This window comes from Drosophila miranda, chromosome 2 (genome assembly GCF_003369915.1).
Source record: "Drosophila miranda strain MSH22 chromosome 2, D.miranda_PacBio2.1, whole genome shotgun sequence".
Lineage (NCBI taxonomy): Eukaryota > Metazoa > Arthropoda > Insecta > Diptera > Drosophilidae > Drosophila > Drosophila miranda.
In genome coordinates, this window is record NC_046675.1 from 16724791 (window position 1) to 16828062 (window position 103272).

A 103272-nucleotide genomic window follows, 5' to 3' on the forward strand; every position below is an offset into this window, starting at 1 on the left:
CCTTTCAATTATTTGTCGCCAAAAGGGAAACTCTCATTGCGTTGCAAAGCATGCGGCAAAAAGGGGCCACACAAAGGCTCTCTCACACACGCTTTTGACATAATTTATTCCCATTGTGTAACAGAGAGTAGAGCTCTGTGTGTGTATGCCACAGCATATAAATAAAATTATGCGTAAAGTTTCCCAGGCTTGTTGACGCCGACAAGCGTGTTACGTGGCAACATTCACATACGAGTACGAGTTCGACTACGAGCGTCTGTTTTGCGCTTTTTACTTTCAATTTTCAGTCGAATACAGGAAAAAAGAAAACATGTAAAAACAAATATTTAAACTGTTTGAAGGGCTCTGAGGGTCATTAGTCGGGGGGAAAAAATGTTCAAATTGCAGTGCCAGAAAAACATAATACCTTACGCTTGAGCATTAATCATCTCGGATCCCACTGTACGGCAGGAATTTCGTGGAGCTAACAATTATGAACCAAGCATTTATCAGTTCGCATGAGTATACCATATTATTATAACATAATGATGCGCAAAAGGCACTTTCATGAGTAAAGATTGACAGGAAATACATTCAACTGAAAGTGGGTTGATTCCAGCTTAAATGTGCATAAAACGTTAGCAGAATATGTAATTAATGCCCAGATTCTTCTTTAAAAACTATATGTACTACATACAACATACATATATGTACATTTACTCGTAAATAATAAAACATTATTATCGGATTCGCGGTCATCACTTTGGGTTCCCCCACCTCTCGGCTTTATATTTCCAGAGCAGAGCCATTAATTCTAATTTTTTCGAGTTGAACATTTATTTCATTGGAGTCGGTCATACGCGCTCTGGCACCTTTAATACCCGCCGCCGATGCCGGCAGTTGGGGTTTTGTGTTTGGGTTTGGGTTTACGGAAAGGGCCTGGGTGGGTTTTTTTTATTGTTTCAACGACTTGTTGCGCAAAGCTTTTTATTTTGGAGTCAATGATTTATGTTTTCACTGGCACCCGCCCTCTGCTTTTATGCTCTTTTTATTATTTATGCGTATTGGTTTTCATTTTTCTCTTTCGCTTGCTTCAAAAAATGCGCTCAACTGTGGGGCGATGGGATTTCCCACACCATTTTCATTCTTGCAACTGTTAAAAGAGCTTAGAGGAAGATCCTTTGTGCGCTGGCAAGCCTTATTATTGTCAGCTGGCGATTTTCAGTCGTCGGCGTTGTCATCATTACATTTCACTTAATACTAATTTCTTTTCCTGCTGCTGGCCTGCTGGGATATTTCCTTTGAACACACATCTGTCGTCCATCTCCGGACCGGGGCCCAACTAATTTGGTAAATTGAAAATTTCTTGACAGCCTTCAATGAAGTGTGGCCGAGGACACTTTACGTTCTGCGCTTCATTGAAGCCGGGATTGGGTGCTTAGGGGGAAAGCGAACCGCTTTCGCTCCTCAATGGATTTCCACACGAGCAACTTGAGCCATTTAGGCAGCCAATTAGCTACCCAAATGTTGGTTAATTTCCTGGCTAGCATGTTTTCTTCCTAATGATATAATCATCTAATTGATTTGCCAGTGTCCAGTGCCCAGTGCCCAGTGCCCAGTGCCCTGGGCCACTGTGCCATTGTGCTTTCCAGTTTCAGTGCTTCACAATTCACCGCGAATTTGCAGGCTGACCTGTTTGGGTAAGCATTTCATGCATTTGTAATTTGAAACTGACACAGTTGGCACAGCAGCAGCAGCCACGATTGGATTGGCAACAAATGCCGAGAGCCCGGCCACGTGGCTCTGACCGGGCGCACAATTAATGGAAGTTTAACTGTTCAATTGGAGCTGACTTTTTTATGCTGGTCGCCGTTCTGTCCCGTCCCCCTCTGGCCAACGCTTACACCGCTTTCCTTCTTTTGAAATGGGTACAAGCGGCTCTGGCAAGCTCTGCCTCGTCCCGCCATTGGGGCACTTTGTTCATTTTTCATTTCGTTGAATTTTCCGCGCGTTCGCAAAGTTTTTCTTCTTCGCCAAATGCCCGTGTCCCGCTGGCCACTGCCTTTGCACTTATTTTACGCTCTATTGTTCGTTTTGTTGGCCACGTCCATAGCAGAGCACTCACTTTCTCGGCCTGCTGGCTGGCTGCTGCCTGACCGGTCGACCCATTCATATTTTTCCTGTACTTTTTCTTTTTTTTTTTTGCAGAACTTATTCTTGTCGTTTACCCGACCAAAGTAATTCAAATGGAATTAAATTTTCCTATGCTTGGCTCTCGCTGATTGTTGCCGCTTTTGTTGTTGTGTTCGTTTCTGAGAATTTAGGTTAGTTTCAATAGTCACATAATTAGCATATAACTTGACAATTGGCCACAGTTTTGTCTTGTCTTTCTACAGGCAACCCCTTCCCCGGGCACCCCATGGGGCAATGAGATTTGCATAAATTGACATTGAATGCAAATTTTTGTCACAACGTAGCGGATCAAAATTCTTTTCAATGTAGCAACGAAGTGGCAGAAAAGGGGGAAAACAAACGCGAAAATCGCCAAGCTAAGCGTTAACTAACAAAACTCGATAGGGAAATAAGTGAAAGAGAGAGAGAGAAAGAGAGAGTGCCCTGTGTCGATTTGTATAAAAAATCAAATTAGTGTGCCGAGCAGAAATGCATCGACAAGGACAACTCCTGGGACGGGGACAGGGACAGGGACAGGAACAGGGACAGGAACATGGGCATGGAGAACGACAGCAGCAGCGACACCAGCAAAGTAACTGAATTGAACGGCAACGATGAAGCGTCAAAGGGCCTTCCTTTCCAAATGGGATCGAATCGGAACGGTCCGGTCACCCGGGCCCGGGAGCAATCAACCTCGTACCTTTCCCCAACTGCATCCGCGATGTTGCTGTCGATTTTTGTTGTTGTTTTTTTTTTGTTTTTTTTTATGGCAACTATTCTTTGTTTTTGGCCAACGAGGCTGTTATCGGATTTGCATGTCGATACAAATAGAGGGTGAGGGAGCCGAAAAAAATTGTTTCAAATTGTGCCGAAACTTGTTTTGTGCGGTAGATGGCAAAAAGCTGGAAAGACCACAAAATATTTAGCCAGCGGATATAACTAACGATGATTGAAAAGATTGCGAATATTTTCCAAGAATTTTATCAACGATTTGGCACTCGAACAAAAGTATTAAAGAAACATTTACAGACTAATTGGGGATTAGCAAGACGAATAAAACAAAAGCAAAAACACCTTATTCGAGGGTATTCTAAGAATCGGCTAGCCTCACCAAACAAACCATTTTTTCCTAGTAATTTTCTCTGGATTTTACACAGTTCATTTGGAAGTCATTTTTCACTTGACACAAGTAAATGTTAATAGCATCAACGGAAGCTGACAAAACATTCGTAATGTCAGATGGGGGTTGGGGCTGGGGCTGGCAGCAATTATGTTCAATTGCATTGCGTTTCCATTGCCCAATGGCCTTATGCTGCATTTAATAATTGCGCATACGCAACGTTGCCCCTTAAAGGCGACGGCCTGCAACTTCAAGTGGAAGTTATCTATGGCCTGGGCGACACAGCAAACAATGGCGCAACAGTCCAAGATACACATATTAGACAGAATGGGAATACAAAATCCGAGACTGTAAGATTTTAAGACATGTACGTGTACGAGTACGAGTATTCACCCTCTTCTATGCATGTTTTGCCCACATACTCGTATATTGTACCCTTTGTCTTTTGTTGCAGCTCTGTCTCTGTCGGCATGAAAGCAATGTGCCCCGCATTGTATCCAAGGAAGCCCTGTGGCGATTCATCTACCAACAGGACAGCGAAAAGCGACACAAACAGCGGCTCTAGTCAAATTAACCTCCATAGTTTAATATGTACTTGTAGTAGAGTCGACTCAGCCCTTGTGGAATACCACTTACAGAGCCAAGCGCCATGACACAACACATTGATTGTGTGTCTCCCATGAGTCTAGACCTTATGATAACCATGGTTTCGTGAGCTGATCGTTCGTATCGTATTGTTAAGAAGATATAGTGCTTATAGCTTATCTCCAATTTGATTTGATTGTGAGATCCTACATATAGTGGTTTAACAATTGCTGGTTTGAGTTTCCTTTCTCGTTCAATGTGACTCAATTCATCTCCTCTACCGCTCTCTGCAATTGTATGCAAATTGTGGACAAGCCTGCTGCCTGATGTCTGCTGTTCTTATGTTCTATGTAAATAAGACGAGTGATTAATGCAAAACAGGACACAAACGTAAACCTGGCCAGGTCATTAGGCGTACTTTAGATTGGAGTTGGATTTGGAACTTCCAGCACAGGACTTTCCTTCGGTTCAGAGTCACATTGGCCAAATGTTAATGAATCAAAGGCTGGTCTAATGTTCGAAAAGTTTTCGGCAAAACTACAAAGGTGCGAGGAGTAAAAGCAGGAAGCACACGTTGAGACTGGAGGAGTAGGAGCAGTGTCCGATAGTTGGGGCGGGGATTGTTAGGGCAGAGTGTGGCCCCCGTCTCGCCATGATGTGGGCGTGTTGATAACGAGCGAACGCGCCAGAGTCATGCATAATTAATCATTTGTTAATTATAGACTTTGACCAAGTACAGGTACTCGGACTCGGACTCACCTGTCGTCACACACACACGCATACTTTCATACGATTATATATACTCTCACATTTGACACCTGGCAAAGTAATTGCCTTTGTCCACTTTGAAGTTGTTTAGTTTTTGCTCCGGGCTCATTACAGCATGGGCGTGCCATTCAGCGCCAGCCCGCCCACTTTGAGGCATTCATATAAATGAACTCGTGGCGGTCGTAGTACAGTCCTGGCATCATCGCAAGTGTGTGTGTGTATGTTTGAGTCTGTGTGGATGTAGTTCACGTGCATGCATCGCAATCTCTCTTTTTCTCTCTCTCTCTCTGGGTCTCTCTCCTTGTCTGTTCCTATGCTGTAGGTCCTCGGTTCTTGGCGCCAGGACATGGGAGGACGGGCAGATGTTGTGCGAGTGCGAGTGCTTGTGTGCTCGCTGGCTGGCTGTACCATGTTTGCTGCGGAACAGGAAATGAGCACCTGCTGCTTATTTATATTTTCCGCTCACTTGAATGTAAAATTACATAATATTTTTTCGTCTTTTTTGCTGATGCTGCTCGCACTGATGCTGCTGCTGCTTGCCGCTTGCCGCTTGCCGCTTTCTGCTTGCCACTTGTACTAGCATGGGAATTTTTGTGTGTGAAAATACTTCTAGTGGAACATTTGAAGACAGCTGGCCGCAGAGCCAGAGATTCATGTTTGCCGTTTAAAGAATAGTCGCTGCGTCGTCTTCTTAATTCCTAGAGTGTTGCTTATAAATTTAAAAGCCATTTAGTTTTCTTAGTAGCTTAAAGTATTCTTAACAAAGACGCAGAAAAAAATTTTAGCCGGTTGGAATTACTCGTTGGTTTAAATACATAAGATTCATTCTTTCTCGGCCAATTATGCAAATATACAACTATAAAGTAAGCCAAATGGTTGCAATATTGGAATTGTTTTCTATGAATAGAAGGGGAGATATAAAGCATATCTGGTTGCATCGTTCGAAATATTAGTTAACTATTTGTTGAAAATGTTTGCATACCACCGACATGAAAAGGTTTTCGCCAGCAACAAACCACTGCAGCTGGGGGAAAAGTTCACTATTTTTTGGGGCTGTTCTGGTTGCAATGTGGCAACCGCAATGTACGTGGAGAGATGGGACAGGCGTATACTGAGTGCTGGCCAAAATCCTCATATGTGAGATGTTTATGGTGGTTGGTCGTTTTGTTTTTGTTGGCCACGCGAATCGCCAAATGTTTTTAGCTGTTGTTGTTGTTGTTGTTGCTGTTGCCGTTGCCGTCCGCATAAATTGTTGCCGCTTTTGAGTTTAAGCCAACAGTTTGTTTGTTGGTCAGCCAACACTTCTCTTTCGCACGAAGTGCCCAATGTGCCCGCTAGTTAATTGCTGTTGCTGTTTAGAGTAGTAGTGGCTGTTGCTGTTGCTGTTGCTGCAGCAACATGATTGCACTTATTGGTCAGCAGCATAATCAAATGTGCAACTTTTTGGAGCAAGTTACAACCGCATGAAAGTTTAATTAGAAATCTCACATGCTTTACAGCATGCAGCATGCAGCATGCCGCATGTGCATGTGCAGCACTTAATATGGCTGTGGCCCTCCCCCTGATCCAGCTCGGGCATGCAGGACATGCAGGGCGTATGCTTAATGTGCCCTTTTTTGAAACTAGAGTTGCAAATGTAATAAGGAAGAGACGTGGCCCGTAGTCAACTTAGGCCAAAACTAATTTGAACTCATAATTAAGCCACTTGCAACTTGGCAGTTTTTATGCATTTTCTAGCGTTTTCTAGCATTTTCCCTGCTACTCCTAATCAGGGTTTCTTCTTCTCCCGTACTGCCTCATTAAAATAACAGCGAGGTGCAAGCGGGGCAACAACAGCAGCAACAACTATACAAACAAACCGCTCTCACCTTACAGCTGTAAGGAAATTTCATATAATTCTTGTACATGTAATCCTTGGACCCAGACCCGCCTCGCCCCGCCCTGCTATGCCTCGGCCAAGACGGCTCGAATGCATGGCAATGCAGCTGAAGGCGCTAACTTAATTTGCCTGCGAGTATAATTGCAGCCGGGCTCTGACGAGTTGTTAGCAGAACTTTTGTTGGCTTAATTGAGGGCATCATTATTTGGGTAACAGAGGAGAGGCAAAGTGAATGCCTTGAATGAGCTTTCAAGTCAGAGTTGAAGCCGGAGGCGTCCTCTAGGGATATCTTTTTTCAGCTATCACTAATTATGAGTAAAAAATAAAGTTGATCTCTTCAAGATACCACCCCCTGTTCACCCCACATCCCATACCCCGAACCCAGAGCCTGTTGTGTTTAACGTTTCATTTAATATTTAGCCAAATTTACTCGGTCACATAAATCAATGCCAAACAACATGCCTTGGGGTATGTGCTGTGTCCCATATGAATACTCAAGTGTCTCGGTTCTGTTGCTCGTCGTCGTCAGAGCAACAAATGGGACAAATTTCCATTTCAAGCCAATGCCGCATAAATGGCACATAATTTACGATATGAACAACGGAGCTAGAGCTGGAGCTGGAGCAGCAGCAGCGGCAGCAACAACAACAACAGAAGCAGCTAACCAAACATGCAGCTAACTATCCAAAAAGCTGGTAACAATATTAGTTAGCATGAGCGGCAGAAACAGCAACACGAAGAGCAACAGCAACACCAACAACGACAGAATCAGAGAGTAAACTTTACATTTGTGTTGGTGTCTGGGTGTTGGGAATACACCCACACCCACATCCACTACCACACCCGCACCCGATGCTGGCCGGCGTCAATGTGTGAAGTAATTAATTACAAAGCAACTGATGTGTATCTGTGGGTGTGTGTATTTGTGTGCCTGTGCCTCTGCCTGTACGGGGCCATACTCTCCTGTGCTTTGGGTTTTGGATTATGATGCATGATCATGTATGCTCCTGCACGCACACCCGAACCGAAAATCCTAGCATACACACACGCACTGAAATAGATAGGTAACGTTACATGTAGCACTTCCTTTCTTCCCTCGTCCACCGCCCCAAACCCTATACGTGCTCCACTAACCAAAAAGTGAATTGATTTACACCTGCGGCGAGAAACCGGAGTGGATGATGTCCAGATCCAAAATGCATTTCAGTAATTGCACAAAGAAACGAAAGAATGCAGTATCGGATGGATCTGATGTGAGTGACGGATGGGACACCATGCTCTTGTACCTCTATTTTTCAACAATGTTATGCCTTTAATTTCTTGAATTTTTGCTGGCAACACAAATCTCGGAATATGGTAATTATTCCCACATTAATCCCGAACCCACAATGAATCTGTATTTCCCTTCGGTCCTAAAACCAAACCTAGCCTGGCCAAGGGTATTCCTCATTAGCACGACATCTCTAGGCGTTGTCTGCCAAGGGGCTAATTGTCTTTACCGTCCCTGTCCCTGTCGCCTGGGATGCCTGTCTATGAGCAATTCGATTTAAAATTGCGGCTCGGGCTTCAAGGATATTTATGAAGGGCAAACACGTGATATGCCGGCGTAATTCCAGGCACAAAAAATACAATCGTCACAGCTTTGGAACGCTCGCCGCAGGGGAGGAGGGAAGTGGGGGGTGCATTTAAATTAATCACAGTAAAAGCGAATTGCCCAAAACAATGTAATATCCCGTGCAAGGTCCTTCGGGGACCGGCAGCGGTAGCGGCAGCGCCAGCGCCAGCGCCAGCAACAAATAGAAAATCTGTAAATGCGTGAGCGCCCGAGAGAATGTGGCCTCCAAACCGTGACGAGACCAAACCAAAGCCTGTCACTGTGTATGTATGTATGCGTGTGTAGGTGTCTGTGAGGGGGCGAGTGTAACCATGTGTGTATGTGTGCGTGCGGTTGCTCAAATTAAAACAAAGTGTCGTGCGTTTGATGAAAATGTAACGCATTTTGTGCTCCTGCGGCCCCTTGCCACCCAGCGTCGCACATAAATGCTAATTGGCTTAAATGTATTTGTTTGTGTGCGTGTGTGTGTGTGCTGGAATGTTGCTGTGTTTGTGCGTTCGTGTGAGCGCCCTTTTTGGGCAGAGGGATCTTTTTCTACAGGCATGGCGGCGTCTGTCAGGTGTTCAAACTTAAACATTTTATAGTTTGGTTAATTGTCAAAGCAGCGACGAAGGCAGCCAAAAGTAAAAGGGTGCGCCGAACATTTGATGACTCAATTATTCGATGGTTTTTGCGGCCAACTTGGTGGTTACACTCCTCCAGGCGGCTTCAGGGGGTGTGGTTCGGGGTCTCAATTTTCAGTTCTTGAGATGGAGATGAAACCATTTAGGCAGCTGTCACACTGATTAGCATGACCGTTGCTTCTACGTGATACACCACCACCCGCCTGTAAGACATCGTGAGATAGAGGGATTCGCAAAGGAATAGAATGGAATGTAAGGGAATGTACATCGCTGAAGGAAATTGAAAACAAGTGAAATAAAGTGATTGGCCATAACATTTGCGCGTACGCGTGCATTTTCCATTCTACGAGTTTGGCTTTTCTATTTCCTTTCGCTTTTCGCTTTTCTCTATTCCCGACACTCCCACCTCCCATCGTTCTGGCTCTGGCTCTGACTCCCTTTTGTGTGCCCACAATTCTATGCTATTTTTATGTTTATCTGCCTTCACTCCATTACGACTTTATGCTCTTTAGCAGACAATCAACATTGTTGCTGCCCCCCTCAGGGGGTTGCTTGGTTGGTTGGTGACTCCGACGTTGCCGAGGCGGACAATGCCCGTGCGAAAAATGCAAATTGCGAGTGGGAATGGAAATGGAAATGTCGGTGAGGGGAGGGCAAGTGGTGGTAAGTGGGAATGAGGCGGCTGAGTGATGGAATGAATGAATGAATGAATGATTGCTGCTGTGAGCCAGACATTTAGCGGAATTTGCTTTGATAAATAGCAAACGTTTGGCCTGGCTTAAAGTCGGATTCTCTCATATGACGTAATTTATGCAAATTAATTTATAAAGAACCAAGAGAGCACTAGACGGAGGGAGAATCATTGTCAGAGCCATCGTCGGACACGGACATATATCATGCAAGTGCGACAATTTTCGCGAAAAAGTACATAAATATAGTGCGCCTTGAAGTAGACTCATTTATATGGCTTTGTGCGTAATTTCACTCGCTGACACTTATGATGTATGGTCCCTCACAGACCTACACACACACACACACACACACAAATTCCCATACATGTGCGTTTCCATAACGAATGACGAGTGATGACTGACTGACTGGCAGTGCCCCGTGCTACGTGCCCTTGCCCCTTTCGTAGACTAGGAGCCGTCGAGTCAGACTTATTGTCTAACAGAGAGTAGACATTCGTGTCGTGTCACAGTGCGAATGTGATAACACTTTCTGAGCATCTAGCAGGCAGCCACATAAAATTCACAATATGTATACATAAACTGAAGCTATTTCAAAGCATTCGCAACAAATTCCCACTGAAGTTCGATACGTACAAGTATTTTCGAGCAGCAGCAACAAAATGTCTTGGAAACCCCATGCGAAGCCCGTGACCAGCAAGGGCGACAGGCCAGTCCCCAAGGTCACCAAGGAGAACAAGACTGCGGCTAAGCAACATCCTGTGACACGTACCCCAACATCCCGACCCAATACACATGATCGGGTAAGGCTTACGATTACACTGCTTTGGAGATATATTTCTGAGCTTAACCGCACATGTCTGCAGATTTGGAAGATCATGAAAATGTAAACATGATGTAGCCATTCGACCGCTTGGTTGGTATATGTACCAATCAACAAGATCGGGTAAGGTTTTCAATGGGTTTCCAGATGAAGTTCCGATCCTAACAGCTTATATATACTCTACAGATTTTGAACACCATGACCATCTAACCATGGTAACAATAATTCGACCTCTTAATTGGTATATGTACCAATCCACATCAAAGGTCAAGATTAACAACGCGTTCGAGATGTATTTCTGATCTAAGAACACATTATTCTCTCTGCAGATTTGATGGTGATGGTGTGTATCCAACATATCAGTTTCAACATTATCAATTTCAATTATGATTCATTTTCTTTTTCAAGGACAGCCCCCCACAATGTTTAATTTTTTTCTACCTATTTGTTCGGAAATGATTTAAAATAAAAATAATCTTTTGGTCGCGCTGGGCGCTGAATAAAGCGAAAAAGTCCCAACACAGAAAAACTCTTATAATTCCCTGATGGACTGACTGGAAAGCGCGCAAAGCGCAGGCGCTGTCCTTGAAGAGAAAGGCAGCACATTTGAGAGAGTGGGCTATTTTCTCTTTACTCTTGACTATATGGCTCACTGTGTCAAAAGGTAAATTTGTGGTAAATTGTACGGTTATAAAGCGGATTTACGGTTGAAATAAGAAAATCCCAAATGATCACAACAGAGTTTAGATGTTAGCTCGAGTCTCATCCAAAACGAAAAAGCGTACGGTCTCAATTTATGGGGAAATATCAAATATAAACATGCGAATTCTTTCGTCGCTTATTTTTTTCTGAATGGCCATGTTTCAAAATCCAGCCATATTTTGTTTCCCCAGCATCCAAAGAAGAAGAAAACGGGCCAAAGGCCAAAAGGAAAAAGTGATTGGGATAGGCCCACTTCTCCAGGGCCCAAGCACTCTCTCAAGCAGCTTTCAAGTCAATGCAACTTAAACCAAAACAAACTCAAAATCCCGAGCCTGCCATCCGTATAAGCACATATATATGTATGTGCATGTATGTATGTGTATATATGCATGTGTGCGTGGAGTTGCTCGTGCAATTTTACTTTCATTCGTAATTGAGTGAAAACGATGCGGCCGAAGATGATGAGGCGAAGAGCTGACACGAGCAGAAATGTCCCTGCAACGACGACGAGCTGGCATCGACCGAGAGCCATAGGACATTTTGGTACTCGTGCCAGTTTTTGTTAATGCCGTTGCTCAGTTTCGTATTCGTGTCGGAACGTGGCGCTACGGTCTGCTCAAGGATACGCGGAAACCAGGCAAATCAAGCAACGAAACGTGTGGGACCCCAGAAAAGCACAACTGCCAACTGCCAACGTGTGCGAGATTGCGTGTGAGTGTATGTGTGTGTGTGCGCGCTTGTGAGCGGGTCGGATCGTGTGTGCCGCCGTTTTGGTCCCGGCCGTTTAATTTTATTAGCGTGCCGCGATGCGTCATGGAAATGGCAGACAAAACACACACAAAAATACAATAAATGAAAAATTAAATATTAATTAAATTTTGCATACGAATCCAGCAACGAATGCAACGATTCCGCGAGAAGTGCTGTTTTGTCGGTTATTGTTGTTTGTTTCTCGATTGAAATGTTAAACAGATATTAAAAATTGATGCAATCCCACAAATTTCGGCTACAGACCTGCTGCTGGTCGGTCCGGTCAGACGAGGCCTGAGTATAGCCAGGAGTAACCTCTGAACGACGTTTGCCATCGACATTGGCATCCAGTACCATTGGCCCTGCCACTGCCATTGCCACTGGCTCTCTGGCATCTTCGCCATCATCATTCCGGGTGTGCGTGTATATGACTTTATTAAAATTTTAAATCCCCCATCGCTGCTGACATCGAAAGTACATACTCGTGGAACGCGCGTGTTCAACTTGCCGTTTTTACACATTGTTTGTGGACTTTCATAAATATATATCGCCTCGCCTTGTACTGGTGTTCGTTCCAGATTTCATACTCGTTTGTTGTTGTGCTTATCGCGATTACTGCGCGGCTCTCGAACATAGTCCGGAGAGTATTACCTACCACCTACATACATCAGCTCCATATCTGCAACGTGCCTACAACTCGGACACAGTCGACGCGCGTCCACCAACTTATCCGACAAGTGCGTATGAAAGTGTAATTTAATTCAGCATTTTGTTCTGCATATGACAAATCCAAGGCTTAACACAAGGGACACGAAACGACTTTAATTAATAATACGCCCTGAACCTGAAACCTGAAGGGAAAAATCCTTTTCTCCTCTTTTTGTGATTTCCATTTGGTAATCTTTAAGTTTTATCGCCTTGTAGTCATTTAAAATACAGTTCTCGTGTGGAATTCATTCTGCTTTCTGCAGTTAATTGCATTTAACTGGCAGTTAATTGCTCTGAGCCAAGCGCACTCCCACAGCACTGTCTCGCCCTTTATCTCCTATTGGGATGGCTTATCTTTGAGCACGAAATTCAGATGGTCAATCGGTATGATTTGAATAAGTAAATTAAAAAGGTTGATTTAATCAAATATAAGTTGAGAGCTCACAGTAAATCACCGGCAAGTACACTTTTGTAAAGCTTTGCGACTGCACTTATTTCTGGTAAAAAGAAACTACAGTAATCTGATAGGATTTTGATGATTGTAAAGGATTTCTTACTTTTTCCTTTTTTCTGTTGGGAAAAATCTATAAAATATATGAAGAACTATTACGAGTCTCGTCTAGTAAAACATGAACATGTGCCGAGATTTTGACCAGCGTTTGACCGAAATTTATTGCACCACAGCAAAGAAGTGCCATCCGTTCACATTCGTTTTTTCGTGCATAAAAGCTCCTTACATCAAGCCAAAGCATTTTTGAAAAATCCTGGCCTACGTTCAGCCGCACAGTTAGGCATAGGGACAGACATACAGTCGGCAAGTGGGCTTATTTATAAGAGTCGAGGGAAAGCACTTTGGCCAGACAGTTGAGATCTGCACTTACCTATTGCGGCCGCTGCACGTTTTAGAATATTTATGCATGTGCCAGCCAGCCAGGAGGCCCAGTGCACTCCTGAAGGGAAGCTCCAGCCAGGAGCTGGAATGGGCAAAAAAAAGGCAGCCAGCAGTCACCAAGGTCTGTTGGATTGGAGTGTGTGTAGAGCACACATCGTAGGCACTCTGACATTGCCAAAAGTAACACTCCAGACTGAAGTGGGGCACAGCACAGCAGCAGCAGGGCACAGGATTCGGAAGGATGCAAATCCAAGTGCCAGAGTGGTAGGCGCATCAGAAAATTACATTTAAAATATTTTACTTGGCAGGGGTTAACGTAAATACATAGACATCTAAGCAAACAAGAAAAACAGAATGGAACAGAATAGGCAGTGCCAGTGCCAGTGCCAGTGGCACAGTGGGAGTGACAGAGGCAACAGATGCCACAACAATAGAATTAACAAAATAAAAACAAGTCAAGCATGGAACAAGTGCAACCGAGAATACACGCACAAAATGGTTGAGTTGAGACGAGAGTTCAGATGAGATGAGATGGAATTAAATGTGAATGCTTTACAGGCGGAACGGAGACAGACCCGGACCCGGACCCGGACCCGGAGAGCAGGCAGCCCCTGCCTGTTTGCATGTTTACACAAGCTCAACATTTTTGACAGTGGCATCCTCACACGAAGAACAGAACAGAGTGTGCTCTCAGAGCCCATGGCTCATGTGGGGAGATGTGGATTGGTGGCAGTACAAGGAGAGCAGCTGCAAAGACTGATCCATGGCAACTTCGTAAAAAAGTCTTCCTCCTAGCAGTTTCCTTGGTCCAGAACGGACCAGAATGTCCCTGGCTTTTGCCTTGAACTATCGTTTGTTTTGCTTTTCCCCATTTGTTGCTTGCTTACAGCTGTCCAGATTTATGACTAGCCAAAGGAAAATAGCCAAAAAACAAATCGGTAAACTTTTGCAGCAACATTCCACGTACCCGTATTCCCAGTGCATTCTCTCAGGTTTGGCTTGTTCTTGGTTCTTGGTTTCTGGTTCCAAGTGACCTTTTGTCATAAAGCTTTAACACATAAAAATGTTATTGTCCGATATGGAGCTGTGTAGCTTATGCTGATTTGTGTTGACCTAGTAAACTCCTGCTCTGTTGGGGAAAAAGAGAGACTGAAAGAATTGTAGAAGTTTTATGGCTCTAAGGCTGATCTAGGAGTCGCCATTGAAAGCTTTAAAGGTCTCTGAAGTGCAGTGATGTGAGTGCGGAAAGGCGTCGGACTCGAATTATTGTGTACCCCATAAAAATTGCTGGCTTAAATAGAGTGATGTCTCCTGGTATCAGTTGGGAAATAAATTCAAGTCTGGGAATATCCGATTTCGTTTCGTGCATTGCAATATGCAACAGTGAACTCCATTCCATACTCGTATTAAAATTCCCACGTACTAATATTTCAGTACCAACAAATAGCCCCACTTAACCTTATCGAGTAGGGGAGTTGACCTGTAATTGCAGCCCTTCAACATTTATTTCCAAATAAGTCCCGTGAAAGTTAGTTTTAAGCGCTTCCACTCTCTCATCGAGTATTACACTTCATTTGGCCAGCCACACAGTGGTCGACAAAAGCCGACGCCCACCCCCTGGAACACGCAGAGCACACCCACCCAGAGTTTGCGCAAAGTTTTAACTCTTATCTGTTGTCTATCAGGAAATTTTATGCGATTTTGTTTACCTATTTTAATGAGAACCGAAAAATGCTCGCTCGCACAAGCGGTGAGAAGGGAAGAACGAGAGAAAGGAGGACTCAAAAATACACAAGCTGTTGGGAACGGAATATGCCCGCCCTGGCGAAAAACCAGGTCAAAGCAAACAGAATGAAAGAGACGAAAATTTATGCAAAACTCAAAAAACAAAGCAAAACAAAGGCAGGAGAAAAAAACGCACGATGAACGTCCGTTGCAAGAGGCCGGGTCCGAATTGAAAGTGCGAATGTGTTGGTAGCGATGTGTTAGCGTGTGTGTGTGTACGTGTTTTGAAATGGCGTGTATTGTATCAAATTTAAATGCACAACAGTAAAATAATGAATTCTTTTGTTTGTATTTGCATTTTGTTTGTTGTTGCTGACGAACGCGTTTGCAGAACCAAAACCAAACCGATTCTAACCAAAGCACTGAAAAGCTAGAAGGTAGAAGCCTAAACTCAGGTGCCGAAGCAAAAGATACCCTTATAGGTCCTCTTTTCATTGATAGCCGCCGTATGATACAATTATTTTAAGTCGATTTTATTTTGTAGTAATATATTTTATGGGATTGGGCAATGCAAAAACAGAGGAAACTTTATGCACTTTCTTAGATAAGACATTGTTTTACCGATTAAAATCCCTTATCATTCACGTTTGATTATCTGTAACTTGGCGTATGGTTAAGTTGACCAAAGCAAAATACTTTTATTTTAAATAAAACATTTCTACTATTTGTTCCTAAAAATAAATTAACTAAACCAATTTCGCACACAATTGGAATTTTAGTATTTTATGATATAAAGATTAGACTGCAAAAACGATCCTGTTAGAAATGTACCTATACTACTTAGAAACACAAGGAACGAATACACAAGGCAATATGGGCATGGAAGGCCGTATTTTGAATTCAAAATTACGTATCTTTACGGATAAAAACCTTATACCTTGTGCAGTGTACAACAATTAAGAATGAAAAAACACACGTCACACAGTAGCAGGAGCGGCAGCGGCGGCAACAAATTCTACAAAATAACAGTACAGCAGCATACAGAAAATATATTCCCAACTGTAGAGATGAAAGGGTGTAGTGTCCAACTATTCGAAAATCAAAAAAAAAAAAAAAAAAAGAAAGGAAAAGGTCGAACAAGGTACACTTTAGGTACACTTTCTAGAAAGATACTTTTCATACCGCCCTCGCTAGCATAGCTCGAAGAAATTGGTGGAATGCAGGAGATCCAGAAGATCATCCGATTGCACAGTTATGTTAAAGCTTAAAGCTCAGCTTAGGCATGCAATAGGTACAGGCGAATAGACTTTATTCATGTGAAATCATTCCCCTGCATAGTTTCACTTACGGCACACGTATATATAGATTTTCGTGATTTTCGCAATCGCAGAGTGAATGGGGAAGACACGTGGAGTTACATAACTTCCAATTTTTCACTATTATCTAATCATCCGCTGTTTATATGGATTAATAAATCCGAAGAGTGGCGTTAGCTGAACTACCCGAGGGAAAAGTGAAAATAAAGTGAAATTCTTGAAAGAAGCAAAGGTACGTTAGTCCACCGTGGAAAGATAAGGTTCTGACACAGTTTTATTTAGGGATAGGAGTACTGGAAAATCTTAATACAGCCAAGCCGGCCAACCAATCTACGGTAACAACTACTAAAACAACCAAGCTGACCGTTTGGGAGTTAGCGCAGTGCACATTCACGGCGGCAAAGTGAAGGCTGAACCGTTGACGTTGGGCTAGCTCAATATCGGAAATCATTTACGGCTCGTGAAAGACCAACCACCATACACCACTGCTGGACGTCCGAATATCAGTTTGAACCTGCCGATCTCGTAAAAAAAAGCCGGAGGACATAATCGTCACCAACCTACGAAAACTTACAAAGGATTGAGTAATTAGGCTAGCCTAAACCACATTGCCTCAGAACCACTCTTGCTGTCAGCAGATTTGTGTTTATTTTGATTCCCGTGTTTCTCAAATTAAATTTCAAGTGCAAGTTCCCGTTTGCCTTTATCACTATCACATAAAAATCTATACGCTGCTGCTCTAAGAACCAGCTGATTAGATCCACATATTCATATCTCGTTTATCATTGTGTTGATTAATGTAGTAACTAAATAGCTTCCTCCAATGAGTAAATTTGTAACGTAACTGACGATTTTGAAAACTGAGCAATATGAGTTCGGGATAATGTGTTTCTCTTTATATATATACATACATTTATACTGACCAACCTCTAAATTACACAGTGCATACAAATGAATCCGTCAAAGTCATCTTGGGCCCAACGATACACCGATGAGTTTAACCAATTACTGTGAGTACCACTAGTGGCTGAAACCACAATGTCTATACACCAATGCAGGCGTAAGTTTGTTGAAGTAGATATATATATACTGATTTGAAAGAATATTACCCCCCTCAAATGCTCAAATAATTAAGTTTTTTTTGCTGATCCAAGAAGAAGGAAGTCTGTATATTTTTGTTTATTTGTAAATGTAAGGAATCGGATTATATCTGTAATTAATGTAAAAAAAAAAAAAAAAAAAAAAAAAAAAAATATATATATATATATCAATACAATCTCACATGGTTAGGGACATTTAACATAAAAATAAAAGGAATTTGCAATCATGAATATGTCTGCCTAAACTAAATATTATCTCCGTCCGTCAAGTACTTATGCTTATCTCCCTCAAAATGCACTAGAAGATGTTGGATCTTTGAATTGGGACAACGCCCGAATGTAAACGCGTTTGTCATGGTTGGGTGGGTAAAGACTAGGGACATATATCACCGCTGTTCCCTCCATCAGACAGAAGACGAACTACACTTTTTCTAAGCGTTTTCTAAATGCGTATCGGCGCAGAGTGGAAATAAGTTTTTGTTATTGGTTATTGATATTAACGTCGAGATCCTGCTTATTTTTTTTTTTGAAGCGCATTATATTGATTTGTGTCAGGAAAACTGTGTAGCTAGGGGAGAAAGAACCCCGACCAATCCGACGAGCTGGACCCGAGCACAGCAAGAATGCGCGCATTCGAACCTAGCTTCCTATTAACATGAGGTCAGAAAAAACCATCTATTGGCCACGGTCGGAGTTAGAGCCTAAATAGGCTCTGGCCCTAACTCACTGGCAAAGACTGAACACTACACAAACATGGCGCCCAACGTGGGGCCCGAAAAGTTTTCTTTAAGTCCCATTTAAGCTCTACAAATCCATCCATTTATTTCACATTTGCTGCACAACAAGTTGTTTTGTATTCGGCTGGAATCGATCGGTGGACTTAGCGATTGCAATTCGGATACCGGATTGATCGACCCTGATAGATCTATGCTGAGCAAAATAAACAATCTTGACAGGAAACAATCTCAAAGTGTTTTGGATTTACGATGCTCTGGAGAATTTCGGACATCGTCCAGCAATTTGAGATGGTTGTAGATGAATAACAACAATAGTTACTTAGTTAAAATAGAGGAATGCGCTGGAGGAGAGTTTTCGTTTTGTTGTCTGTTTTCTTGTATTTTGAGATATTGATGAGCTAAGGAAAGACGGACATTAGGGGATAAGCAATTTGTTTCGAGAAAGTTTTTTGTGTTAGTGAATTAACAATAAATGGCTAAAATGCCTGTTACTCATAGTAATGAAAATCTCGATGGCATTCGCGAACAAAGCGATCCGTTTTGCTTTATTTGTAATGAAGTAATCTTGGTCTCTGAGTTAGTTGCAAGTACTCCGTGTAATCATAGATTTCATAAATGTTGTATAATAGAAGCAATCACGACCACACCGGCTTGTCCGATATGTGCGGCATGCTGCCTTATTTCGCAACTACGTTATGGTAACAATACCCTAGCAGCGGAACTTGGTGACACAGCCGAAGAGGCAGAGACAGGAATCAAAGATATTTCAGCTACAGACTCAGGAGCCCATACTCTGAGAAGAATGGGAGGCCTTTATAAGAACCGAGGCAGAGGTAGGCCCATCAGTTCGAAAGGAGGCGTGACCACTAGATCAAAATCGCGACTTACAGATCCTAGTCGGTCAGAGCAGGAAGAAAATTTATTGGGAAAATCGCCAGACGACATAGTAAGGTACATACAGAATGCCTTAAGTGTTCAACAAGAAAATATGATAGATGACATGGTGGATATTTTGAATAAAAACATCGAAGAGACAATTCAGAGACAACTGGCTACACTCAATCTAAACATCGCCACACAAGCAGTGGAAAATGTGGAGACTGGGAATAGGCAGTCCGGCGTACGTGCTTCGTTAGCAGGAAACATCTCAAGTCACAGTAGTAGTAGAAGTAGGTCAAATGCACAGTTAGCACCTGCAAAGGCAGCTAACATAATTCAAAATTGGCGGCTAATGTTTGCCGAAGTCGATCATATGTTAGCCCTAGACGTAATTGAAGAGTCTTCAAGTCCATGGAGCAGTAATTGCGTGTTGGTGCGGAAAGGGGAAAAGAACAGGCTTTGCTTAGATTCGCGTGAGGTAAATAAGGTCACTATAAAGGATGCTTATCCGTTACCTCATATAGACGGTATTTTGAGTCGATTGCCGCCAGCTAGGTTCATAACAGGCCTAGATATGAAGCACGCCTTTTGGCAGATACCACTCGACGAAAAGTCACGGCAATGTACGGCCTTCACAGTGCCAAACAGGCCACTATATCAATATAAAACAATGCCGTTCGGGCTCTGCAATGCTGCGCAAACCCTCTGTCGACTAATGGACCAGGTTATACCGGCCCATCTAAGAAAATGCGTCTTTGTATATTTAGATGACTTACTTGTGCTGTCAGAGGATTTCGAGTCACATTTGGTCACGCTTCAGGAAATTTCGGTTTGCCTAAAAAAGGCTAATCTGACTATTAATATTGAGAAGTCCAAGTTTTGTATGCGCGAAATAAAGTATTTGGGATTCATCATTCGAGAAGGACAAATTCTGACTGATCCAGGGAAAATAAAGGCCGTCAATGAGTTTCCTGTTCCTACATCTATAAAACAGTTGCGTCGGTTCTTAGGATTGTCTGGTTGGTATCGGCGATTTGTCGAAAATTATGCCACCATAAGCTTTCCACTGACGGAATTGTTAAAGAACAAAAAGTCTATAATTTGGAATGATGATGCCGAAAAAGCTTTCAATCTTCTAAAATCGCGTTTAACATCAGCTCCGATTTTGATTACCCCAGACTTCACAAGCCAATTTATCTTACTGTGTGATGCAAGTACCTACGGGATAGGTTGTGTCCTGGCGCAAGAGCGTGAGGGAGTGGAACTCCCAATCGCGTATATGTCGGAAAAATTATCGAAAGCCCAAAGGAACTACACCGTTAGCGAACTGGAATGCTTAGCCGTTATCAAGGGTATAAAAAAATTTCGTGCCTATATAGAAGGTCAAGATTTTGTGGTAGTAACGGATCATGCGTCTTTAAAATGGTTGATGAAGCAGAAAGATCTTTCTGGAAGACTAGCGAGGTGGTCGATGAAATTACAATCATTCAATTTTTCTATTACACATAGGCGAGGGTCAGAAAACGTTGTTGCTGACGCCCTGTCTCGACGTAACCAACCTGCTATAGAAGAATTCGTTGCCAGTGGTCCCATGATTGACTTACAGTCAAGTCATTTTAAGTCGCCGGAATATCTTAGCGTGATTCAACGAGTACAAGAGAATCAGTCAAAACTGCTTGATTTAAAAGTTATTGATGGGTATGTCTATAAAAGAACCGAGTTCAATAGAGACAATGACGGACACGAGGAATCCTGGAAACTTTGGGTACCCTCCGCGATGATCCCCGAAGTATTGCAACAAGCACATGATGCGCCAAGCTCTGCACATTGTGGTATGGCTAAGACGGTAGAAAAACTCAAAAGGTATTTCTTCTGGCCCCGAATGGTAAGCCAAATTCGAGAGTACATCTCAGAATGCCATATTTGTCGATCTACTAAGAGTCCGAACAAAATGTTAAAACCTCCGATGGGCCGACCATTAACATCAGACCGCCCCTTTCAGTGCTTGTATATGGATCTACTAGGTCCGTACCCCCGTACTAAAAATGGAAACATTGGGTTGTTTATAGTGGTAGACCATAACACGAAATTCCATTTTCTTAGCCCTCTAAAGAAATTCACGGCGCCAAAAATGTGTGAATACCTGGAAAGCTCCATATTCTACACCTTTGGAGTGCCGGAAGTTGTTCTAACGGATAATGGTTCGCAGTTCAAATCAAGTTGTTTCGAAGCTTTTCTTACAAGTTTTGGCATTACACATCGGTGTACGGCTATACATTCTCCTCAGGCCAATGCTAGTGAACGATTAAACAGATCGGTTCTGGCAGCCATCCGCGCTTATATTGGAAGTGACCATTCCAATTGGGACGCTAATTTGAACGCTATCAATGGTGCACTTAGAGCAGCGGTGCATCGAAGTACTGGTTATTCACCATATTTCCTTGTTTTTGGTCAGAACATGATTCTGAACGGAGGAGATTATACCCTATTGCGAAACGTGGATCTGCTAAGCAACGACGTCCGATTAGAACACTCCGATCTGTTACAACTGGCAAGACAAGACGCTAAGAAAAACATAAAGAAATCACATGAGCTTAACGCGAAGAAATATAATCTACGGAGTAGGAACGTACAACTTAAAACGGGTGACGAGGTTTTTGCTCGTAACTTTACCCAGAGCAACGCGAGTAAGAAGTTTAGTTCGAAGTTAGCTCCGGTTTTCATTTCTGCAAAGGTTCTCAAAAAAAGAAGCCCATATTATTATGAGTTGGTGAACCCAGCAGGGAAAAAGATTGGAGTTTTCCATCTCAAAGATATTCAGGTGAAGAATAAATAACAGCATTTTTTTCAGATAATGTACCTTCGAGCAGGTCTTGTTTCATTATCTGTGGTTGTAGTGTCCAACTATTCGAAAATCAAAAAAAAAAAAAAAAAAAAAGAAAGGAAAAGGTCGAACAAGGTACACTTTAGGTACACTTTCTAGAAAGATACTTTTCATACCGCCCTCGCTAGCATAGCTCGAAGAAATTGGTGGAATGCAGGAGATCCAGAAGATCATCCGATTGCACAGTTATGTTAAAGCTTAAAGCTCAGCTTAGGCATGCAATAGGTACAGGCGAATAGACTTTATTCATGTGAAATCATTCCCCTGCATAGTTTCACTTACGGCACACGTATATATAGATTTTCGTGATTTTCGCAATCGCAGAGTGAATGGGGAAGACACGTGGAGTTACATAACTTCCAATTTTTCACTATTATCTAATCATCCGCTGTTTATATGGATTAATAAATCCGAAGAGTGGCGTTAGCTGAACTACCCGAGGGAAAAGTGAAAATAAAGTGAAATTCTTGAAAGAAGCAAAGGTACGTTAGTCCACCGTGGAAAGATAAGGTTCTGACACAGTTTTATTTAGGGATAGGAGTACTGGAAAATCTTAATACAGCCAAGCCGGCCAACCAATCTACGGTAACAACTACTAAAACAACCAAGCTGACCGTTTGGGAGTTAGCGCAGTGCACATTCACGGCGGCAAAGTGAAGGCTGAACCGTTGACGTTGGGCTAGCTCAATATCGGAAATCATTTACGGCTCGTGAAAGACCAACCACCATACACCACTGCTGGACGTCCGAATATCAGTTTGAACCTGCCGATCTCGTAAAAAAAAGCCGGAGGACATAATCGTCACCAACCTACGAAAACTTACAAAGGATTGAGTAATTAGGCTAGCCTAAACCACATTGCCTCAGAACCACTCTTGCTGTCAGCAGATTTGTGTTTATTTTGATTCCCGTGTTTCTCAAATTAAATTTCAAGTGCAAGTTCCCGTTTGCCTTTATCACTATCACATAAAAATCTATACGCTGCTGCTCTAAGAACCAGCTGATTAGATCCACATATTCATATCTCGTTTATCATTGTGTTGATTAATGTAGTAACTAAATAGCTTCCTCCAATGAGTAAATTTGTAACGTAACTGACGATTTTGAAAACTGAGCAATATGAGTTCGGGATAATGTGTTTCTCTTTATATATATACATACATTTATACTGACCAACCTCTAAATTACACAGTGCATACAAATGAATCCGTCAAAGTCATCTTGGGCCCAACGATACACCGATGAGTTTAACCAATTACTGTGAGTACCACTAGTGGCTGAAACCACAATGTCTATACACCAATGCAGGCGTAAGTTTGTTGAAGTAGATATATATATACTGATTTGAAAGAATATTACCCCCCTCAAATGCTCAAATAATTAAGTTTTTTTTGCTGATCCAAGAAGAAGGAAGTCTGTATATTTTTGTTTATTTGTAAATGTAAGGAATCGGATTATATCTGTAATTAATGTAAAAAAAAAAAAAAAAAAAAAAAAAAAAAAATATATATATATATATCAATACAATCTCACATGGTTAGGGACATTTAACATAAAAATAAAAGGAATTTGCAATCATGAATATGTCTGCCTAAACTAAATATTATCTCCGTCCGTCAAGTACTTATGCTTATCTCCCTCAAAATGCACTAGAAGATGTTGGATCTTTGAATTGGGACAACGCCCGAATGTAAACGCGTTTGTCATGGTTGGGTGGGTAAAGACTAGGGACATATATCACCGCTGTTCCCTCCATCAGACAGAAGACGAACTACACTTTTTCTAAGCGTTTTCTAAATGCGTATCGGCGCAGAGTGGAAATAAGTTTTTGTTATTGGTTATTGATATTAACGTCGAGATCCTGCTTATTTTTTTTTTTGAAGCGCATTATATTGATTTGTGTCAGGAAAACTGTGTAGCTAGGGGAGAAAGAACCCCGACCAATCCGACGAGCTGGACCCGAGCACAGCAAGAATGCGCGCATTCGAACCTAGCTTCCTATTAACATGAGGTCAGAAAAAACCATCTATTGGCCACGGTCGGAGTTAGAGCCTAAATAGGCTCTGGCCCTAACTCACTGGCAAAGACTGAACACTACAAGGGCCAGATGGAAATTAAGCATATATGGAAATTAATGTGGCTACTGTGAAAAGTTGTTATTGCTCCTTCCTGCCCCTTGCCTGTGTCCATCAGTTGCAGCGGCAGTGAAACTAAAATTTACTCGTAACAGTCAACAGTTTGTGAAAAAGTTTTTGACCTCCCCCCAAAAACTTATACCATATAATGTGTATAAATAATTTACGAGTATGATCTGCTTTGTAATACACGATTGCCACAAGGAGAGTAAATGAGAGAGAGAGAGAGAGAGGCAAGCCGAAACTGAACTTTTTTCGATTGTCTATCTTAATTTAGTTTATGTTTTTTTTTGGTTGGCCAGCTAATTGTACGTCTTTGTGTGGAAATGCAAAAAAGCAATTATATTTTTGTACTCGCCTGCAAAAGCTGTTGGAAATAATTGCATGGCTGGCAGCACAAACCAAGGAATTCGAGGAAAATTATAATTTGAAGCCCTAATAACGCAGAAAGGTGTAAGCTAACGAAGGAAGTTAAGTGAAGGCAATAGCATGGGCGTATACTGGGCGGGTCGTGAGTTAAGTATAACCTGAGTCGAGTCAAGCCCGGGCGTAAGTGGGTGGAAAATAGATCCGCCATCTGGCGGTTGGTGGTCGGAGGTTGATGGAGTTTACGGCTGTATGGGTTTACGAAAAAATCCCTGATTCCCTTCTCAGGGGCTGTACAGAATATTAACACACGTGCGGGGCGGGGCGCGCGGACGGTAACGCCTACTGTTCGACGTTTTACCACACACTTGTCCTCGCGTTTTTTTTTCCTTATGTTCGATTTTTAGCCCACTCCTTCCCGGCCCATGTCGAAACCCTATCAATAAAACATTGCATACCTTTAGAGAGGGGCTGGCTTACCAGGTCATCACTTCTACAACTACACACATTTTCACATCAAAATACTCGGCCATTAGCGTTTGTGTTTATATTTAGCTTATTCTTGGCGGTTTATGTTACCGCAAACTGCACACAGAAGCCAGGCCAGCCAAACATTAGACCCGCCCTAAAAGTAAAAGCAAATAATGCACGGCAAACATTTCATTTAAACAATCAACGTCAATGATCTGTAAACAACAATGAAAAGGGTTTTTTACTGCCTCGCATAGGCCATTCGGAGGCGGCATGCGGCAGGCAAGCAAAAGGCGTGCACATGCATACCCGTACATCATACTCGTACGAGAGGCGAGGCGAGGCAAGGCCATTGTGCAGGGCATAAACACACACTTTTGAAACACATCAAGCATACGCCCTGTGGTGGTGTGGGTAAGACACATTTGATATGAAGGTAGCTCGCGGGTTACTTTCGGTCTACAAACCGTGAAAATGTATTATTCAACAGCAACCAAACCAAACTAAATAGAACGAAAAAACGTGAGTGTACAGGCGGGCAGACGGTGGCTCACTCACACGTACACACTTTCAGCCAGAGACAGCAACAGCAGCAAACAACAGGCAACAGAGAAGTTTCCGCCTTTCCAGCCATGTTTCTGTTTGGTTTGTTTTTTTGTTGTTTTTTTTTTTTTGTATCTCTGTAGCTGCTATCCAACCCTCCACACATGCTCGTATACACGTTCGCATAAAATGTGACTTAACTAAAAATAAATAAGCCAGAATGCTAAAAGCATTCGCTACAGGCATTTCGTGGAGGCTAGCTGTGAAAACCGCTAAGAGAGCTCCAGGAAAATTCTCATGCTAATTATACAAGAATGTACGAGGTCCTTAAAGCTATCAAAACCAGATATAAATTTAATTTCAAGTGCTAGGCTGAGATGAAATTTAGTTTTCTTCATTAAGGCTGGCGCACATGGGACGGTTACTGACACCGCCACTGCCAGTGCCACTGCCACTGCCACTGCCAGTGCCACTGCTGCTGCTGCTGCATCTTATGGTGTCGTTGCTACGTAAAATTGACAAACAAGTTTTTGGGCGCTTGCTTAACACCAAAGCAAACACATGTTTACAGCGCCCACACACACACACACACGTACACAGACCCCGGGAGAAGATAGTACTCGTACCCTCAGACATGGTCTGAGGCTGTATGACTACATCACAAAATGCTCAAGTAATTATTAAGTGCTGCTCTTTGCGGTAGATGATGCAAGGCAAGACCCATGTTGCACTCTTCGTGTGTGTGTGTGTGTGTCAGTGTGGGAGACTTGTGGCATTTTTTCCTCCTTGCATGTGCTGCCCTGGGGGCGTATGCGCAATATTTTTGAGGGCAAAAGTCGCAGCCACATTGTCAACAAACTTGAAGGATTATCAGAGTCAACAAATGTTGAGGCAGCTTAAGTCGGGCTGTCAGGCGGTAGGGAGAACCGAGGCAAGCATGCCAAGAAGCAGCCAAACAGCAGCCAAGATGCCCACTAAACTATTCAAATATGCATTTAAGACACAAACATTTGCCTGGCTAAATTCAATTTTGACCAAGCCAACAATCAGCCGAGCAGCTGCTCTGTCTCCTCATGAGTTATTATTGAAGAGTCCTTCTGACAGGCCAACTAATAATTTAATTTTGTTGTAAATATTCGTGCGGTCATTTGTTTGAAACTTAATTTTAATTTCATTAATTTATTTCAGACCATAAATTGCCAGTAAAGATATTTCGGCCAGGCTAGGCCTTTCCCAATTACATTGCACTCACATGCACGGAGCCATTTTAAAAGTCCTCCAGTGTCCATGTGTCCATGCCCAAGCGCCGGCAAAATTAGTGCTCGTTTTAATTGAGTTTGTTAATAATTCAGTAATGGCCACTACATACCATTCATTCCATTGGCCGTATCCCAGAGTCGGAGCCTGAAACAGCCGCAGCAGCAGTCCTTGCCACGGTCAGAGTCAGAGTCAGAGCCAGGACAGGACGACAGAACGAGTGCCAGAGACGGAGCTGGCTAAATGGTTACATGGCAGCTGGCAGCAAATTTTATGTGATGTTATATGACTGCCGGCCATATCCACATACATTTCCATATCCATATGTAACTGCAATTGCAATGGCATTCCTGTGAGTGTGCGTGCGTGGGAAAAACTAATTAACTAGTTTTGCATGTGGCTCATTTCATTTGGCTACTGCTGCTGCTGCTCACTGCGTTTTTATGATTTTGATTAATTTTTAGCCATAAATATTTATGCAGCTTTATTATGCGGCAGCTAAGGTGCAGAAGGGGCAGATTCAGATCCTGCTAAGGGCATTTAGTTTAGCTCCGACTCTGATGCCGTCTGAGACCTCGACGCACAAAGCAACCAGGGCATCCAGGGCATCCAGGGCATCCAGGGCAAACAGGGCAGCCAGTGCAGGCAGGCAGGCCTTTAATGTTTTCCGGGTCAGTCACAGTCACTCACTTCCCTTGAGCTCGTTGTCGGCACTTTTGTTTGTCAGCATGGACGATGACACCGGCAGACAACCGGACAAAGGGACAGCCAGAGCCAGACCAGGCCGACAGGGCCAACAGAGCCGCTGGCTGCGCTTTTTACATGGGGCAACAGCAACAGCAGTATCAACAGCAGGAGAGGACGAGCAGATAAAGGAGGCTATCCGTCGGTCTGTCCGCTCGTCTGTCCGTCCGTTCTGCTGTGCACTTGAGCGACTAAGCTGCATCAGCTCAGTGGGCAGCAGCTGCGACTCAGGAGCTGCCGCCGCACCGCACGCCGCCTCACTGCTGACAAATAAGCAGAAGCCGAGGCAGAGGCAGACATTGCGCAGCCGAGAGGGGGTGGAGTGGGGTGGGGTGTCTGCCACCTACTTTTCATGCGGACAAATTGAGCAGGACATTGAATTGTCAACCAGAGGCTACGCAGCAGCCCTTGACGGACTGACGAACACACCGTCCGCCCTCGTACTCCCGGACATCAGAAAGTCCGCCAGAAAGTCGCCGTCGCAGTGCAGTGGGGGGTTGATTATATTGTTGACGTTGATGTTGATGAAGCATGATTTGACTATCTTTATTGCATTATACTTAAAAACTATTAGCGGCTTGATGGCGATGGCTAGCGGATCCTTGGACCAGCGCCGTTTGCAGCCATTGCTCTGAGCGCTTGACGTGATTGCATTAGCCAGACCGGGCCGGGCCGCGACGTGCCGCTCTGGACAGGGTCTAGACCAACTATCGCTAAGCTGGTTTCTATTTTGTTGCGTAGACTGTTAAGTGATTTATGTTATTAGTCGAGTCCAATGAGCTTAATGCAGCTGAATGATGCTGTTAAACACTGAGAAATCAAATGATATCGGTATAATTTATGCGCTGATAAAAAGTAACACTTACGAAACACAGCTTTAAATGCGTTGTTTTTTGTGTATAAATTTAACCAGCTAGAAAATAATGGCAGTAGACAAATGGCCCGAATTTCCACAGACTTATCTACGTATAAGAATAAATGGAGGAGCACAAAATCTTGATAATGGAAAATTTATTAATCCCATCGACGACAACAATAACAATAAAATGTTAACAAATGACTGACAGCCAGCAGAAGCAGGACGATCCCCAAGGAGGAGTGGAGGGAGCGGAGGCCTGGCCCGAGGGCAACCCCTTATTGAGGTGTTGCATGACATTCGAGCTCATTGTGAATGCTAGATACAAATCAAAATCGAGCATTTGAGAATTTTATTGCATTCGCAGAGACAGGAACTATGAATTACGATCCCCACTGGAAGGAGGACCGAGTCGATTCGAGTGTGTCCTAATCAGCTGGCCTTTGTATAGGGTACACTTTATCTTGATATACAAACACCCGCAGAGAGGGTATTTTGTTTGTATTTATTATTGAAAATGTGCTTGCCACATTTATAGCACGAGCTACCAGCACGCAACCGTCGCCCACATTGAAGAAGCCTTTTGTTTGCCTTTGATTTCCATTCACGATGGGCATGATAATGTTGCTCATGATGATGATGATGATGATACACCGTATTGGGTTGTCAGTAATAACTCAATTGGGAAGATCGATAGCGTTTGATAAGCCCAAGAATCCTAGCTGTGTTTTATTATTGTGCAAATTTATGCGACCGCCTTGGACAACCTCCGTTTTCTTGTTTGACTCTGAAAGCGACTAGCAAAGTTTTTATTGCAGTGTATATGGGTTTATTGAAGAGCGCCAGTGTGTTTGTTGAGTTTGTGTGTGTGTGTGTGCATGTGGCATGATTAGGATAATCGTAGAGCCAATTAATTATTGCAAACGAAATGTGGGATACTGCTTGACAGCCTGCAGCGTCCCGTGCAGGCCAAAATCCAATTTAGCAAGTGTCAAAAGTGGCCAATTTACTTATTACTCTTTTGCCTTTTGCCTTCTGCCATTCGCCATTTGCCTGACTCCTCGGCTCCGTCAACAATGGAATCGGAGTGAAATTGGCTGGAAGTCTATCCGCAGAACCCGCTTAGCCGCCTCCAAAGCATTGTGCAGTTAAAATGAAACTTTCCGAACTAATAGAAATGTTATTATTTGTGTTGGGGCAAATGAAATACAAGGCGGGAACGGGGAGAATAACACACAATAAGTTGGGAATATCATAAAGAGCGAATCGCTTGCTGTTTGTTTATGAATGCAACATCAACCATTCCCACGGTGGGAGGCAAGTTTTCCGCAAAAACTTCGTTCATTAAATAGCATATCCGATCGACTATTGATTTATTTGTATTTCCTTGAACAGTTAAAGCCTCCCCACCATCTTCACCAGCAAGGAGCCGTCCTCTTTCATTATAATCTGAAATATTGAACTTTGCCACTAATTAACATTCACGCCCTTCGCCTTTCCTTTGATTCTCTCTACAACAGCCTGCTATACCTCTCTTGAGGCATGCCTTCAAGTTGAGACTTAACTTTTCAGCACAGAATTTATACAAAGTCATCACAGGAGGCCCGTTCCCATGCCGGTCCCCGTTCCACCCGTTGGGCCCAAAAGCCTGAAATCAAAATAATTTAGTTGCCACCTTCGTCGCTTCGTCGTACTGCTGTGCTGCAATCGATGTCGGCTGTCGGAAACTTTAAAACTTTGCCCAACTGTTTGCACAATATCGCATGCTGGGCTCCACCTCTAGGGAGGGGACTGTGACTCTACCTGTGTGGTGGGCCGACTTACCATAGCTCTAGACGACGCGTTACGACGTTTCGGACCGTATATTATTACAACAGTTCATCAAAACTGGAGCCAATGCCGAACTGTATTTATAGTCAATGCTGAAGCTGAAGCTAAAGTCTACGTCATCGCTAATGTAGATGTAAATGCTGCTACGTCGACGCCGCTTTGGGTCCGCTTCTGCCCCTGGGAGTCACTTTTATCAAACAGCCCATTGGGTATTTGGGGCTGAAGCTTTGGTAAACTTTGCCTGCTGACGGCTGCCTTCTGCCGGCTACCACTGCCACTCCGTACGTTCCAACAGCGGCAGCAACCTCAGCTCACCTGGCGAGCCTTTAGTCACAAAAAGTTTACGCTTTCGATTTGCTGTGCTGTGCCATACCCATGTCCGTGCCCGGGCCCGTGCCCCTGCCCGTGCCCGTGGAACCCGAGTCGGTGCCAGGCCGTGGCCAAAACGCAAATTGTTGAAAGTTTGCACTAAAGTCGTTGATTTCATAGCTGAGAGGTGAGCTCAACTCGTTCAAAAAGTCTGCCAAAGTAGTTGACGTGAATCGATGGGCGGGGACGGGGACGAGGCGAGATGGGCTGGGCTGGCGACCAGGAAGCAGGCAGCAAGGCACGTAATTGAGTAAAGTTGCTGCGGTACAAATGCGAACGAACCACTTGAAAAGCGAACGTTCGGCAAATGTTTCGATATATTGCGTCTGCGTCTGGATGTGGTTCTGGCTATGGCTATGACTATGGCTATGGCAGCAGCAGCAACAGCCACGACGCGACAATGAAAACTAACAATAACTTTCATGCAGCGGCGACGGAGGCACAACTTTCGCCTCTCTCGCTCTCTGGCTCCGCACGACATCCCGTACCCATCCTCTTGAAAGCCAACAAAACTAAAATCATAGGCCAGGCCCAAGAGATTTGCGAGCGCAGCAAATACACTCGAAACAGTCGACATACTCCTGGGCTTTTTAATTGTCTACTCCTGAATGTGTGTGTGTTTGTGTTTGTGTACACTATGTGTGTGTGTGTGTGTGTTGTCCGTGTAAGCTCTCTGATTGTTTCCTTGCTGCCGCAGTCGCCGCTGCTTCTGCCGCTGTATGGGTGTGTGGGTGTCTGTTATGCAATGGCTTCCGTTTGGGTACAGCTGGATATTTTGCGAGTACCAGTAGCAGTATTTGCTTCGCTTTTTTCGTTGAAGCGGCAAGCAGCAAGCGGCTGCAAGCGCTTCAATTTATGACATTTTGACAGCAGTTGTTGCAGTTGAATCAGAAAGTTACTCTCTTGAGTAATGGCACAGCTTTTTCACTTACAAACGCGCAATTTTGTGGATTGCATGCCGCACAAACATACATAAATATTGTACGTAGATACATATACATTTTCGTGTGTATGTATCCCGACATTCGCCAGAAACTGAGCGCCAAATTAAATATTTATGGGAATAATCTAAATGTGAATTTGGCTAGAAGAGCCTGCCCGGGTAGTACAGAAACAGAAAGTGCCCCGCGGAATAGCAAAAGCATACAATATCTAAGTAGCATAATGGATCCCAAATTGAGAAGGGATAGATTCAATTTCGACATTAGATACTTCCACGATGTTGTTGACACGGACCTGATGGAACTTTGATGGACAGATACAGGATAATGGTATAATGTACATCCTTGTGTATTGAATTACACTATTAACCATTTGAAAATTTAAATCAAAAGTCTGTTATAAAAAAACTATACTCGTACAATTCGTGAATGTGTAGAACGAATAGAATAGAATAGAATATGATTTTTTTTTTAATTTATATCCATTTATTTAATTAGTGGAAAACATTTGTGCCTTGTCATTAAAAGTAAATTTCAAAGGATCAACTTTATTCAATGCTACTCATAATTTGTATTGTTTATGTTACATTGTTTTTTTGCCATTAAAGCCAGCACTTAGTCGACAAGAAATACAAGTACACAAACTAGCAATACTGACATGTTAAATTTGTTATATGTAAAGAAAAATTGGACAGTCGAACACAAAAAAATGTATATTGAATTCAATGAATGCATTCTCGTTCAATGAGTTAATATAATTAGTAAATGTATGCAAATTTATCGAGTGATACTATTATAGTTTAATAACATTTTACCAGATGAGCGATTTCAAGCGGTATTTTATTGCCAAACGCACATTCCATTGCTAGAACGTTTGTCGCAAAATTAGTCGCAGTCAGTTGGGGCTTTTCCGAGATAAAATATAAAATTACAACACCCCCACTCGCTCAGTCCCAGATAATCATACAGCTGATGTGTGTGTAACTCTGACATACAAATACAGAGAGAGAGAGAGAGTTAGGTATTAAACGTATTTGACTTGTCGTCGAAGTGAGCAAAACATATACATACATACACACTCTCTCCTGCATGGACACCTCTTGTCGGCTGCTGAAGGATCCTCCACTCTGTGTGGGTGTATGATAATAATTCAACAAATTGTTGTTTAACAAGGAGAGACAGCCGCAGTCGCGCGAATGCTGGAGTGGGTGCCACTCAAGCCTCTCTCTGTGCACCGCGCTTCGTGTTAATCGCTTTATATGCAGCGAGTACGAGGCACGAGTGCGGGTAGATGTCTTGTTTTAATGCAGCCACTGGTTCCCATACCCCTGCCCATACCCGTCCTCTCTTGTATGTGTATGTGTATGTGTATGCTTGTTTGCGTATAAGGTCCTAGGGCAATACACGCACAGATGCCGAAATATCTTACCTTCCTTTCATGAAATGAAACAATTAGGAGAAAAAGTTGCTTCGTGCTAAGGACCCTTTCCTTTCTCAATCCCTGCCCGCCCCGCCTCTGTGGGTTTTTTGGATATCCCAACCCTTTTTATAGCTCGGCAAACATGTGTATGCTTGTAAACAAGGCTCCCGTATATATGTACATACGTGTGCGTGTGCTGTGTGTGTGTGGGGATGTTTGTGTCTCTGTGTGCGTTTAATGACAAAATAATTAGAAAACTTTTTGTGTACTTTGTAGCTGGAGCTGAGTCTGTATCGTAGTTGCCTGCAAACCAGCCTGCCAGCCTGCCTGTCTGCCTTCTCGCCCCACCTCGCCCCTGTCAATGTCACCGCCAATTTGCTGCTTCTGCTCGCCTGTGTGGCCCACAGGCCTCGGCTCCCCGCCCAAAGCTGTTTCTCTGGCCTTACACAGCCTCGTACATCTGGAAATTGCTATAGGAAAATCAAAAGAGAGCTGGCGCCGGCCTCGGCCTCGGTGTCTTTGGCAATTACCAGGCAGGGGTTGCGACATTGACACCTGAGTGGTGCGGGTCGTACAAGTAGATTGGGCGGGTGAGAGGAGAAGCAGCTTGAGTGCCAGATAAATGTTAAAAATTCAAGCAACGCCTGACATACAATATGTCTGTGCCTGCAACAAACCCACGCAATTGTTTAACGTATTTTTTTTTACTACTTTCATGTTGGGTGTGGGTATGAGGAGAAGATTAAATGGCTCAAAGAAGCTTATTGCTTAGGCCGCTTGGGGCTAGGGGGATTTGGTATCGGTTTTTAATTATCCTTGAATGAATGCAATTTGTATTAAATGGAGACCACCGCAAGCTTGCGGTTTGCGACTAATGCGCTAATCTCTGGGGAGGGGCCACAACACTCATTTGTCAGAATATTTTATTGGATTGAGCTACCAGCCACTTGGCGTTTAGTTATTAAACACTCCAACATATGGCACAGCCAGAGCCAGGAGCCTAGTTGGCCAGACCGAATGGAATGCTTCCCCACAAAAACTTTTGCCAGACAGATAAAATTGAATACAGTGCAAATACAATAATCGACCGGGCCGGAGCCAGAGCCCGAGCCAGATCCAGACAATTCGACTTTACTTCACTCTGAAGCTCTGGCAAGGCTCCAGTGCTGGCTCACACTGCGTATGCGTATCGCTGGAGCGGCTCGTCACGCAACTAGCTGCTTACTGGTGGTGGCTGCCTGGCTGCCGACTGGGTGGATGGTTGTGTACGTGTAGGTGTTTTTATTGAAGTGCGTGGAGCGAAACACTTCAGCTCGTTGTCCAAATAGCTGCACGACACTGGGGGTCTGCGAGGATTGCTAACCAACAAAACGTGCTGTCAAATCGATGACTTGTGATGGCCTGAGCAGAGCGAGCAGCTTGGTGATAAGAAATAACTGACAAAGCTGATACTGATGCCACGAAAGTGGGCTCCCACAAGAAAAAAAAGAAGAACGTATTGTTTTCAACTTAAAGCAGAAACTTCAAGAGCAGGTATCCTCAAAATTTGATTCTATTGCCTGTCTGGAAGGCTTGGGTGTGATCTCCAAGTCAAAATATAATCCACAGAAGACATTCAGCCCTGCCCTGGGCAAAGGTTTTTGGTCACATGAAGAGCCTTGACCAATAAATTGCAACATGATCGCATACATACTCGTATATACCTACACACGTACGTTTATATATGTACAAATGCTCACATACGTTTCCAAGTGTTTGCACTGGTCGAGAAAGGGAGAAGTGGAGTAAAAAAACATTAAGCTAAAGGCAAACTTTGTTCCGGACTCCACGTATAGCGGCAGGGTGGCAGGGGGGCAGGGGGCAGGGTGGCAGCCAGGAGCTAGTTGATTTTCAACAGTTGAGTTGAGTTTATTTTGCTGCTACTGTTGGCTGGCTGGCCAGGTGAGAGGCAAGCAGCAGAAGGAGCAGCAAGAGCAGCCAACATTGCATACATTTTTGCTGCGTGCCTTGGCTGGTTTTCTCCCCTCTGCTGGCTGGCCCGGCCAACTCGAGCGTAAAATGTTGATGAAGTAACCGCACATGTTTGCCGCTTGCCGCTTGCTGCTTGCTGCGTGCCCCCTAAACTGGCTTCACCTCAAGTGGGTGTTTAGGCGCAAAGTTTTGTTCTGCTTCTGTGTAGGGGCTGTGTGTGGCCGGTGTCTAAGCGCAAATTAGTTTGTCCAGCAAGAAGCTTAGCAGAGGGGCCATGTTTGTGGGGATACAAGTTTGGGGTTGGGTTAGTGCAACATGCAGCAAACCCCTGTTCAGCTGAGTTCAGTTTTGTTGTGTTTTTCGTGCCACTTGTCCCATATGCATACATATAAATAAAGCGATACAAAAAATGCCCCGAAAAAGAGAACGAACGAAAGAGTGGTGGCAAAACAGAAGCAGAAACAGAAAAGTTTCCAACTAGAGCATGTCATGATGCACGGCCACGCCACCATAGATGTGATGCACATGCATCGTTACCGAAACAACCATCAAAACAAGAGTGAAACGAGTGAGGCAACGGACTCAGATTCGGATTCAGGATTCAGTTCCAAGGACAATGTAACCATGTTAAACAGCAATCAGAGTGGAAATACAAACCACTCGCTGGTAATTTTGCATGCAATGCTTAATGCTTGTGGCGAAAGTGGCGTTGATTTCGGCAGACAACTTTTTCTTTTTTTACCCACCACTCCACTCCTCACCGTTTTATTCAGTTTTTTGGTTTGTTTCGGTTGGGTTTTTTCTGTATTACATTTCCCTTCCAAAACAGTGTCGCTAAAGTTTTCGGGGAGAGGCCCTCGGCAGCGGGCCAAATTAAACGAAATGTATACAAAATTTGCTGCAGCGGCCTTGCTGCTGCTGCACTCGAAATTTGAGTGAGTGGCTGCCTGCATAAGGAAGCACCCAGGAAGTGGGTGGCTGAAGGCTGAGGCAGGAAGGGTCTGGGATATGCAGGCAACCGTGGCGTGAGATGTTTGCCAACATGTACAACAATGTGGTGTTGTTGCTACTGGCTGTGCCTGCTGCTCCTGCCTCTGGCTCTGCTGCTGCTGCTGCAGCGTTGTCTAAAGTTTGAAGTGCGCATAATAAGCCAGGCAGAGGAGCGTCGAGAGAGGTACCCCAAACTATGCCAAATTAGGCACTGCAGATAGTGCCGTGGCGTCCCCCAAAACGTAGGCAACAGTTTGCACCAGAGGGGGCGTTGATGATGTGAAGAGTGCAGGAGAGTTCAATGAGCAAAGTCGCCGACGGTATTGTGTTTCTTGTTGGCTTTGGAAAGTGAAACTAATTTCCGTTTTCGCGGGGGGCCAACATGTTGAGCAAAATGCAGCTGAAGTCTTACGAGTTCAAGTACGAGTATTCGAGATACTTTCGGCACAGTTTTTATGTAGGTCATACATAGACATATCTCCTGGCTTAATATTGGTTAAGAAACCACAGCTATCGAGTCAAGAGAAAATTATCTTTATTATCTCATGAGCGCACATGCAATCGTGCAATTAGCTAATCCACTTAAAAATGATTCTGTATTTTCCCCTTGGTAAAACACACAACTTATAATTTATGTAATTATATATATAATTCTTAAAATTTTCTCACCTTTTCTCTACTCCCTCTTCTGCAGAAAATTGGAATCGGAAAAGTGAAAAGCTGAAGAACTAAACAATGCAAGAATTGGAGAAATTCTCACACTTCAATGCCACGAAACACGGCAGCAAAATCATCAGCTGCAGCAGCTTCGCCAAAGTTATGCTCCGGGCAAAAAGTGTAAATGAAACAACTTAATTAGTAGTTGCAGGTCTCGAGGAAAGCGGCACGCGCTCCGTGCCCAGAATCAGCTCCAGCTCAAGCTCAAGGAGAAGGAGAAAGTCGGTCGGCATTACAACGAATTTTAGGAAATATTCGCTTGCCCATGCTGCTTCATTAGAACGAGCGAAAGGTTTAATGCGATCCCGACCCAGGCATCCTTTGAGCCTCAGCAGTAGCAGCAGGAAAAACTTTTGTTTTCGCGCTCGCTTCTCTTTGTGTGTATAAGTGTGTGCCTGCGTGTGGGTGAGAGTAGCTGAATTTTTTTGAGAAAATTAAATTGAAAACAACATCAGCAACACACAATCACCAGCCCCAACGGCAGTGAAAGCAGCGAAAGCAGCGAAAGCCGCAAAATAAACGAGCACAACCTGCATATAAATTATTATACGCTACACAATGGATTTGGTAGAATTGAAAGCCAGAGCGAACCGAGCTAAAAGGACTTCCACAATGCACGTAACAACTTCCTATGCCAAAGCCAGCGGACGCTGCTGGCAGCGCCATTTGGCTTTATTCACGCTCTTCCTATTTGCGGCTCACATCAATATAACTTCCGGTCAAATCGATTGGGACGACGACGACGATCCAGGTGAGTGGTGGCGAGCGCGAACTCGAATTCGAATATGAATGAAAATGTGATTAGAATGCAAAGTTAAGCAAAACAATCCACAGAACGACAGCAAGAGCTGGCTACTCCTTTTTTTACCCCTTTTCCCTTTTGACGGTTACGTTGTTATCCTGCGCTCACCTTGAGCGCAGTGATTTGCATAAATTGCAAATCGCTCGTGCCACTGACAGTTCAGTACGAGTACGAGTTCTGCTCTGCCTGACACCAGTTCAATAGAGGGCGCAATGAGTGGCAGAGTCCACCACAGAAGCGATTTGCAATTGAGTTTTGGGTTATGTTTTTGTAATTAAGTTTAATTGCTATTACGTATACACCCGGGATGCTCAAAGTTGGATGCTAAGCAGAGAGGACGGAGGACAGGGAATGGGAACGGCAACGGGGCTTTTAATTAATCGCAGATTTATGGCTTGAGGTATGTGTATCTGTGTGCAGTGGGTGTGTCTGTGCGGCCATATAAATGGAATTTTAATTATTCAAAAGCTACAATTAAAATATTTAATGAATTCATAAGTCTGACAGTTTAATTGCAAGAGTTTGCCATAACTTTGCCATCAGTGAGGAGAAATATTTATAGAAAGTTCTATATCCAAGGCGGGTCGCTGGCTCTTTGGCACAAGACGAGGGATACGCTCAGAGGCTTTGCGGCTGATACCTGTTGGACATGTACATTTATTTATGTATTTATTTATTCCCTACAATTGTTATGATTGCCACACCCCTTGCCACACAGCGGATGAGCCCAAGCCATTAACAGGAATATTCATAAACTTTTGCAAGAGTTTTCACTTTTATTTCACTTTTTTCACTCAACCAATTCATTGGAATAATTAATTTCTGTTTGAGCGAACGACACAGCTTTCACGACACTTGAACCACACCCAATGGAGTGGCCTTGGTGTAACCTCAGTTTTCTATTTTCTGATCAAAACGAAAGTCCTTTGTGTGCTGTGGTGCTGGGGGCTAAATCGCACGGTTTGTCTCATTTATCGATTTTCGCCCCCATTGTGCTGGGGCCCTGCCGCACGCTTTTAAGCTAACGATGCAAACTGAAAATGTTGACAACAAACATTTTTCAAGCTGTGAGCGGTGTGCTCTGCTCTGCTCTGCTGTTGTCCTTGTTGCAAGGTAGCCGAGCCTTAAACAAATACATGCTGGCTGGTGCTTGTATCTTGTATGGTATGTGTATCCGTGTGTCTGTGTGTATGTGTATGTGTCTCTTCCCCACACACACACGTGTGTATGCTTAGATAGAAATAGAATCAGACAGGACACAGTACGGGCTGTGGGCAACCCGCTGTGATTCCATTTGGGCATGCCGTGCTCGTACTTGTAGCAAGGCAACTTTTTACAGTTGGGCTATGGTATTTTTTAGCATAAAATTTCAAACAAAATGCTGCGATATGAGTCAAGGCTAAGATTAGCGTTCGTGGTAGCCAGATCCTGGCCTGGTTTGGCCTGATCTTAAAGCACCGTTTTGTACCACTAGCCGGGGAAAGATGGTACTGCTGCATGCCCGCACTGGAAAATTACAAAATTAATCCAGAGAAGAGAAAGTAAAAAAAATAAAAATGCCACAAATTTGCAGGAACGGGGACAGAGACAGCGTATGGGGCGGCGGCGGTGGCAGGGGGCAGGGAGCAAGGAACTGGGCCCTGGGTCATAAACAAGTGGCTCCCCGGCCCCCGGCCAACACTGTAAAATTATGAAATCATAAAAATATTTTTACGATTACATAAAAAGTTGCGAAAATGTGGGCGTCGCATACAATGTACGACGTTTTGTTAGACAAAGGGAGGAAGCGTTCAGCGAGTCTTGGTCTGGTCTGGTCTGGTCTGGCTCTAGCTCTGGCTCTGGCTCTGGCCCTGCCTATGGCTCTGGCAATTGCGTGATAGTATAAAATTCAACTCTAGACATATGACTTCATTATTTATCAAACTGCCAGGCTTGAAAGCTTCAAATGGCAATGAGCGGAGACCGGATAGTGAATAGAAATAGTTGAGCCGCCAACCACACAGCACCACCGAACCAGACCGATAACCAAACCCAACAACATTGACCTGTGGCAGGGACAAAGACCCAGTGCCATATATTCAAATTACGTATGTCACAGAGCTTGGAGAATGTTGCAAGAGGCAAAACCACATTTGAACAATTTCATTAAAAATGTGATACACACACACATACACACAGTGGCACACACACGCAGGCCCATGTGTGGAAGCCACATGTGTGTGGGACGCCTTCTGGTGGTATTTCATTTGCTGAACTCTGCGGCTTTAACCCTTATTAGCCTTTGCTTCTTTTTGCCATAATTCATGTTGTTTTCATTTGTTTTGATTAGCAAATGAATGCCACTCGGTCGGTCCTGCGGCTTGGATTGCTAGCCAGCGAATTATAACGTGACTCGCGCCGCCGCCAGGCCACTAAAAACTGAGCTTTTCGCCTCTGTCTCGTGCTACGCTCCGCTCCGATCCGATCCGTGTGCGTGTTGTGTTTCACTTGCCACGCAATCCCGACTCCGCTGCGGCGCTAGGACTAAGGACTGAGAGCTGTGAATTAGTATAACACAACACATCAGGACACACAACAGAATGTAAAAGAAGAGAGCAAAAATCGGAGCACAGCCCCGTATGTAGTACGGAAGAGAGAACGCGTTGGCATAAAAATTTTAATTTATGCCGTGTTGAGTGCGTTATGCCCCAGTTCCCTACAAGTGTGCCTACTTTAGATCTCTTCCATATCACACACAATGTACAATGTATGCAGATAGAAGGCCGGCACCTTTCCAGACACACAAACACACACACACGCACACTTAGTCCTTGCCCCTGCCACAGCTGCTGCCCCAAGCCAAAGCACAAATCGGCACTTCTGGCGCGCTCTCCATAGCTCATTTTGCTGTCGTTCGCTGCTCGCTGGAATATGTTGGATTTGGTCTAGGCACGCGAGGGCTTTCCATTTCTTTGCCTGATAGAACGACACTGTGGCGCGTATGAAGAGCAGACGGCGGTCGCAAATATGTAAAAATTATAATTCATGTTACATATTTGATGAAACACATTCAATCATTCGCCTACATTTCCCCCCGCCACACATAGCCGCAAGCCAATAATTACGCATTTCGCTTTTCGCAGTATGGTTATTTTTAATGATAAATGACCAGGCCCAAAGTGTTGGAAATTTTTCGGAGCTTATGCCGAATATATTACGTGAATGGTGTTTATGTGTTGGGTGTGTTTCGCTACCGTTCTCTTTCTCTGAGCTACTAATTTTCTGTCAAAAATACTTAGCGGCAACAGAGTACATATGTACATACTCGTATGTGCTACAAGGAAAACATGGAGGAGGAAAGCCGAAGCAAGAACACGGAGCCCACACAAGGTGTATGGTGTATGGCAACGCAATTTGTCATTTGTCAGAATCTAATGCAGTTAATAATTAGCTAAGCCGACTAATGGGAAAGCGCCTCGATTCCTCTTGACAATGTAAGGCTTGACTCTGCCCCTCTCTTTCTGTGCCTTCTCCTTATGTTTGTTCCTGCCTTGGGGCCATTAGACGAGCTAAGTTACTCGAAAGTTGGAAATCCTACTGGGAAATCAATGGATGATTAATTGCTTTAGCTACTCGAAGCTATGTACAATGTTGTGCTTAAGGGGTTTTCTATTTATGCAGAGTACTAATAATACGTATTATGAGTCTATTTATTTTCTTTATTATGATTATCATGATAAATATAGAAGGACCTTTAGATAGCAACCTTTGCTTAAGATATCAACTAATTTGAGATCATTAAACCCTGATTTTCTTTGAAACTGAAATCCCACTACCCAAAAATGTCGACGACTTTAATTTGCAAAGTGAAATCTCTGATTTGCATAGTAAAGAGAATCCGAATCGCGGCTGTTGACAACATCAATGTGCTTATCCAGTGATTTAGGGGACTTAAACTCAGCAGGGAAATTTTCCCTGACAAAGGGAATATCATTTCAGATGTCATGTTAAAAGAGAAGAACCCAAAAAAAGGAAACTACTCGTAGTACGAGGAGAACACGCGAAATTCTAGACCTCCGCTGCAGACACGCTAAAACTGTTCACTTTTGCGAAACGTATAAATTTTCTATTGATTTATGCCAAGTTTGCATGCCATTTTTTTTTTCGTTTTGCATAATTTCTGCTGTTGGCCAAATTGCACTCAGCAGAAGGGCCAAAAAAAGAAGAGCAGTCGTCAGAGAGGCAGTGGAACAGGCAGCGGGGAGGAAAAGGGCCGAGACAGAGACAGCGACAGCGACAGCGACAGCGAAAGCGACAGAGGCCTGGTGGCAGCGGATGGTCGAGGACGACCAGAGCAAACACAATTGTTGCGATTGCGACTGTCGCTTCGCGGTCATGGCTCTACTGCTACTTACTAACACAATGGCAACTACTACTGCCACAGCGCTTTGTGAGTGCGAGTGTGAGTGAGGCTGTTACTGCGGCAGTTACAGTTGCGTTACAGCAGTTACAGCAGCAGCAGCAGCAGCAGCAGCGACAGTAGCGGCAGTGGCATGAATTGCGATGATGGAGTTATCCATTTATACTCGCATTTGCATAGAACGAGTGCCGTGCGGCGTGCGGCGTGTGGTGTGCAGCGTGCGTCCTGCAACGTCTGTGATTGCCGCTGGGCGAGACGCTGCGCTGACACATGACATGGAAAAATGAAAACGAAGCTCGTCGTGTAACCAGTCTCTAGTCGCTGCTGCTGCCGCTCTCTACTATCTCTCTGTCTCCCAGAACAAATGGCCAAACAGTTGGTGCAGTCTTTGACAGGGCAAAAAACGGCTAAAAAGAAATGGAAGAAGAAGAACTGCTTCCCTGGATGCGGCTGCCTGCGACTGCCACTGCCACTGCAACATTTTCTATATATCACATGTAAATATGATGGCCCTCTAGCGTATACCGTATCTGCACCCTGGGAACGCCAAAAATGTGCCTCTGCTTAGCTATTTCAGTAGCCAACCGAGCCTCAACCGAACTGAAGGGCAAAACCATGTTGCACATCCATCACTTGGAGTAAACAATTTTTGATTAATCGCCGCCACAGCTGGACTATGGCTGGCACTGCGACTGGCTATGGCGTGTACTCTGTACTCAACATTTTTCCAATTGCAATCGCAGTGAACACAACAAACAGCAAGCTCTTTGGCACGTAGACTTGTAAAAGTCTCTAAACACAGCAACCGTATTGCACAGCACAGAAAGGGGGGTCATAGGGCAAAAGAATGGCCGGAGTTGTATGCCAACTGTAGAAGCACCAGCTGCGCGCGGCTCTCCCACCGTCGATAAACAGTGGAAAATGGGAGACGGAAGACTGGCTTGGTTTTGCTTTCTGCAGTACGAAATTTGTAACATGATTGCTTGCATGGCCACTAACCAACCAGCCATCAGAGCAACCGACCATCCGACCATCCGACCAATGGAAATTGGCCACTGGCACACATTTGACTTTTGCATCTTTGACTTTGGCTTCTTTTTTTGATCAAATTTGCCGCTTTTTCCAGTGGCGAAGCAAATTGTGCCGTCAATCGTTGTTAAGCTTACAACTTATGAAAGTGTTCTGAAAAGTTACGTCTGGGTCTGGGGACAGAGACTGGGACTGGGACTGGGACAGGAACACTTAATGTGGGTTTCTTTTGTGAATTTCAATACATATTAAACGGGTTATGCCACAAAAAGGATTACAACACTTGTCCCCAAAGCATATCATTATGGTTAAACAATTTTTTCTGACAACTTTATTAGCCCTGGCCGGGGACGGAGTGACCCGAACCTAAAAGGGTTCGCTTCCTGGAAGAGGCGTGCGAAAAATTCTAAGCAAATAAATAAAAGGCAAGCTTGTAGCCCCGACTAGGGGCAGTCGAGAAATTGCTATGCGGCATGCGTCAGCGTCAAAAACTATTTTATAGCTGATTCGTGTTGTCGTCAGTATCAGCAGCAGCAGCTGTAGTAGCGGCGCAGAGACCCTGGCTAACGAGGCTGCTGGCCAACAGGGCGAATGAGTTTCTTCGACCGGCGAGAGAGAGAGAAAGACACAGAATCCTAGAGGGACGATGGGGAATAAGTCAACGTGGCAAAATGTGTCAAAATGAACAATTTATTTAATTTTCCACACACAGAGTACACACAGATTATACACACATAGACATACACACAGCCTGTCCAAGAAAGGCGACCTTTCTTCATGGAATTTTCTGTTGTTCTTGCGCATGGAGTAAAGTCATTTCATACTTTGTTTTCTTTTTTTTCGATTTGACTTGATGCTATTTAAGCGCAAAACTTTTAAGTTGTTTTAGAAAAGTTTTGCGAGTAGCATAAATTGGATTAAACCAAAAAGATGGCACCAGCGCGGCCATAAGGCCAGGCCAACAGCAACGCACTGTCACACACAACTTGCCAACTTGTTTCCACTCCCCCATCCTGTTATGCTGCTGCTTTCCAATCCCATTTGCTGTTTACCCCTTTCCGAGCATCCTGCTCCAAAAACGACTGCAAATATCTGTTAATGTGTACAAAGCCGAGTGACTGGCGAGGGGCCAAAATGCACGCGGCAGTCGGCTTTAAGGCCCTGGACAGGGTCAACTCATTAGCCAAATGAAGCCCGGAAACAGCGTATGTTTGGGCAAAGTATTGCCAAAAACTTTGAACAGTCAACAGAGAGAGAGAGAGAGAGAGGCCGGTCCGATCGGAAAATCCAATGGGGCAATGGAAAACTTTTCCCCCAGCCCCCAATCTCCCCCGGTAGCAAGTTGAGCCAACCCCGGGGAAAACCATAAATGTCAAAGTCAGCTAAAAGTTTGCATAGTTTTTGACTTTCAGCAGCAGCAGCTACAGGACCTCTTACCCCGATTCCTCGCCCTGGGCCCATGTGGTTGACATATTTGCTGGGGGATTATTAATTGAAACAAGTTAATTTGCACAGAATATTGCCCAGCGAGCTGCTCTTCAGGAGCCAAAGCCATAGCCAGAAATAGCAGCAGAACCGGCATCACCACCATGGACATGGAAATGGACATGGGACATGGAGGGGGACTAGGACAATGTCAAAGTAGAGTTTTGCCAGAGGCTTTTCCACGCCCGCCTCCACGCTCGTCCGAGCTGAGTGTGTGTGGCTGCTTGAGTGTATCTGTGTGTGTGTTAGCATGCTAACAAGAAAGAGCCAAACAAAAATGAGAAAACAGCAAACAAAATGCTGGCAAAAAGTTATTAAGAGACATCATGTTTTATTCTCCGGCTCTTTGGCCCTTAGCCCCCCATCTGAAGGATAAACTTTTCATATGCTTTCTGAATTAAACACTCAGTAATTTTTCCATCGGATGTACCGTACATATGAATTTATGTTTATTTGGCATATGCATATCTAGTTTGTATAAACTTTTGTTTCTGTCTGTGCACAAAAACAACTTATAATTAGCATTTAAAGGCAAGGAAAAGTCATTCAGAGCAAAACCTTTCGTCACAGAGATTGTGGCAGTTTAAGGATGGATCCAAATGATTGCACAGAACAGACCTTCTGCACTTAATTCAAGAGAGATTTTGGAAGGTTTTTGTGTCAGCGCAAATGAAGGGTAAACACAGAAGAAGATTATTCGCCAGACTAATGATGCATTCCTTTGTAATCAGTGCGCCTGACTTATTTTATATTGATTGACCTGCCAAATTATCCTGTCAAAGCAGCCGCAGAACTCAGTTCAGTATTACTTGAGCTTCGAGTGGGTTAGATCAATTATTGACGGGCTCACCGAGACCGTTTTGCAACTGTCTAGGGGCCAATGGAGACTCTACTCTTACCCAGGGGTATCAATAAGAGAAGTACAATCCTATTAAAAGTGCTTATTAGTCGTGGAGTCATTGCCTTATAGTACATACATAATAATCTGTAAAATAAGGCAATTAGCTTTATAATTGTGGAGCAATATTACCTCGAAAGAACAATAAGAAGACTTCAAAAATATATATGTTTCGTATGATAATATTCTCTTCTTGTAATATAAATTTACGGCCTAAACCAATTTGCAGTTATTGTGATTCTAAGGGTTCTTTATTTAAGCCGCCAGTTATGCACCCAAGAAGACATTAAATGCAAGCAACAGCATCCCCAGAAGCAGCCACGTCAATAGCCACCGCACTCCATCACCGACTTGACTAAGCACTAAGCACTCTACCACATTCTTCTTTGGTGTTTTTTTGTTTGTGCCTTACTGTTTTTTTTTTTTGGTGCTGACTAGACCGAGGCGCAAATGTTTTTGTGGAATGCGCTCAAGTCATAAATTGTACACTACATATAACCATGCAGCCAAGCAGCCCTTCCACCATACCCGACCATTGCCATTGACTTGCGCTGACTGTGTGTTGTCTATGTACTTGGCGTTTACTTTTATATTTACTACAGCCCGCAGCATCAGCGGCGGAACCATGTCTCCCTCTCTTTGGGCTCCATAAAAACTCACCAGACAGAGAGAGCCGCAAGCATTTCGCTTTTATAGTTTATTGATGCCAAATGGGTGAAATTGCGAGCGTATTGACGCTGAAAATATTTAAGCTGCCAGTCCAAGTAGCGGAGGGTGGATGCGGGATTCTGGAAGCTGGATGCTGGAGCGCATAGGGTTAAGGAGCAACTTATTTATTTTAGCTGTTTGTACTTCATCAGGCAGCTCATAATGCCTCTGATAATCGCGCTTATGGGCGTTAAATTTTTAAAGCCAAACTGCAACCAGAAGTTCGTGGGGGCAAGCGGTGGAAGGTGGTTGGTAGTTGGTGGTTGGTGGAATGCAACGGGAATGGAGCCCGAAACCGCAGATGACAGCGGAAATGAATCAAACGACTCGACTCACAGGCCAAGTTTGGTCCACATACAGACACAGATGAAGCTGCATATGTGCGGCACGGAAATTTTGCAACTAATCGGATTCTAATGGCAAAATAATTATCAAAGCCCTGTACAGAAGACCCACTCAAGGACTCACACACAGGAGCATACACGGGGCATTGCATTCATAAATTTTGGAATGCCATTAGTTTTACATTTGCGGTTTGTGCTGGGGATAACCGCAAAGTGAAAAGCCGCAAAATGTTCAAGTCATACGGAAATGAATGCCTGTCCAGCGACAGAATCGAGTCGAGTCGAGTAGAGTAGAGTCGAGTTCCAAGGAAAGGCCAAACAAAGTTGGAGAGGCGAACAGCGGCAGACCAGAATGTGGGCAGCTCGGTTAGCCAGTCCAGCATGTGTGTGTCTGTTATTGGTGTGTGTGTGGGTGTTGTGTATCTGTGTGGTGGCTTAGATTTGTCCTCATCTGTTTGTGTGTGTTCAATCAAAGTTTTCAATTAATGTAACGACGCCGCATGCAACTTGAATTAAGTTTCGTAACAGAGATGGGGGAAATGTTAGGTTGAAGGGTATTAATGGAAAATTGCACTATGGCCGAACTCATTTTATGCATGCAGAACAGTGGCTATTAAACCTGGCCAGCAAACAAACAGCAAAACGCAATCGATACCCCTACTACTGGTACTGCCGCCGCCGGACCAAGCAAACACAATGGATGTGTGCCGTGCCCCAGCTGGCCCGAACGGCTGACCAGCCAGCAGAACGCTCTCAGATATTCCCATAATATTCAATTCAATATTTGAAACCGCTACATAAATTCAAACATTTGCACTGTGGCCGAGCCTGGTTTCGAGTGTAAATAATGCGAGTAGCAGCAGCCGATGAACTTTGACATGCGTGTGTTTGGATTGGTTTCAACCCAGCCAGCATAATGACTGATGAAATTGAATTTAAATGGCTTCGGTGTGGATTTCTGGAAGTGCCCGTAATTTATGAATCGTTTTCTATTTGTTTTAGCTCAGATTAGAAGTCTTGCAGTGGCAGCTAACCGATTGAGATTGATCCATTTGATTAATTATGAATTTAACAAAGGTCTAATACCAGAAGTATATTGTTTCCTTTCTTATTCATAGGAAATTCCTAGGTTGGTCAGGGGTTAAGCGTCCCAAATATGCACACATATTAAGGTTGGATTATTCATTGCACTTGCAGCGTTTCGTTAGCTTGAATCAATATAATGGCATACAATGGCCGTTTCGCTTCCGGGCATAGCTACCCGCCAGTGAATATAGTAATTAAACTTGGACGCTGCAAAAAAAAAAAAAAATCGATAGCGAGGCAACGGAATTAACTCCGGCGGCACTCATGCACACAACCACCTATCCACCAGCGAGAGGACAGTCACGCAGACAGACATCGTCCTGGTCAAATGGCCAGCATCGTCTATCGTCCATCAGCAAAAGCGTGAGCATCCCCGTCCCTTGGCCAGCGCTTAATGCGAAAATTCAATTAGTGGCATAATTAGTTGTGGCAAGCGTTGGAGTTCAGATTTTTGGTATACTCGGCAGAAACTGAAATTGAATGAATGCCATGCCACACACAAAAGCAGCAGCAGGGCTGCAGGCCGTTGATGAGTGTTGACCAGCAAAAAAAAACAGCCAAGAGGGGAATGAACTGAATTTTACTGCCGCCTTTTGTATGATCTTGCATTGGCATTTCCTTGCTGCTAGATTGTGTCTTTGCGCCTGATTAATGAGCAGTAATTAATTCTGGCTAATTTACGAGCGGGAAAGCGGCAAAATCTGCTTGAATTCCATTTCAACGAATTTCATTTGGGCCACCAGTAATCCTTGGATGCCGAGGTCTATCCTATCCGTTCGTTTGCTGCACATTGGTGTTAATTAACTAAATGCAACTGCAATAAAATTGATTGTTTTCACTTTGTTTGCAATGCAAATTGCTGTGCCTGGTGCGCCTAATCCCAGTTGCGACAACAGCAGCAGCAGCAACGGCATTTGGTATCGGTTGGGGTTCGGTGGCAGTAAAAACGTTGAGGTCAGCCAACCGTTGCCGTTCGGAAATAGCCGAAAATTGTTTAGCTCCGACCAGGCCAGGACTGTCGTTCTTGCCCCAGCGCTGGAAATGACATTTTTCGCTAACATATGCGCGGTCCTGTGGTTGAGCTCAGCTAAATTGCACCAACAGCAAATTTAATTAGAGTTTGAGCGGGCATGCACATGGTATACAAGTCCATACATACTCGTATGCTGCTCGTACACATGAATATCTACTGAGAGATAGAGCGAATGCTCGCGAAACAAGTCAAATAACAAGTCACGTTTCAATGGCTAATGAGGTCATGTCTAAGAGCCAATGACGGATGCGGTGTAGCCTAGTGTCTGAGGTCTGGGTCTGCCTCTGCGTCTACGTTTGCCAGTCCAGCTACGGCTCTGGCTCGGGCTCGGCTCCGGGTCTGGCTGGAGCCATTGTTAGCCCAGGTACAGTTGTTGTTATTGTAACTGGCTGGGCGAGCACGTTATAATAATGACGACGTGCAGCAGTGGCAGCAGCAGCAAGAGCAGCAGCAGCAGCAAGAGCAGCAGCAGCAGCAACAGCAACTGCAAATGGAGGCAGTCTGAAGTGCCAGCGACGGATATCTGGCTGAATGACTAAAGTTAACACTAACTTGGCAAACAAATAAACATGAAAACAAGGCCGTAGCAAAAGGCGGGTGGCCCAGGAACCGGCTCCAGGGCCACAGCATGGCTCAGGACCCGGACAATATGTCAACACGGACACATGTACACATGAGCACTTGAGCTTTATGTCTCTGTGTGTTCGTGGGTGGGCGTGCATGAGTGTGTGTGTATGCATAGGCATATAATTTCACCTTCCGACTTGGGGGCCCCTTAAACTGTTTGCATTGTTGTTGGTGGCGTTGCTCCAGCTGCTCCTGTTTGCTGTGGGCTGCTTGGCCGCTGCATTACAATTACAATTACAATTAGAAAAGTGTACTTTGTAATTGTATATTCCGTAATTTGCTGTGCATGTGAGGCAGAGATGATGACTAAGGCCATTAACCTGAGGCCACTCCTCCTGTGCCGTCGTTGTCCTGGCAACACCCAAAAAAAGGGCATCCCATTAGCAGGGGTTCTCTGTCTCTGCCCCATTCTGTCTGTAGCTTTAGGCCTGGTTTAGGCATATGATATGAAAATAAATATTTTGGCAGCAGGTCAACTACGAGTTGCTTGGGGCCTAGGCATTAGAGACTGGCACATGTGCGACATCAAAGCAGGCAGGTAGCAGCAAAAAGATTGTGATAAAGTACTTACATTCCATATTCAAACTGGAAAAGTTTTAGTCGATCCTAATTGAAATGGCAGGACTCTCAGCATCGATGCGTGCTTAAATGATAATCAGTCTACGGCATCGGTAGAAGAATTTGGCAAATTATAGAATATTAAAGTGTGAGCTGTGGGAAAATTCCGTACTCAAGCTTGTGGGATTTTACTTTCAGGAATTTTGTAGCCTTGGAATTTTCCGGGTTTTTCGTTTTAGTTTTGCTGAAGTGCCTTGGCATAAACCTGTCAATAAACCTGTGAAACTTTAAATTGCACAAAAGTGCTCGGCTTAATCAATAGATATGAGAGCGACATGCACAAGACACAGAGCCAGTGCCAGCCATGGGTTGGACCCAAACGCAAATATGCGACCCCTGTGGCATTCGTTTATGTCCTTACACGAACTTGAACGATTTAGCTAGGCCCCGGGACCTGCAGAGCCCAGCTCGGGACCTATAATGGAGTCACGTCGCAGTTATGAAAAATATGCGATAATCCCAGAGCAGAGAAGTGCGACCCCAGCGCATCGAGAGAGAACCAAAAGAGAGTCAGGAATTGGCTTTAAAAGTTTCTTATCAGTGGAGAGCTGTAAGTGATTGCATGCATGTCTGCCTCTGACGGCAGTCCTTTGCTGTTCTGTTTGACTGCTTGACTTAAGATGGGATCGAGGAGCACTTGGTGGCTGGCAATTAGGCAGAAAACTTTTTAATAGCTTGTGCCAACAATCTCCACCCATAACTTGATTGTGGCTGCAGCCGAAAAAAAGCAACAAAAAAGCGATTCATTTGCATGACAACCGGCTGGAAAACTCATTCACCTGTGGCGCCGGGGCACGTACAATGCCGCGGGGAAGAGCTTAAAAATCAGGGAAAAATATATGCAAAGTATTGCGTATACGCAGGGGTGACAACAATAGGGGATGTGGAGCAGATAATCAGGAAGTGGCGGCTTATTGAGAGCACATCAAAAATTGATTTCTGCGCCTCGGTAATCGATATCGACACAAGCAAACGTGACAGCCTCACTTCCCATCCTCAGAGCCTGACAGAATCAGAATGGGCGTGCCGTTCCTCTTGGCCCAAACAATAATAATTCATGGCCACATGCGTTGTCCTTGCAAAGGCTTAACGCTTTATCCGGCACAGACGACACATTTAAACGCACTTCCTGCAGCTGTTGCTGATACGAGAAGGCAGAGCCTCCGTACCCACTCCCCATCATCCACGCTATCTGTCCTGTCGCGTCCTTGTCTCTTATCAATATGCACTCGCATTAAGTGAGTTTATATGCGATAGAAATAGCTCCAGGTTCCGCTGCTGTCTTCACCCATACACACACACACACACACACACACAGACAAAGAAAAACACACACCACCACCAGCAGCAACGTCTCCACAGAAAGAGAGTGTGATATAGGGGCAAAGGCAAAGCAAACGCAGCTTGTCTGCTGTCTCGTCTACGAGTATGCGTTCTCTTACATTTTTCTTTCATAAATTTTTGAGTGACATTTTTGATGACATCAGAGCTTTATGCCTTACGCCCTGCCAGACCCAACTAAAGGCACCTGTCACCATTGCCAAATGTGGCATGGCATTCTTAAGCGGCAAGTGTTAAGATGTCAACAGAAAAGGGGGAAAAGACCTGCGTACGTTGAAATTTGAATACTCTCAAATGATCATGTAGAGTTCCTAAAGGTACTCTAGTTTATACTGGCAATAAGGATGGTTTATTATATTCTAGGTTAATTTTACTCCGCAAAATACGCAAAGAATCTAAATATGTAAAGATCGTCTAGACGTGACTCCCTGAGAATTATGTAAATAATTTTCGGAAATCTGTTTCCCCAAGTAGTTTCATCAAAAAACTCTCTCTCTCCACCACCGAAACCCACTTTATATTTGGGGTTGCAAACAACTAGACAAAGTCAACGAAACTCAAGGCCTAATAGGGTCTGCTTCTGTATCCTTTTACCTTTTGCAAAAGTCTAAGACACTTTTTGACGTTGACGCCGTGGCCGAGGTGGGGGTTAGGCGGGTTATGCGGGGGATGAGATGGCATCTATGGGCGTACACCGCCTAACAGGATTATCTGCGAAAAGGTTACGAAATGCGTTATCACGTATCATAAAGCGTAATCTCAAGCGCGTGGTTTGTATTTACATTGCCGGAGTAGATTGCTGTTTAAAATTTGATGCATGGCAACGAGGCGGCAGCGCCATTGTTTCTCCTGCTTCTGCTGATGGTGTCTTGGCGGCTTGGTTGTCTTTGTCTTACGCCAAATTAAACAAATTCCTTCCAAAAGTCAAGTGGGCAGATCTTGAGCAAACAGAACGCCCCTCGCCTTAAAGTAACCTTGAAGTTCCTGAGAAATTTTGGGGAAAAATCAATGAAGCCTAGGTGGGCGACGCGAGTTTTATTCAATTTTTTGTGCTCAGGCAGGGCTAATAAATGGATTTTCCAGGAGAGGTGCCGAGAGCGAAGGGCTGGAGCTGTCATGTCGCGGGTTGGCAAAGAAAATGCTGCACGATTTATGCGCCTTACACGCTAAGCTCAAAAGTATGCTACATAAGCTGCAGCAGTGGCAGTGGCACCAGCAGCAGCGACGGCGACGCATATGTTTGGCTGTTTGGTTAGCTGAAATTCAAATTTTTTCACTGCCAAACGGAACCGAACGCAAAAAGGGGTTCTGGCTTAAATGCGCCACGCCATTTGTCAGCGTAATAAAAATCAAACACACACTCAAAGGCAGAAAGAGACAGAGAGAGAGAGCGAACGCTGGGGAAAAGGGAAACCTCAAAGCCATACAACTCCGGACTTGGATGGGTGACAAGGTGAGCGGCAAGCAGGAACCCCCAGCTGAGCTTCAGCTATTGAGAATTTATATTGGCCACATTTGTAGCCTTTGGCTGGCGTTACCTTGAGCGGCTTTTGAAGTTTTCGCATTTATTTCACTCGGTTCCAGTGCCACCAGCGACAGGCACTTTTTTCGCAGGAATTGGCGCCCACTCATTGTAATTGTGTGCACTTTGCCTTTAATGCGCTATCGTGTCAATTTGAGTTTACCTTCAACCCAGTCAGCCACGCCACGCCATATACTACGGGGTCCTCGTCCTCCTCCTCCTCCTGCCCACATGTCGAAGTGTTTTTACGGCACAATTTATTGCGGCAATTTCTCGCGCTCAAATGCAAATGCAAAACCGAGACTCTACGCGGCGACCGCTCCTCTTCGCCCTGTTTACATTAGTTATTATGCTTATTTATGTGATTTTATGTGTGGCAGCAGCCACTTGACTAGAGTGCTCCCAGGCTTTAAAATTGATGCGCACTTGGGTTGTTGGGCTGTTGCGTTGCTGTTGCTGCGATTGCGGCGGCTACTGCTGCCAAGTGCCCATTAAATTAAGTTTAGTGCCGCGATATGGGCAAGCCTTTGTCTTTGGCACCTCAGCTTCAGCTTCAGCCTCAGCCCCAGCCTGGAGCGATGGCGATGGCGATGGGCATTGAGAAATCACCAAATAATTGCTACGCTTACACTTTGTCGCTGCGCTGGCGCTTATCTCAGGGCAACATTTACAACAAGCAACAAAAACCACTTCAAAGTCGAGGAAGAGCATCGCATCGCTTATTCCTATGGGAACGGGAGGGGCTGGGAGGCCAGCAACAAATTACAAATTCAACAAGCGCCAAGTGGACAACCCTCATTAATTTTCAACCCAGCGCCAGCCCCCAAGCGGTCCCCGGCTCTTGCAAAGTTTTCTATTAAAATTAATAATGTTGCCTAAAACAAAAGCAGTGCCAACAACAAAGCAGAAGCAACGGCAGGACGGAGTCAGTCGCCCAGCATGGGCCATGTCCGGGACCTACAATAAGTTGCGTGGTTCAGTCGTGGCAGCAAGACAGCAACAGCAACAGCAACATCAACATCAATAGGTGCGCGAAAGAGGGTTCGTGAAAAGGTGGTCAAAGGATTGACCCATTATGAATTGTTACCAAAAGGATGGATGGCGAAAAGGTGTAAGTCGACACCATTCAAAGAAACTGTCATAATTATTACAGCTCCACTTTGTATTCAAGCTTACCAGATATCAAAGAAAGTTCCACTTGAAGGTTTATTAAAATTCTCTTCCTCAAACTTTGAGGCAACGCGAACTCAGATTGCGATCGCTACTAAAATAGATGCAGGTGTAGGGTACTTATCTACGTATATAAAATAAAGAAAATCTTAAATAAATTGAAGCCATGCAAGTGACAGTCGTTTCCAAAATATTATGCAGAGAGAGGACTTCTGATAGAACGAAGTGAGTGCCAGATTCTTTGGAATTTAGCATTTTGATGGTTCAGTTTTCCCTTAATTAAATTGAGCAGTCAATATTACACTAACAAACACTCATACACATCCGCCCATATATATGTATACTATATAATGAAAGTTATTCCCTTGATAATTATTCATTTTCCTTTTGGCAACACATTACCCATGTCAAAGGGCGTCCGCCCTTCGCTTGTCTAAACTTGTAATTGAAACTTCCATTCGGTGGCCTGCCCTCTCCGCTCCTCCTGCTTGTCGGTCTCTCTGTTTCATTGGTGTCGCCGTCGAACGCAATGTAAAATAATTAGCATTATGTAGTACTCATATCAGAATGTGCCAGCCGAAGGTTAATTCTGGTCTACCAGCGCGTTTTACTTGTACTTAATTAATTGAGTTGCCGTGTTATGAATACTTCATGATGGGGGGAAAGTGGGACATGGGAGCTATGGTGGGGGCAGGGGGGGGAGAGAGCAGCCAAATAACCGCAGGTAACCTAACGAAGCTTGCCTCGTGTATAAATATTTGAGGCAATTTTCAAGTGCGCCGGGACCCATGGCCTTTGTCTTTTGTGCGTGAAGAGTAAATAGCGCATTGGCAAACAATACCAAAAAGAAAGCAGAGCCGGGCCCCCCAACTGGTAAGGCAATCAAAGAAATTAGCAAACAGCAAAGAGAACAAAAGGAGGAGCCCGGAAGTGGGATGAAAAGAAAGCGAGCCAGGAGAACGGAAGAACGGAAGAAGGAAAGAACATAACGCAGTGCAACGAATATAAATAATTCAATATTTCCACTTCACTTGATGGTTCGCCTTTTTGTTGCTACTCGAACTCGTACTGCCTTGTTTGCACTCTTGGCCTGTCCTCTGTCCGTGTCGCTATCCTTGTCTCTGGAGCTGCGACCCAATGAAAATAAGCAATTGAATGCTCAGTTAAATGTAAGAAAAATCAATTTTCCAAACAATTTTACTGCTGCCTTTCCCATTTGATTGTGTATTTTTATGCACTTGTCGCCGGCTGCGGGCAATGCTCTTTTCCAGCGCCAGCTCCAGCTCCAGCTCCACCCGACCCTACTCTACATTGTTTTGCTGAATAACCCGAGCGACTCTCATCCGAAAAAGGGCAAAGCAAATCAAAAGCACGGCAAAATCAATCGTCAAATCACTTGAGTGCGTTCTCCATCCTCGCCGTCACTCAGCTGATTTTTTTTTCTTCCTGCTTTCGCTGTAGTCTATTGTTGCCTTAGGTGCTGGTTCTTCCTCTGCTTTGCCCTTTCTCTGTTTTGTTTGCCCGTGGAGGCAATGCGACCAAAATGGCAGGCTAACGATTCCTCCGGGTCCGATAGCACGAGTACGCCGGAGAGTATGAAAAAGATAAGCATATTCTCTCGGCTCTGGGTTGACGCTGGAGCTCCGGAGCTCAGAAGCTGGTCTTCAGGTCCAATGTACTTCAGTTCAGTTCGGGCTTTCGGAGCTCGGAGCTCGGCGTTTTAGGCGCTTCAATTGTGTCACGCATGCACGCACGTTGCTTCCGTTTTTCCGGTTGCCGGGTTTGCTATTTTTCCAGCTTCCTCTCTTACTTATTTCTTTCTAGCTCTAGCGCTCGGCTTGGGAAAACCAAGTAGAAAAACAGAACGAAACGAAACGTTGAAAAACAAGGAGGCAGCGACAGACTGGAAAATTTGCATGTTTGGACATGTTGAAATCTTCTTGGGAGTTTGTTGCTTGCGGTACCCAGTTCCGTTTTTCCGTTTTTTCGTTTTTCCGTTTCCCTTCTAGTTTGGAAGACGATTTGGCCTAGCATGAAAATGAAATTTGCATTTGTCAGTGGCGCTGCGATGCTCCCTGGGGAGCGCTGTCTACAATATCTCCGAAAAGTCAGCTGAGGTCGAATTAATTTGTCCTCAATCCTTTTCGGACTAGGTAAACCTCTCACAGTTTCCCATTTCCTCCTGCTAATTCCCAATTTCCCAGCAACTACGCCCATGTCTCTCTCTGTTGGCACATTCGTCTCAAGGGTAAACATGCATTTGGGACTTAGTGTAAGAGTTTTATGTTGCGGGGCAGCCACAGCAGCACAGCCACCAAAAGAATTGTTTGCCAAAAAAAAACCCGAAAGAAACAGAGAGGAGAAGAGCCAACATAGGGGGGCATACATTGGGGCACGTGTTATTGCATTTTAAGGCGATTTACATGTTCCGAAAGTCCTGACACCGACAACTGTTAGGTGGGGAAGTCGCAGCACTTGGGCATTGATTGGGGATTATGCCGAGGCAGCAGCCAAGAAGGCTAATAAGTTGGCAAAACTCTGCCACTAACTTGCACCATTTAGATGATATGCATCTGGAGGCTATTGCCATATCATAAGCGGAAGATGCTAAACAAATTTAAAGCAGGCAACGGCAACCGCCCGAAGGTCATGTTGTCGTTTCCTGTGGCAGCAGCAGGAGTAGCAAGCAGCAAGTGGCAACAGCAGTTGCCGACGCACGCAGCTGGCACCGGATGCCTGGGGAAGCTCGTGCTACAGTTAAAAGTTCAATTTGCGCAATAGCTGCAAAGGCATTTGCACCCACACCCCCGTCCACACACCCCCATCCACACACACACACACACACCCACCCTCCCTTAGAGAGATCCATTGAAGCGTAAGAAACAGGAGCTGGAGCAAACGAAGGAGCAGAAGCAGAATCCGCATCAGCAAAAGGAAATTTTGCGTTAAATTATTACTTTCCGTTTATGCAAAGCATTTGAGCGCACTCACTTTGCTTTAACGCTGGTTTGTGGTTATGTTTTCTGTTGTTCCATCCATATACTATATATATATATCCTTGTGTATATAGAAAATTGCTTATAGAGAAGGGAAGCGAGCGGAGGGCAGGAGCAGTTCCGTTGGGGGCGCCTGTCTATCCGGTCTGTGGGCGAATTAGTATGTGCGACAAGCAAGGAAATTGCAATAGCATCTCATGATGCCACTAAATGCACTGAGAAGGGAGCGGAGGGCAACGGCAACGGCAACGGCAACGGCAACCGGCATCCAAGGCGAAAACTAGAGCGGGCAAGGAAAAAAATTCATTTGCAGCACTTGCAAAAAATTTTCGTACTGTCAACGGGGTGAGGGTGAGGGTGAGGCATGGGGGTAGAAAGTGTAGGCAACAACTGCAGCATTTGAAGGGGACACGACACGACACGACACACATGGGCGCCGAGTGGTGCTTCACCGAGCAGGGTTTCAGAGTAGCAGATGGCACTAACTGAAATGAAACGAAACGTAACGTGGAAATTGCCGGAGCCGCCGACAATGAGGACAACACTGACGACGCCGCTGCCGCTTCTGCTGCCTCTCTCTCTCTCTGTGGAAATGCATTTTAAAGTAAACGCCTCGCTTTTGTCATTTTAATTTTGCGGATTTTCCCATTTTCTTTTCATTTTACTCCGCGCATCCTTTCTATCCTTCTCCTCAAGGTTAGAGGGAATGTTTTTTAATTGAAAATGTTCTGGCAACTGCCAACTGACAAGCTGTTACTGTTACTGTTACCACTACTATTCCTTCCCCTTCTGGCTAGAAAGGTTGCTCGTTTAGCGGTGAGTAACTGAAATGGGTGCCGGAGTTCGGCTGGCCCTCTCAACTGTTGGCCATTTATCTTGCTCAAGGTAATAAAATGTCTATAATTAGTCATTTAATATACAGATTTCCGTTCTGCGTCAAGGGGCGAAAACTTTTGCCAGGCTTCTGCTGCTTCCTTCCTGGAAAATAACACACACACAAAAAAAAAAACAGCGAACCAGAATCGAGAACAAAGTTTTTCCTTCGGCTCATATGTGGAAGTTCCTAGAGCTTTATCTCTGTGTGAGTGTGTGTTTGATTGTGTGTGTGGGTGGCAACAGGAGAGAGAGAGGGCGTAATTTAAGTACAGCGAATGATAAACTACTAAGCAGACTAGCCAGGCCGGGCCAAGCCATACCAGACCAGAGACCAGAGCAGACCAGACACGAGCTGAGTGCGCTGCGAACTGCTTTGGCGAACCTAAATAAATGTGCAATTAAGAGCTGCCCGCCTTAGTGTTGGACCGCACAATTTGCTGCCAACTTTTGCCCTGCTCGTGCTGCTTTTGGCCACACACGTAAATTCTTATGGGTATATAATGTTTGTGTGTGGCAGTGTGCACTTTTAACGTAATATGCTGCCGCTTGCCTGCCTGAGCTATGAGCATTTTTATAATAAATCTTGCCGCTACCGCTTTTGGTTTGCAAACTTCCTGTTGGCAACGTCTTTAGTAGCCAGCGGTGGCAGACAGGCAGCTAGCCAGACAGTGAGATGGACAGACAGTCAGACTGAGGCAGACTGCTGAGGAACCGAGCCGCACCCCATCCCAGCCTGCACTGTGATTTGCACGCAACATATGGACTACTCTCCAGACAAACTCAGTATCTATATATCTGGCCATTGGGTATGGGTATGGGTGTGCAGCAGCAGCACAAGCACAACTTCGTGGAAGAAATAAATCTTTGAGTTTTTACTTTATTGCAGCTGTCCGGCTCTACCTCTCTCCCATCCACCCCACCCTCTTGTTTGCAGCTCAAGAAACTTATTGCGTATACGCCGTGCCTGATGAAGCCGAAAGGCTTTAAACCTTCGCTTTTCCGAAACACGTGTTTCGCTCGTGCTATTTACATAACATCTACAGTTAGTCCCACCTCTTGCCTGGAGTGGAATCTACTGACTCACGCACTTTTTATTGCTTATTGTATATATACTTGTAAGGCTGACATTTTAACGAGCGCTCAAATAAATTTTAATGTCTTTTAAATGATTTCCTGGGTGGCCTCAAAAGGGCTTGATCAATGGCCCCAAGCCCCTCCTCCTACCACCACTTGATGGCCAATATCCTACGTGTTTATGAGCCCGGCTCTGGGAGGCTCAATACCCGACTTAGCGACCGCATCAAAACCAAGTATTCAAGTCCAGCCAAGCGGTGAAAGATCTTTCATAAATATACAATTTGGACAGAACATCTGCTTCTACTGCATTTGCATTGAATGCAGTCTGCGTCTGAAAGACCCTTTTGGTGGCAAGCGCAAAAAAGAGGAAACAGAAAGTAGGAGTACTATATGGGAAAATCAACAAAAAGTAGACAGAAAAATTCTAGACGAAACTGGAAAGTTGAGTTTAAATGTTTCTTTGGAATTGCAGAATAAAAAATGCAAGCAGGCACATGTGTACATTCATATTCACGTTGTCTGCTTCGGTTACTTTTTTGTATATTATTTTTCTTGATTTTTGTGCTGAAGCGCAAAAAAAAAGAAGGCTTCTTGGCCTATTCAGTCGGAGAGTTGCAGTGGTAACGACACGTTTCAAAGGGAAATTCAACTTTAAGACAAAACTTTGCTGTAGTTTGGGAAGTATTGAGGTGCTGAAAGTAGAAAAACCACCTAGCAATTATTATATTTGGAAACTAAAAAGGGCTACTAAGCCTATAAGACTTGTCTTTCCTATCAATTCATATTGGAATGAAGAGTCAAAGACGATTTTAATTGCGAATGTACTCAAAACCCATTTCTCTCTTCCGTTGGCAGCTAGATCAAAGCAAAATTATGAATTATATTAATTCCAAAATATGCCCAAGCTTTGATGACTTTCTTCGGCCTTGCCTTGCCCTTTGCCTATTGATATTTTCCCGATGACCAGCTAACGTGGGATGGACTGTTCTGAACTGGTCCTGGTCCTGGTCCTGGTTGTCAACTGGGCAGGCCCAGTTGGTATCCTTTGTCTGTTCTGCCTTCGGGTGCATGCTCATGGATGTTTTTCAAAACAAAATTAGAGGCAGTAACAACAAAGTAACAGGAACACAAAAAAAAAAAAAAAAAATGAAATAAAAACCGAAAAAATTGTAATGCAAATTTAATTAGGTTTTAAGTGCTTCGGCAAGGACAACGACAACGAAGGCGACGATGCTGATGGCTGTTGCCGCTGCCTGCTGTTGTTGTTGTTTCCGTTGTCTTGTCAAATATTTACTTTGAGAGCGGCAGAAAATTACCAAAAAGGTTGGCCATTCCATTCCATTCCAGTCCCGTCCATCCCACCACCAAAAGGTAATGAAATTTTTCCCGCCGAGTTTTAAAACAGTTTAAAGTTATTACGCCCAGCTACGTGTTCACGGTCGGGAAAATTGATTTGCCAAAGAAAGTTTAAAGAGCTTGAGCTGATCTGGGCCTGAGCCTCGGCCTGGGCCTGGGTCCTGGAACCTGGACAAATGTTTGCTAAGGGACAGGCAAGGGCATGACAGGAGAGGACAGGGCATATGCATAATATTGACTTTAATACTTTGAGGCTTGTGAAGCCGAAAGCTAATTACAGTGCTGGCCGAAGCCGAAGCCGACGCCGACGTCAGAGCCAACGCATACCCGCATCAAAAGTTGGTCACATTTAAATCGAAATTCCCGCACATTGCCAGCGAATGGACTCGAATTGGTTTATTGTCTGACGCCGTGCCGTGGTAGTGGGTAAAGTTTGTCAATGAAACTTTTTAGCGCCCATGCAAATATGCAAATATTTGCTCAACTTTATTAAAATTCATTTTTGTCATTCATTGGTGTTTCGTGTGCTTGTGTGTGGGTCGCCGTGTGTGTATGTATGTGTGAGTCGAAAAACTCTTGACAATAGTTTTTCCAAGTTGCTACATTCAATGTGGGGGCACGCAGGCATGCAAGGAATTTTTGTGCTAAGCGGCAATAATTGCAAATTCCACTGCAACCAAACACACACACCCGCAACCCGCACTCCCACATACCCTCAGAAACACACACTTATACACACACATTCGCAGCGATACTAAAGAGGAGGGGGGAAACTTTTTCCTTGCCTAACTGTCTGCAAATCGCAGAGCTCTCTGTGCAAAATCTTTACCAAAATGTTTGCCATAGGCATTTTGGCAAAAACTTTTGAAGCTCTCTGGCATAAGTATGCTGAGGCTTTTTATATGGCCACACTGCATGCGGTTCTTTAAGTTGCACTCACACATTGTAAGCTCTCTGACACGGCACACACTCGTGCACATACCCATAAAAACCCGAACGTGAAGTAATTAAAACTGATTAACAAAAAACGGATTTCCCACTATACTCGTAAATGGGGATAATGCCAATATAACGCCCACATTTGGCATGGGGACAATTAGTGCCACGATTCAATCCGGTTTAATTTTTGTATGGGTATTATTCGTTGACATTTTAAATGAATGTTTAATAAAATATCAAATAACTGTCTAATACTCTTTAAATATTTTAAATTGGAAATGATAAATGATAATAACGAAGCATCCTAAGATGTTTCAATGGTTTTAAATCCTGGTGGATTTTGAATATGAGACAATGAAGCTGAACAAAAAGTTGAAGCTGAAAATTGATCTAGTCTTTAATGCATTTACTTAATAATCACGAATTTTATTTTCAACTAATTTATTCACTTGCTTGATAAATAAATGCTGATACTTGGCTCTCTTATTTAACTTTTACTCTATTTCTATCAAACTGAGATGATTCCTGTAGAGTATAAATTAGTCAAATTTGCTATATTTTCTTTTTAATTGATTTTATTAAAAACAATATTAATTATATTGTGACTAAAAAACTTATTTTGGGGCTACTATTTTAGTTTTTCTGTTGGCACTTTTTATGTTACTCAGCGCATACAGCTGGGGCAGGGCTGTCAATTGGCAATGTTATCCTTGCCATCGCGATTACTACTGTACTGCGACCGTGGACACGCACACAAAAGCCTTTTTGCCACAGCCCGGGAGTCAGAGGCAGGGCAGCCATATTGCCGGCATTGAGTTGATAGACATTCCGCTCAGTAGTCAAGCAGCGGAAACGTAACGTATGCGACCTGTGTGCTGCCTGCCAGCGAACATAACTAACAGTTCAGTGCACACACTTTGCCGGGCCAGAACAGGCCAGACCAGGCCAGGCCAGGACAGGCCAGGACAGGAGAGACCTCTTTTGGGTCTGGGTCCTGGTCTGGGGCCTGGAGTTCGACACAGAGCAGCTGCTCCAATTCGAACTTCAACTTGCAATTGCGACGTGGCCCAAAAAAGATTGCCAAAGGTGCCAATTGTTTGTTGGTATGCGGGCACGTATGTGTGAATTTATCGGTTGACATGACAATGCAGCTGCAAAATGCTGGCATCGAACAGTACTTCAATATGCTCCCAGTGCCAGTGCCATTGCCAGTGCCCCTGGCTGTTCTCTGTGCCCTGCCTGCCTTCCTGCCCAAAAAACCGGTACTTCTGCGGGTTGCCGACTTTGAAAGAGACTCTCTCTGTCTCTCCCTTTCTCTCTCTCTCTCTCTCTCTCTAACCCAATCCTGATAGCTCTGCCTGTGACTCTGTTTCTGACTCTTTGCTCTTCGATCCCTTGTGTACGAAACTACCATTAGGTGGGATGGCAGATCTGGCCAAGCTCCTGTTCTTTATGCCTTGACTAGTTCTGGGTGTCGAGTGAGACTTTTTGTGCGCTGGCCTCTTGCGAGGGCTGCTCAAAAGGTTGATATCCCCTAACATATACACACATTAGTGTTTAGTGTTTGCCGGATTTTCGTCAGTCAACCCTCGCTCTCATACGTCGTGGCTAAGGCAACTTTGTTGGCAGCGAGAGCGCACACCTCTAATGCGACCTCAACGTAAAATAATTGCTGACCAAAGTGCACTCAAATGCAGACACATGGCCACACGTGATGACCAATGCACTTCGGGTCAAATGTACACTGTGCGAACGAGTGGAACGATGGCTGGGCCAGTGTGGAGTAGTGAAATCGTGACTAGTTTGAGAGGGGCGGAACAGCGGGGGAGCAGAGCACGGAACTTGGGCATTGTAAGGCGGCCCTAAGGTCCTGCCTGCTACATGCCGCTGCCCGGCTCGTTATTCTTACTTTTTCGGTCAGTACGGTTTGAAGGTTTGAAGACAAGTCTCCACTGTAATTGATGTAATTCCTGGCATCCAAGGCATCAGACTGCCCAGGGTATCTCAGACAAAGAGAGAGTAACGAGCTGGACTAGTCTGACTTGGGGTCATTGTTTGTGCGGTAAGCATCTGAACTTCGGCCGGCAGCTGCAAGTTGATGCGTATGCCCCAGGCTAGCCTCCGACCTCTGGCAACCCAGAGGCGGCATGCTGTGTAATGTGAGCTGCATAGGCGAGTATACGCTGTGGAAATTCTTTTAAGTCGCCTCAATGTCATTTGCTTAAAGGACATACATATCGGAATATCGATTGCCTGTGCAGGCAAGTGAAATCAATAATCGGTTTCCCACTCATCTGCCGCAATGCCAGCCAGCCGAAGGTCAATAATAATATAGACAGCCACAGCGTGCTTGCTTGCCAGCTTGTTATTTTCCTTCATTGTTTCGCTTTCTCATTGTTTTGTGTTGGTGGAGAGAGGGTCCAAGCCCCCGGCCTATTTACCGAAAAGAACAAGTACGTTCATATTTGCTTTTGCCCCAGTTTTCTTTACTTTTGGACTGACTGCCTGCTTGTCTCTCTGCCTTCTGCTATCATGACTGTCACGATTGTTCTTGGCCCTGGCATATTATTTATTATGCCGAAATTGAATTTGAATTTGTTGACTCGGGCGCCTGTCAATTGACATGGTAATTGCCTGATCCCGCCCAAGGCCAAATGGAGAGACTCTAGACTCTAGATTGTACACTTAACTGCAGGTCTATGGAAAATATAAGAAAACAAAAAATACTTTGCTAATTACGCCATGCCGAGAGAGAGAGAGAGAGAGAGAGAGAGTGAAAGAGTGGGGGTAAGCGGAAAATAGGTTAACACTTGCCACCGGCTGTTGTTCTTCGTGTTCTTTTTGCTCCACAAAGCTCTGCAGCACAGCACAAATGCACCCTTTGGCCAAGAATTTTTCTCGTTCTCTCCACTCTCGTGGCGGCGCTTCAATCTGAGAGGCGAAAATTGAACAAAGGACTTTGTTTGTTTTCAACTAAATTAGTGCAAATAGTGCAAACACACACGCACATATACGTTTGCACTACCAACACAAATGAGGGCGTGGCACAGGCGCCAGAAAACCCCTGCCTGTGCCAGAGCCGGAGCCACATCCACAGCCACAGTCAGAGCCAGAGCCAGAGGCAGAGGCGGATGCAGAGCCGCAGCAGCAATGCGACTTTACCTTGTGCCACTTAGGCAATACTACAGTAGCAGCAAAAACAACAATAACAATACCTTTTTGTTGGCATTCACTTTCACACACACACACGCACACCACTATAGAGACGCACAGTCTGGCATTGTCTGGCATTTTGTTAGCTTGCGATTTGGGCGCTCAAAAGTATGCTATGCTGGCCATTAACTTTCATCTCAATTACACAAACACACATACGAGCCACGAGTATGCACGTGTGAGAGTGCTCCGAAAAACAGACTCATCCTCATACACGCCACACACACACACACTGGCATACTCGTACATATTTATTTAAGGAATTTTCCTACACCCAAGACAGCAATAACAATGCAACTACAGAAACAACAATAACAACCACGAGAATATGAAGAAGAAGCGACTGACGCAATGGCACGTTTATGCCACACGTGACCTGCTTTACCGTTGGCGTTGGCCAGGGTCGGCGGCGGCGGCGGCGGCGGCAGCGACAACGTCAGTGGCTGCTATATAGTCGCACACTATTTTTACAAGTGTCTACAGTTAAGTGCATACACACACACACACACCCAAGACCTGCAGAAATTACCATGCTCAGGGCTTGGCGTCGTCGGTGCCGCCATCGCCATCCTTGTGGTTGTAGCGTGAAACGAGAAGAAAAACTTTGGCGCTCTCTTGAGCAACAACAACAGCAGCAGCAGAAAACTCAGCCACGGCAGCAGCAGCAGCCGTGGCAGAAGCAGAACCAGAATCAGCTTTGCCGCGAAACTGGAACGTGGAAAGGCAAGCAAGCCCCAAGCCAAGCCAAGCTGAGAAGCTGCTGCTGCCGCTGCTGGAGTCTTAGCCGTAGCCGTAGCCATGGATTTCATTATGCGCATTTTCTACAACTTTTTGCAGCAGGCCGCGTTAGCATTGCATACTTTTAGGCGCTTCTGATACAGCCGCCGCGTCTTCTTTCTCCTCTTCTGCTACGCTGTGTTTTGTGTCGAGTTGGCTTTTGCGCAGACACTGAAATGCAATTTGCATAAGTTTCACAGCTTCTTTCGTTTATATACAGCAAGAGAGAGAAAGAGACAGAGAGAGAGAGAGAGTGACAGAGAGAGCGATGCGACTTTTCTATATAAATATAAATACTATGTGCATAACCCAAGTGCGCTCAACGACGTGCCAGAGAGTGAGCCTGTGTATGCGTTCTCCTATCTATCCACTGCTGGGGCTGGCTCTGTATCTGTCTCTGTGTGTGCCTCGGTGCGTGCTAAGTATGTGTTGCCTAGCTGTTGGCAATTTTCATAACAAAAAAACCAACACAAAATATAAGAAACGAAGATGGAGTTGAGTCAAGCGCCACAAGAGCATGAGCAAAAAAATGAAATTTGTGTTTGTTTTCTACTTTAGCCAGCATAAAAAAGTGAAATGACACTGTGTAACCCAGGAAAAGTTGACGTTGTATAAAGCAACCAAAGGAACCAAAGGAAATGTGAAGGAAATCTCCAATCTGTTTTCTTTGGCGTTCCCCTTATTTGATTATTTTGAATGTTTGTAAAATGACGATAGTGTGCGGATGAACTTAAGGCAACAGACAAATTAAAAAACGAAGAATTTGAGAATTTAAAAATCATGGAAAACAAACAGTTTGATATTGTTGAATTCCATCAGCAATGATTTGGGAAACTAATTGTAAACATAATTATATCTATCCCCAGAGTTTATTTTGCAAAGTAAATGCCAGATATGACCAAAGCGCTGACATGTCATGACAGATTGAAAAAATAATAGTTTGCAAATAACTAGCCTTAAATAGTTATTTCTTGCGATTTGCACTAATAATCCTGAATTGACCTATTTACCTACTCGCACGCAAGCCCATACCCCAGAGGCGTACAAGTGAATTGATGGAGAGACATGCGGAAGGGACATCGACATTTGTCCATCTGAACTGTTGCCTCTTGTGGCTCCCCAAGCCCGTGACCTCAGAAGCAACTTGCCACCTAAGCCGCAGCACGCGCCACTTTGCCCCAAATCCAGGCAGTTGGTTTTAGCTGCCTGATTCTGTGGTCTTTGGAAATGGAAGGGTCTCCCCCTCTCCCTCTCTCTACCTTCTGCCCCACGATTCCCATGTGAGCCTTACGGGCAAATCACTCATTACACACTTACGCTTGCGCGCACAGCGCTGACGACGGCGACGCTGACGCTGACAAGCACCACGCGAGGAGGACGATGATGAAGATGATGGAGGCGGCGTCGGAGGCGCATATCACAAATTATGTCAATTTGCTGCTGCTGCAGCCCACTGTCGCCACCCGCCCTGGGGACCGGGAGACTGGGACACAGTAGCTAACTGATAGAGGGCCTAACTGTGTCTGTCTGCTGTGCTCTGTCTACTCGTTGAGCATTTGACATCTTACATGGGAATTACAAACGCACGAAAATTGCTACCATGTTTTGCGACAGCCCACACACCGATACATCCTTGTACCTACACATAGATGTACATGCATATACGTACATGTGTATATCGGTGTGCCTGATTGTCTGTCTGTCTGCGTGGGCGTCCGCTCGTGCGTCTGTTTTTGGTGGGGCAATGGGAGCGTTTTCATGTGCAAATTTCTGTAGTGTGCCATAAATTATCCGACTGGGAATTGCTTTTCTATAAAACGTGCGCATATTAAATAAATGTCAACAATTTTTGGCATCGTCTGCAGGCTGAGAAATGTCCTGGTTCGGTTCCCAGAGCTCGCACCATCTTTTTATTCTTTTTCTTTCGGTCCTTTTGGTTCCTTCGGCCCGACCCGACCCGACCCGTTCTGGGCGTTCTCTCGCTTGATGTCGGTGGCTGTAGAAATTAAATTACGCGTAACATGATTGCGAGGCTCCCTTTTGGGTATTAATGAGCATCAGGCTGTAAAATAGGTTCATGATGGATGTGTTCGAGTTGCTGGGTTTTGACAGCTGGACAGGTGAGCAATTGAATTTTCAATTTTTCCTCGTATAATCGATGCGTGGGCGTAAAGAGACCGTCAATCTTCTGCGAATATCTCTCTTTTTTCTGATTTACACCGAGGGAATTCAATTGAAGTAAAAGTGCTCATGTTCGTAATAAGAGATTCCCATAAAATAAGTGATGAAAGCCGTTTATGATGCATGCTGGAGATATTGGAGTTGCTTACTCGCAAGTGTTCATGATCAGAGTTTCCTTTTCAAGATCAATCTATTGTATTGTCTTGGTATAGAGATTTTATTTGCAGATTCTCTGCATTTATTTGAGAATCGCCTATTGCGTTCTGCTTTCCTTTCGCTTATTGTTTGCTATCTTGACACTTTTTCACGATCATAGTGACAGTAGTTCGTTCTTTATTTGAGATTTAGCTTGAAAGAATTTTGCTCCTTAACAAACTGTCAAAAATCAATATGGTAGGACTCATAACTCTTTTCTGTGCATTCATGTTTTATTCATCGAATTGATTGATTGACATGCATTTACAGTTCATGTTTCTCTTATTAATTTACGACTTGTGCTATCAGAAACTAACCAAACAGCTGAGCACCCCCAGCTGCACCCACTTCTGCCACTTTGATAATCCTCACGCCAAGGGACAATTAGAGGCACAGACAATGGCTATGAGCTAGTATGAGTGACTTTAACGTTGGCTGTTTTAGCCAGCTTTAATCCATTGTCATTTGCTTGGATTGGATTGGATTTGATTTGGAATGGGGTCTACTCTGTTTGGCGGCGTTTCCTGAGCCGGAAGCAACGCCGCCCTTAGCATTTATCTATTTTCAGTGACATCAATTGGCAGTTTAAATGCAAAAGATGAGGCTGCCGTGAAATCGCAGCCAGTCGCCTCGATGGCCATAGCCATTGCCATCGTCATCATCATTGTCGACGTCATCGTTGTCGGTGCCGGTGCCTTCAATTTGGCATTAATATTCCCACTCACGTACTTGGTTGTGATTATGCGACTACAACGACAGCGACGACAACGACGATGAACGGTACCGGGAGAGGCTATTGCGGTTAGGAGGGGGTTAGACTTGGGCTTGGGCTTGAGCTTGGGCCATGTCTGGGGGTACGGGGGTCTTGGAGTTGGTTGTCGTGCGGTTGGTGCCTTGCGTGCTCAACGTTGTGGCAACCTTCTCTGAGAAGTCAGAGTCAACGTGACACTTAAAAGGCAGCGTTTTGTTGACATTTGTAAGAAATCGACGAAGGAGTCCAAGTAATTGCGGCAACACCCCGACCGAGCTCAGTGCTGAACAAAAAAGGACATTTTCATATTGTGTTAATGACTTTGGCAATAGTTTTGTCATGACATTTCAAGAAGCCACTCCCTCTCCTGCGAGAGGCTAGCCATTCCATTCAATTGAACTTCGAACGACGACGACGATGATGACGCTCATAATTGTATTTATATTTCCCTCTTTCCTTTATCTTGCAGTCTCCACAGTGGCCGTGGAGGCAGTGCTGGGACGCACCGCATCCCTGCCGTGCGACATAGAGCCGGAGGCGAAGGACGATCGTGTGTATATGGTCCTATGGTTTCGTGAGAGTGCTGGCAAACCACTTTACAGGTAAGGATAAAGCAAGGATTGCCTTAAAATCGAGGGAGCCCAAATTTTAATTAGGCTTATTCATCTGCTAATTTTATAGTCTCTTTGAGCTTTGAGTGGGAGGGAGTGTGTCCCGAGTACGTGTGCGGTTGACAGAAGTTCCGCCCATGCCTAAGGTCCTGGCTACCTTTGATTTATACGCGCGCTGCTCCACCTCCTCATTGAGCCCCGACAGCATCATGAGAAATGGCAGCAGTTCATAATTTTCAAATAATTTATTATTTTAATAACATCATCAATATCAACTCAACTCGACTCGAGTCTACTGCTGGCCTCATATGCCTAGTCCTAGTCCCGGGCCAGCACTGGGGGGTTCGGGCCTGGGTCAAAGCAAAACAAAAGCAACGGCATGCCATGCCAGGCCAAACAGGGCGACATGGACTCATATATTAGCCACAGGGCCCCAAGCAAAGGACATCCGTGGCAAGAGCAGGAGCAGGGAAAGGAGCAGGAGTAGGTGGAGGTGGAGGTGGAGGGCAGGGCAGCAAAATAATGGCATCCAAAGTGAAAACTGTTTTGGCGGCAACTTTGATTATAGGAGAGTCCTGCGAGGCCTTCTCCCACCGCAGCTCCTCCTGCTGCTGCTGTTATTTATAGAGCGAAGTCTGCGAACGTGTGCTTAGGTCTAATATGTTGCACATTATAAGCAGACATCGATATCCTTTAGCCTTGTCAATTTTGCTTACATGTGCTTCCTTTTCAATATGTTACCAGCGGGCTTGGATGTGCGGGTGGACACACAAACACATTCACAGGGAAACAGACAGAAATAGGGACAGAGACAACGACAGGGACAGAGACAGCGACATGGACACGGACACGGACACGGACACGGACGCACGTGTATATCAAGGGCGAGCGCGAACTGTTCACGAGCTGTTGCTGCTCCTGGTCATACTCCTGTTACTCCAGATCCTGCCTCTTATTGTTGTTGCTATTTCGTGCACTCGATTGGAAGCAATAAATTTCAGTGCTACAGAAACAGACACACACACAAAAGAGAAAAGGATGAGGGAAATCCGGAAAGAAAGAAAAGAAGGAGGTAAATGTTTCTCTACAAACAAACAAAAAATGAACACAACAAGAACAGAAAAACTAGAAAAATGTCGAAAACAATAATGTCGCAAATATTTCCGACTTTATAACCAAAAATATCCGAAAGTGATTCGAATTCGATTTCCCTTCCAGCAAACAACCAGCAAAAAAAAAGAAGAAAAGGAGGAAAATTTAAGCAAATAAATAACAAGAGCGAAAACAACAGCAACACCAACAGCAGCAGCAGCTGTACAAGTACAAGAGACAGCTAAAATACAGGGGGGTGATCGGGCGCAAGAGGATATAAAAAAGAGTCGTGGCCCGGGGGACTTTTGCTGCGGCATAAAATTGCCAGCGCTGCGTGAAATCGAAGACAGTATAGGGATGGGATGGGACAGGGTAGGGCAGAAACGGGGCTTAGAAAAGAATCAAAACCAAAAGCTAAAACCGAAAAGGCGCTGAAATTGAAAGCAGCATGTGAGAGGCGAAAAAAGAGGGGATCCCGCAAGGTTTGCCATGGTTGGGATGCTCGTATGTGAATATCCTTTTCAACTGTGTGGCTGTGGAAGAGGCTTTGCTACGTTTCCAAAGGCACGTCACAGCTGGCAGGCTCACCTACCACGTACCGACAAAAAAACACACACGGAGTCACCCATGGAAAAGCCCTTTCTAGGAGCCCTGCCATGCATTTGACAGCTTTACACCCAGCCACAAAGAGTGAGCTGGAGAATTGGTCTGGCCCAAAAACAAAAAAATAAAACAAAAATGATGTCCTGCCCAGGAGGCTAAAAGCAAAAATATTAAAAATTATAATGTTAACTTTTGCTTTGTTGTTGGTTGCTCTCGGTCAAAGGCGGCTCAGGCAGACAGACAGACAGTTGTTGTTAGGGTTTAGGCTATTTCGGGTTTTCGGGTTCATTTTTATGACTGGGCTCGGATTTCTCGCTGGGATTCGTTTCCACTGACTTTGACCTTTGAAATGCGATTTTCATAAGATTTTCATATATTTATTTGTTATGAATCGTGAGCGATATAAAGACAAAGGGAGCAGGGGTTGGGTGCTCGGGTCGGCTGCCCTTCCATTATTAAAATTAACATTTGCCATGACAGCCACCTGTAACGAGGAGAGGGCGTGAGAGCTTTTCTGGGTCGACAGGCCAACTGTCACGTTCAATATTGCAAGCCATCAATGGCAATGGCAACCGTAGCACCACGTCCGCCCCACTCCCACTCTCCCGCAAAGCCTACATAATAAACAAAAGGCAAGCGGAAATGCCAACAGCAATGGGAGAATCAATACAAAAAACAAATAAGAGCACTACAATCAGAACTCGTCTAATGACTAAGGAATACCCTGTACGATGATGCACTTAAAAAAACCCATAGTCAGCAGAAGTCTAGGCAAATGTTAAACGACTCACGAGTATACCCACAACCACCCTGTTTAAATATTGAATGGTTACAATGGGCTTTAAGCCTGGGCCACAATCAAGGTTAATTGATTTTTAAAGCTCACCTACAGCTGGTTGGCTGCTGCCCGTAGGCTGCGAGGAGGCATGAATAATGAAATTCGCTGCGAGCACGGACTCGGTGTTGCTGGATTGGATTGGTCTGGTCTGGTCTGGACTGGTCTGGTCTCGTCCGGACGAAACAGAATTTTACCGAGGTGGAGCTGAGAGAACTGGCTGTCAAAAGCGGGATAATCCGTGTGCCACGCTAACTGCCATAATCGGCAGCAGTGCCACTGCCCATAAATACGGACTGCGACTCCACACCCGGGATGGAATACGGCATCAAAAGTGCATTCACTTCAGACAGGTAGCGTCGTGTGTGTGTGCGCTTGAGTTTGTATGTGGCATGCCGCAGTGCTACTTGAGAATCGGAATCGCTCTGCCACAAAAGTAATAAACCACAAAATGGTATTCAAAATGGCTGGCAATAAAGGCCAACGCAGACGGAAGGGAGCTCAGAGGCCGAATGAGCTGAAGATGGCGCAGTGGAATCACGGTGAGAGGTACACTAGCAGAGAGGAGCAGAGGATCTCAGGGGTGGAGTTTCGAAGGGAAAACCAAAAGTCGAGCCAAAGGCAATTAAGTCGAGTGCATTTTCGGGGCATTTTACGAGCGGCAAGCGGCGTCATCCACGGCAACTGTGCGCACTTTGCGCAAATTTCAGGTTAGATGGGATATTTAAAACTGTAATTAAGTTGCAATTGTATATGTGTATATATGTATGTAGTATGTGTGAAAGCGATTGCGAGTGTATATGTGCGTGTGTGAAAACGGAAATGCAAGCGGCGCATGCAAATCGATTTTGCCGCCACTAAACTTTGGTTTGCATTGCCATTACCACATCCCAGCACTGGGGACTGAGAAATGCCAATGTCGGGATTTTCTTTGTCACCTCTCCACTTGGTCACCCCACCCCCGGAAATGGTGGAACGTTCCGTCCGAAGCCCGAATCTTTGCACTGATTGTGCATTCAAAGGCGACAGAGAGATTACCGAAAATTCTCTTTTGTCCTGGTCAACTTTTAATGACTTCGATTTGGTAATTGGAAAACGAAGAATTCGTTTCTAATTGGAAATTGCCCGAGTGGTTGGAAGACTTAAAAGTTACAAAATCGGTTTGAGTTTTATCCGAGAAACTTCTCAAAGAAATGCATCAAACTGTTATATCTATCACTTTTCTTTAGAATGTTTCAATCTTCTTTCAAAGAATTATCCTGATAATCAAACCATTCATTCCCATAGAACATCATGTGCGGAATCTTGTTTACGGGCCAAGAGAAAATAATCCGATGCTCAGTTTTCCTCTGCTTTATTTGACTCTTAATTCAGATCACGACTAGAGATAGGGTTCGTTCCGAAAAGAAACCCAACCTGGGCCCACGTCTGACAAAAACCAGCTACGGAATAGGCAAACCCAAGATGAAAGTTTTATTTTGAATTTATTGCGGAATTTATTGGGCGACACTGCATAAATTTGAACTTGGCCACCAAGCTCGACGACGACGGCGATGGCGATGTTTACGGTCTTTGTTTTCATCAGCTCGCAATTTTTTCTCTCCTTTTATTTGGAAGCTTTCATATATTCATATGCTACAAATTATATAGTAAAAGTTAAGGAGAAGATGAGGCGAAAACCAAACAAAAACCAACACCAGCGGCAACAATGTGTGGAATGATTCCAACAAATGTCAACACGGCTCTGTGGCGATGGGAAATTGGGAGTGGTAGGGAGAGGAGAGGAGTGATGCTGGAGTGCTGGTGTGGGGAGAAAAACTGTTGTTGGCAATAACAAAAGAAATTTACAGATATTACACAGCATGGCTCCATAATAGCACCAATACACACACACACACACACACACACAAAGGAAGAACTGGGCATCAGGAAAAAACAAAACAGAAAACAAAAAAAAATAAGGAAAACCAAAAAAACAAAGAAAAACAGGAAAAACAATAGGGCAGTAAAACCATTTGCATACTTTTGTCTGTTTCCCTGAGTGCCCGCGTATATGGGGGCGTGTAAACAGCCCCTTTTTCGGTGTTATTGTTGTTTCATATTTCTCTCGGTGCTGTGTTTCTTTTGTTTGCACGAGTGTGTGTGTGTGTGTGTGTTTTGGGAGTGTGGAAACCAATTTTAAATTTGTTGCCACTTTTGTCGAGTTACGAAACATACTTTTTGGCGCTTTGGCGATGAAATTGCTGCTGCCGGTTCTCTTCTGCCTTGTGATAGGGTTCTTTATGCATAATTTTATACGGGCCGCCAGACAATATATGAATATGCGAGAGCCTATTCTCACCTGTCTAATTTTGGACGTTCATAGGCCCCCCACCACTCCCCATGTGAGGAGTGTGTGGCACAGGCGACCCGCATGCCCCCATAGTTTATTGCCCGTTGTCATGCGCTTCCCTTATGGGAAGCCAAACGCTGGTTATACCCTGTAGTAGCGGAATAAAAGGTTGTATTACAGTTGCATCGAATACATATAATCCTCGAATATTCGAATAACATTTTTATTCGCAAAAGCAAAAATGGTTGACCTGAAGTTTATCTTTTCACGTTTACGCGTGACTGGCAATTTGACCGTTCACAGAAAATACTCGTAGATCTACTTATTTGCTTTCTTGAGACGCACGTTAGATGGCACATTTTATAGAAAAATCGTCGACATTTTTGTATTTATTTTAAGGAATTGAAGAATTACCTGTACTTACTTTTTTGCAATTCCTACCTGTCCCCCTTTTGGAAAATATGTGACATATTTACAGAGAATCAAGAAGAAAGAATTTGGATGTAACTCATTGTAATCCCTTACTTCTTGCAAAGACTTGCATTTCCTGTTCTTCCTAGCACGCCTTTTTTAACCAGTCTACTGGACGGTCGAGTAAGGGATATAAGATATTTGCAAGAACCATGTCCCCCCACAATATTCCCACGACAGCAGCATCTGTTTAAACTGTCAGAAAATACCGACAGAGCTGCACACACGCACGCACACGTACACATATCGTACGGGCGGGCATAGCGGCACACCGACACGCTCTGACACATATTGTCATAAAATTATTCAATGGATATTGTGAGTGCAAAAGTTTTTCGTCCTTTTTCTGGCGAGCTCTGCCCTTGTCCCTGTCCCTGTCCCTGTTCCATCCCTGTCCCGCTTAGCCCTTTTGCAATCTTTTTGAATAGAATTTTGTAAGCGTTACAAACTGAAGAACGAACAAAAAAGAAAAACATTAAATGGCAATATGAGAAGCTTGCTTTGATATTGGATTTCGGGGCGGTGCCGGAGGTCGGAGGTCGGAGGTCGGTCGGGCTCCCTCCCCAGGAAAACAAATGAGGAAGGGGGACTTGTGGGAGAGGTGTAGGGGATTTAGGAGGAAAGTTTCTGGCCAAAGCCACTGGAAAAAACCAAAACGTAATTGCCAAACCCATTCAATGACCAGTTCAAGGTCCGCTCCGGGATTTGTTTAAAGAGCACAGCTCATTCATTCAGCCAGAAGATAAAGTGCTACCAATTAACGCAAAATAAATAAAACTCGACTAATTGTTGGAAAAAAGCAAGAAAAAAGCGCGCGTGAGTGTGGACAGGAGAGAGGAAGAGAAGGCGTAAGAGCGCGCCATAGACAAAAGAAAAGAACGAGAGAATGAATAAGACCCAAAGCAAACTCCTCAAACGGACGTCGCGTGGTTTCGTCCACTTGTCCCCTGGACTGCTGCGAGCGGATCCTTTTCTTATCCTCTTGTCTCGTCCAGCAGGACGACAGTTAACATTTCTGCAACTGCCACAATGTTGTCTCCTTTTCCTGGCTTGGCCCATTTTATTTTGGTCCTTGCCTCCTTGCTCTCGCTTGCTGTTTCTTTTTCTGCTTTACAATTTTTACTGCTCGAGCATTTGGCGTTTATTTTTTTGTTTTGTTCTCGGGGTTTCTCCCTGTGCTGCTGCCGTGTCTCTTTTTCCCTTCTTTGTGCAAACTTGGCATTATTGTTTCCTAAGGCCAACAACGGGAGAACACAACGTCAACAGAGGGCAAGCTAGGCTAAGACCAGAAGCAGGACGAAATAGCCCACCAATCAGCCCCGCCAAGACAACTCCCGGCCACCTTTCCTTATCGCTGCTCGCTGCTGCTGTTGCTGCTGCTCGCTGCTCGGCGCCATTGTTGACTGCACGGCGCTCCGCCATTGTTTGCAAATGCGCAAAATTAAAAGCGAACGAAAGGGACAGTATCGCAGCTCTCAAAAGGAGTTTTGTTTTTAAATTTCAAGAAGTCCTTTTGAGTAGGAGTCGCGTTGAGGTGGTGGCAAGTACTCTGTTCCATTGCTGTGTATTCATTTTCGAGCATATATTTAATTAGGCTAATTAGAGGACGTGCCTTGGCGGCGGGCATGGCTTAAGCAAGGCTTAGAACGCGTAATTTATTCGCCGCATGGTTTACTGCACTTTGAACACAATTGGAGGGATTGGGGACAAAACACATGACAGGGCCCGTTTGGTTGAGCGGGGGGCAAGCGGGAAGGGAGCCCAGTGATAAGCAGAAGAAATATGAGCACCGGATATAAATTGTGTCAGCGGCAAAATGATAAAAAACCACTTAAAGGCGCAAACAATACGGCCTCCAGGCAGCCCAGGCAGTCAGGCGGTGCCAGCCGGCACAATGACAAACCGCTCGACTAACCGCAAGAGAGAGGCCGAAGCCGGCTGGGGTTGGGCTGGTCCCCCCCAAAACAGGACACACAAGAACAGAGCAGAACAGACCGACCCACAGATAGCACACAGACTGCACGACGACAGCGGAAACAACAAAAGGACACAACTTGCTTGCGATGACTGTGCAAAGACGTTGTGGTGTGGCATAGAAGGGGGGCTGGCCCCCTTTGGCCACCGCCAAGTCATTTACGGCGTGTCGCCGGGGGGGTAGCAGCCCTCAGACGGACATTAACAAATACAATAAAAGCGCCAAAGATAGCACGTCAGGCTTTTTAATGCGCAAAATTGCAAACGTTGCCAGGCCGTTGCCAGGCCGTGGCCGGGCTGCGAAAATAATGCGAAACGGAAGAAATTAGTTGCGTGCAAATTTATGCTCGGGGTTGGCTCTGCCACCTCTGCTGCCCCTTGACCCTTTCCTCCGCCACGGGCCAGCGCTAGGGTCAGCGGGCAGGACAGGAAAAGGGTCATTTTGTAGACGCGTGAAATTTCAGGCCCAAGACATTTGCTACTTTTGAGCGGATTTTTTCCAGCCCCCCAGCCATTTTCTATCGCATATTTATGGTTTGGCTGAGAAATAAATGTAGCTGGAGGCTTCATAAGTTTCCGGGCTTGTTTAGTAGCCTTGTTGGGCCTTTAACCTGCAGTGTTTAAGAACACCCGTAAAACAGGCAAGCCTGTCAGCCTCTGTACGTATTAAGCAATCAAATCGGATATTTTAGTCTCCCGCTCCTGAGCTCTGGGGCGAGCGTAAACGTGAAAAACGTATGGCAAACATCTTAGACAGGTTTTTTACCTGACTTTCCCATTTCTTAAAATTGCATTAAGTGCTTTAAGGGATAATTTGAAATGTACTTACACTTACCTTTAGCGTCTGCTTTCAAGTGAGTCATTTTCTTGACTGATATTCCCAAATATTGCCTGTAGAAGTAAACCCTTAGCTTTTGTCATAGTAGGAGTATATATATATATCTGTAGCATCTTTAACTAGAGAAGATGGTTTCGGGTGCATCTTTAGATACCCTGCAGGGTAATCGTTTTACATAGAATTAAAAAAAAAAAGATTATTTCCTTGTGCATGAAAATGTATTCCTTGTACAATGAATTCCGCCAGCTTTAAATATTACTTGGCTAGCAAACAGAATAATATTCGATGGGGTAGGGTGGCCTTCGGTACACCGCATGAAAACATTGAACTGAAAAATGCTTCTTGAACGAGGAAAAGCCATTTTTTATGCTCAAAACATAACGTCTGGTCTCCCTGCCACTGCCACACCGCAACGCATTAAAATTTACGACCTACGCGTAGCTACGCGGCGACATCAGAAATGATTTGGGAGCCCGTTGGTGACACAACTTATCGTCAATATTTTTGGCCTTATTTTCCCTCACTTACGTCTCTCTTTGCATCTCTCCCGGTCCAAGAGATGGAGATACCAAAAACGAGAACTACTTAGGCAACTTTTAACATTTATGTGATGGAAACGTTTCTCTTTCTGTTGTCCCTTTTGCAGCTTTGATGTGCGTGGGCGGCCGTTTGAGAAGGCCCTCTACTGGTCGGACACCAACTCATTTGGGCCACGTGCGTATTTCGTTACCGGACAGCAGCCGGCCAAGTTATCTGTGGACAATATACAGCTGGATGACGAGGGCGTAAGTAGAGCGGAAGGCGCCCCGAAGTGTGTTACATTTATTGTGTATTTTTTATTGGGTTTTTCGGCTCTGTCAACAGGTTTACCGCTGTCGCGTCGACTTTCAGAACTCACCCACGCGCAATCATAGAATTAACTTAACGGTTATTGGTGAGTAAGAGAGAAAAACATCTCTTCCCATATAAGACAGTGCACTGTCATTAAAGCCAGCTCTGTCTCCTTGTGCCAATCTCTCCTGTAACGGAACGGATGTGTCTGTTCTTCTGCTCTGCTCTGCTCTGTTATTTTCTCCCCTGCAGTTCCTCCGCATCAAATACTCGTGTACGATGCCTCGGGTCGCGATGTTGCCGGCGCTGTGGGTCCGTTGCTCGAGGGCGATAATATTGTGTTGACATGTGAAGTGCGTGGCGGTAAGTAAATCATGATAAACGACACCAGCGCACTCTCTCTCTCTCTCTCTCACACACACACACACGCACAGAAAGACCAACACACACGTAGTGGCAGCCACATAAATGTGGCACTCAGACAAAAGGCTATCAAGCAGGGCCAGCACAAAAACGCAACTGTTTCAGTCTCAGTTCCATCCATTCCACTCGACCCTGCCAGTCTATTTAAAGAATTAAAGATGAAAAGCTCCAGATAGGCCCGGCTGCGGCCCCTGTCTGTCCCTGACTGTGCCCTCGGTGCCCCACACGGTGGTGGCGGTGGGGGTGGGGGTGGCACATGCAGCCTAAGTCATCGTAAATAATAAAAATAAATGTATGTCAAAGTCTGCGGTGACATTGCCGGCGCACAGACAGAACGACTCCTCCGTCTACGTCGTATGCCACTGGCACTGGCACTGGCACTGATGCTGTTGCTGCGGCATGGTGTTGGGACTGTGGCTGTGGCTGTGGCTGCTGTCATTGCCACTTTGCTTGAAGAAAAATGCAACAATTTTCAGTGTGTCTGGGCTATTTTGTTGTGCACGGCATCCATTGGCCAGCTATGACCTGTAGGCATATGCGGCATCGTAAATCTTTAAAGAGGTCACCAAGGTGAGGGCAGCAGCAGCACCATCTCCATCAAAAGCAACCGCATCGTCTAAACTTTTTACTTTCTTTTACCTTTTTCCCTTTTCCTGGCTGGCAAGTGTGAAAAATTTTGTACAAGTTGCTCGCTTGGCTGGATGACTGGGATAGCCTAAGGGGGTCTCCTCGCCTGACTGAACCGAACCGACCGAACCGAACTGCGACGAATCCCATGCCCCGACACGACCATTATAAATCATTAACTTTGTGACAACAATATTTTGGCATGCACCCCAGACATTTTCCATGTCAACTAGCAACTCGATTTCATGGCAATTTTTCTTCTTTTGGCCAAACTAAATGGGTTTAGCACAAAGCTTTAAAACGGAGATTGCAGCTGGATGGTATGCTCTGGAAAGTTTATAAGTCCTTTTCATAGTGGACTTAGCTGATTATTTCCGACAGACCCTAGGTACAGTTCATTGAACTGTTTGGAATTGGCCCTAAAAGTTCTTTGGAGAAAACTTAAAGAGGCCCTTTGGAAATGCTTTAAAGCTTAAACAGTCTCCTTGTAAGAGTCGAATATTTGCCTGGCCTATCCAACAATCCATCCATCCTTTGTGATACTTGCATTTGGCAAATTGGAGCTGCTTCTCCTGGTCTGATTGTTCTCCTCATCTCTCGAATGACAGCTGGCGAAGGCTGACTGGCACCTGTGTGCTGGTGCTGGTGCTGATGCTGGTGATGGTGCAACTACTGTTTCTGTTTACGTGCACCATTTCGCCAGCAAAGGATTCGACTTTGGCTGCATTCTGCTGCCGCTGCCTTGGCATTTGCTCGGGGAATCGCTCGCATTGGTTTTGGTTTGGCAGTGCGTCACGTCGCTGCTTTGACTAACCGCATGTGAATGAGCCAGATGGCAGTTGTTCGAGCTGGTTCGAGCTCCCAACAGGGGGGCATGGAGCACGGTGCATGGGGGATGATGTCGACAACATTCGCTTTTGACACCTGCTGAGCGACACGCATCATGGCAGGTGGTACCCGCCGGTGCTGTAGCTCCGCCACGGATTTGTATGCACCATTCTCTCTCCTGTGGTACTGGCACAACCATTCGGCTACCTTTGCTCCTTGGAAGACCGCAATGCAGGCTCATATTTCATTTTGTGCTCGTGCAGACGGCAACACCGCTGCTGGGCTCAGCGCCAAATTAACTAATATCACAATATCAGCGCCACATGGTGTCGAGTCGAGCGAGTGGCAGAGGCCTCAGAGTCCTCTGACAGCGGCAGAGGGTGTGCGGCTAGGGTCGATTTCTGATTAAAGTTAATGCAAATCCTGACGCGTATTTTTATGGGCGCCCCCCACTAATCATAGCCAGGGCCCCAATAAACGCCAAATGCCAAATTGCTTTATCAACTTTATTAACTTCGACTAATAGCAATTAATACCGGCAATAAAAAGCTAATCTAAGCATTCCGCCATAAAAGACCCGCCCGGTTTATCCATTGTGTCCAGTCCAGTGTCCTGCCGACTGTCCTTTGCATATTATGCTCCCGAGCACAGTGGCATTGTCCGGCCATTGGGGCAAGCAATTGTCAACAAGCGTAAGTATGGCTTAGCAAATGGCAACGCGCGCTGTCTTCATTACACAAAGGATGCCGGAGAGGGATGGGGGTGGGGCCATCGAATGAAAGGAAAAGGCCAAGACAGGGGAAAGGCAGCTAAATGCCGCAGGGAAACTGTTATTTGTCTATTATCCCTGCATTCCCATCCTGCTCGACATTTCGGTTTGCCGTCGTGTGTGCGTGTGCGTGCGTCCTTGTTGGCTTATTGTCGCCGTCGCCGTCGCCGTCGCCGTCGCCGAGTATCCTTTGCAATCAGCAAGCATTTGAGCTTGGCTGGCCGGATGGAGAAGGAGCAGGAGAAGATGGGAGCCCCAGCTTAGCCATGGCAGTAAATTCCCAAGTCCACACTCAGCTATCAGCTACTTTAGCCCTCCCCCAACTTCATAGACCATAGCCAATCCCAATCCCAATCCTAGTCCCAGTGCCACTCGTTGCTGCCTCAGCTGCTTGTTGCTATTGTTGCTCATTTCCGCCACATTCACTTGGCTCACTTAATGGCCACGAAGGCAGCAGCAGCAGCCCTCGAGCCAACCAACCGCTTTGGGCACTTAAACGGATTAAAAATATTTTCGTACATTTGATATGTGAGCGAGTGAAATGCCTTCCCTCCAGCCAGCCAGCCAGCCAGTCAGCCACTCGCTCGCTCAGTCACTCGGAGTGAGCATTGAGCACTGAGCGGTGCCAGCAAAGCGAACAAATGATTGCAGAATTTCAATTGAAAATGCCGAGAGGGCGCACCGTTGAACAATTGCAGCGAGAACATCAAGAGGGCTGCTGCAACGGAAATCGATATTCCATCACTGGCAGGTCCAAAAGCCCGCACAACTTTATACATACTCGTGTGTGTATATATACCCTTATCATTTAAAAAAAAATTTAACCAACACTAACCCTTCATTATCACATATAATTTAGATGATTCTTCAGTCATTCAGAGCCTAATGGATAGGCTTTACCTAATCATGAGTAATATCGCTCTTGCCAGTTGGCCATGTAACTCTTTTTGATATATTAAAGATAGAGAACATAGCAATAAATATATGCACATCTTTGTATACACTTTCCCATCCTCCCTTTTCTGTCCGAATTGTTTTCCATTTAGGGGTCATCAGCATGTCCCCAAAAAAACTTTACCCTGTTTTCCCTCCCACTAATTCAATATTCACGCTTATGCGTTCGGCTGGCACCCTCACCATCCACTCACTACCCATGGCCACCACCTACAGGACCATGACCATCCATCCATCCATTCGTCCCGTCCCGTCCCGGCCGACGCCCCCGAACTTTGCTAGTTAAGCTGGCTAAGCCTTTTTTAAAAGCCTTGGGTACACACTGCTAAATGCGCATTATCATTAAAATGTTGAAAGTTTCTTTCTTTTTTTCGGTCATAAATTTTCGAACGCGGCGCTGTGGTCACGCCGCTTCCGTTAGAGTTCCATCCATGCCCCCATAAACCCCTTGGAAAACTCTCGCTAGGCGGGCGGGTTAATAATGCATGAGTGGAAAAGTTTTGTTGCCGAAAGAACAGTGCTCAGAAATTTAAAATTAATTTATACATTAAACATTAATTTAAATTTGAATTGGAAATGAAAATGCTAGTGCCTCGATGTTAATGCGACTCTTCTATCCATTCTATCCGATGACGGGCAACAGGTCGCCCAGAACCTACTGTCACATGGCTGAACGGCACACGGACTTTGGAGGCTGGCAGCGGGGTCTCGATGGGCCGGCATGTGACTGTCAATCGACTGGAGGTACACCAAATCTCGCGCTCTGCCCTGAACAACACGTATCGCTGTCAGGCATCCAACACGAAGCTGGTGGCACCCGTGGAGCGCAGCATACGCATCGAAATGTTACGTGAGTAGCTTCTGGCAAGTCAATATTCCCAGCAGCAGAAGCTAATCTCTTTAAACCCCCACACCCACACGCACACCCGCGCGCACATCATACTATATATTCCGCAGTCAAACCCACATCAGTCAATTTAACCAATAAGTTGAAGGTCTTCTCCTCGAGCACGCAATACAATCTCACCTGCATTGTGGCGGGCTCGGTGCCGGACACGGAAATCAGATGGACACAGAATAATCGGCCCTTCAAACGTGGCATGGTAAGCTCTCTCTCTGCACAAGCTGAGGCTGAGGCCAAAATCGAACTTAATCTCAATGCCCAGCCACCTCCACCTCCACATTCACCTCCCTGACGCCCAGGTGTCGGGCCATGTTGCCTTATTTATGAATTTCCTCCGTCATGGTCAGAGGAGTGTGTGGGACCTGCGGTGTACAGCCAGCGGGCACTTTTCTAATCGATTTCACTTTATCTTTTTCTGGGTGCTCTCCTTCCTTCGCAGCTGTCAACGAGCCAGGGCAATGGACGAGTTATATCCACATTGACATTTCATCCACAACCTGAGGACGACGGCACGATGCTCAAGTGCGAGGGCTCCAATCCACGCCTGCAGAACTCAGCCATCGAGGACTCGCTCATGATGAATGTCATTTGTAAGTAGACCGAATGCATAAACCATAAACCAGCCATATACTCTATAAAATCGATTAAAATTTTCATAAATGCAGCGAGCGCACAAATCAAAGTCGCTTGTGCAAATAAGTCTAAATTATAGGGCATTATTTACATACTCGAATATTTCTTTTTTCTCCAGGCTATAGCTTTGGTCCTGTATGGCTGCTGCGTTCGTTCATTCTCGTATGTCAATATTTATTTCGTTGACTTTTAGCGTGGCCATAAAAAAGCTGCCGGAAAATTTGTTGCCTGCTTTGCTTCGCTTCGTATATTTGCGACCCCTCCAACGCCGTCGAAATGTCATAAATTTTACTTTATTTGATTATCAATTTAAAATCAACAGCAATCGCAACTGAAGCAATTTTTCCTGCTGTTTCCTTTAACTATGTCAGGGGTCAAAACGGGCAGGAAAAAGAGCAGACCCTTTGGTTAGTTTATTCTGAAGTTTCGCTTTGTTTTTTCGTCCTTGTGTTTTTTAGATAATCATAAATTTATTGAATTTTAAAGTCACACATGGATCCCCCAGCAATGTATGCTAAATAAAGCCATAAATAATGAATAACATGGAGCCTGAGGCTCCAACTTTGAAGAAAAATAAACTTTACCCTTAAAGGAGACAAGTTTGTATCTTAAGCCTGTCTTTCAGCGAAAAAAGAACTTCGATTTCTATCAACTACGTAAAATCAACTGTTTTACAGTTTCCTACTACCTTCTACTCCTTCAGACCCTTTTCATAACCCTTCCGCAGACATTTCCCTTCTACAAAACAGTTACAATTTGGTAGCTGCCACCTTCGGCACGCAATCATGATGTTGTAAAAATAAAAAAAGAACAGAGAATGAGACAGTACTAAATATTTTATATGATCCATCATTGATATTGGGGCGACGCTCGCAGCAACGGAACGATTTTAATTTAAAAATTGTTGTCATACTCATTGGTTATCCTGTAGCCTGTTTGTAGTCGGATCAGAATCAGGACGGGGCTGTGCTGGGGCTGGGGCTGGGACTGGGGTTTATAACGCGGTTCCGTCGTTGCGTTGTTAACTTTTATGGATTTCGGTGCGGCGAACGACAACGAACGAACGGCGGGCGGTACATACATTTCAGCTTTTTATTATGCAATAATATTTTTCGATTTTATATTTTATATCAGAGCAGCGGGCGCTCGTCGCTCGTTGCACGGCTGCACAGGCAGCGCGGCAATTTGAATATAAAGTGCACAGGATAAAACCTAAATTTCCATATTAGCAAAAGCAATTAGGAAGTGAGCTTAACTATTGACAAGTTCCCATTTCACTGCATTGCAGATCCGCCGCAGGTCACCTTGTCGCTGGGCTCAACGCTGCGTCCGGACGACATCAAGGAAGGCGACGACGTCTATTTCGAGTGCCACATCAAGTCCAATCCCAAGGAGCATCGCATCATGTGGTCGCATGACGTAGGTTCTTGCCCCTGCACCCGCCCCCGCCAGAGCCAGGTGCAATTAATCAGCGCTCCCTCTTAATCTCGTTACAGGGCCAACCGGTCACCCAGAATGTCTCGTGGGGCATCATCATATCCACACGCTCCTTGGTGCTGCAGCGAGTGGGGCGCGTCCACTCGGGCTTTTACGCCTGCTCGGCGGCCAACGATCGCGGCGAGACGCAGTCGGCTCCAGTCAGCTTGAGGATACGCTGTGAGTACCCATATCTCTAGTAACATTTTTAAATAATATTCAATAATTTTACTGAAAATTTACAACAAACACTATTGTAATGGAAAACCAAAAAATTGTCCAAAAATTATGCTGACAGTTGATGTCAGTCGAGCGGAGCATTAAAAATATATATGCATAAATTTATGCACAAATAGACATGCACATAGCCACATTTACACATCCATTCTATACCGCTCGCTCGACAATGGACTGGGGCTCACCCACGCCCACGCCCACTAGAGAGAAATGCTTGCCACAATAATAACAGCAGCGGCAGTGCACTTGACAAAATCGCGCCGCCACCGCCCGTCCCCTGTCCTGTTACCACACACACACACACAAAGGATGGACAGCAACAATGACCAAAAACTAAAGTATGCCAAAATGACAGAGAATATTTTGTGCAAAAATCCGTAATATGCACATAGCAGCGGGGCTGCATGGTCTGGTTTTGCTGTCATGCGTGTACATATTCCCGTACACAATATACTCGTATGTGGCTGCTGCTTTTCGAGTTGATATTTTATCAAACAAATGACCAAACTTCACAAATTTTTACATCGCTTAAACAATACATCAATGCACGTAAATATTTTAATTCTAATTCTCCATTGGGGCCGACAGCCGGCCACAGTTCTGGGATACCCTTTATGAGAGGGCCTGCTCACACTTGACCAGAATCATGTCCACGTTTCATTTTCTACAAAGGAGTTCTATCCGATTAGTGTTATCTTCTGTCCTACGTTTATGAATATATATGGAAAGTGATCTACCAAGTTTCGAATATGTCTTCAACGCTTTTAAAATGTACATATATAATACGTATTTGACTTTTCTATGTAGGAGTAACATTTTAGATATGGGCAGCCAGCAAGGGCTTCAACTTTAGATAGAAATTTCCCATTTTTCAATCGTATAAGCAAAGTATATTATCCCATATCCCATACTCCTCATCCCATTTAACCAATATTAAATAAAAGGTTTGGCTTCCATAGTGCCGTGCAGTTTCGAATATAATCGAATATATCAATGCACTTGAGGGTGTTTCGGCTATTTGCTGGCCTGAGCCTTAGACAGCCAGCACCCACTAGTATTGTTTTCATGTAATGCGACGACGTCCATTTATTTGGTAGCACTTTTGTAATTTGGTTATTCCATCAAAATGCACTTTGAAATGGTAATTCTCATATTCATGGCAAAATGGGTATAAAAATTGTGCTAGTTACATACGCGTACATACATGTGTATGTATGTATATTGAATGCAGTGAAATGTGATTTTATGAAGTCTCTACGAACTTGATCCATTCAACGCGTATGTTGAATAAATGAGAATATTTCTTTGTTTTTTCCGCAAAGAGAATGGAAATGGCACTCAACATTTGTTGGTTTATAAAACCTTTGAATAATGTTACAGCGATTCCATACTAAATTTAAATCAAGAGGGTGTCCGCAAGCACCTGTCCTAGTTCTCATGGACTAAAAAGAGACACTTTAATGGAGTTGAGTCAAATAAAATTGATGAGAATCTGGACATAACAATCTTAATAACATATCTTAATAACACGCCCATATTGCCTAATCAAATAAGTGGTAACTCAATTGATACATAATTTAATTGTATCGTTTATTGTCTATTGTCGAGTTCAGGCTCTGGTTTCAATATGGGCTTTTTCACACTTTCGAGCCCAAAAGTGTATGTAATTATAATTTGTGGATGGACTGCTGAACAGACAGACAGGACTGAAAGAGACCGCTGGACGACGGACGACGGACAACGGACGACACAAAAATAAATGAACTATAAACGATAAATGCCGCTCGGAGCCTTTGTGTACACATATTGAAAATGTCTCAATTACCGTTATAGAGCATTTACTTCCGACTGTATTTCTAAATAATTAATGATGCTTAAATACGAATATGAATATGTGTGTGTGTGTAAGTGTAAGTGTGGATAAGAGAGTGTGTGTTCGTGTTTGTTTGTGCATAAATATGCATACGTATTCATAAAGTATCCCTCCCATCGTCCATCCATCCAGCGGTTCCATTGGGGGCAAAAGTTTAGCCCCAGAACTTAACGTGTCAGCTGGGGGCCAGGCAAGAGGCGTCCAGGACAGGCAAGGCCAGGCCATGCCAGGCCATAGGGTGGGTAATAAAAATGAATGATCTGCTTTTATTATTGAAACTCACAGTCATTATTAAACCATTTATAATTATGGGTGAGGTCAGGCAAGCGAGCAGCCCAGCACCGGACAGGACGTGCAGGACATGCGGCAGGTCAGGTGAAGAGACACACCTGTATCTGTATACTTAAATGTGTGTATGTTCGTGGGAAAATTGAATTTTTATTTTGCATATTTAATGCAAAAAATCATTGCATTCCATATGCAAACAAGGCAGGTTAAGGAATATTATTTAATTAATTTCTCTGGCAAATGAATATTTTGATGCCATTTAAGCATAATACAACATTATACATAGTTTATTAAACTAAAAAAAACACAGACACACACACGAAAATGAATGTAATTATCCCCGATTTTTGCGCCTCGCCGGATTGATGCGGGACCAAATCGAATTGAGATTCGAGCTCCAACTCAAATAAGTAGCTCCACAGCTGGCAGGGCAGAGTTCAACGAAAACAGACAATTCCTGCTGGCTCAGCACGGAGGGATATGAAATCGAAAATGAATGAATGGAAAAGGGAAAAACAGTTAAAGAGAAAAACGAAAAACAAAGACATCAGCAAACGTTTGCACTGCCGTGCCATTATCGTTATCCGTTACTCGTTACCCGTTACCCGAATACACCCAATACCGACTATCCAATACCCGTAACGTAACCCTTTTTGATAATTACGATAATTGAAAGTAAATACAAGTACAATGCATAAGGATACACCACACCGACTGCCGTGCAAATACTACGTGGGCTATTTACACGAGCATCGCGCATACGCCACGTAAACATTTACATACCCGTCGACGGTGGAGGGTGGAGGGTGGAGTGGAGTGGGGTGTAGGGATTGATGGTTGATTGGATATGGAGGAGATAGAGAGGATTGTATTCTGGTGGTTGGCTTGGGTGGATGGGGGAAGTTGGTGCCACTCCTCTTTATGTGGGGCATGATTGAGATAAATTGATTTATGGAAGCCAGCAGTTGGCTGATATCTTGGCAGAAATTAATCAGCAAACGTTAAAATTGACATTCTACGATTGTGAAATTGACGCTGCTATAAAAAATTTATGAGTGCAAACAAACGCACAAACATAAACTTGGTGCGTTTTCCGATTCCGACAACCACGGTGATTTCACAGAGTGCTCTAGCCAACACCCAGCACTTCACTGCAGAGCAGATCCAACTTTAAGAGCTCTTAAAATCAGGCAATCCACTGCAGCATTATCCTTTATTATGTTTATAATAATCCGAAATTGCGTACTTATACGGCAGAACCATGAGGCTAGCAATTTGCATGCATCGAAAGTTCATCAAAATAATGGCTTGAACTTGAGTTGAAAATATTCGAGAAATTCAGTCTGATAATGCCATTTAACGCTTCACGTGTGATCGCGTGATAGAACAATGTCAGAGTGCTTCCTGTGGTAACAATCGTAATTCTTCCATCCCAGTCTATGCTTATGACATTCACTAGTGAAAGAATTGATAACAAAAAAAAGATAAAAAAATATAACTTCATCTCAGAGTAATTCTAGAATTTCTGACTAAATTTCTATTGCAAAAGTTCAAAAAGATAAACTCGATTAGTTCGAAAACAACCATAAAACACACCACAACGAAGCTCTTGGGATAAAACTAAAACAATTAAAATATATTTATTTCATATAAAAAACTAAATAATTTATTTTTATTTTTTTCTGCTAATTTTTAATGGCACTAAACCGCCAAGATAAGTTGGATCGTAAAGAATTTCACTCACTCAGAAGATCAGTAAACTATTTTTAATAGAGGAACGGTTTTTAAGACATTTTTTATCAAACTAAATTCAATTTAAAACTGTTCAAAATTTCCTCGAAACGCATTTAGCTCAAACTCCTTTGGCCAAAAGTAATTAACTTGCTACAAACATTCAAAGAATGTGCCCCTGACTGTTGATCAAAGACTTCGGCCTAGTGGGTGCTCGTGTGGCTTCCGTGCGGGGGACAGGGATGTACAAATATTTGTAAACAAACACGTTACACGATTTCCCGCTTACGCATGTGACACGCCACGCACTAACTTTTCGAATAATTTTTAATAAAAAGCAACAAAAAGTGTTGCGGCTCTGGTAATAAATGCCTCCAGGTGCTTAGAGTGGTTCTTGTTGTTGTTGCACTCTGTTGTGTCTTCTGTTGTGTTGTCTTGGCGGTTGTTTATAGCAGCATTCCATTGCCGCAGGGCTACGAGGCACGAGAGGCGCACACTTGGCGCAGGTTTTAAAAGTTTCCGGAAAAGTTGTTGCTTTTTTTTGCATGTGTGTGCGGCACAGAAAAGGTGGGAGATTAGAAGAAGGAGGCAGGGAAATGTTGAGTACGCCGCGTGTATGACATAAAATTTCAAGTTCAATCGTTTGTAACCAAAAATGGAAAATGAGTTTACTTTGAATAAATCATAAGTCAAGTGGGGGATGCCCTTCGGGCTATGAGGAAAACTTTTCACCACTGTCATGCCACATTGTGGGACAAACGATGGGGATCTGTGAGGCATTTTGTTGCATGAATTTCCATCTTAAAGCTTAAAGTTGTCCCGACAACCCCTACACCTGCTCATGGACACGGACGGCAGATGTTTAGTTTAAATTGAAAATTTGAGCTGTCACTTTGCCATGGCCCTGCCGCCCCACACCCGACACCCCCCTCTCGGCTGGCGGACACAATGTTTCCAATATAACTACTCGATATAGAAATGCGGGCAATCGTTCCATTGCAGCTGCTCATTATTTTGCATTTCGTTCGCTTCTCCTTCCCTGTCTCGTCCCTGACTAAATTCGATCTCTCAATTGTGTCTCCAACAGATGCGCCCGTCTGCAGCAGCAGCAGCATCAGTGTGATTGGTGCCTCGCTGGAGGAGGCCGTGCCCATACCGTGCCGCGTCAACTCAGATCCGCCCGAAATCGATTTCGAATGGACATTCTCAAGCAGCGGCGAGCATTTCGAGGTGCCGTCTGGACATTATGCCACCATACAGGACCCCACCATGACCACCACCAACGATGTGAGGCGCACCATTGTGGAGGCCAACGAGACGCACTTCGAGAGCTATGGTAGGTGTCTAGTATTACAATAGTTTTTGGCCTACCTCCAGGTCCAAGTCCGGGTCCAGGTCCAAGTCCAGGTCCATACATATGCATATGCATTACGGGTAGTCCTGGCCAAGGCGAGGCGAGGCGAAGAATTTGCATGTGCTTGCACTTGAGCAGGCATTAGAAATTAACATTTCGCAGAGCCACCTTGGCCCAGAGGTGTGACCGAACAATGACTGTGGTACGGTGTTGGTGTGGGCAGAGTTTTATCAAAACTATGCCACATACTGGTACATAGTATAATCGCAAATTGGATTATCTGCTGCTGTGGCCCAGTTGGCTTGACTGAGCTGCTTAAGCAAGCAGAACTTATTTCATTTAACTTTGGCCGAAAAGAGAAAAGGGAATGCGGGAATAAGGGGCATTTATTTGAGATACCCAAAACTGAATTGCAACTTTCCATTTGCTACCTGGTTCTTTTCGCACAGTGGAAACGGTCAGCGAACTGATCTATACACCCAAGGGTGAGCGGGACTATGGGACGCTGGCCTGTTACGGCCGGAATGCCATTGGCAAGCAATCGGACCCGTGTCTGTTTCAGGTGGTGCCGGCAGGTGAGTCTCGGCTTTATATTGCTTATTCAGTATGCTCTTAGAAATGTGTGTTGTCATTCGTATCGTATTATATACAATATGTTTATAATCCCACTTGTGTTTATTTTATTCGATCAACTCACAGCCAAGCCGGGGGCATTACGGAATTGTACGCTGCGTCCGTATGTGGTGACCTCCGCCTCGCTGAATTCATCGAATCAGACGACAATGCATGCCAATCAAATGTTGCAAACACAATACGGCAGACACGAGTCGAATTACCCGCATATGGAGTACGTACGTGAGCGCCATAACAACAACAGCGGCAAGAATGCCACTGGCCACCGGAACAATGCTTCCAATAAAAATATGAAGGGCAAAACAAATGCTGGCCACATGAAATCTAATAATAAGCAGACACGGCCACCACCCCGACCAGAGGCCCTGCCACTGCCACAGCCACAGCCACAGCCAGCGGGATATGTCCTCAGTCAACAGCAATTGCAGCGCCTCAAAAAGCGAACGTCATTTACACCGTCCCAGACATTGGCAGCCATCGAGAGCCAGCGCCAGAGGAAGCAACAGCAGCAGCAACAACAGCAGCCGCCAGGAGCCAACACTGGAAAGTCGTCCAAGGCACTGGCCAACGATAAACAGGCTGATGGATTGCCGGCCAAGTCGCCAAAGCAGCGCACGCGACGAGCCAGTAGCCAAAGCCAACAGAAGAGACAACAGAAACAACTGAATTCAGGCGGCACCAAGCTCGGGCTCGGGCTTGAGCTTGGGCTCGGGGCATCAATAACAACAAGCCAGAAGATGCCGCCGAGCCAGAGTCAGGCAGCAAAATCAAATTTATCAATGTCACATGTAGAACGGACTGGAGTGGTTGCTGCAGCAAGGGATGGGGACAATGGCAAACTGCCAGCAAAGTATTTTAATAAGCGACAGAAAAACATGCACGAACAGAAGAAACAGAAGAAAGAGCTGGAGCTCCTGCAGCAGCAGCAAAGGCGGGGGGCAAGCGTAAACGAGCACAACAGCAATATAATCCATCATTATGCAACGCCAAAGCGAGGAAAACGGCAGGCAGCAAATGACATCTTAGCAACGGTGGCAGCAGCAGCAACATCAGCATCAGCAGAAGCAGCATCATCATCATCTTCATCTTCATCTTTAGTGGCAGCTACAACAAAATCAGCTGCGACAAGAGCCGCCGCCACAGCCGCCATAGCAACTGAAAGGGAGGGCACAGGCAGCAGCAGCAGTAGCAGCGTTGGAGTCGAGGACAACATGCCCACAATGAGACGGGCACGCAAATCTTTGGCCATCATTGGCAGTAGCAATGTCAGCAGCAGGGTGAACAAGCAGCAGCAGCAACAGTCGATGCCGCCAAATGCACCGCAAATAAGCAACAAGCCAGCGGCAGCTGCAATTAGCGGCAACAATGTAAAGGAAACAACGGCATCAGCAGAAGCAGCAGCAGCAACAGCAACAGGAGTCCGGGTAGAAGTCAAAGACAAGCCAGCCTCTAATGATCCTGCCAAGACAGAAGACAATGCCGAGGAGGATGAGAATAATGATGATGATGATGACGATGATGATGATGATGATGAGGCAGACACAGAAGCCGAGGCTGAAGCTGAGGCAGAGGTGGAGCCGGAGCCGGAGGATGATGACGATGCAGACCTGGATGAAGATGTTGCCGAGCTGCAAAGGGATGCCGAGTACATGGCCGATGGGCCCAGCGACTTGGACGAGTATGAGACTGTCGAGCATGTGGATATGTTGTCACTGGAGCAGCAACTGGACCTGGAGTCGCTCGAAGATAATGTCGATGCTGAGGATGATGGTGACAATGCTGATATCGATATCGACGACGATATGTACAACGTTAGCGATGATGACTTTGTGGCCAGCGTGGCCCTCTCCACCTCCGACACAACAACAACAACAACAACAACCACAATGAGAAGCGTGACCACAATGCCGGTGAGGGCCAGCACTCCACCCGCCTCCGCCGAGTGGCAGCAGCCGCATTTCGACTATTCACGCATGGAGTACAGCTTTAGCAATGGCGTAGTCACGCAGAGCCTGCTGGGTGTTGGAGCAGGCGGTGTGGGTGGAGGTGGAGTTGGAGCAGCAGCCGCACACGATGGCCAGTCCGGTGGGGGCACCATCAATTTTGATAATTACGACAACATCATCTACTCCACGATGGAGCTGGAGTGCATGCCCGGCTACGATGGGGGACTGCAGCAGCAGTTCTTCCTGGAGGCCTACGACTCCAAGACCAAGAAGCTGCGCCTGAACATGAGCAGCACATACGTGGATGTGCCAGTGTTTCGAATCGATCTGACAGGTGAGTGATTGGATAAGCATATAATCTGATTTCACGCACGGCTCAGTCACAGGCATCAATCATCCCTTGATACAGTGAGTTTTTAAAGGATTAGAGAATGTGGTCTTCAAAAGCGATTCCTATTCGAATTTCCTCAGCAGCTGTCCTACCTCAAGGAGCAATCCACAGTCCGCAATCCGCAATCCGTGTTCTTTGCACAAAACTTGTTTAAACAGTCCGTTTCCTAGGAAACTAAATTGCTCTCGGACTTTAATGGTTTAGGGGGGAAATCCAATATTTCCGCCGACCTACGCAGCCCCAAGCATTGTTTTATTACACGATGCTTATGCATTATTATATTTAAATGAGGTTGGCTTAGAAGTCTCGGGTCCTACCACTGGTGTTGGCGCTACAATATTTACAGTGCTCTGCCGAAAGCCGCAAACTAAAGACTTGACTTTCATGCGGCCAGTATCCGGAGCAGGCAGCAACAACAGCAATAGCAACAGGAAAAACAAAAACAAATCAAAGTAACAAACTGAGCAAAAAGTTGAGCTGGCAAAATTGCGCGTTGGCCTCAAGACAAGGACTAGGGTGGGGGTGGGGAGGAGAGTAGTACGTGGGGCAAAAAGGAGAGCCGAGCCAGAGCCAGAGAGCAGTACGCAGATTAATTAGTTGAGGCTGCCAGGACCTCATCCTGCCCCACACCCCGACCATTGCGGGCACATGCTGCTGCCTGTTTTGTTGTAATGAATTTCAGCTAGTCAGCAAAACTTTTATGCCAATGGCGTTTTGAGGTGGGGACTTGGATGGTGGTATACTCGTAGATTCCCGTTGGTTGGCAGAAGCAGGAGCAGGCGCCCCAGGGTGCCCCAGGGCACGTCAACGCCAACGGCGACCAGGCAAGGGGGCAGCAGAAAGTGGCCAACACTCGAATCGCACTGTTGAAAAAACGGCAAGATTTATCTGAGAGCTAACAGCGAAACGAAAATTATAATATTACATTTGATTCTGTGGTGCAAAAACCCGGCCCCAGCAGAGCCGCGACTAGCCGAAAATGAGGCGAGTTAATGAGCCACATTTTGGATTATTAAAGTTGGCAACTTGGCAACTTGGCGTGGGGCAGAACAGATCTGATCCCTGCTCCCCAGTGCTGCAGTGGCATCTTTTTTCGTAAGCTCTATCGATGACTCCAGCAAGTGACTCCAGCAAGTGACTCCAGCACATCCCCATCACCCATACAAGGTGGGGGCTCGCTCGGGTCTGTGCATCCAACGATATTTGCAAAGTCAAACGAAGCGTAAAGTCACGATTAGTTAGACAGGCGTGTTAACGACGCTGTCAGAGGGAATGCCGGGGTAAGCCATCGGCGAGCCTGCGCCTGCCTCCTTCCCGAGTGTTTTTGTTCTTGCGGCTTGCCAATGTATGCGTATTAGTTCTGCCACGCCTCGCCCAGCGCCCAGCGCCCAACGCCCTACGCCCTACCATAGCGTAGCATGGCATAGCGCACTTGTAGTTGCCATTTTAATGAGCTGCTATCGGTGCAGGGAGAGAGCACAAACAAAACTTTTGATGCGCGCATTAAGAAAAACCAGAAAATAGAAAAACAAAACGGAAAACGCGAAACTCGAAACGGGAAACGGGAAAAACTGAACAAGAAAAAGAAGGCACACGGGAGAAAGTTTTCAGTTTTATGCGCGCTCTCGTTCTCGGAGCCGAAGTTTCGCACCGCGACGTGCTAATTAAATGCCTGTTTGCCTAATGAAGTTTGCACTGCAATACAAGTTTTAAATTAATGATCGGGTCAGGTCATCTCTGCCTCTACTTCCACCTCTACCTCTATCACTGTCTCATGACCATTTTTCTTTGAATTTTTGCCTCCACAGATCTGATGCCCATGGACTACTTTCCCGATGCCCATCCGGCCTTGCATTTGGTTGTCTACAGCGTCAATCAGAAGGGTCGCTCCGAGCCGATTGTCCTCGAGAATGTGCCCATCAATGAGGCGGACAAGCGTTCAGGTAGGTGTTTGGGTGAGCGCAAACAAAAAAAAACAAAAAACACGGGGGAAAAACTGCAAAGTTTTCCCCAAGGGGTAGTAGGACGCGGCAAACTTCTCTCCTGAAGCAGAAGCAGGACACACACAGGGGTAGGGAGAGAAGCTGAGCATTCATTGCTTTTTAAGCACCATTTCACCTTTAAAAAGTCATTCAAGTATTTGCATATTCTGCTTAACCGTTTTAGTTTCTTTCTTTCATTCATTCATTCATTTTTTTTGTTGGCTTGTGGTTGTTGCTGCTTCTGTTGTAAGTACAATTGCTCTTTTATTTAACGAGTTTTGTTTACGTTGCAACTCCACTTTAGTCCCACCTCCAGCCTCCGCCTCCGCCTCAGTCCCAGTCCCATCTTTAACTCCAACTCCACTTCCCGAGCTGTCCAAAGTAGTGACACAAAGATTTCTTATTCAAGCTTTGTTATTCAGCTTTGACGCTAATTTTCTTTAAAAGTTTTTCCGCTCCTTGCAACAATTGAGGTAAAAAGTGAGAAAGTGCGTGTATGTTTACTATTGTTGTGTGTTGTGTGTGTTTTCGAGTCTTATAGCTGGTAGATCAGGTATTTGAAAAGCAGGTTTTACACGCACTTTTCACTGAACAAATAATGAAACGGAAAAAATTTAAAAAAGCCGAAGCATTCGATGCTCTTAAAGATCGATCGTTTTTGTAGTAAATACAAGTTAAGATATTAAAACTAAGGTATAACAAAAACTACAAATAATAATACGAGTAAGAGATTGATACATTTTCGAACAATTGGTAAAAGACACACGTGCAGGCATTTTATAGGTACTTTCGGACTGAAAAGTGCAATTTTCGTTGAAGAAAAGGTTCAACTAGCCATTACTCAGTGCGAAAAAGAACAAAGTTCAGACCGGTCAAAGTTTTTGTCAGCCTCATTAAGCCTCACTTAATCGAAATGAAGTATGTATTTACAAACATTCCCTTTACACACTATTTGCATATAAATTCTATGATTTCCATTACGATTGACCTCACCTCTGGTTCTGAATCTGGTTCTGGCTCTGTCTTTGTCCCTGTCCTTGTCTTAGGCTTCCTTCTCGCTTTCTCGTTCTGTGGAAGAGGCATTTATAATTGTATTCCCAAATGCTATGTCATCTGATATTATGGTTAAATTGCATTTGTTGTCTCTAATTCAATCATGAGCAAATTATGCACAATGATTGCTGAAGCCAGCATTCGGGACATTCATTGAATCAACAATTCCAGTGCCAACACCACCTGACCAACATCATCATTCCCATCTTTGGCATCAGGCGGGCATCAGGGCCGCACTGAGTTATGTATTACTTACGTTCTAATGCTGTCCGCACTTGGTCAGCCAATAATGTTTATCTGCACAATTGCATATTTGTACGGTCCGGTTACCAATCACCATGAACAACAAATCCACTCAATCATCTCCTTAATGCGCTCCAGACACCCACGACGACCAGCTGCCCAGCAGCCCAACAGCCCAACAGACGGCAGGGCAACAGGAGAGGGCACTGGCAGAAGGCCATTATTTGGGGAGTCTGAGCATAGATTGAACGCTGGGCAGGGCAGCTTAGCCGAGCGAGCATATTATATCACAGTCAGTTCGGTTACAGTTCGCCCTCAGACTCGGTTCGTGAGTGGGCGACCTAATTTCTGAGGCATGCAACACTTATGTACATATGTACATATGTATGTATCTGGATAAGTAGAGATGCAATCCACCTACGTCAAGTGTCAATATTTGCACCTCGGCAAATTTAAAAGCTTTTCTTTCGACAGCAGCGGGAAGGGGGCCGAAACTGAGTTTGGGCGGTGCGGCGTTGGTAGAAGCATTTTACATTGCAACACTTGATGCCACATTAATGTAAATATAATCAATTTCATGTTTTAGCCAAAAAAAAAGGAATACACGCAAGAAATGAGAGAAAGGCAAAACCCCAACAGAGAAAAGAGATATCTTGTTATGCTAAACTGACATACAGAGATTCCCCAGGAGTTACATTATTCCAACAAACCAACCAAACAACCCCTGCACCCGCACCCACACCCGCACCCGAACCCGCACATACACATAAGACCCACACTGCCACACTCTGTGGTCGCTACTGGGGCGTCAAGGTAACAACGCATCAGAGGCAGACGACAGCAGCGGAAGGCAGGCAGACAGTGGAGCTCAAGCTACAGCTCCAGCTCCAGCTCCAGCTCGAGCTCAAAGCCATCCCGAGCGCACAAAATATAAACGATTACTGTACGACAAGAAAAAATACATTAAACATGTCTTATCTGAATACAATATCCCCAAAAGACAACGGTGCAGAAAGTAAAGTAAAATAAAATAAAATTATATGTTACGGAGGATCGAAGTGGTGGGCCGGGCCGGGCCGGGAACGGAAATGTGACCGCCATTGCAATAGATGACAGGCTCCCGGCTCCCAGGCTCCCAGGCTCCCAGTCTCCTTTTCTTCGTGTCTGCCTCTTGCCAGACTCCGCACAATGTATCGCGTGTATCGCATCCACAACGCTTCCTTTATTTATGCTTACTTTGTGTAAACGCATTGCCGACCTGAAGCCCACATGAGCAAGACAGGCGGAGAGTAACCATGGAAGGTGGAGTGGGAGTACGAGTATGTAGAAAGCAACGTAGCGCGCTGCCTTACGTATTCCCAATACATTTTAACCAATCCACTTTTTCATCATCTCATCGAATCATTTATATCACAAACGGGAGCATTAAATCGAATTAAGCTTATGAGAAGACACAGCCGGAAGGAGAATAGCCGGGGTCTTCTTTGCTCTGGGCTGGTCTGGGATGGTCTGGGATGGCCTCGTCCTGCACTCATCCAAATGAAACTCATGCAAACAATTGGCTTACGAGGGGCACGCAAGGACCAGGCTCGTCCCTCCTCCGGTGGTTTTGTGGTGAGCACAGGATACAGTACTGGAGTATACTGGTGAGCACAGGTTGCTGGATGGCTCTCAAGTTGGTTGGCTGGTTGGTTGGTTGGCTGGCAGCTTATCTGCTTAAGTTGGGGCATGTGCATAGTCTAGAGTCCCCGGCTACCGGCACCTGGCACCTGCCACCTGCCACCAGGCACCCCATTCCAGGTCGTTTTATTGGTAAATATTTGCACAAGTGTGAAAATTTCATTACGCCGCTGTGCTTATATTTAAATTAAATTTCTTTTTCTTTTGGCATCTCATCTTATGTGCTCGTCGCCGTCGCCTGGCATCCGCATCCGCATTCGCAACGGCATCAGTTTCAGTTTCAGTTTCAAGTGCCTTCTTCCTGGGTGCCGAATATATATTTTATTTGGCAAGCGATTGCTCGATTCGGTTGTATATTCCTTTATGCTCTTTGTTGGGTTTGCTGATGCGATTGGGGATTTGTCGTATGATGGCTGAAAAAGGAGGCTGGGATCATGCTGAAGAGCATAATGCCGGGGAATGGATGTAGGAACAGCTCCAAAAGGTGTCTGTCTTAGGAAGCAATTCTGCATGTTCGCTCATAAGTAAAATAGTATATTTCGTACGAGTATTTTATGTACCTATTATATGTATATCCGCAGTGGGTGCATCAATGAATATTCATACGATACCAAGGCATATCACGATGAATTTAAAATGAATTATTATTTCCACATTGGCATGACATTGAATAAGCCAAATAGACTTCGAATTTAATTTGAATCATTCCCGCACCAATCTGCCAATCGATTCATAAATCACTTAAGCGCTTGATGAGCATATAAATTAAATAAATATTCGTTATTTATCTGTGTGAAGGAGCGCATTAACGAATGTGTGACCAAGAGCTCCGAAATTTCTCACTAACATCCCACCAAGTCCCAGTATTTCAATATAGTAGAGATATATAAATTATCTACACAGGAGTCCCATTGATGTCCGTCCTAAGTCACCAATCGTCCATTCGATCGCTAGTCATTCGTTCTGCGCCAATTCAATCATTTACCGCGCTGTTTAAATCTAATTAAAATTAAAAAACCTTGTTTGTCTGCATTTTATTAGCTTTTCCTCAGCGATGGGGCTGTTTATCCAAATACAGTGTGTTACAAAACGTTACAAACGTAAATTGAAATATTCCATAAACTGATTAAAGCTGCGCTTAATTAATAACAACAACTAAAACAAATATAAATCTTAATAACATTTTTTTAATATTAGCTATTAATTACTAAATCTGATAATATGTTCTCTGAAAAAGAATTTTATAATGAATTAATGTCGTCGAAAATTATGATTAATAAATTTTATATTTTGTTAAATTATTTTGGTAATTTTTTTAATGTATAAGAAAACTATGAAACTTTTTCAATTCAATCAACAGTCGTTCAAAAAAATAGATTATTAATTTTATTAATTATGATAGTAAAATTATAAATTAATTAAAAATAAAATAACATAATTGACTTATTTATCAATAATGAAATTATGAAAAAAAGTTCTTTGTTCTAGAGACATACACCGCATTAAAATTTAGGCACAAAAAACCCCCAAAAAGAGTGGGGAAAATATTAATATGTTATTTTTGTACGGAAAATTCAAAAGCGCAATATAATTTTATTTAAAAATTTTGCTTAAAATAAACACAAAAAATAATTCTTATTTTTTAATTTTGTTACGGTTCTTGATAACTGGCAACTTGGCACAATTATAGTTACTCCTTTCCTAAAAGACTTTACTATTTTTGGATCTACATATATATTAATCTGTTCCGCATTAAATCATTCTTCGCTGAAATATCCACTTGAAACACTTGCACCCACGACACGCACTGTACGAATGAGCAAATATATACATATGTATTTATACGAATTTTTTTAAAAGTCATGTGCCAGCAATTACAACAAACGTACAAATCGGACCCAAACGGGTTCCGTGTGGGGGTGTGGATGTGTGTGTCTACGTTTGGGAGGATGTGGAAGTGTGTGTGTGTGTGTGTGAGATCGCTTAGACGCAGCCATGCATAAATGAGCAATTTCGCCAGCGGCGCTGTTTCGTCAACATTTGGCACAGCGGAAAAAGAATATTTATTGATTTGCAACTTTGGCGTTTAGCTGACAAGCCCAGGTTTATAAATTAGCAACAGTCGGAGTTCCCGCAGTGCCCGCAGCCCCCTGTGTATGCGCCTCCCTGTTACATTTTGGTAGCATGTCGTTCTGGTATTATACTGTCTCCTGGCCTTCTCGACTCTCTCGTCCTCTGCCATTCGGCCGATGTTTGCTTATTGAAATTCTGTGTGGCATATCCGCAGGCGCAGGCATGATTTGTTGAATGCTAAATATAGCCAAAGAGACGGCTCGTGTCGCATCGTTTAGGCAGGCGTATACGCAATGTTTGCGGCCTTGTAATGCATATTCAATTACGATTTCCCAGAAATGCCCCAAAACGCAAGTAACAGTCAAACGGATTTTAATTGAAATGCTTATCGCCCTATGTTAAAGCATTTGCAAATGAAAAAAACACAGAAATCTAAGGGAGCAACCAGTGAACGACCGCTGGTCCGTTGGCCACCTCTTGACATGTGTTGTGCGTTTTATGGGCGCCAAATATGAGGGAGAAGGGGCTGTCCGGATGAATGCTGGCTCGACTGAAAAAGAGCTTGGCGAGCATCATTCAAGTGGCCGCTGCACCCAGTTTATTCGAATCTCAACGAGCAAAAGGCTATTTGTCGGGGTCCCTTACCTAATATGGCTAGCTGGCCAGTAGAAATGAAACAGATATCATTCCATTTGTATCTCGTACTCTAGCGTTTTATATATGAACCAGATGGTCTCAGTACTACAAGTAGTTCATAAATTTAAAGCCTTAAAAAACGTCTTTACTGATATTTTCGCTTTTATTTGATCCGAAATATTGTCTTAAGCCAGCAATTTTTGTTATTTAATATTAAAAAAAAAGGCAAGGAATGTCACGGAACTTAGTTCCTCTTTTTGACCAAACTTTCTCTGTTTGTCCCAGTTTTCTGCTTTTCTTTTTGCTTACCAACATGACTTTCATAATCGACTCTTCGTTGGGTTTGTTTTTTTCGCCCAAGACTGTAGGCTCTTTTGCTTTGTTTACCTGGAAACGTGGTAGAGTTGAAGCATAAAAAGTACTGCAGAAGTTACATACATCTATAGGGGGGGTTTCCATTAATTTCCCCCCATTTATTCAGCCACCTTTTGCATTGCAGACGGACGCATGGGCCTGTCAATCTTACCCCTCGCAGCTCTGCTTGCCGGAACCCTCTTCACGGTGGGCATAGCCGTGCTCTCCGTGGTGGTCATTGCTGTGCGTAGGCGTCGCGGCCCAGGAGCCCGGAACATGTGCGACGACAAGGACAAGCATTTGGGTAAGTCAGGCTGCCGAAGAGCGAAGTGCATTCTCGTAGATGATGGTGGTTAGGAGCTAATGCGCGTCCTCCTGGGCTCTCCTTCGTCCTTTTGGCAGGCATGGATGTGACAGTGACGGCACCTCTGGAAACAGGTGCTGGTCATCAGCGGCTCGTTGTGGCTTACACTTTGAAGCAGGGCATTGAAAAACAGCCGGACATACTGAGTGCGCAAAAAAGCGCAACTGGCAGTGACACATCGTCGCCGCTGGGAAATCGGCCGAGTGGTTTATTTATGGGCGGCGGCAGTGGAGGTGGAGGTAGTGCCGGCGGCGCTTCGGCCGCTCCCAGCTCCGGCAACGCTGCGAGCCATAAAACGACGGATTATGTAAGTGCGAGGCCCATCATATATGCCGGAGAGGCGTTGCAACCTGACTCTCTGCCATTTGTTTATTGCAGGATGTGAGTGCACCGCACCTGAGCAGCCCGCCCTCCCAGTCCAGCACCCTCCGGCTGGAGAGCGATACTGCCGCGGGCGTTGCCAAGGGGTATCAGACATCATCGTTGGGTGGGACGGCCACGGCTCCCCCGCTCCTGTACGATGCCATGCCCACGCTCAGTCGCTACGAGCAGCTGGGTCTCAACATGGGAAACTATGCTGTCGGCGGCGGTGGGGGTGGTGGCAGCAACAGCACGCTCAGCTCTGCCAGCAGCACCGTTAACGCGGCAAGTAATGCGCTGGCCAACGGTGCGGCTGGTGGGGGAGGGGGAGGTTCGAGCAGCCACTACGCCCATCACTTGCATCATACGTTGCCCCACAACATGGCCCAGCAGCCCACATCGGGCCACAGTCTGCAGCGGGGAGGCCATGATCCGACACTCACCCTGGCCGACTACCTGACCACCAGCAGTCTGATAGACTACAATTTGAGCAAGGCAGCAGCCGCTGGATCGCCGATGGCGATGCCCACCCACATGACGCTGCCCAAGGGCCTGGGCCTGGGCTCGGTGATGGCCGGGACGAGCCTGTCGCCGTCGCAGCTCAACACCATCACGCACAAGTCCAGTGCCGGACGCAATCACATCATCACGGACACCTTGCCCGGACCCGAAAGCTGCGTCTAAGCGCGGTCGCATGAGGGTACGAATGAGGGTGCACGAACTCGAATTCCTGGCATCAAACAAAAGACTGGCGCACAAACACTAACCGAATCAGAAGCCGACTCAAAGTAAGACAATGATAGCGGACGCGCGGGCAGAGGCAGACTACTAACTATCCTTTGAACGGATGAAGGCTATTCGGCGGCGTCGCTTAGCAGTAAATTCATAGACCTAAACGAAACCCCTAGTTAAAGTACGAATATGTACAAGTATTTGTATTGTATTTGTATATGTATTTGTAATGCGTGTGAGTAAGTGTCTCTGATTGTTTGTAAATGTTTAAACTAAGTGTAATCGTAGCTATAATTGTATACATATGCATACATATTTAAAATGCTGTACAACAGAGCCTGCTCTCAGCGTCACGAAGGGAGCAAACAACCCCAAAAAATCTTCCAAACTCTGACGCCAGCTGAAAGCAGAGCCTCTTAATTGGACAGTAATCGTCTATAGTTGAAATGCTACGTATCGAAATCGTTGTTAAATCTGTTGTGTCCCGGCCAAAAACATATTCTCAACATATCCCTCTTCCTGCCTAGCCGAGAACGGAGCCTATGCCTCGGAAAAGAAAACGAAAACCGCAACTATTTGAACTGCCCCGCCCCTCCCCCTTCAACCACTACAAGATCAAAGCCAAGTGTATCGAAAACAGACTTCTACTCCGACCCCACCCCGAAAGCCAAAAACGGGAAAAGTTATATTGGACACGTCTTGCGCCATTGCGTGCCAGTGCCCAGTGCCCAGTGCCCACTGCTGTGCTGGCCATTATTTAACTTTTAAACACGCGCCAAAAACAGCAGCCGATTTGAATTTAATGGGTACGGTCGAGAGATGTGAGTGGGCAGCAGCCAGAACTCAGGCACTCAGGCAGTCGGGCGGTCGGTCGTCCTGTCCCTGCTAATAGCAGCCATGGCAGCCAACAAGTGAGCAATAAAGAAAAGTTTAGAAAAATATGCGATAGCCATCCCATCCCACACCCCACACCACGCCACACCAACCCCAGCTCCAGCTCCAGCCGCAGTCCTAGCCCTAGCTCCCACCCCGAGCATAATAAGCTCACGAGCGATTGAATAGAGCACAATAAAAGCGGCAGCGACAAGAACCCAGAGCTGGAGCACGGATTTGTGCGCACGATAGCGCAAAATGATGACAATAAATGGAAAAGTTTTTAATA

At 44.8% G+C, this 103272-nt stretch overlaps 1 protein-coding gene across 1 annotated transcript; it reads left to right on the forward strand.

The window, feature by feature from the left end:
• Positions 1-11528: 11528 nt before the first annotated feature.
• LOC108157117 lies at positions 11529-102190 on the forward strand. The gene is made up of 18 exons (XM_017288999.2): positions 11529-12442; positions 36534-37307; positions 68449-68581; positions 77382-77520; positions 77600-77669; positions 77819-77929; positions 81811-82017; positions 82125-82270; positions 82511-82661; positions 83993-84123; positions 84201-84360; positions 89397-89645; positions 90113-90238; positions 90363-92576; positions 94442-94576; positions 100800-100958; positions 101057-101325; positions 101397-102190. Exons 2-18 carry the CDS (start codon positions 37115-37117, stop codon positions 102060-102062), a joined length of 5259 nt encoding a protein of 1752 aa, XP_017144488.1. The 5' UTR covers positions 11529-12442; positions 36534-37114; the 3' UTR covers positions 102063-102190.
• Positions 102191-103272: the final 1082 nt, after the last annotated feature.

Coding starts and splice junctions, on each gene's coding strand:
- LOC108157117 (XM_017288999.2), top strand. CDS start 37,115: ATGGATTTGGTAGAATTGAAAGCCAGAGCGAACCGAGCTAAAAGGACT. Junction 84,361..89,396: donor AGTCAGCTTGAGGATACGCT/GTGAGTACCCAT, acceptor TGTCTCCAACAG/ATGCGCCCGTCTGCAGCAGC. Junction 94,577..100,799: donor TGAGGCGGACAAGCGTTCAG/GTAGGTGTTTGG, acceptor TTTGCATTGCAG/ACGGACGCATGGGCCTGTCA.